The sequence below is a fragment of the Loxodonta africana genome, chromosome 22 (assembly GCF_030014295.1).
Source record: "Loxodonta africana isolate mLoxAfr1 chromosome 22, mLoxAfr1.hap2, whole genome shotgun sequence".
In the NCBI taxonomy this organism is placed as follows: domain Eukaryota; kingdom Metazoa; phylum Chordata; class Mammalia; order Proboscidea; family Elephantidae; genus Loxodonta; species Loxodonta africana.
In genome coordinates this window covers 24658928-24786159 of record NC_087363.1, presented here as the reverse complement: position 1 = coordinate 24786159, position 127232 = coordinate 24658928, and the positions used below count along the sequence as shown (strand labels likewise).

The 127232-nt window shown below is 44.9% G+C and overlaps 2 protein-coding genes and 2 pseudogenes across 5 annotated transcripts; 1 reads left to right on the top strand and 3 right to left on the bottom strand.

The window, feature by feature from the left end:
- The first annotated feature begins 20992 nt into the window (after positions 1 to 20992).
- On the top strand, positions 20993 to 25787 carry LOC111750620 (kallikrein-5-like; annotated as a pseudogene).
- A 26073-nt stretch (positions 25788 to 51860) lies between these two features.
- CDC25A (cell division cycle 25A) lies at positions 51861 to 75996 on the bottom strand. 4 transcript variants are annotated; one of them, XM_064274605.1, is made up of 15 exons: positions 75827 to 75996; positions 74747 to 74820; positions 73087 to 73129; positions 72225 to 72261; positions 71666 to 71767; positions 69558 to 69677; positions 66797 to 66931; positions 66300 to 66374; positions 64784 to 64954; positions 59084 to 59182; positions 57069 to 57131; positions 56884 to 56982; positions 55883 to 56013; positions 54768 to 54879; positions 51863 to 54538 (listed from the first exon to the last, which is right to left on the bottom strand). In XM_064274605.1, exons 1-15 carry the CDS (start codon positions 75994 to 75996, stop codon positions 54398 to 54400), a joined length of 1572 nt encoding a protein of 523 aa, XP_064130675.1. In that variant the 3' UTR covers positions 51863 to 54397. The 4 variants fall into 4 exon arrangements, with proteins under 4 accessions (XP_064130678.1, XP_064130677.1, XP_064130675.1 ...); XM_064274606.1 differs by having other exon boundaries at positions 71666 to 71764; XM_064274608.1 differs by lacking the exon at positions 69558 to 69677 and having other exon boundaries at positions 51861 to 54538; positions 71666 to 71764.
- Positions 75997 to 92586: 16590 nt separating this feature from the next.
- Positions 92587 to 93195, bottom strand: LOC100653929 (large ribosomal subunit protein eL21-like; annotated as a pseudogene).
- Positions 93196 to 106137: 12942 nt separating this feature from the next.
- LOC104845913 (cathelicidin-related peptide Pt_CRAMP1-like) lies at positions 106138 to 112496 on the bottom strand. Its single transcript, XM_010590133.2, has 4 exons — positions 112302 to 112496; positions 111665 to 111772; positions 111308 to 111494; positions 106138 to 106241 (listed from the first exon to the last, which is right to left on the bottom strand). The coding sequence occupies exons 1-4, from the start codon at positions 112494 to 112496 to the stop codon at positions 106138 to 106140; spliced, it is 594 nt and encodes a 197-aa protein (XP_010588435.1).
- Between the last annotated feature and the right edge of the window lie 14736 nt (positions 112497 to 127232).

Genomic DNA, 127232 nt, shown 5'->3' with positions numbered 1-127232 from the left:
TTTTATATCCCAAAAGCTGGAAACCCTGGTGGCATAATGGTTAAGTGCTACAGCTGCTAATTCAAAGGTGAGCAGTTCAAATCTACCAGTGCTCCTTGGAAACTATGGGGCAATTCTCTGTCCTACAGGGTCGCTACCGACTCGAGGGCAATAAGTTTTTCTTTTTTTTTTTTTTCTCAAAAGCGATAGGCTTAATCAGACCAGAAGAAATGGATGGTAACCGTCTACCTTTACTGAACATTTTGATCAAGAACCCAATAGTTGGATCTTGATCAAAATGAGGGAAAAATCTGGAACAGAACTTCAATTCTTACTGGAAACCAGATTTACTGAAAACATTGAAACTGGAGGGACCTCCTAATCTACTGCCTGGAAGCAACATTTAAGCTTTGAACAAAAACTATCCCATGAAGTCATCTTTAAACTAAACAACAATTTAGCTCACTTAAAAAAATAAAGAATGCTCGCCTTGAGCACTGTGCTTTTTTAAAGGATTATCTACAAGATTAAATGGACAACAGTAACTCTAAAACACAGATGATAACTTTAAGGGGCAAAAAGTCTATGTTAACTGTGGTAAAACAATATGGGCAGAGATAGAATGGTGACATGAATATGAAGTATGTCAATCACTGTAAAAATTCTTGAATGGGTGTATGTTCTGTTGTGTGTATTTGCAACAGAAAGAAAAAAAGTGATTGATTTAAGACATACCCTGCACTGATAAAGTCTCATTAACATAACAAATAAAACCCTATTTCCAAATTGGATTATATCCACAGATAGAGGGGTTAGGATTTCCAAAACATATTTTTGGGAGACACAATTCAATCCATCACAGAAGGACAAAGTGAATCAGTAATATTTACTTGGGTTCCTTTTCAAATTGACCAAATCAAATGAACCACCAAGATGGCTTCCACTGGCTCAAAATGTTTCTCTCACAATTTCTTGTTTTTCAAAGAAAAATAAAACCTATACACCAACTACTCCTGCTTAATGTTTAAGAAAAAGAAGCCATGACAAAAATTTGACGTGTCAACAGCAAAAGAATACAGAGCCAAAGGATGGATCACCAAATTCAGAAACAAGATCAGGAATAAGAACGAGACACTGAGATCAGGAAGAACCAACTCTCTCACTAAAGATAAGCCACCTTATTGTTGCTAACCCAACTAATTGCCACCTGGTCCATTCCTACTCATAGCAACCCCAGAGGACACAGCAGAACTGCCCATAGGGTTTCCAGTGCTGTAATCTTCCCAGGAGTAGATTATCACATCTCTTCCCCCGCAGAGCAGCTGATGAGTTTGAACCTCTAACCATTCAGTTAGCAGCCAGCCTTTCAGTTAGCAGGTCAGAGCTAAGCCACCACACCACTCAATCTCCTTTGTTGTTGTTAGTTGTCATCAATCACAGCTTAGACACAAGAAAATTCAGGTGCCTTCCTCACTGTCGAAACTCTGGTTGCATAGTGGTTAAGTGCGATGGCTGCTAACCAGAAGGTTGGCAGTTTGAATCCACCACGCACTCCTTGGAAACTCTATGGGGCAGCTCTACCCTGTCCTACAGAGTCGCTATGAGTCGGAATCTGCTTGATGGCAGTGGGTTTCCTCACTGTCAGGAAGCAATGGAAAATGACTTCTTAATATGCAATGTAAACTTATTTATAAATTTGGGAATACTAACTGGCAAAATATGCTGAAATGACAAATTAATAAAAAATAGATGACTTTAAAAACCAAGTGAGAGTGGAAAAATATATTAAAACATTCCCCAACACTGTCCAACATTAGTATGTATATTCCTACAAAGAAAGAAGGGCAACTCAGCAGGCTCCCTTAACTTGTTGAAAACATACCTTAAGAACACCCAGAACTTCAATTCTATGATCAATTGCCTTCTTATTACTGATCAGGCTGTCCAGAAACAACGGGGGTGTCTTGGACAGTGGATAATTAAACTCAATCCTGTCCGTGGCACTTAATACTTTCGACGTAAATAAACTGGTATCTGGTTTATCAGTCTTTGGTGAATATAATTTGCATGAATAAATTCTCAAGAGCATGAATCATCCTTCTATGAACTAAAAATTTCAAGTTTCTGAACTATTGTATTGGGATTAGAGAGACCTTTGAATGTAAATCTTGCCATTTAACTATCTGTATGCCCTCTTCTTCCTCTCAGTTTCCTCATCTGCTCAAAAAGTGATAGCCTTATTATTTTTAAACTAAATCCGAAAGAGTTATAATTGAGGTAAAAACATTTGATGGGAAAAGAAGTAGTATGAACCATCAAGCCACATGAATTTAAAAGATATCCCCAAAGGGAGATGTCCCATTCTAGAGAGCTGAGAAACCGAACAAAATCAAACCCATTGCCACTGAGTCAATTTGGACTCATAGTGACCGTACAGGACAGAGAAAACTGCCCCATAGGGTTTCCAAGGAGCGGCTGATGGATTCAAACTGCCGACCTACTGGTTAGCAGCTGAGTCCTTAACCACTACACAACCAGGGCTCCTGAGTGTTGAGAAAAGCAAAGTTAAAAAGTTGGAAGTAAGGTACTCTCTGCACAGTGCAGAAGAGTCTCTTGCTTAGCAACTCTACTGTTGTCTACCAAACACCCAGCCTATAATAGTTAGAGCATGACAACTGTTCACTCTAAATCCATGCGCTCAGCTTGGATTCAGGACTCATTTATAAAAATAGCTGCTGCTGCTGCTCTTTGAATCTCTTTGAGCTGATGACTGGGCAGTGTTACCCTATAGGCCTAGAGCAGCTGTATTCCCTCACCACACCCATTTTGCTGTCTGCCCAGCCAAGCTGCCGGCACCCCCCTCCCATCTCTGCAGCATATTATTCTCCCTCTTCCTGGGCTGAGTGAGCAAATTACAAGCACAAAAATCCCCTGATGCAATGCCACAACCATCCCTGGGAAAGAGCAGAGGCAGTTGCCAAAAGCACAGCAGCAGGGAAATGGGCGGGAGACAGGCACACACACAGCAAGAAGCACGGCAAGGCCCCGCAGCCAGAGAGAATCGAGACGCACTGGGGAGTAATACGGCCACCGAACCAGGGGAAGCAAAGGAGAAAAGGGGGTTTCCAGGAGAAAGCTGGGTAACACTAACCTTCCGGAGGAGCACGCGTCTCACACCCAGTCTTGAGTTCTGAAACCAAACCTGAGGGTAATCACTGCCTCCGCCCCAGAACAGCAAATGCATTTACTGACGTTTCTGGATAGAAGCAAAGCCCCAAAACACTCCTCCAAGGAACAAAACTGTGACTCCCTCCCTCCACTAAGATGGAGCTCAGGCAACACACCAGCGAAGAACCTGCCCCATGTGCTAAACCGCAATCTCTGTTCTGGGCAGCAAACTCCGCTCTAGATAACGTTTCCAACTGCCCCTCCTAGTCCCTGTGCCCCAGCCCCACCCTCAAAGCGAACCCATCTCACCCCCGCAGCCAAACACACACTTAATCCCCGAACAGCGCCAGGGCCCAACGAAGCACACGAGGAGAGCCCAGGCTCCGGTCGGTTCCCAGACCACCCCTCGGCCCCACCCATAAGCCCTGACTGGACAATCTCTAAGGCTTGTCGTAGCCCCTTCCGAACTGGCCCACCTAAAGCCTAACAAACGTCTTCGGAGCTCCTCTACATCACTGAGCCCCACCCAGGCCCTCAGAATCCCCGACGCACCCGACTCCTGCCCCCCCACCCCGGCTCAGCCCCATCCGGAGCTCAAGGCACGCCGCTCAGCCCCCCCACCCCAAGCCCGCGAAGCCTGACCTCTCCACACGCCTTGCCCCGTGGCCTCCCCAGTTCGCGCCCTGAGGACTCCAAAGGTCACGTCCGCAGGCCCCCGACCCGACCGCCCCCGCACCCTGCAGGCCGACGGCCACCGCCCTTCCCCGCCTCGGGTGGGCCCTGTGGGGTCCCGGGCGGCAGTGGGGCAAGGCTCGGGCAGCCCCCGGACAGAGGGGAGGTCGCCGCTCTCATAAGGCCCCGCCTGCGGCTGCACTCACCCGCCGCCGCCAAGCCGGAGCCGGAGGGAGCCGGGAATGGGCCGGGAGGAATGGTGAAGAGCTAGGAGCAGTCGGAAACAGCCCGGAGCCAGCGAGCGAGCCCGAGGGGCGGGGCGCAGGGAGGTGGCCGCTTCCTCGTCGCCCTCTTGAGGGCCGGCGCGAGGGAGGGGCGCCGCCTCCGCCTACCCAGCGGCGCTGCCGCTCTGGCCAGTAAGCGCAGCGAGGGGGCGGGCAGAAGACCGGGCCGACCAATGGGCGCTGGCCCCGCCGCCACGACCTCGCCATAGAAGCCGCGCGAGCGACGGGCCGTTGAGGGTGAGGTGCGCATGGGGGCTGCCGACTCCGGCCAGCAAATGCGAAGGCAGGCAGCGGACAGACCTGCCCCATCCGCGATTATGTGATGGTTGTCGCTTCCTTTTAGAACTTGGCTGTCTGGAGCGGGCAGGGTCGGGGCCCGTGCGGCCCAGGCCGGGTCTCCTTGGCGGACTGGGGCCTGCGGACTGTGACGTAACCGGGGCGGGGCCGGGGGCGCGAGCCAGCTGGTCGCCGGGAGGAACTCGGCAGGGGGACGAGAGGACGCGACGAGGGAGCTTCTCCAGGGCTGCACAGCCACGGGGCACCTGTGGCTGATGCAAGTTGAGACGTGCTTTAGGTGTAGAATACACCCTGGATTTCCAAGACTTAGTGAAAATATGTATATATAAAATATTCGTAATTTTTATATTGATTAAATATTGAAATGATAGTATGTTGGGCATATTTTAAGTGTGGCTACTAGAAAACTTAAAATTATGTATGTGGTTCATATTAAATTTCTTAGTTAGCGCTGGTCCAGAACGAACAGAAACAGTTAACTCCTATTGTTTACTATATACACTTTTAAGTATGTGACAGCACATTTAATCATCACATCAGTCCTCTAAGATTGGTACTAATGTCTTCATTCCTTTTACAGATGAGGAAATAAAACCTGAGTAATTCACCTCATGTGCCCAAGCCAAGCATTGGGGCCACACACTTAATCTCTATAGTATGCTGGTTAGCAGAAAGAACACTGGGATTTGATGAAAGCCCTGGGTTTGAACCCCAGCTCTGCTACTTTCTAGCAGTGTAACTTGGCGAAGTTAAGTTGCGTTAGTTATAAAAATGAAAGAATACAGTCACCAACCTCTCATGGAGTCACTGTTAGGATGACATAGAGGTAATATATGGAAACACTGGTGGTGTAGTGGTTAAGTGCTACAGCTGCTAACCTAAAGGTTGGCAGTTCAGATCCACCAGGCGCTCCTTGGAAACTCTATGGGGCAGTTCTACTCTGTCCTATAGGGTCGCTATGAGTCAGAATCGACTCGATGTCAATGGTAATATAGCAGGTAGTTAAACTTTGGGTCTAGACTCCCTGAGTGCAAATCTGGGCTCTGCTACTTAAACATTAAGTGAGCTTGTGAAAGATATTTAATCTCTCTGTACCTCAGTTTCCTCAACTGTAAAATGGTGATAATAATGGTACCTGCCTCACTAGGGTTGTTATGTGGATCAAATGTGTTAACATATATAAAGCATTTAGACCAGTACCTAGCACTTAACAAGCGCTTAGAGAGCTTACTATTAACCACTATAAAGAAGTGTTAAGAACCTGTGCAAATATGAAGAGATTATGGGTAAAAGGATAAGTGGAAAAGGTATTGAGCCATGAATTTTACGACAATCCTAAAGAACTTAAGTGACTGCTCTAGATCATGCACTGTCATTTAGTGAGCCAGGTGTCTTGGATCCTAACCCAGAGCTTTCTCCATCTCTCATATTTACCCAAGCTCCAAAATAAGAGCACTACCATTGCAAGCCTGGATTCATTCATCCAACAGACGCTGATTGAGCACCTGCAAAGGGTCAGGTAGTGAGGGGCATTTGCACAAAAATGAATCAGAATGGTTTCCTGTCCTGGTAAATTATCATTACTCCACACCAAAGTCCATAGATTTTGTCTAAGCAAGAATTTACTGTTGTGGGAGAACACAGAGGCAGGAGCTAAAAAAAAGTTACCTTGAGCTTTCTTCCTGCTGCCTGGAGTAGCCAACCCTGAGACCTGTCCTAGTCTTCATAGATAGAATTGGTTTTCAAAAACAAAAACCAAACCCGTTGCTGTTGAGTTGATTCTAATTCATAGCGACCCTGTAGGACAGAGTAAAACTGCCCCACAGGGTTTCCAAGGAGCACCTGGTGATTCAAACTACCAACATTTCTGTTAGCAGCCGAACTCTTAACCACTACACCACCAGCGTTTCTGGAATTGGCTTAGGGCTCCTTAAAAGACATACATGGCTTGGAAAACTCAAAAGCACTGGAATCCTACACTCGTTCTTTAAGTTAGTGGATTCACTGTGTTATGTATATCCCAAGCTAGAGACCCAGGAGTCATTATCAATTGCTTCCTTCCCTCTTTCTCAGGCCCACCAGAGGCTCCTTCTGCATCTTCTCTGAATTGTTTTCATTATCACTAATGTTGTCTGGGTTCAGACCTTTTTCTCTTTCCCATATACTGCCACAGCTATTCCCAAGCCTCCCCACTTCAGTTCAAGTTTTACAGCCTGCACCCACCAAAAACCAAACCCACTGCTGTCAAGTGGATTCCAACTCATAGCAACCCTAAAGGACAGAGTAGAACTGTCCCCGTAGGGTTTCCAAGGCTGTAATCTTTATGGAAGCAGACTGTCAAATCATTCTCCTGCAGAGTGGCTGGTAGGTTCAAACCACCGACCTTTTGGTTAGTAGCTGAGTACTTTAATCGCTGCACCACTAGGGCTCCTTACAACCTGCACACACCCCCAATTTATGCACACCCTCCTGTGCCTCTTTTGTCTCTTTATTACAGCATTCTATTACCATGGTATTTTCAGTTGCCTCATATGCATGCAAAAGCTGGACAATGAATAAGAAAGATCAAAGAAGAATTGATGCCTTTGAATTATGGTGTTAGCAAAGAATATTGAATATACCATGGACTGCCAGAAGAACAAACAAGTTTATCTCGGAGGAAGTACAGCCAGAATGGTCCTTAGAAGCAAGGATGGTAAGGCTTTGTCTGCATACTTTGGACACATTATCAGGAGGGACTAGTCCCGGGAGAAGGATATCATGTTTGATAAAGTAGAGTCAGTGAAAGAGAGAAAGATCCTCAATGAGATGAATTGACACAGTGGCTACAATACAACAGTAGGCTCAAACATAGCAAAGATTGTAAGGACAGCACAGGACCAGGCAATGTTTCCTTCTGTTGTACATAGGGTCACTATGAATCAGAATCGACTTGATGACACCTAGCAACAGAACAACATTATAGCACTCACCAGGCATGTGGTAATTATTTGTGTAAATGTGAACCTCCCCTAATAGACTGTATCTTGAGGTACAGTGGAGAAGAACATTCCCTCCAGTGCCAGGGTGGCTGGGGTGGAAAATGTAGAAACCCAGCATCTCTGAGTTGGAAGGGATCTTAGCAATCATGCAGTCCCATGTCTAAAGATGTACTTTTGAGGCTCTAGAAGTTCACAATAAAACATTTTAGGGTTACCCAATATATTTGTTATCCATGAAAAGCATGCTTTATATTTATTCATCCAAATTTTGATCAAAATATTGGCCAGGCCACAAACATGAGCAGAGTTCAGTGACTTACCAATAAAGACTTTCCTCCAATTTTAACCTAAACCTCTTCAGTGGCTTCTCATTGCACCAAAATCCTGAGCATGGCCTCTTAGCCCTTGCATAATGATGCTGCCACACTCTCGCCTTATCATCTTGCCTCTATTTTTCCCTCTGCCTAGCATGCCCTGCCTTTTTTTTTCTTGAACTTTACCCCCTCAGGGCCCTCCTCATACAGTTTCCTTTACCTATCTTAATTTGTGGGTAATATGATTTAAAGTATTGAAAAGAAAAGATGTCGTCTTGAGAACTAAGGTGCGCCTGACCCAAGCCGTGGTGTTTTCTGTTGCCTCATATGCTTGCGAAAACTGGACAATGAATAAGGAAAAACGAAGAATTGATGCCTTTGAATTGTGGTGTTGGTGAAGAATATTGAATATACCATGGACTGCCAAATGAACAAATAAATATGTCTTGGAAGTAGTACAACCAGAATGCTCCTTAGAAGCAAGGATGGCAAGACTGCATCTCACATACTTTGGGCATGTTACCAGGAGGGATCAGTCCCTGGAGAAGGACAGCATACTTGGTAAAGTAGAGGGTCAGCGAAAAAGAGGAAGACCCTCAAAGAGATGAATTGACACAGTGGCTGCAACAGTGGGCTCTATCATGGCAACAATTGTGAGGATGGCACAGGACTGAATAGTGTTTCATTCTGTTGTCCATAGGGTCGCTATGAGTTGGAACCAACTCAACAACACCTAACAAGTAACAACAACGATTTTCTACCTAGAAATGTTGGGAAGAGCTACAAAATATTAGAACTAATAACGTTGCTGGATACAAAGGTAATATGCAAAATTAATGGTATTCCTATGTACCAATAATCATGGATCAGAAAATGTGATAGGAAAAAATATGTATCTCTTTCACCACAGTGAAACAAGAAACAAAATCAATATGGTACGTAAGGATAAAAGCCCTGGTGGCACAGTGGTTAAGCACTTGGCTGCTAACCAAAAGGTAGGTGGTTCAAACCCACCAGCTGCTCCATGGGAGAAAGATGTGGCAATCTATTTCCATAAAGATTGACAGCCTTGGAAGCCCTTTGGGACACTTCTTTATCATACAGAGTCAATTCTGTGAGGTAGGATTGACTCGACGGCTGTGGTTTTGATTTGCTTTGGAATGGCACAATGGTTAAGTGCTCAACTGCTAACAGAAAGGTTGACCATTCAAATCCACCAGCCTCTATGTGGGAAAAAAGACTTGCTCCAGTGAAGATTCTGGCCTAGGAAACCATATGGGGCAGTTCTACTCTGTAATATAGGGTCACTATGAGTCAGAATCAGTTCCGTGACACGCAGTGACAATAACCTAAGGATAAACCTAACAACAAGGCTGTAAGACTCCTATGGAAAAAATTAATTTTACGACTTTAAAAGAAAATATATAGGGGGATACTTTTAAGGTGGGAATCTCGGGCTGAAATTTCTTGGTCCCAACTCTTGTCAGATAAGTATACAACTTTTACGCAACAATTTTTGTCTTAAATTACAACATTTATGTTAGAATTCCGTGGGGAGAGAGCTATAATTACCTGGATTGAAATTTGAATAGAATAGTCATAGAATTTAAGAGCCAGAGGGTCTTTTGAGATCATTTAGTCCAAACCTTTCATTTTATAGGTGAGGTAATTGAGGCATGTTGAGGACACACAGAAAGTGGTAGAGTCCAGACTGCAGTCCACCTTTTGACTCAGGCAAGTGCTCATTGCACTCACCCTTTGTTCATCTTTAAAATGGTGTAGCATAGTGTTGCAGCAGACATTATGAACTTACTGCTGAAAAGCCCCCTTGGTGCCTTCTGCTGTAGAAACTGGACACCCAAAACACTCATCTGCCCAGACTCCTTTGCAGCTGGTGTGGTCATATGCCTCCCCAAATGGAGCTTTCAGGTAACCTTTTACAAAAAGACAGACCCACCTGGCATTTCCTCTACCTGACTGGAATGTGGACACAATGTCTAGAGGTGAGGCAGCCATCTTAAGATAATAAGGACAAAAGTGTAGGGCCGAAAGTGAGGAGCAGAAAAACAGGAGAAGCTGCATCACTACCATTCTTCAGCAGCTACACTGATCTTTGCCTGCCCATCTCTGGATTTTCTATAAAGTGAGTAAACAAATAATTTCTGTTGTAAGGATCAGTACAAAGCTGGTTCCTATGAGGCAGAAGTTAAAGATGTCCCAAATGTCCAACTTCTCCAAACTGCTGTCCCACTTCATCATCTCTAACATCAACTACTCCCTCTCCCCTCAGAACTCCCCCTTCTGTCTTTGGATTCCATAATTCGCCACAACGTTTCACAGAACTCATGAACTATATCAAGGAAATGGCTTACATGGTTGTGGAGGCTAGCAAGTCTCAAATCCATGGGTCAGGTGTAAGTTTCTCCCCGACCCATGTGGCTGCAGGGCCTGAATAAGCCAAACTGGCAGTTCAGACCACAGGCTGCTGGCTCACAAGGCAGCAAGAGATGGCAAATCAGGTCAGATGATGGGCCACTGGCCCACCGCATCCCAGAATCAGCAGGTCAGACAGCAAGCCTGTGGCACAAGTACCAAGAACCCAAGGTCAATTGATGACTAACGGGATGTGGGATCCAGATGCAGAGAGAGTCCCACCAAGTCATCTACACTCATACCCTAGATGCAGGCCACACCCCAGGTAAGGCTGCTCCCCAAGACATACCCTACACCAATTCTGTCTCATCAGCATGTAGATGTCAGGTTCCACAACACATAAAATGGAGGACAACCATACAATATTGGAAATCACATTCTAGCCAAATTGACACATAACCCCAACTATCACAGGTTCCATATAACTATGTGAATAGTTCCACTCAATCTTTGTGTGTGAGTCACAAAGACCATGGGTAGAAGGGCCATATTAAGTAATTCATTACATAGCAATGAGAAAAGTAAACCCCTATACTTCAAAGCCATCATGAGTCAATAACCCCTATTGGTATAAGCCACCATTGGTTAGTCTCTGTTATTTGCAGCTAAATGCAATCCCAATTGATACATGAAGTAAAAACCCTGGACTACAAGTCAAGAAACTCCGTTATAGTTCCAGCTCTGCCAAGAACCAATTGTGAGCCTTGAGCAAGCCATTTCCCCTCTCTGACACTCAGGCTCCTCCTCTTTATCAGGAGAAGTGGAACAAGATGGTTTCTTCCAACTCTCGCTTTCTGTGGTCTCACTTATTATTCAAGCTGTGTAATGTGTAATATGAGACTCCTTTCCCTTGAGACAAAATTACTTTTTTTGAGGTTCACTAAATATTCCCTTGTTCCAGTGTCCTCAATAATTACAAGGGCCTGTCCCCTTTAAGTGGATTGGTTAAACACATACCTTTGGGGCATTCCCGAAACACCACCCAGCTGAGTCTTTGTTCCCTCTTCCTTTGGTTAATTTTATTTACCTGTCATTTGAGGAAACACAAGGAGAGGGTTCAAGGTGAAAGAGTACTGTATCCACTTCTGCCCCTAAACTTGTTATATGATTTCTCCTCTCTTCTTGGGACCTCAGATCCATCATTTGAGGATTGCAGACACTCAAAAGACCCTTCCACCCATGACATTCTAAGACTAAATTGTTATTATTGTTTGTTGCTCATTTCAACTCATGGCGACCGCAGTGTGTCAGAGTAGAACTGTGCTCCATAGAGTTGTCCAGGCTGTGACCTTCCAGGAGCAGATCACCGGGCCTGTCTTTCAAGGCATCTCTGGGTGGATTCGAACCACCAACCTTTCAGCTAGTAGTTGAGCGCTTAGCCATTTGTGCCACTCAAGGATCTGTAAGGCTAAATTACACCTTCTGAATTTCATCTCATTGTCATAGTGCTTCACCAGTTAATCAGTATTTGCTCTCTGGTATCACGGGTTATGCTTCCTATAACTGTGAGATAGGTAGGGTGGATGTTATTGTCCCTGTTTTGAAGTTGAGGAAATAGATTTAGGGCTGTGGAATGATGTGCCCCAAATCACACAACTAGAAGTGGTAGATCTGGAACTAGAGACTATATTCTTGGATTCCCTTGCCTAGTACTCATTCCACCACACCTTGCTTGCTTTATTTATTTATTTCCTCTTTCCGTTTTCTTTCTAGGATCCACTTCCTGGCTACAAGTGAAAACTGCTGTCAGCCATGACCCCAAGACTGCTCACCGTGGCCTCAGTTCCAGTTGGCATGCCCAGCAGACACCTGGCTTTCCCCCAGTTCTTCCGTTTTGAACCTCCATTCCCAACTCTGACTCTAAGCATCGCACCCCATCCAAATGGCAATAGCTCATCTCCACTAGGCACATCAGCACCTTGAACCAGAACTGGCCCTGCCTAGGCCACAGTGCTTGAGACAGCTCTCAATTTGGTTCTGCTATTGCTTCTTCGCAAACCCTGGTAGTGTAGTGGTTAAGTGCTACGGCTGCTAACCCAAGGGTTGACAGTTCGAATCTGCCAGGTGCTCCTTGGAAACTCTATCAGACAGTTCTACTCTGTCCTGTAGGGTTGCTATGAGTCGGAATTGACTCGATGGCAGTGGGTTTTGTTTTTTGGGTTTGGTTATTGCTTCTTCACCTCACTCTGTACTCTCTCCAACCTCTTATTCAGCGTCTGAGACCCAGAGGCCGAGCAGGAATTGTAAATGAGATAGCTCATCAGGCATAATCAAAAGAGCAAGGTGGGCACTGTAGAGAGCAGAAAGACACATGCCCCATCTCCAGCCAATTACTGCCAGTTGCTGGAAATGTGGGCCTGATGTGGTCAGAGAACACTGAGCCAAATTTTTGTGTGAAATATCCTGATTGTTGATCGTTGGCAACTAATTAAACATTTTTTTTTGAACGCTGTGTGGGCCAAAGTGGATAAGAGACCCTTGAGTTGCCAATTTACAACCTTTGCTCTGGTCCAGCAACCTTATCCCACAGATAAGGAGACCAGAGTTGCACAGCAGATCAACAAGGACCCAAACCTCAGACCCTCTGTTTAGAGGTCACTCAGAAGCCAAAAACCAACTCTGACCAATTCAACCTCTGGTGAGAGCCTGCTGTGTTGTTGCTGTTAGCTGCCATCAAGTCGATTCTGACTCCTGGCGACCCCATGTGTGTGCAGAGTAGAACTGCACTTCATAGGGTTTTCAAGGCTATGACATTTCAGAAGCAGATCACCAGGCCTTATTTCCAAGATGCCTCTAGGTGGGTTTAAACTACCAATTTTTTGCTTAGTAGTCCTGTGCTTAACCATCTGCACCACCCAGGGACTCCAGAGCCTGTTCCAGGAAAGGTTTTCTGAGAGGAGATGAAGATGAAGAGACTTTTTTTTTTTTTTGAATTGTGTTTAGGTGAAAGTTTATAGCTCAAGTTAGTTTCTCATACAAAAATTTATCCACACATTGTTATATGACCCTAGTTGCTATCCTTATAATGTGACTGCACATTCCTCCTTTCCACCCTGGATTTCCCATGTCCATTCAGCCAGCTTCTATCCCTTTCTGCCTTCTCATCTCACCTCCGTACAGGAGCCGCCCATTTAGGCTCATGTATCTATTTGAACTAAGAAGCACACCCTTCACAAGTATCATTTTATGTCTTATAGTCCAGTCTATTCTTTGTCTGAAGTGTTAGTTTCGGGAATGGTATTAGTTCTGGGTTAACAGAGAACCCAGAGGCCATGTCTTCTGGGGCTCCTCCAGTCTCAGCCAGACCATTAAGTCTGATCTTTTTACTAGAATTTGAGTTCTGCACCCCACTTGAAGGGATTCTTTCAACAGATGCTTGCCTAACAACCAAAACGAAAATAATGAGAATGTCCTGTCCATGCATTGTGAAGAATATAACCAACGTCACTGAACAACTTGTGTAGAAATTGTTGAGCGGAAACCTAAACCGCTGTGTAAACAAACCTTCACTGAAAACACGTAAAATATTATTTAAAAAAAAAAAAATGATGCCTGCCTTAGTACCTTGGCACTTCTTTGCTTAGCTTGGAATCAAACATTTGGCAGGTTGGAACAAATTAACTTATTTTTAGGAAAAAGCTGCATGTATTCATAGATGTTCTGTGGGCACAGTCCATCCTGGCTGAATTAGGATTCAGGGACTTTACAGAGGAGCATCTTAAAACATTTTATTTAGAAATTGTTATGGATTTAAGTCTGTCTCCCAAAAACGTGTGTTGAAACCCTAGCCCCTATATCTGCAAATGTGACCCAGTTTGGAAATAGGGGTTTTATTTTGTTATGTTCATAAAGTCATACCAGAGTAGTGTAGATCTTAAACCTAATCACTTCTGAGTTATAAAGAAAGCAAAATTGACACAGACACACAGAGGGAAGACAGATGCCATGGGAGGATTATCTACAAGAAAAGGAATCCCCAGGGCTATAGACAGGGAAGGAATTGACAGGGCCAAGACCCTGATTTGGGGTTTTCGTCTCCATAAATGTGAGAAAATAAATTTCTGTTCTTTAAAGCCACCTGTTTGTGGTATTTCTATTATGGCAGCACTAGGTAATAAAGAATTTCAAACTTACTGAAAAGTTGCAAGAATAAGAATAGTGCCATATTTTTATGAAAATAACACATGCCTTCTACATTTGTTTTCCAACATGTAAAGCAACATTAAAGGGATATGCAAAAAAAAAATTGGCATAGTAGCACTTACAAAAATACCTTGGGGGGAGAGGGAGTAGCTGGCAAACAAACATAGAAGGCTGGTGTTATTTTCGTAAAAATGCAACACATAGAGCCCTCATATACCCTTAACCAAGTGTTATGGATTGAACTGTGTCCCCAAAAATATGTCTTGTAAATTCTAACCTCTATACCTGAACGGAAGAATGAACAAACCTGTCTTGCAAGAAGCAAAGATGGGCTCAAACATAGTAACGATTTTAAGGATGGCACAGGTCCAAGCAGGGTTTCAATCTGTTGTACGTAGGGTCCCTGTGAGTTGGAACCAACGGGATGGCAGGTAACAACAACATCATACTTGTGGGTATAATCCCATATGGAAATGAGTTGTCTTTGTTGTGTTAATAGGATAGGATTAGTGTAGGGGTATCTCTTAAATCAATCTCTTATGAGATATAAAAGAGATTAAAGAAGCAAGTAAAAGGAGCAGAGATGGGGGTAGAGAGATGTCAAGCTACATGAAGATCTCCCAGAAGAGATAATGACATTCCTCCAGAGCCAACAGAGAGAAAAATGCTTCCCCTAGAGCCAGTACCCTGAATTCGAACTTCTAGCCTCTTAAACTGTGAGAAAATAAATTTCAGTTTGTTAAAGCCACCCATTTATGGTATTTGTGTTACAGCAGTACTAGATAACTAAGACACCAAGATTCACCTATTTTTAACATTTTTTCCATTTGATTTGTTATATTTGCATGCACACGCCACACATATTTTTGGAGCCATTTGAGTGTAGAGCACATATAGCTCTTTGTTGTCGTTAGGTACTGTCAAGTTGATTCCAACTCATAGTGACCCTACGTGACAGAACTGTCTCATAGGGTTTTGTCTTGAACATCTTATTGTGTTTTAGGTGAAAGTTTACCCAGCAAATTAGTTTCCAATTCAACAATTCATATACAAATTGTTCCTTGATATTGGTTGCTATCACTACAATGTGTCAGCACTCTCCCCATTTCTACCCTGCCTCCCTGTTTTCATTCCTTCAGTTTCCCTGCCCCTCCTTGCCTTCTCATCTTTGCTTTTGGGCAAATGTTGCCTGTTTGGTCTCATACAGTTGATTGTTCTAAGGAGCACATTCCTCACAGGTGTTATTGTTTATTGTATAGGCTAATCTATTCTTTGGCTGAAAGGTGACCTCCAGGAGTGGCTTCAGTTCTAGGTTAAAAAGGGTGTCTCAAGGCAATAATCTCAGGGGTTCCTCCAGTGTCTTATCAGTCCAGTAAGCCTGGTCTTTTTTATGAATTTGAGTTTTGTTCTACATTTTTCTCCCATTCTAACCTGCTGTGTCCCTGGTCCTAGTGATCAGTAGTGGTAGCTGGGCACCGTCTACTTCTTCTGGTGTCCAGCTAGAGGAGGCTGTGGTTCATGTGAGCTGTTAGTCCTATAGACTGCTTGCTTCATTGAATCTTTGGTTTCCTTCACTCTGCTTTGCTCCAGATAGGAAGAGACCAATAGATGTATCTTAGATGGCTGCTCACAAGCTTTTAGCACTCCAGATGCTACTCACCAAACTAGGATATAAAATGTCTATGTTTATGAACAATGTTCTGTTGTTTGACCTAGATGCCCCCCGAGGCCCATAAGGTTTTCTTGGCTGTAATCCTTACAGAAGCAGATTGCCAGGCGTTTGAACAACCAACCTTTTGGTTAGCAGCCAAGCCTTAACTGTTGTGCCACCAGGGCTCCTTATACTCCCTAAATACTAAATGTGTATTTCTAATAATGAGAATTTTTTTTATATCACAGTACAGATACCAACCTCAGGGAATTTACACCGATGCAAGGGTTCTAGCTAATCTTTCACTCTGTTCCAGTTTTGTCAATTCACCCAGTAATGTTCCATATAGCTTTTTTTTTTTTTTTTTTGGACCCTTCAGAACAAGATTCAGGATCCAGTCTCGGATCAAAGATTGCATTCAGTTGTCATGTCTCTTTAGTTTCCTTTAATGTGGAACATTTTTATGGCTTTTTTTTTTTTTTTTTTTGGTCTTTTAAGACACTGATGTTTTTGAAACATACAGTCCCCCCCCCCCCACCTTCTTGCATTAGAATAGTCCTAATTTGGGATTTCTAATGCTTTCTCATGGTGAGATTCAGGTTATGCATTCCAGTCCAGAATACTGTACAAGTCATGGTGTTCCAACATGTCAGGAGGCACATGGTATCTATCTGCCCCTCATTGCTATTGTTAGTTATACTCATCACGTCATGATGTTTTCTGATTTCTCCTCTGTATAGCTCCTATTTTTTCTATTGCAACTGATAAGCAATCTGTAGAGAGACACTTTAAGGTGTGCTTATGTCCTGCTCCTCATCAAAATACTTCCCTAGATTTAGCATTCGTGGATGATTCTTGTCTAAATCAATCTTTACTATGACGGTTACATGGTGCTTATTTTCCATTCTAACTCTCCCTCCATTTACCTGCTGACACTCAGCATTATCCCTTCCTTCTCAAGGGGTGCAGCTTTGACCTATATCAAGTTAAGTGAGATCTGGGGTCCATTAGAAAACAGCCATTCACCATCTAATGACAATGGAAGGCTAAAAGGAGATAACCTGTCTTCCATAGTCTTCGAGAGCAGACAAAGGGTGAACTAAACAGTAACTCCAAGAGTTCCAGCTAAAAAAGCTGAGACCTTCAAAGAAGCGAAGCTGCATAGAAGAACATCCTGGAGCCCCTGGGTGTTGCAAACGGCTAAGGCAGTCAGGTGATAACTGAAAGGTTGAACATTTGAGTCCACTCAGATGCACCTCAGAAGAAAGGCCTAGTGATCTACTTCCCAAAACAGCCATTGAAAACCCTGTGGAGCACAGTTCTACTCTGACACACATGGGGTATGCTGAAGATGTGTTCAAGAATGTTCATAGCAACTTCATTCTTAACAGCCCTAAACTGGAAACAGATCAGGAACAACCTGGTCCCACAAGCCTAACCAATTTACCTTAATTTAGGGGAGGGGCTCAGACCCATTCCCTATCCAGTTTCTGTTTCCGAGCTGCAGTGGGGATCCACTGGACTTTGTCCTGGGGCAGGGATCATGGTGGCCCCTTGAAACACCTTACTGACCAAACAGGGTTGGGGCATACCCTAAGGGATTGCGGGGGTCTGGATACTCACCACCCAGGTTTTGGAGTCCATGGGTCCCGGCAGATTCACCAGAATTTGTAACTGAGTGTGGGTTCTTGTCCTGTCCTATCAGCCAGTAAAAATAAGACAGATGCCACACCACCAGTTCCAAGGGAAACAGAAAGTGGGGATTTATTATTTGCCTAAACAAGGAGCAATGTGGGGCCTCATGGCCAAAAGACCAGGAGCTCCCCACCCCAGGGGAGCTGGGAGCTTTTATCTCCTCAAGTCTCCAGGGGGCAGGGATTGGCAATCAAAATCCAAACCTCTGAGCCCTCCCAAGCCCGATTAGGAGATCCGGGTACTGAGTCATGCTGCAAAGGAAGGGACCTTTTGCTTTGCAAATGGGCTCAGGGACCATGGTGTGCTGGAAAATATCTTCCTTTCCCAGGATGCTCAGGTCCAGGGTCAGGTTGAGGACACAGCTTTTCAGGTCCTGTGCATGAGCCAAGATCAAAGCATGGTCAGGGCCAAACCACAGTTAGAAACTTCAGCTTGGCCGGCTGCAAGCTAGGGTGGGGGGAATCCTTGGCAGAGACTTCAGTTTTAGTATACACAAAGAGTGAACCTTAATGTAAACTATGGGCTTTAGCTAATAATAATGTATCAGTATTGGTTCATTGATGGTAGCAAATGCACCATACTAATGCAAGCTATTACAAGGGGGAGAGGTGGCATTTGGGAACTCTCTGCACTTTCTGTGATATTTCTCTGTAAACTTCAAACCGCTCTAACAAATTAAGTGCATTTTTTTAGATGTGAAAGACCAAAAAATGTTAACCGTTTCTATGATATTAAAAATAGTGGGTTGATGAAGCCAACTCTTCAGACATGGATTGGACTGGACAATGGGTTGGAAAGGGATGCTGGTGAGGAGTGAGCTTCTTGGGTCAGGTGGACACTTGAGACTATGTTGGTATCTCCTGCGTGGAGGGGGGATGAGAGGGTGGAGGAGGTTAGACGCTGGTGAAATGGACATGAAAAGAAAGAGAGGAGGAAGAGAGCGGGCTGTCTCATTAGGGGGAGAGTAATTGGGAGTTTGTAGCAAGGTGTATATGGGTTTTTGTGTGAGAGACTAACTTGATTTGTAAACTTTCACCTAAAGCACAATAAAAATTATTTTAAAAAAATAGTGGGTTGATTAACAGCAACAACAAAAATGCCGAGTAAAAGAATTCTTACAGAAGGCTACATACTGTATGATACCATTTATAAGAAGTTCTAGAATAGGCAAAAGAGGAAGAAAAATCAAGAGAGTGGCTGCTAGGGATGGGAACAGGGGAGAAGATTGGCTGGGGAGTGGCAGGAAGGAACTTTCTGGGTGATGATATTGTTCTTTATGTTCATAGGGGTTGCATTACACTGGCGTATACTCTTGTCAAAATTCAGCAAACGTGCACTTAAGATCTGTCTATTTCATTGTATGTAAATTTCACATCTAAGTAGAAAAAAGCTAAACAAATATTGAGCTCCGATTAATGATACCCTGTACACCCACCCAGAAGTATTTTGGGAGAAGTGCACTGAGCCTATAATTTATTTAGAAATGTATAAAAACTTAGACTGATTTATGGATGGATAGAGACATGAAAAGTGGATAGATATGTGATAAAACAAGTATGACAAAATGTTAATGGGAGAAACTAGGTACTGGAGATATGAATGCTAACTAAAATTCAACTTCACGGTAGTCTTGAAATGCCTCATAATAAAATCTTGAGGGGAAAAGATATTTATACAAAATGTTGTGTAGTTCAAGTCAGACTTCAGGAAATGTTGTAGTGAAGAAACAATCAGCTTACAATGTGAGCACAGAAGAGAAAGTAATTATTTCTGTGGGGATGAGAGGTGGGAGGGGGTCAAAGTGAGTCTCATAGAGGTGGAATGTAGGAATTGGTCCTGAAAGATAAGATTCTAAAGGCAGAGGAAGAGAGAAAGGGGAAAAATGGCACCCTACAAGAACAACAGTCAAAGTTCAGAGTTGACTGTAATCACCTGAAAAGGATTCCAGAACAGTCACGGCCCCCTTTTGTCCAGCCTCCACAACACCTTTCCAATCCCCACAGTAGCCCTGCAAAGAGGACAGGACACAAAGGTCCCATTTTCTGAAACCTTTCTAGGAAGAGCTCAAAGTTTCGCAAACTTTATGTCCTTTAATTCTCACAATGAGGTTGGTATTTGTTCCCCATTTGCTGATATGGAATTGAAGACTCTGAGAGACTGTACATCTTGTGCAAGGTCACACAGCCAGATCCAAGAAATTCTGAACCAAGCTATCAAAAGGAACATTTATTTGGGGTTCTATACACTCAGCATTGACTTTTAAAAACACAAACTGTAATCACAACAGTTAGACCTTGCATGCAGGCCCTGAGGAGCTGATAGAACTGAGTAAAACACACTCCTGCCCTGCGACAGCCTGTCCAGGGGTCCTAGCATACACATAGGAAGATGACAGCTGGGTGGAGGGAGGGGGGAGAAGGTCTTGTTCATACTGGGGAAAAGTTACTAAAAACAAAATCTACTCTCGACCCAGAAAACCTCTCTAAAAATAATTAGAGAAAGGAAAGTCTTATTATCTGTGATGCTTAAGGCTATGTGTCAACTTAGCTAGACCATGATTCTCAGTGGCTTGGCAGATATTATGTAAGCATCCTCCATGCTGTGATCTGATGTGAACAGCCAATCAGTTGAAAGCCAGTAAGTTTCCTTGGGGGTGTGGCCTGCATACAATACATACTTTCTGGCAAAGCTCTCTCTGGATCCTGTATCTGACTTGTCAGCCTCTGACCTCTGGTTCATGGGATGTGAGCCAGCAGCCTGTGACTTGACCTGCAGATCTTGGGGTTCACCAGTTCCTGCAACCCCATGAACTAGCAGCCTTCTCCCCTGACCTGCCAGTTTTGGGTTCATCAGCCCTGCAACTGCGTGAATAAGGAAAAGCCTCCACCTTGAAGCCTGACCCACAGATTTGGGACTTGCCAAACTCCACAACGGCATGAGCCATTTCCCTGAGATAAATCTCTCTATATAATTATTTATGTATGCTTCCCTAGTTTTGCACTTCTAAAGAACCCAGCCTAAGACATTACTGAATAAGCGTTAAAGCAGAATGTGACGCACAACAGGGAATCTGCTAGAGAGATTACAAAGACAGAAAGAAATTTTATCCTTTACATAGCTAAGATGGATACAACTCATTATATTACATTCATCTTTAAGATAAAATTGCTAATTTTCCAGTATCTTTATGGCAGAATACCTCAAGTTATGCTAATCTCCTTCCAGGAAACTGGAGATAGGTATGTGATCTTCCTTGATAATTTATAATCCAAAAGAGATGGGTCCCAGGTCTTTGAGGAAACATCCTTGACTTACAAACTTTTCAGAAAGACAAAGATTTTTGTTACGAGTTACCTGAAGTGAATTCTGAAAGAATGAGGGAGAAGGGAAATGTCTTCCCTTACTTTCAACAGGGAGATTTAAAACCTCTCTTACTTTCAATTTGTATTTTTCCTTACCTTCATTAGCCTGGGACAGCAGGAGGAAAAGGCTCAAAAGTGGCATTAGCTGCTTCCCGAGGGAACTAAAGGACTCCTCAGACTCATTCATTCACTGGGAAAATCTTGAAACTTCAAGGGGTGGAGGGATTTTGAGCAGGGAAGGAGGCCTGAAGACGGTGGGCAGAGGAGGGTCTCTCAAAGACATAGAGTCAAGAAGCTGAGACATGGCGAGCCACAAGCAGGGCAAGCACATTCAGGGAAGTAGGAGCAAAGAGGGAGAGAAGATCCAACAATGGTGAAGGGCCTTTGATAGGGGTTAGGTGGGCAAAAGAAGTTTAAGGACGCAACTGCTAGGGCGCTTAAAATCCACCCTGATGAATTCATAGTCTTCTTGTGGGAAAATCACACCTTGAAAAGCTGTATGCAAACACTGTGTGGCTTCAAAAGATCTCTGCAGATGTGTGGTGGGTAGTATCTGCTGCTATGGCGGTGGGATTCCCTCCAGGTCTCAGCTTCCATGAATGGCTCCCAGTGCTGGCTGAGCAAGCCAGACTGTGCACATTCAACCTTCTCTATATACACCCAGTGCCACACTCAGGGACTTACTAAAGACTTCACAAGAATACAGCTCAGATGCCACTCCCTGATTCTCCTGGGGGCAAGGGGTTCATGGCCTCATGCTTATGTGCTTGCCAGGTGTTTAGCACTTTTGTCCTAGTCTGAGCCATTTCTGATTTCTTCACAGCTTTGATCCGCTGTTCATTTATTACCTTACCTACTGCCTGGGGTTCATGGTTGCCTGGATAGAAAACACCAGGACAGACAAGTGGGTCTCCACAGAAGGCTTCATCCCTCGGAGTCCCACTCAGCCCTGAGAGTCCTTGAGTTCTGAGCACACAAATCTTCCCACCTTCTTTATCTGTGGTGATTTAAAATATGTCTGCAAATTTTTTGACACTTCTCTCTTTCAAAGGTGGAGCCTAACTCTCCTCCCCTTGAATGTGGGCCCAATTTGGTGACTTGTTTCTAGTCCATTGAATGTGACAGAAGTGAAACTATATGACTTCCGAGGGTAGGCCATCAAAAGGTTGTAGCTTCCTCCTGACTCTCTTTCTCTCAGGTTGCCTACACAGGAGAAAATCACCATGTCATAAGCACATTTAACCAGCTCCGTGGAGGAGCTCAATGGGAAGGAAGTGCGGTCTCCCGCCAAAGTCAGAACCAACTTGCCAACCGTATGAGTGAGTCACCTTAGAAGGGGATCCCCCAGCCTTAGTCAAGCCTTCAGATGACGGCAGCCCCAGCCAACATGTTAGTCTCAATTCTTGAGACTCCAAGCCAGAACCACCCAACCAAGCCATTCCTGAATTCCTGATCCACAGAAACTACAAGAGGTAATACATGTTTATTGCTGTTTTTAAGCCACTAAGTTCTGAGGTAAGTTGTTGTGCAGCAACAGGTAACTGAGACATTAACTGCCTGTCTCCAAGCACCCTACACTCCAGCCAAAGTGACAAAATCACTGTTGAAAGCAGCACATTTTTACTGAGTAGCTTCTGTAAAACAAAACAAAAATCCTCACAACTGGGCCAATAAGCAACATCATGATAAATGGAGCAAATATTGAAGATGTCAAGGATTACATTTTACTTGGATCCACAATCAATGCCCATGGAAGCAGCAGTTAAGAAATGAGATGAGACTCAACCAACTCTACCGCTGGGTAGTGCTGGTGGCTCTGAAGTGGCTGCTCATGGCTGCACGTTGCAGGAAGCCTGTTTTCAGTGTCCTTCTGCTTTACCATTTCCTTTCACCCACCTGTGATTCTGGGCAGCAGAAGCTCCAAGGGGTCAAATACATTCTCCACCCTGACTTCTCCCACCCTGGCCACTCCAAAACCTCATGTTTATCAAGATGAACAAAATAACTCATGAGACTCAGAATGTCAAGCCCGTCAACATCTCCTCTCATTGTCCATCTGCTGGGACCACCTGCTTGGTATCTGGCTGGGGGACTACAAGCAGCCCCCAGGTTAACTTTCACAAGGCCTTCCAGTGCTTGAACATCACTATGCTAAGCGACAACAGGTGCAGGAAGGCCTACCCAGACCAGGTAGATCTTACCATGTTCTGTGCCAGACACAAGGTGGAGCGAGGCTCCTGCCAGAGCAACTCCTGGGGTCCCGTGGTCTGCAGTGGCTCTGTACAGGGCCTCGCATCCTGGGGAGATTCCTCTGTGACTAGCCCAACAAACCCAGCATCTACACCAACCTCTACCAGTTCACCACGTGATCCACGACACCACCAGTTCAATTCATGAGTCATCCCACCACCAAAGGAGCCCTGGTGACAGTGGTTAAGCGCTCGGCTGGTAACCGAAAGTTCAGGAGTTCAAACCCACCAGCTGCTCAGCTGGAGAAAGATGTGACAGTCTGCTTCCGTGAAGATTTACAGCCTTAGAAACCCTATGGAGCTGTTCTACTCTATCCTATAGGATCGTTAGGAGTAGGAATTGAGTCAACGGCAATGGGTTTTTTTTTGGTTTGGTCTCCACCACTGCAAGTCCCCTTTCCCCCAGGGACCCCAACACTCCCTCCGGACCCCCATTCCTTCTTGGGGATGTTACTCTCTCCAATCCTCCCTTCCTGGAGTCAGAAGCCCCCTTCTCTGACCACACACTGACCCTATTTCTCTAGTTGGATCCTGGGACAGTTCCCAGAATGACCATTTTCCTCAGTGCTACCCTCTTCAGGCCCAGGATCTATTCTTTCTCTCAAATATGACCCCAATTTGGTCCCAGCAATAAAGCATCTGAGGAGCAGTGAAATAAATAAATAAGTGCTAATTAAGCACACAAACATATGGATGATTTGATCATAACATAATAGAGAGAGACTAAACACCAAAAGAGAAAAACAAATTTAATGTTAAGGAGGCTGGAGGGAGGAAGGAGAGTGCATTTCTGGGGGAGAAAGAGCAGGCAAGATATATGAACTAAACTCCTTTAGATTCTAATACTGTTAACAACACAACATCTCTATGACCCTACACTTCTTCTCCTGGGTATATACCCAAGAGAAATAGGTGCATATGTCCACAAAAAGACTCGTACAAGAGTGTTCAGAGCATCTTTATTCATAACAGACAAAAACTAAAATCAGCCTAAAAATCCACAAATAAAGGAATGGATAAACAATCTGTAGTTTATCCACACAATAGAACACTACACAGCAATAAAAAAGAACATATTATGGGTACATGTAATAAATCTCAAAATATGTTGAATGAAAGAAGCTGAACATGTAAGAGCTCATAAATGTAATAAATGATTTCATTCATAAAGCATTCAAAAACAGCAGAAAAGGAGAGTGAAGAACACCAACATAAGGTAAAGACGACTCCAAGAGACAGAAAGGGCCACATAAGCCGGTGACTACATCAGCTTGAGACCAAGAGAACTGGATGGTGCCTGGCTACTACCAATGACTACCCTAACAGGGAACACAACAGAGAATCCCTGATGGAGCAGGAGAACAGTGGGGTGCAGACCTAATTCTCATAAAAAGTCCAGACTTAATGGTCTGACTGAGACTAGAGGAACCCTGGAGGTCATGTTCCACAGACCTTCTGTTAGTCCAAGACTGGAACCATTCCCGAAGCCAACTCTTCAGACAGGGATTGGACTGGATGATAAGAAAGAAAGTGATGCTGGTGAGGAGTAAGCTTCTTGGCTCAAGTACACACATGAGACTATGTGGGCAACTCCTGTCTGGAGGCGAGATGAGAAGGCAGAGGGGGACAGCAGCTGGATGAACGGACATGGGGAATACAAGGTGGAGAGGAACGTGCTGTCTCATCGGGGGAGAGCAGCTAGGAGTACATAGCAAGGTGTGTATAAGTTTTTGTATTAGAGACTGACTTGATTTCTAAACTATTAAAGGACAATTAAAAAAAACAAAAGACAGGCAGAACTAATCTATGATGATTAAAAAAAAAAAAATTGCCATTAAGCTGACTCTAACTCATGGCAACCCCACATGTGTCAGAGTAGAACTATGCTCCCGAGACCTGATTTTTAGAAGTACATCGCAGGCTTTTCTCTCAAGGTGCCTTCAGTAATATTTAGAGTGATTACCTCTGGTAATGGGTATTGACTTGGTGGAAGAGCATAAGGGATCTTTCTGGGGTGCTGAAAAAGTTCTATTTCTTGGTCTGGGTAGTGGGTAAATGTGTATATAATATGTAGGTAAAATTAACTGAGCTGGATACATATTGCATTTTATCGTGTGTATTTTTCCTTAAACAAAACAATTAAATCACTTGTAACCTGGAGAGACTCACAATACACACTCTAAATTAGTTCATCAAAGCACATGAACAAGAGACTTCATTCTGTTTTAGTGTTAAGTTTCAATAATGGCTAGGATTTCAAACAAGAGCAGCATTTTAGTTGCCAAACTCACCTGATTAAGTAACAGTTTACCTTCCTGAGGTTTCACTGTGATAGAGTCTGAATTTAAGCATTACTCTCTCAACACTTTGTTTTCTTTTTTTATTGTTCTTCAGATGGCTTTCAGAGCAAATTATTTTCTCATTAAACAATTAATGCACGTATTGTTTTGTAATATTGGTCGCCAACCCCATGACATGTCAACTCTCTCTCCCTTTTGACCTTGGGTTCCCTGTTACCAGTTTTCCTGTCCCCTCCTGCCTTCTCATCCATGCCCCTGAGCTGGTGTGCCCATTTAGTCTCGTTTTGTTTTATGAGCCTGTCTATTCTATGGATATAAGGCGAACCTCAGGAGTGACTTCAATACTGAGTTAAAATGGTCCAGGAGCCATACTTTTGGGGTTTCTCCAGTCTCTGTCAGACCGGTAAGCCTGGCTTTTTTTGTGAGTTGGAATTTTGTTCTACATTTTTCTCCAGCTCTGTCCAGGACCCTGTCTGAGATCCTTGTCAGAGCAGTCAGTGGTGGTAGCCAGGCGCTCTCCAGTTGTGCTGGACTCAGTCTGATGGAGGCTGGGGTAAGAACCATCAGACAAATAGACATATGCACACCCATGTTCATTTCACCATTATTCACAGTAGCAAAAAGATAGGAACAATCTAACTGCCCATCAACAAATGAATGGATAAACGAAATACTATGCAACAATAAAGAGCAATGATGAATCTGTGAAACATCTCACAACATGGAAGACAACTGGGGGGCATTATGCTGAGTGTATTAAGTCAATCACAAAAGGACAAATACTGTATGAGACCACTATTATAAAAACTCATGAAAAGGTTTACACACGGAAAGAAACTATCTTTGATTGTTACTAGGGAGGGGCAGAGCGGGGAGGGAAAAACACTAGACAATCGACGAATGGTAACTTTGGTGGAGCGTAAGACAGTACACAATTCTGGGGAAGTCAGCACAATTTAATTTGACCAAGGCAAGGTCATGGGAGCTTCATAGACCCATCCAAACTCCCTGAGGCTGAGGGCTGAGGGCCATGCTCTCAGGGGACATCCAGCTCAGTTGGCATGACATCCCTTATAAAGAAAATGTTCTGCATCCTACTTTGATGAGTAGCTTCTGGGGTCTTAAAAGCTTTTGAGCGGCCATCTAAGATACTCCACTGGTCCCACCCCATCTGGAGCAAGGGAGAAAACCAAAGAAATAGGAGAAAGATTAGTCAACACTTTTTGATAAAAATGTTAATGTTTTCTGCCCATCCTTGAGCATAACTTGAGCTATTTTTTGATGCTTCAACATTGGCATTCTGAATCCCTTTTCTTACCTCAGTGCCCCAGTCCCCTATCTCTAGTAGAAGGGCCCATCCAACTTGAATCTTCTGTATAGTTTTGACTGTGGCTTTTGTCTGCTGTAACTAAGTACCACAAAGTGGGTGGCTTTCAAGAACAGAAATGTATTATCTCATAGTTCTGAAGGCTAGGAGATTCACTGTGTTGATTCCTTCTGAGGGCTCTGAGAGAGAGACTGTTGCATGCCTCCCTCCTAACTTCTGGTAGCTCCAGGCATTTCTTGGCTTACAGATGCAGCATCACATGGCATTCTTCCTCTGTCTCCCTGTCTCTGTGTATCTTCTTCTCTCTTATAAGGACACTATGGGTAGTCATGTAGAATTAGGACCCATCCTACTCCTGTTTCCAAACAGAGTCATATTCACAAGGATAAGGGTTAGGACTTTAATGTATCTTTTTGGAGGATACAATTCAATCCATAAGAGGCCTTGACTCAATCTCTCCCTTGGGTAGAAGGACAGAGTGGACAGTGTGTTCTCTAGACAGAAAAGAGATACAGCCTTTGGTCAATACCTCTTTCTTGGCCTGGGAAACCCATTACAAGGGATGGGTGGGTCAGATGAGATAAACTCGGAGGTGAGAGGAATCCAAGGCCATAGATAGGAGCATATACTTGACTCCTGCATCAAGGGGGGCCACTCCCCTCCCTGCCCAAGCCAGCTGAGTGACAGCCAACAGCAGGCACTCTCCTAGCACACATCACCCCAGAACCCAGCCAGAGATCAGCACTGATGTCAGTGGAGAATCTCAGGCAATTGGCACTCATGTCTAAGACCCATTCTGCAGAAAGGGGCATGGCAGCCTGGCTTTGGCTTTCTGTGGCACTCAGGTGAGAAAAACACTGCCCAAAAGCATGTTTAACTGGTTTATGTGTAGAAGTCCCTGCCCCCAGAGAACTTGGCTGAGATCCCACAAGACACCATGTAGCAACTGGACCGCGTACCTGCCTATCCCAGACACAAGACCCACTGGAGTGTTCAGCATCTTTCCTTAAAATCATGGGAGAGAAGCACGATGTTATGTGTTCCAGAGTCACCTCGTACCTGGGTTCCAGTCCTGGCTTCTTCACTTATGAGCTGTGAGGTCTTGGATAATGTATGAAAGGTAACAAGGACCCAGCATGTTCTTGATAAGTGGAATCAAGTATCAGCATTATTATCATTTTACTTGCCAAATTTACCTGATTAAGTAAAAACTTACCTTTCTGAAGTTTCTGGACGATAGAGTCTGGATTCAAGCATTAAGCTCTCAACATTTTTTGATAAAAATGTTAACGCTTTATGCACAACCTTGACCATGTTTCATAGATTGTGGATTTTTGTCATCTACAATGTGCAAAGTCCCTGGTTGGCACAAATGGTTAAGTGCTCGGCTAGAGGCTTAAATCTACCCAGAGGCACCTTGGAAGAAAAAACTTCCGGAAGATCACAGCCATGAAAACCCTATGGAGCAGAGTTCTATCTAAAAACATGGGGTTTCCATGAGTCAGAATTGACTCAGTGGTAACTTGTTTAACTTTTTTTTTTTTTCACAATGTGCAAAATCCAGGAAAGACTGTTAGAAAAGTATGCAATGGGAAGGTGGCAGAAAGCTGTTTCTGGGCTGCCTAAGTACCTGGGTGGCAAGTCACAGAGAATCCTGTCCTCAGCGATCAGAAGCAGCTCCTGCCCAGGTCATTTGTTCAAGCTGGGGACTCACCTGCGCAAGCTAGGCTGGAAAGTCATTGGGAGGACCCTGTTCAACCACTGGGCAAGAGAAATACTTACACTTTCTTGCAGGATTGGACCTAAGGGGCCTGTGCTTCATGTGAGTCCTCTGGCTCTCCCTGGGCACCCAACACGTGGATGCTGCTCATACCACCAGAGATGAAGCACTGAGCAAGAATTTGGAACCAGACCAGCTGGGCATGTGCTCTGGCTTTGTCACTTACTAGTGGGTGATCTTGAACAAGTCAGTTAAACTCTGTAAAACCCAAGTTGCTCATCTATAAACAAAGCCGTCAGAAACTCTCATTCTCAGGGTTACTGTGGGGTCACGAGAAATAACACATGGAAGCACTTTGTAAATGATGTAACTCTACATGAATGATAGGGATTATTATTATTAAATGGCGCCATGGCCAGAAGTTCCGGATTTTGGTAACAGCCCTGCCCTTAACTAGGGTAAGCCCTTATCCCTTTCTACATTGGATTTTCCATTTGAACAGCTGGGCTAGAAGGGCTTTTGTGTTTGATCAGAAGTTTGACAGTCATTAATAGTGGGAGGAAAGCAGGCCAAGGTGAATGGACAGCAGCAACCAGTGTTGACTGATCAAAGGAAGTGACCTCACATGCGCTGGCCACAGGCTCAACATTTAGCCAAGCTCCTGGAAGTCCTGAGTTTTAGTGGGGAGGCCCCAGCTGGTGGCCTCAGTTTCCTGAGCAGCTCCAGGACTAAGCCTAGTCCCTGAGTAGCAGGCCAAAGCCAGGGCAGGGCCTATGGCTACACTGCCTGGAAGGGCTGCTCTGAGCAGGAGTGGTGTCTGCAGGCCAAGCAGACATTACATCATCTGTGTATCTAGAAACCACAGACCTGCCCTCCTGGGTCCCCAGCAGCCCTCAAGCTCCCTGGGTTCTGCTTCTCTGGCCCGCGCCCGCCCCCCCCCCAACCCTTTGCATTCCAGGCTCTCAAGGAAGTGAGCTGAGCCCTCCTGGGCTTCTGTCCAAGCAGCTAGCTCTGAGTTTCCCCACCCCCTCATCCCTTGGGAGTAAACAATATAACCTTAAACAAGAGCTGCTGCCTCAGCCTTGAAGAAAATACTGGACCAAGTTGAGCTCTGTTCTTATTGTTTATTTCTTTATGCCCACATTTTGTTCCAAGATAGAACCTTAGGGCTACATTTAATGTAATCCTTCTGGCCCTTCCCTGGGCTTCCAGGCACTGTGGATGTTGCTTACATTCACAAGGCCCTGTGGTGTGGTAGATAGATTGTACTTCGAGTCAAAAAGTTGGGGGCTTGATCCCAGATGTTCCTCTGATTAACTGGCAAGTCTCTCAGTCTCTCTGAACCTTAGTTTTCTCATCTATAAAATGGGGCCAATAATATCAATATCCCAGGATTTCTGTAAGGATGATATATATGTGTGTCTCAGTGCTCATCAGGTGCTTAACATAAATGATCTCCCCACTCTCCCCTCAGCCTTCCATCAGACCATGTTTCTCAGGCTTGAGCACACCTCAGAATCCCCTAGATGGTTGTTAGAGCACAGATTGCTGGGCCCCATCATCAGAGTGTCCAGTTCAGCAGGTCTGAGGGAGGTCCTGAGATTGGCATTTCAAACCAGCTCCCAGGGGGCACCCCTCAAGAACACTATGCTAGACTAAGTATGCACAGCCCTCACTGCCTTTGTGTGGAGGAGGTGGAAGGGTTGCCCCATGTGCCCTCTTCTCCCAGTCCTGGCACACAGTGAGCTCCAGGGCAGACTTGTCAAATGTGAAGGGCTTCAAGTATTTTAACAGCATAAAATTCACACTTTTTTTAAAAAATAATATTGCGTTTTTGATAAAGGTTTACATAGCTGTTTGGGTTCCCATTCAACAATTTCTACACAGATTGTTCAGTGACATTGGTAACGTTCTTCACAATGTGTGAACGTTCTCATTATTTCCGTTCCAATTGTTCTGTTTCCATTAATCTTGTTTTCCTGCTCCCTTACATTCTCACCTTTGTTTGAAAGTAATTGTTGACAGTTTGGTCTCACACAGGTGATTTTTTAAAGGAGCACAATACTGGGTGACACTCATTATTTTGTGAGCCAATCTGTTATCCAGCCATAAGGTAACCTCAACAGTTAGTTTGGGTTCAAGGTTTGAAGGGTATCTCAGGGCAATAGCCTCTGGGAGTCCTCCAATCTCAACCAGTTCAGCAGATCTGGTTTTTGCTTTGTTTTGTTTTTTAGGAATTTGAGGTCCTGCTTCACATTTTTCTCACCAAATTCACCCATTTTAATTGTAGTTTGATGAGTTTTATTACATTTACAGAGTTGTGAAACCATTACCACAAGCCAGTTTTAGAATATCCCATCGCGCTAAAAAGTTCCCTTGGGCCTGTTTGCAGTCATTCTCAGTGCCTACTCGGCGCTCCAAGCAACCACTGATGCACTTTCTGTCTCTACAGTTTTGCCTTTTCTATAAATTTCGTATACATGGAATTATACAATATGTGATATTTTGTACCTGGCTTCTTTTCACTCAGTATATGGTTTTGAAGTTCCTCCATGTCATAGCATGTATGGTGGTTCATTCCTTTTTACTGCCGAGTAGTATTCCATTAAGGAAGCCTGGTGGTGCAGCAGTTAAGTGTTCGAGCAGCTGCTAACCGAACGGCTGGCAGTTTGAACCCTCTCCACTCTCCCAGGCGTCTGTGGCCAATGCTGTTAGAGATGAGATAAGAGATCAATTCCAAAGGGCTTAATAGCAGGAGGGTGTGGAGCTAGCCAGTTGAGATCAAACCCAGGTCCATCCCCGGGGCCCTGCCTCACCTCATCCGCTTGTCATCCCCCACCACCTCAACCACCCGACTCTCATGCCTTGATTTAGAGCTGGTGATTAAAGGATTTTGCCTTTTAGTTAAATTAAACTTCTCAGAGCAGCCAGCAGGAAAGAGAAGGAAAACAGGATTGACCCAGATCTCTTGAAAATCCTGGGGCTTCTCATCCCTGAGCATCACTAGGCCTGGGATGTCCCCATGGAGGAGGCACTGTTTGATCCAAAGCAAGTATGTGCATAGTTGGTCAAAAGCAAGCTCAGGACCCAAACACTGGCCTTCTGCCACCAAGTCCTCTGATTCTTTGCTGCTGTTCAGCTCCCGTGATTTGGCAGACTTGATGTCTAAAACACCCAGACCTGTCCCAATATCTCAGGTAGCTCCTTCCTGTTATACGGGAAAGTATTTTTCCTGATCCACTTCTGAGCCTTTCCACCTGCCACAGGACAGGGCCACCAAAGCAGCATCCTGTATACAAACACTGTCTCCCGTGAGGACACCAAAGAAATCCGATTAAGCAAAGGCTTGCTATCCAAGACCTTTTGCACCAAGCCAGAGTCCAATTCCTTTCTTCAGCTCCAGAAAGCTTCTCCCATGTCCAGGCAGCTTCTGGGCTCAAATCTTAAGCCAATCCTTTAGCAGAGGAGGCTCTGGCCTGACAGTCCACGGATGTGCATTTGGGTGTCTGTGCTGACAAGCAGCAGCATTGATCTCAGGCTCTTTATCTATGACTGGGGGTCATGTTTTCCATCCTGCCTGCCTCCTTGGTCAGCTGAGCTAAGGGGAAGAGATTGCTGGTGTATACTTGCTGTATAAGCACTTGGTGGCCTGGTGCTACATAGGCTGCTCAGAGTAGACGGATTCAGAGAATGGGAAACACCGCACTCTTGGCACAAGTGAGGGTGACAACAAGGACCCTTTCAGGGAAACAGCCTCTCAGGAACAGCCACTCCTGACTTGCTCCCCAGATTTGCCAAGTCAAACAGCGGTCCCATGCTCGGAGTTAAAGAGGCTCATCAAAGCAAAGGATTAAAGTTGTGTTTTTCATGTAGTAATGAGAGGTTCGTTGACTTAGGCCAAAGTTGTTGGGAAAAGCCTATGCATATAGTATGGAAAAGATTAGAGCAAACAGACAAGAACAAAGGCCTGGATTGTGAATCCCAGCCCTGCCACTTACTAGCTGTGTGACCTTGGGCAAATTATTTAACATCTCTGGGCTTTGGTTTCCTCATCTATAAAACAGGAACATTAATCTCATAAAGTTACTGTGAAACATAAATGAGACAATGTGTGTGAAGCTGTTAGCTCATTAGCTGATGGTAAGCATGCCGAAAGTGATGGTGTTCTCGTTCATGTTTCATATTTAATAGTTTCCTGAGTGCCTACTATCCATTTTTTCATCCATTGGTTTGTTCATTCTTTTATTCATTCATTCAACAGAAACTTTCCAAGTTCCAACTGTATGCCAGAATCTATGAAATGTACCAGAAAAAAAGATTATTACATTTCCGAAGCTCTTTTATATGCATTGCCTTGTTTTACCTCTGCACATCCTTCAAGTCAGGGATAAGAAAACAGAGGCACCACAAGGTGATGAGTAATTCACTGAAGGTGCCAATTAAAAAGACCGGGATTCAAACTCAGGTCTTCTGACATTAAATCCAGTTCACTTTATAGGACACTTCATTGCTAGAAAAGGGTGGGGTAATTAATAAATGAGTAAGACGGGGCTCTGCCCTGCCAGTCTCCACAACTGATGCTCCCAGAACACTGGGCACCTCCCCTCACTGTAGCCTTTTTCTCAGTGCAGTATGAGAGTCACATGTCTTCACGGCTGCCTCCTTGCCTCATGGGATCCTGGAGACTGGGACAGTTCTGATTCATCTTTGTATTCTGGGAGCCTACCCAGAACAAGATGCGGCACGTGGACAGTGCCTATATCCAGGTAGGTTCCTATGCCAATGATGGAGTAGGGCCCAAGTCACAAGCAGTTCCCCAGCTGCAAAGAGACTGGGAAATAGAAGGTCTGGTTTCTACCTAGGGCAAGTGGGACTCTAAGTCGGGGAGTGCCCAGCATAGTGAGGCCAAAGAGCACGCCAGAAAAGCTGTGTACTGGTCTGAATGTGGATGAGAAGACTCACACACATTTATCCCTAACTGAGGGCAGGAGGAAGGAATCCTTCCGTTGGAGGCTCAACATCTTTGCAGGAGCTCAGAGCCAGGATCCAAGACTTCTGACTGGCAAAGGTGTCCAGATGGCTTCCTGGTTAAGGAGGTCTTTGGCTAACCCTGACCAGATGGCCTTGCCTTCCACAGGCATGGAGACACACAACCTCCTGGCCTGGCCCTGCCCAGGTGCAATTTCAGGACACAATGAGGTCTGGCCATACCCGGGCATGGTGGGAGCCTGCATAATCAGGGGCAGGATGTGGCTCCTGCCTGAGTACCAGCTTTGGGAGGAGTCATGCAGCCAGCTGTTGAGCATTCCAACAGACAGGGCCCAGCCAAGCTGGGGTTCCGGCAGAGAGGTAATCCCATTCCTTACACTCTGATACCCTAGAAAGTGCACGCCCCTATGCCAATCTCAGTTTCTCTAAGACAAATGCTATTGAGAATAGAGAGAGCTAAGTACACGAAAAAAGTAAGAGAAATGACCAGTAATATAAACCATAAGATAATCATAGGACAAGCAGAGGAAGGGGGTGATGAATGCTCCTGGGAGTCTGAGACAGCTTTGGAGGAGGAAGACTGAACCGGTGAAAGCCTTGGTAGGAGATGACCATGCAAAGAAGAGGAGGGAAAGCCGTTTCTCAGTTCAGGGGCACAGAGCTGTGTATAGACAAACTGTTGAGAAAAATGAAACGCTTGGCCAGACCTGGAGGATGAAAAAGGCTGCAGGCAGGAAGCGAGGCAGGAAAGGTCAGCAGGGCGAAAAGGAACCTGTGACCTTCGGAAGAAAATGAACTGCTGGGGGGTTTGAGAAGTTCTGCCTTTGAAAGGGAAATTAGCATTTGCACTGGGAAATAAAGCTGTGTATGGAGTGGTGACTTTGTGCCCCTGGCTTTACAAACATTTTCTCTGCATCACACAATGTGTGTATTTTACAGATGGGGAGGAAGAACTGGGTTCTTTCTTTACGACTAGCCCCAAGTGAAGGAGCCCTGGTGGCTCAATGCTTAACCACTCAGCTGATAACCATAAGATTGGTGGTTGAACAACCCTCTAGCCGCTCCACAGGAGAAAAGACCTGGCGATCTGCTCCTACAAAGATTTCAGCCTAGGAAACCCTATGGGGCAGTTCTACTCTGTCCTATAGGGTTACTGTGAGTCAGAATCTACTGGCCAGCACCCAAAAACAACAGCACCAAGTGAGCAGAGAGTCGGAAGAAAGGGACCTGGGCACAGCAAAACCAGCTCCTTGAGGGCAAGGATGCCCTTACACAGAAAGAATCAAGTGGGGATTTATTAAAGAGTTTTCTCTTCTCGTCTTAAGATTTGAAACCTGGGTCCCCTCCCTGGGCCATCACAGCACCAACGAAGGTCGCAAAAACCAACATCTTATAAAAACCTCCTGTTAAGGAATCTGCCTGAGTCCCCCTAGGCTGAGGCTCTTCAGAAGTAGGGCCCTCATGCTGGTAGATGCTCAGTAAATAGTTGTTGGATGGAGTTTTCTGTAACTAGTTCTTTCGGCTGTTTCTTGGCTTTGGCCAACAACTCCAGAGAGTTTCTCCTGGTCTGTCTCTGGCTCACCAAGGGCATGCAGAAAAGGAAGGGGCTCTGTCCACTTCCATGGTGATGCTCAGGGCAAGAGTCCTCCTCAGAGCACTGCCAAGTCGGGTGGCTTCCTGGAGGAAGAGAGGCCTAGTCGACTGGAACTAGGGAGGGTGGGAGAAGTGGAGGGGGGAGTGGGAGGTGGACTCAGGAGTGAGGACAGGGTCTGGTGGGGCCACCTGGGGATGACACTCAGAGGAAAGAACGTCAGCTCCAGCCTCTGCCTCTAACCTCTCGGTCCCTTGTTTTCTCATCTGTGAAATGCGGATTCTCACACCTGCCTCAGCAGGCTTCTCTGATCAGGTGGGGGCGGCAGAAGAGGGTGGAGGGAGGAAAGCCCAAGGGAGGAACCAGGTTTGCCTGGGCTGGATCCTCTGCTGGGCAGTCACTCCATGTCTCTCCTTTCTATGTCTCAGCCTCAGGTGGTTGTCTGTGAGTCACAGTCCCTCCACAGTTGTTTATGCACTTACAAATGGGCTCAATAATGGTATCTACTTCTTTTTACTTCACAGGATTTTGTGAGGATATGGTGTGAGATGACTTTTGTTGCTATCTTGATTTTTTCTATTGTTTTTATAGTTATGTGGAGGATAAGAAATGAACCAGACATTGAACCTACCCTACCCCATATGCCGGTCCCATAATAATAAATAATACCTGGAGTTTTTGAGTATTTACCGGAACTGTTCTAAGTACCTTATATGTATCGAGTCATTTTATTCTCAAACTACCCTGCTATTATCTGCACTTTGCAGATAATAAATCTGAGGTTTCCAGAGGGTTTCCTTTGGCTCATCCATCCATTTCCTCATCCACTCAATCATTCACCAAATACTGTGTCCACAAGGTGCTCAGTAGGTATACTTTGGGCCTGAGCGGTTCATGATGGGATGGGTCAGCCCACACTTATCAGCCTACCTGGCCCTCCTGAGCCAGCGGGATGCTTGGGCAGGCCTTATAGCTCCCAGACTGTCACCGCACCCTGTTTCAGCCCCACCTGGTTACATTCCCCAGCCAGGTAGCTCGGCAGCTGCCAAGGCACGTCATTCTTCCATCTGCACACCCAGCTATTTAGGTGCCAGCACATGCCATGAAGAGGAGGAGCCCTGGCTTCTACCAGCCTCCCTGCCCTCATCCTCAAGGTGTAGGAAAGGTGTGAGGCAAGGGTGAAGGACAGACAGGGTGTCTCCCAAGCTCAGAATTGCTGAGGCTGGACTGCAGCTGAATCACGGCATTAACTCATTTAGAACTGGGGCTCAGGGGAGCAAATGTCTGTGCATGTCCATCTGGATCCAGGGAGACAGGGGGTCCGGGAAACATGAGTAGCCCGGAGGTGTCCTCTGCTCATGTGCAAGGACAATTTGTCCTGTTCTTCAAAACTTAGGTTAAGTGGCCCCAACCTCTCCCCTCAGGATCCATTGCAAGCCCAGGAAAGGGGAGGGCAAGAGAGGAAAAGCAGGGCTTCATGCCATAAATTATAGAATTAAGTCTCCTAGGAATTCAGCAATGTTGGATGCATTCAGAGACAGCTCTGGGCCCTAGAATTTGAAGCCCAAGATCTGAAACTGAAGGCCTGAGAGAGATGACCTCTCCCAGTCCTTGGTGAGTCCACAGTGACGCCAGGCCTCTGCTCTTGCCACAGTCCTATGATGCTTTGTGCTGGAGGAAGGGAATGTCCTATGTGAAAATGCTTTTTAATAGAAAAAGAAGAAAAAATAGGTAAAGAATGCTATTAAGGACCCTGGAAATAATCTCCTACCCATTCAGGGGACCCTGTGCTCCTTGGATGGGTGGGCTAGGGGTCCTGCAGAAAGAAGATGGTGGGTCAGGCACCAGGGGATTTCTCTCTTCCAGCCCCAATTGAGTGTATCTCTCCCCTCCCTGCCTCCTGCACAGTCAGGGACTCAGACCCCAGGGCGCTTTCTCAACCCTGATGTTCCTGAAACTGCACCTACCATCCAGCCTCCCTGTGCCATCCATCTTCCTATAGCCAGATACTGGGCTTGACAGTGAGGTGGGTGGGCCACGGGCAGAGGTGAGAGGGCTTTGGAGGCCGGTCCCTCATTTTCCTCTTTATGTGGCAGCAGGAGTTACTGGCTGAAGCCTGGCAAGTCCTACACAGAGCTTTATTCTAGTCCCTAATTCCAAACCTCGCCACCCACGGCTCCCTAAAACACACCCTTCCAACTTTCCACCAGTCAGCCTACACTACATGAGGCAGGCTGAAGAGTATGCTTGTTATGAAGATGATATGAAAGTGGGATGAGAAAGTCAGGAAAGAGTCTTGGATTTGGAATCTGAAGCTCGAACATCCGTTCCGTCTCTGCTGTTAGCTGAGAAAATGGTAGCTGCTCACCCGCCTCGATGAGTTTGGATGCTGTCATCCCTAACCACCACTATACCAGTTGCCGTGGAGTAGATTTCGACTCATGGCAACCCATGTATGTCAGAGTAGAATTGTGGCCCATAGGGTTTTCAGTGGCCAATTTTTTTTCAGAAGTAGATCACCAGGCCTTTCTTCCAAGGAGCCTCTGGGTAAACTTCAACCTCCAACCTTTCAGTTAGCAGCTGAGCACATTAACTGTTTGCATGGCTCAGGGACTGCCTCATACATAAAATGGGGGTAAAATTCCATCCTGTGAGAATCAAGTGAGAATGCCCACATAGGAAAGAAACCAGCATCCCCAAAATCAGTCCTTGGGAACCAAGTCCCATGAGATGGTCCCTGAAAAAGAGGATCCGTGGACAAATAGGTTTGAAAAATGCTGTATCCTCTCCTGGAATTCATGATGCACACTGGCAGGTCAGATGCTCTGAGAAGCCCTGCAAATAAAGAAACCAAGTGAAAATTGTTTAACTCTGGGTTTCTCAAACATATTTGACCCAAGAATTCTTTTTTTTAAAGAAACATTCTGTGGGGCACTTTGTATAAATGCTAGATGGTCGTGGTGTTCGGAAAATGGCAAATAGGCCATTTTTGTGCAAATTAGTCCACCTAAGGAGAAGGATGAAAGCAGCTTGGAAATTAGGTGGGCCTTTAATTTTTTTTTTTTTTTTTTTTAACGCACTGTGGGTGGATGCATATATTGACGCTTTCTTGCTGAAGGGGAGTTTGACTACAGGTATTAAACTGTTAAAGGCCTTTTGATCTGGCAGTTTCACTTTTAGGATATCACTTGGACATATGTGCAAGAATGTTCACTGAAGTGTTGTCTGTAAATGCTAAAAATAAAAACCAGGAAACAATCTAGATCTAAGAGTAATCACCCCTACTCTGATTAAAATAAAATTGAGAGATTTGTTTTAATAAAGAGACAGCTTGAGCTGGAAATAGACTGAATTCCATGCGGTGGAACCCAGTAATCCAATATAGTGACTCAGCAGTGAAGTTTTATACAAGGAGGGACAAAGAACTTGAAAATCATTGCTTGATTGGTATTTACAAACTTGGATCATCAAAAGACATTCTTGATTGGTAGTAGATCATTGTAAGACAGGACCTACTGTGGTGGGAACTTATAAGGCAGAACTTCCTGTGCAGGAACTCATAAAGTAGGACTTTCTATAATAGAAGCTCATAAGGCAATTTGCTTAAAAGGATATACATGTCTTTCTTAGATTGGTTGCAGTGTAATAATTACAAGGGTATGTGACAGCATGGGGTCGCAGGGTAGTTTTGTCATCAGTATTGAACATTTCTCTTTTAGAAACAGCACAAAAGATGGCTGTTGTCAGGGTGAAAATGGAACTAGCAACCAAGGAATTACACCCAAACCTCAAACCAGCCATTTCAGATCTTATTACACACCTAAATTTTAAAAATTCCCTTACACATTTCCTCCTTTTGATCAAGAATTTAGAGAGAAATTCTTTGATCAGCTCACTACTATTCTGAAAGAAGGCTTTCTTCTGCATGGACTTTGAGCATATGTTTATTCTGGATGACTGATTATTTAATAAGTCTTTAAGGCCTCAGATGCTACACATGTGAAAATGTTGTTATTATCGTTAGGTACCATCAAGTCGGTTCTGACCTTAGTGACTCCACATACAGCAGAACAAACTTCAGCCTGGTGCTGTGCTATACTCTCTCCTAAGGAACATTCTGACTGTATTTCTTTCAAGACACATTTGTTCATTCTTTTGGCGGTCCACCACACATTCAATATTCTATGCCGATACCCCAACACAAAGGCATCAATTATTCTTCGGTCTTCCCTTTTCATTGTCCAACTGTCACACGCCTATAAGGCAGTTTAAAATATCAGGGTCTAGGTCAAGTGTACCTTAGTCCTCAAATGACATCCTTACTTTTTAACATTTCTAAAAGGTCTTTGGCAGCAAGTTTGTCCAAATGCAATACGTGGTTTGATTTCTTGATTGCTGTTTCAAGGGTGTTGACTGTGGATTCAAGAGAAAGGAGATCACCCTGAGGGAACAAATTACTGGGCTGAGGGCTGGGGACCATGGTCTCAGGGGACATCTAGTTCAATTGGCATAACATAGTTTATAAAGAAAATGCTTTACATTCTACTTTGGTGAGTATGGCTGGGGTCTTAAAAGCTTTTGAGCAGCCATCTAAGATACTCCACTGGTCCCACCCCATCTGAAGCAAGGGAGAATGAAGAAAACCAAAGACACAAGGGAAAGATTAGTCCAAAGGACTAATGGGCCACAACTACCACAGCCTTCACCAGACTGAGTGCAGCACAACTAGATGGCACCTGGCTACCACCACTGACTGCTCTGATAGGGATCACAATAGAGGGTCCTGGATGGAGCTGGAGAAAAATGTAGAGCCAAATTCTAACTCACAAAAAAAGACTAGACTTACTGGTCTGACAGAGACTGGAGAAACCCCGAGAGTGTGGCCCCCAGACACCCTTTTAACTCAGTACTGAAGTCAGTCCTGAGGTTCGCCTTTCAGCCAAAGATTAGCCAGTTCCATAACACAAAGTGAGACTAAATGGGCACACCAACCCAGGGGTAAGGGCTAGAAGGCAGGAGGGGACAGGAAAGCTGGCAATGGGGAACCCAAGGTCAAAAAGGGGAGAGTGTTGATACACCATGGGGTTGGTAACCAATGTCACAAAACAATATGTGTATTAATTGTTCAACGAGAAACTAATTTGCTCTGTAAACCTTCATTTAAAGCACAATAAAAAGAAAAAGGAGACCAAACTGAATAAACCAAAACAAAAAACCCTGTTGCCGTTGAGTCATTTCCAACTCATTGACCCTATAACACACTGCCCCATAGTGTTTCCAAGGAGCGGCTGGGGATTCAAACTGCCAGTGTTTTGGTTAGCAGGCAAGTTCTTAACCACTGCACCACCAGGGCTCCAAACTATGACTAGCAGCTATAAATAAAAAAATATATATATAAATAGTAGTGGAATATTGTGAAAAGGTAGCTGGGCACTATTTGACATCTTCACTGTGCTATAGCTTTAGCCTCTTGCTTCTGTGGTTTTACTATTTGAGGGTTAGAGCAGGGCAGGCCACATTAGAGGAATAACCTGATAGCTGATGGCTTACTCAAGGAGTGGGCTCGAGTCCTTCTGAATAAAAGTACTGTCAATGTATGTTATTCTTCTCATAGGCATTGAATGAGTCTTTTGGGTAACAGCATTTGTCAAAATTTCATAAAACATTTAATAGTCCCTACAATTATTACAATGGCAATGAGTATTATTGATCTGGTTGACTGTATAGACTTAATCCATGATCCAGTGCCTGAGGGTAACCAGCTGAAAATACCTAGAAAAGGGGAGCCTGAGGGTAGAGGTATATGGAGCCAAGAAGCCTTCTGGTGAATTAGTTTAATAACTTGTTCTACCTCTCGTGTGGTGTTAATCCAGGGACACCAAGAGGTGTTAGCTATAGCACAGCCCTCCTTGCTGAGCTATCAGAAAATCAAGGACAATTCAATGATCTAAAACCACTTTTTTTGAGCAGTCATAGCATTGGCAACATCATCTGCTATTCCATGATTTTGGCGATGTTACGGATGGTGTGTTCTAGATCTCCTACTCCATACCAAGGGAAGAATATCCTCAAAAAATTATAACCTAAACCGGGGAACTCCTTTAAGGGGTTTCCTCCATCTACCCTTTGTTCATCTCTTGACCATTTGGTTCTCCCCCTTTTTAAGAGTTTCGAGTGGTCAGTCCAACGTAAACTCCCATTGTAAGAATGTATGTCTAAAGGGATCTCCATATGGCCTAAGATACATTGGTCTGTCATATTCCAACCATTCAAACAAGATAAAGCCGAGGTATAGGACTCATTATTTGGATTTGAATTGGCAAAAGTGGGGTATCTTGATCCTCCACATAAAAATACATATCCATATAGGGCACATATTATGCCAGTCCTGGCATCTTTACCTGGCAGAGGGGTGGTTTGATTCATCTGTTCAAGCCAATTCTCTGTCAAGTTGCTGTTGCAAATAGACAGTTGTCTTAACCTTAAATAGCCACTTCCAAATTTGGACACTTTTTTTTTTTTTTTCTTGTAGACATGCTGTTAAATTTCCTGAAAAAGCCACATTCCAATATCTGGGAAGGGCATTATATGAAATTAAGGGCTTGTTTTCATAATCTGAAGGGGAGGTCCAGAGTATTTTTGGAACACTCTTTAAATCTAATCTGAGTCAGATTGAAACACAGGACCTTAGGTTGAGTTGGTATCTCAGGTGGACGCCACATTCTCACACATATGGCTCACTGAGAGGTGATGTTAAAAATGATGGTAGCAGGGGGAACAAAGCTATAATTCAATATTGGAATAGCTAATGAATCTGAGTTCTCATGTATAGTTTTAGGTAAAGGATGACAGATCCAGCATTCAGACAGATTTGTGGATCATGCAGCTGGCTGCATGAGCTTAACAAAGGCATTCTCATACCAAGAATTAATGGAAGCTGTGATGAGCAGCAGGTTGGGTAGAAAGCTTAAGAAGGGCTTCATAGTGGAGAAACACAGCCCAAAAGAAATAAACAAGTGCTACTAGTATACAAATACTAACGCAAAATAAATTTCAGCAATGAAAGGCATAAATGAGGACAAAAAGTCTACTAACAAATAAAGGACAAATATAATTAGAATGCTAATGATAAAAACATACAGCGTTACTTCATATTCATACATATCACTAAATTAATCTGTGACTGGCACTAATAGCAAGGGGCTAATAGAATATAAATGATGGTAACAATTATAAAAATGCAATTAGAATTTAAAACAAAAGAGCTAATAAGCATTCCAATCCCAGACAGGTCATGAGAATAACTATTCTGTAAAAGTGGTGTTTATAAAAAGAGGCCTGGGTTTTCAAGGGAAGGACAAAATATTAAAACAAGGAGTAATACCCCCTAGTTGGACTCCAATGACAATAAAAGGGTTAGGGTAACCGGAAAAAAAACTCCTAGTACTTCTACAGCTAAATTTTTTCAATCCTAAAAGTTTGAGTTTATAAAACAAAAAGTTATTTCAAAAGTAGTACCAAGTTATAAATTAAATTCAAACTAAGTGAAAATGACCATAATGATCAGAAGGTGGCATGACAGATGAATTAGATCATTAAAACCATCAAAATACCCCCAAATAAATTTATGATCCTGGTGTCTAAGAAAAACTAAAAAAGAGTTAAAGCCCTCATTTAAACAACTTATTTCAAAGGTAACAATTGGCATTATACAATCACTAAAATTACCAGAATATAATTCCACAATCATGCATAACACCTAACAATACTAAGATACAAAAAAGAAAAAGGCCAACAGTCCAACTTTTACTGCAGGCTGCATAGGCAGTTTCAGACTAGGTTTGGAGATCTCGGGAAAGCCGTCTACCCAGCTGTCATCTGTTTCTCTTCTTGGTGACGTTTGAATTTTAATTTCAATTCTTCATGAGGCTTAACAGTCCATTTGGCGGTCAGGGCTTTCTTCAGAAGAGATAAATGAATCCAAGCCTTAATGCCCTGTAATTTAATGGCACAAAGATTAGTGAGAAGGATCAAATAAAGTCCTTTTTATCAAGGTTCAAAAGAATCTTTTAACCGATGTTTTTTCCAGTAAACATAGTCTCCAGGTTGAACATTAGGTAATTTAGATATTTCTTGCTTCTGATTATCAAAAACTTCTTTAATTTGTGTATTCTTTAGAATATTGGATCAAAGATTTACAGTAGCGAAACAAATCAGATTGAACTAGATTTCAATCAGGGGTTTTTGCCCAAAAGGGGAAGGCCATTGGCTGTACAGTGATAATTTCATGAGGAGTCAACTTGTAAGGGCCAAATGGAGTAGTTTTTAAATTTAAAAGGACTAGAAGCAGCTCCTTAGTCTAAGGCAATTAGATTTGGAAAGTTTGGCTAGTTGAGCTCTTATCATACCATTAGTTCTTCCAGCTAGACCAGAGGATTGAAGTTGATAAGAACAATGACGTCTTTGAAAAACGGGGAAGATTTTACATATTTCCTTAGTTATTTGCCCAGTAAAAGGAGTGCCTTGGCCACTACAAAGGACCCTTGGGGCTCTCCAAGTGGAGATAATGTTCTCAAGAAGTTTCTTAGCGCACAAATGTTAGAGTAGCTCAACTGACTGGGGAAAGCTTCTACCCAGGGAGAAAATCTACAAATCATTACAAATACAAACTTGTGACCACTCGAGGGGGGAAGTTGGATAAAATCAATCTGCCATTCAAGCATTGGTCCCGATGGCAGGGGAAATCTCCCACGTGGAGCTTTATAAGGTTCACCTGAATTAAATTGACAGCAAATTGAACATTGGGAAGCCATTTGCTCAGCAGCTTTATAAAAATATCCCCACCAGTATTTCTTTAAAATATCTATCAAACTATCTCATCTCAAATGGGTATTCATGTGCAATGTCTCCAGTACAGAGGCTTGTAGGGATTTGGGGAGAACAAAGTTCTCACTGGGTCCCATCCATATCCCAGAGATGGGGCATTGGGAGCAACCATGTTTTTCCCATTTCTCGATCTCATCATGTGGGGTTGATTTTTGATGTTCAAGTAAATCCTTTAAGGCAATTCCTCTAGGCCTAGAGGAACTCTCTATAAGCATGTTAAAAGGCTGTTCATCATCTAAAACAGTGCCCCAATGTGAGAGACCATACACAATTGTTAAAAGCTTGTTAGGAGCATTAACAGGATTAAAACAAGGAAGATTATGATCTTTAAAACTATAAGAAAAAACATGGTCTACAGCAACAGAAAAATCTCCCCACTAACGGGCTTCTAAAGCCCTGATTAGTTCATCTGTCATTATTCCTATATTATCATACTAGTAATTTTGAACTATAGGAACATGTAAGCATTCTGGCAAAATGTGTTTTTTATTTAGGCCTGATTCACAATCCAGTGGTTGATATCCTGATGACAGCTGGCCTGATGTTTAAAAAGTGATTCTGATATTTCTTTTGGGTCAAATTTTTGTGGGAAACATTTTACAGGTGCCATATTTACATGCACCCTAACTGTTCTATTATTATTATCTATTCTCTCCTTTCCATCATGATCGCAAGTGGAATCATCATGGTCAGACCAAAGGCAGCATCTTTAAAAAGGTGATTGGGAAGGAAGTGGCTTGTTCAGCTGCTCTATCAGCTGAGTCATTTCCTTTAACTTCCTCTGTTCATGGAACTCCTTTGAGTTGATGGGCTTGGATTTTAATTACAGCAATCTCAGAGGGGAGCAAAAAGGCTTCTAAGAGGAGTTTGGGTTCCAGAAGAAGTTAAGAACCCCCTTTGTTTCCATTACATGCTCCAAAAGTATACCTGAAGTCTGTAAAAATAATTACTGACTGTCTAGAAGCCAGTTTGCAAGCCTTCATGAGTACAATTATTTCAGCTTACTGAGCTGAAGTAACTTCAGGAAGCGTGCCACTTTTGAGGACCTTGGTTGAGGTAGCCATGGTATATCCTCCCTGCTAATGAGAGCTGGTAGGTCCAGGCTTTAAATGTGACCCATCAACAAACAGAACTAAATCAGGATACGATAATGGGGTGTCTTATAAATCTGGTCTAGGAGACAAAAGCTGTTTGATAAGATTTAAGCAATCATGAGACGGATGGTCATCATTATTAGGTAAATGTAGCTGGATTCAGACAGGTTATATTATGTAACTGAATATTGGAAGTGGCCAAAAGGAGAACTTCATACGAAGTCAACCTGTTGGCTGACAGGTGTTGATTAAATGTTGAATTTAAAATGGCTCACATCACATGAGGGACATAAACATTAAGAAAATTTCCTAAGACGATATCTGTTGTGGTCTCCACTAGTCTAGCAGTTGCAGTGACTGCTCTAAGGCAAGGGGGTAGCGCCCTGTGATGGGGTCTGTCTGGATGCTATAATAACCAATGGATCTCTGTTGTCCTCCGTGTTTTTGAGTGAGGACTCCTACAGCATTCCCAGAAATCTTGTGGACAGCAAGAGAAAAGTCTAAATTATAATTAGGAAACCCCAGAGCAGAAGTCTTAATTAATGCTACTTTTAATTGAATGATGGCCTTTTGGGCATCTTTGGAGAGCTAGAAGGGGTCAGGCTCTGAACGCTTTAGATAATGGTAAAGAAGTTGAGCCAGCAAGGAAAAATTATGTATCTGTTATGGATTGAATTTTGTACCCCTCAAATTGGCTAGGCCATGATTCTCAGTATTGTGCAGTTGTCCACCATTTTGTGATGTGATGTGATTATCCTATGTGTTGTATACCCTAACCTCTATGATGTTAATGAGGTAGGATTACAGGCAGTTATGATAATAAGGCAAGACTCGATCTACAGGATTAAGGTGTACAATGAGTCAATCTGTTTTGAGATATAAAAGAGAGAATGGAGCAGCGAGGAGAGGGACCTCATACCACCAAGAAGGAAGAGCCAGGAGCAGAGAGTATCCTTTAGACCCAGGGTTCCTGCACTGAGAAGCTCCAAGACCAGAGGAAGATTAACAACAAGGACCTTCCCCCAGAACAGACTGAGAGAAAGCCTTCCTCTGGAGTTGGCATCCTGAATTTGAACTTCTAGCCTCTTAGACTGTGAGAGAATAAATCTGTTTGTTAAAGTCATCCACTGTGGCATTTGTTATAGCAGCACTAGATAACTAACATAGTACCCAAGTTTTGCAATAGCTACAAAGTCCTAAAAATCCTTTCAACTGTTTCTTAGTAGTAGGGACAGGATAAGCTAAAATGGCTTTTCTTTTGGGGTTTATAGTGACCCCTTCTGCTGAAATAATACGCCTCAAGTATTTAATAAGTGGTTGGCCTAACTGTAATTTTTCTCTAGAGGCTTTATGATCTCCTCTGGCTAAATGTCATAACAGCAGGATACTATCAGTAAGACACACCTAAATGTTAGAACAGATCAGTAAATCATCCACATATTGTAATAATGTAGACCCCTGAGTGAACGGTAAACTCTGTAAATCATCATGTAAATTTTGAGAAAAACAGTTGGGGAACTCAGTGAAAACTTGAGGCATGGCAATCCAGGTAAATTGTTGGTCTCCCCAAGTGAAGGCAAACAAATATTGACTGTCCACTTGGACTGGAATGCTAAAAAAAAAAAGACTGCAAAGATTGACTACTGTAATGTGAGTCACTTCAGGGGGAACATAAGAGAGGAGAAGGTAAGGGTTAAGAACTACAGGGAATTTTGGAATTTTTATATGATTAATAGCACGTAAGTCTTGTACAAATCTCCAGCCCTGATTATTGGGTTTCTTAACAGGGAAAACCGTAGTGTTGCAAGGACTGGTGCAAAGGATTATTAAGCCTTTAGCCAAAAAGTCTTGATTTATAGGAGTAAGTCCTTTCTTAGACTGGTTACACTGTGGTAATTAAAAGGGTATGTGATGGGGGCAGGGTGGGTGAAAGGGGGGAATCACAGGGTAGTTTTGTCATCATTACCGAACATTCCTTTCTCAGAAACAGAATGGAAGATGGCCGTTGTTAGGGTGAAAACAGAACTAGCAACCAAGGAATTGTACCCAAACCTTAAGCCAGCCATTTCAGACCTTATCAGGTACCTTGATTTTTAAAAAATTCCCTTAAACAATGCCTATCTGTAGGGAACATTAATGACGGTTCATACATACCGTGGCCTGTGCTACCACAAAGGATGAGGTGGAACTGTGAAACGGCACAGGGTGAGACTTCCCAGATGTTTGCTTAAGTGAAAGTGCAAGTTCCATTTACACAAAAATTTTTTCTGTCTCTTTATCTATACATGTTCATGTATGTCCTGTAAAAATAATTACAAGCAATGCTACAGTGAGCATTCTTGTACATATATCCTGTGCAAGTACTTATATAAGATAAATTCCTAGAAGTGAAATTGCTGGATGAAATGGCAAGAGTCTTAAAAAAAAATTTAGGTAGTAGATAGATATGTTGTTGTTAGGTGCAGTCAGGTTGGTTCCGACTCATAACGACCCTACATAGAACAGAATGAAACACTGATCCTGCACCATCTCACGGTCTGTATGCTTGAGCCCATTGTTGCAGCCACTGTGTCAATCCATCTCCTTGAGGGTCTTCCTTTCTCTGACCTTCTACCAAGCATAATGTCCTTCTCCAGAGAATGGTCCCTCCTGATAACGTATCCAAAATATATGACAGAAAGTCTCACCGTCCTTGCTTCTAAGGAGCATTCTGGTTGTACTTCTTCCGAGATGGATTTGTTCATTCTTCTGGCAGTCCATGGTATATTCAATATTCTTTGCCAACACCATAATTAAAAGGCATCAATTCTTCTTCGGTCTTCCATATTCATTGCCCAGTTTTCACATGCATAGGAGGCAATTAAAAAAACACCATGGCTTGGGTCAGGCGCACCTTAATCCTTAAAGTGACAGCTTTGCTTTTTAACACTTTAAAGAGATCTTTTGCATCAGATTTGTCCAGTGCAATGTGTCTTTTGATCTCTTGACTGCAGCTTCCATGGGTGTTGATTGTGGATTCAAGCAAAATGAAATCCTTAACAACTTCAATCTTTTCTTCATTTATCATGATGTTGGTTATTTATTTATTTATTTTTTAGTTATTGGTCCAGTTGTGAGGATTTTTGTTCTTTTTATGTTGAGTTGTAATCCATACTGAAGGCTATGGTCTTTGATCTTCATCAGTAAGTGCTTCGAGTCCTTTTCACCTTCAGCAAGCAAGGTTGTGTCATCTGCATAACGCAGGTTGTTAATGAGTCTTCCTCCAATCCTGATGCCCTTTCTTCTTCACATAGTCCAGTTTCTCGGATTATTTTCTCAGCATACAGATTGAATAGGTATGGTGAAAGGACACAATCCTGACGCACGGTTTTCCTGACTTCAAACCACGCAGTATCTCCTTGTTCTGTTTGAACGACTGCCTTTTGATCTCTGTACAGGTTCCTTATGAGCACAATTAAGTGTTCTGGAATTCCCATTCTTTGCAATGTTACCCATAATTTTTTATGATCCACACAGTTGAACATCTTTGCATAGTCAATAAAATGCAGGTCAACATCTTTCTGGTATTCTCTGCTTTCAGCCCGGATCCATCTGACACCAGCAATGATATCCCTGGTTCCACGTTTTCTTCTGAATCCAGCCTGAATTTCTGGCAGTTCCCTGATAGAACTGGCCTGCGGTTCCCAAAGAAAGTCAATTTTTTTGTTTGTATTTGAAAAATCCTGTATCACAATCAAGTATAATAACACTACTTAAAAATGTCTTAAAAGAAAGACGTCGGAGCCATTTTCCTTAACCCAATCATTCCTCCCTCTGGACATAACCCCAGTAATAATCCTAATGAATAGGTTGATGTGGATTCTTGGGCGGATTTTGAATAGAAGCATTGTGGGGCTGGAAACCCAGGAGGGGGAGGGGGCGAGGGCTTCCTGCCGAACCCGCAGCTCCTCCCACTTGCTGGGGCTGGGGAAGAGGAGCGAGGGAGCCAGAGGTGCGAGGGAAGGCTAAGTTGGGGCACCATCGCCATCTGGTGGAACACAGCGGCCATGGCAGCATGCCCAGCGGTGACACTCCCATGACAGCTGGGAGAAATGAGAAGGCAAAGGAGGCCTGCGGCTGGAGGTGCCAGGCAGGCTGTTTCGACTTTGCTGAATTGCTGCTCAGCTCTGTCCATCACTGGAAGGGGCTGCCTCCTGGAAAGAGTGAGCTTCCTGTCCTGTGACTGGGCAAGCAGAGGTTCTGTACTGGGTTTTGCACGACTCCTGAGCGTCATGACTCAGAAGTCAGAATGGCGAGAATGAAGGAAGTCTTAGGATCATCAGAGTAATCTCCACCCCTCGTCCCCCCTCCCCGGTGCCTCCAGCCACAGGCCTCCTTGCCTGATTCCTGCTTTGCCATTCCTGGAGCCGGTGAGAAGTAAAAATCAAAGCGAGTGGCAGATGAATGCACCCAAAATGGAAATACTTATGTAAAATTTTAGAACATGAAAAATAATTCTATATCTTTTTGCTTAGGAAACATGCTAGTGAAAGATGATTACTTTGAAGTGGGGCAGCTAGAGAGTTTATGATCAAGTAGGGGTTCAGTTATGCTGTTTGTTCTTAAGCTGCTGTGTGGAATGCATGCTGAATTCTTTTTTATATGTCTTTCTTAGCATACTTTAAAGATTTTCTTCTGAACGAGTGCATTGTGCCTTGCACATTGTTCTCTGAAAAATTTTAAATGAGTTAAGTCCTGCCTAAGGTTCCCAGTCTTGCAAAATTCTATCACCCAATGTCCAGCATTGTTTCTATTACTAAGGCCATTATTTTCCAACTACCAATCCTTCTTTGTTTCCAACTTCCGTATTCCAGCCACCAGTAATTATCAGTGCATCCTGATTGCATGTTTGATCAATTTTGGACTGCAGAAATTGGTAAAAATCTTCAGTTTCTTCATCTTTAGCCTTAGTGGATGGGGTGCAAATTTGAATAATAATAATTGTGTTAACCAGTCTTCCTTGGAGGCGTATGGATATCATCCTATCACTGACAGCATTGTACTTCAGAATAGATCCTGAAATGTTCTCTTGATGATGAATGCAATGTCATTCCTCTTCAAGTTGTCATTCCCAGGAGAGTAGACCTGTACCTAGATCAAGAGGCAGTCGTTTGGCCAGAATAAGGGGATACTGTGTGGTTTAAAGTCAGGAAAGGTATGATTCAGAGTTGTATACTTTCACCATCCTTATACTATCTGTATCCAAGAAGCTGGACCATATGAAGAACACGGCATCAAGACTGGAGGAAGACTTATTAACAACCTGCATTATGCATATGACACAACCTTGCTTGCTGAAAGAGAAGAGGATTTGAAGCACTTAATGCTAAAGAACAAAGACTATACAGCCTTGAGTATGGACTACACCTCAACATAAAACAAAAATCCTCACAACTGGACCAATAAGCAACAGCATGATAAACGGAGAAAAAATTTCTTAGAAGCAAGGATGGTGAAACTACGTCTCACATACTTTGGACACGTTATCAGGAGCGATCAGTCCCTGGAGAAGAATGTCATGCTTGGTAGAGGGTCATGGAGAGAGAGGAGGACCCTCAAAGAGATGGATTGACGCAGTGGCTGCAACAGTGGGCTCAAGCGTAACAGATTGTGAGGATGGCACAGGACCAGGCAGTGTTTCATTCTTTTGTACATAGGATCATTATGAGTCGGCACCTAACAACAACGAAGGTTCCCAGAGTTAACCAGCCCTCTACCTTGTGGGCCTCCATAATAGTTTTTCTATAGTAAATGCAAACTTTCTGCATAGCAGGCTTCCAGCTGTGGCAAGCAAGGTTGAGAAGGCAAGGTATATTCTCGAGACTGAGAATTCTGCCCTGTTACTGGAGCATAAAATGAACATAGGTAAGGCTGGGGTTACATCTTAGCAGATGGGCTAAATTGTTCAGGTTTCATTTTATAGGCAACAAGGAACCATTAAATTCTCAAGAATGGGTTGACCAAATTAGCCACTGTAGCAAGTTGATTGTGGCAAATATGAATCGGATAGGAGATCGGCTGCCTTTTGCAATAACCCAGGGAAGTATTACCTGCTCAAAATAAATTTAAAAAGCAAAGTAAGTCGAGTTGAGGTGAGAAGGAGAAACAAGATTGGCTATTAGCAGATAATTGTTGAAGCTGTGTAATGGGTACAAAAGGAGCTCATTTTTCTACTTTTATATGTTTGATGTTCTCCATGACAAAAAAAGACAAAGTAATTAGCTTGCAGAATTCGTAAGCATACATTTACTGGACAAATGAAAAACAAAATCCTAATTATAAGAATGGATACTTGGGTTTGGGATAGTTTTTCCACACATGAACTAAAATAGTGCTGCCACCTCAAATAATTTGATTAAAATAAAGCTAGGCTCAAGGAAACTAGTACGTTTCAGAAGTATAAATGCTGAAGGGTTGAATAACATGACCTCATTTCTAAATTAACACTTTATATATACTTTTAAATATGTACAGATATTAATGCAGTTGAAAGTAATCTCAATATACATACCATGTTTTCGTGTACTTTCCTGAAATTACACAGCGGGATAAAACACAGTGGGGAGGAGAGTGTGGACAATGTTCGTACCTGCAGTGTCTCTTTGGAAGAGTTAAAAAAAAAAAAATCTGGAAATGGGGTGCTAGGAGATAACAGAGAGCTAGTGTTCAATGTAAAGTCTTTGGCATTTTGTACCAGATGGTTGTATTATTGCTTCCAAAAGTCTACATAATATATAAACAGTGATGTTTATATGTGATACCGGAGATTAGTATTACCATGAACTTCTCCAGTTTTACGTTTTTTAAAAATGTTGAAATAATGCCTCCTATAAATGCCATCAGTAAGAGCACGACTAAATGAAGCTTGACTTGAGGTGGGATCATGGATGAAATATTTATGTGATTATGGAAGACTTAAAAATAATCTATCAATAGTGGTATATATGCTTGAACGACTATCTTTTTTACATTTATATATATTGGAAGGAACAGTTGTTTTCTATCCCAAGCCCCACTCTATTTTGCAGGTGCTCCAGTTGTTAGACAAGTTAGCCAGCAGCTCCCCAGCATCACACTTCCAAGTCTCCCTCGTTGTGCCTGAGGGGCTATGATTTACCCACATTTGTCCTATTTCATCCTGTAGTATCCTCTCTGGCTTCTTCACAACAGTTGAAACTTGTGGTCCCTCCTTCAACCTGTGGCTTTTCATCTTGTGACTCAATCTGAACCACACATTTGAGTCTTTGGGCTCCTTCCAGGAATCCCTGAAGCCAGGGTATGCAAAAGCCCTTTGGCCTCTTGAGGAAATGTGGCTGTCCCAGACACTGGTTTTAGTCAGGTGCGTTCCCAAGATCCTAAAGAGAAAAGCAATTCCCTTTAAATTCATCAAGAATCAGGCAGAGAGCATGGGTCCAAGATTGTTTTTATTTTCAGAGCCTGCAACAGGTGGTCAGCAATGCTGGCTGAGCTGGTACAATATGAAGGTCATCCCACCTCCCTCTTCAAGCATCCAACCAACAGAATCCCTACAACCAAGATCAGGGACCAAACTGTGATATCTCAATTGTGTGTGGGAAGATGTCTTCTAGCTCTTCTCTCCCATACTCCCCGCATTCTTTTTTTCAACAAGATTGTTTTATAGATAAATGCAACTCAACCCGTAACTCAGTAACCAGTCATCTCCAGTGTCACTGGTTCCCTCCCCATCCCCAGAACAGAATGCCGAGGCAAGAGGTGAGATTGACTCTTGTGTATAAGAAAAGCTTGGCTACACCCCAATGGTGCAGAGATAGTGGAGTGGCTGGGCCTGAGGGTAGAGATGAGCAGGCCCCAAGTAGGCCTGCCTAGAATCAAGTCAGCCCCAGCTCCATTGATGGGAGGTGTTCCTTTGAGACCCCAGTTCCACGGGGTTAGATGAGTAGGCAACTGATGATGAACCATCACTCCCCATTCCTCAAATTAAAACATGATAAATCCAGAAAGTTTTACCTTCAAAATCCACCAGACTCCCCCTGAGAAAAATATTCTATAGTCATCTGTCAGCACCCTTTAGCTTCTCTGCATGCCCAGGGCTTCCAGCCCCTCCCTTCCCTTGGGTGGCCCATTTGACACTGACTTGGTATTTCTCAACTCATAAAACGACCATTAAAAAAAATAATAATGTAAAAGCTATTAAAGAGTGTCAGAGTAATAGAAGGAAGACACTCAGTATATACTTCCTACCCTCATCCTCTGGAGCCCACCCATTCCCACCCCTATCCTGGGATACCTATACTACCACGTTCCAACACTGACCTGGGGGTGGCCCGGTGGAAGCTGGCTGAAGTGCTTTCCTGATTGTGGCTCCTAGTTTAGCCAGTATCACAGGGAACTCCCCTGCCCCCACAAATAGATCTCAAAAGCCTTTGAGGTAGGTCTGGGAGGTTTAGCTTATGTCCTGCAGCCAAGCCCGAGTCCAGTGCCCACTCCCAAAGTATCTCAGTTCTTGGCTTTAAATAGCAGCAGCCCCAGTACTGCAGTGCCTCCTGGGGGTGACAGAGCTCCTAGTTCTCTGTCCCACAACTCACAACAGGTTTGACTTTTCTTCCCTCTTTTTTTTTCTAATTAAAAGCAGAGGTAGTCCCTGGGATAATAAAACCCTACCTAGAATGGCAGTATTTTGACCTAACAAAGGAGTTAAGTACAAGTCTCCAGGAGTTAAAAATAAAATAAAGTGATTGATAAAGTTGAATAAATTAACGATACGGGTTATCCCACAAAGACCCTTCCTTCCCAGGCTGCCTTTGGTATCTGGCCAGCAGCATTTCTCTTCGTGTTACTTCTGCTTCCACTTCTCCCTCCTCTTGAAAGCCCTGTACTTCATGCCAGAAAGCCAGCGCCCAGCAAGGCACCAGGTTGTTGGTCCAACTGTGCGGGATGAGGAGTTCGGATGTTTTGACACAGTGGCTCGGAACTGTGCTGTGGCATCTGACAGTCTTGGCAGATAGTCCTGATGTAGAAGGAAGCCATCTTATGAGGGACAGAAGAGGTGTTGCCAACAGGATACTCTGGGCTCCAACCCTGGGATTCTGGGAGGTAGGTTTAAGGCGTGAAAGCCGCAGGCCTTCTCTTCATATGCCACACAGCTGGCCCCTTTCCTCAAGTTTCTGTGCAGCAAAGAGGGGAAGGGAAAAGGGGAGGGATGCAAGGAGGCTCAGGCTGCTGCAGTCCAGCGCTGCCACCCTCAGAGCTTCTTCAGACGGCTGTACATCTCCCTTTTGCTCTTTTCCCCTGCCCAGGTCCGGCTCTTGGTGCGGAACTTCTTCAGGTCTTCTTTAAAGTCCTCGTGGTGCATGGGCCGGTAGCTGGGGGGTTCACAGTGAGACTGAGAGACAAGAGAGGTGAGTTAGGGCACACCTGCCTCACAGTTACAATCTGGTTCTCTCCCTCCCCTCCCAGGGGTGCAAAGCTGGGAGCAGCAATGCAGACCTGGACAGCAGGTTCTATAGGGGCCTGCTCTCTGCAGGGCAGACACCCCAGGCTCCTGGCAACAAAAGGGCCCCTTATCCAACATGAGTGAGGGGTAGGGCATGCTCTCCAGAGACCCGCCTCACCTGGCACTTCAGGAAGAACTCCTTGTATCCGCCTTTTAGGACATACAGCTCAGGGTAGTGGAGTTTGGGGTACTCATTACCTAACCGATCCCTCTCTCTCACGTACCGGCACCTAGTAAAGGGAAACGAAGGCCAAAGGCAGGTTAGCCCTTCTGATACAGAAAAAAGGAAAGAATACAGTAAAAGCAGTGGTTGTGGGTTTAAGCAGTCCTCACACACATCTCCCCAACTCAACATTCATTCTTGGACACCAACAGTTCCTGACCACAGGAGAGCCTTAGGACCAGTGTCATGGCCAGTGCCACGGCCTTGTATTTAAAGGTAGATGGCTTCTTCTCTAACTTCACTTCCTCCAAGTTAACCAGTCTCAGCACCTGACCCCTGACCATCGTCCTGTCACCACCCCGTGCCTCACATATGGTATTGGCTTCTCCCTGAATTCCCAACCCAGCCATACTCCCCAGCCTCCTCCCTCTTTGACTACTGTCTCCCTCACTCAGATCTTTCCAGCTGAACCCACCTCACATGCTGGTGTAAAAATCAAAGTCTTAACATGGCCCACAAAACCTGACTTCTTATCACTCTCTCACCCCAGGCTGCTCTCCCTTTCACTCCACTCCAGCCTCCCTGCTGCTCCTCCACTCTGTCCGGTAGCTTCCACCTTATTTTCATCTGGAGGAACTTAGGACTAACAGCGAGCCACATCCAACAATGGCGAGGACTGACGCAGGAATGGGGGTGATAAAGCAGAGATCCATCCACAGGGGATGCTGCAGTCAACACTAGCATCCTAGACAGCGCTGGACTGGAGGAACCTGAAAATCCTTCCTCCTGAAACTGTCAGGTCAAGCCTATAAACCACACTGAAAAGGGGCCACTCATGAAACTAAGTAACTGCTAAATGGACAAGAATGTGGGAAAACATCTGTTCCATGCTTTTACAAACCATGTATGTATATGTCATGTGTGAAAGTCAGGGCCTGGAGATGATCAGGGATGTGAAGTAGGATGGTTGCTATGCTAACGTATGCTCCAAGTGTGAGCCATGCACAACCACATCCCGTAAAAGCAGTGGTGCCCATGCCCCACAGAGCCCAGTTCTGTGCAGCACTCACATGCGGGGGCCTCGCTCAGAAGAAAATTCACAGTGGAAGACCACGATGACACGCTTGCCATCAGTAGGTACAATGGGCTTCTTGAGTAGGAAGTCTTCAACCTCTTCTTCCATGTGCAAGTTCACCGCACCCTGAAGGTACCAGAGACTCTTGGTATCTGTGTGTCCCACACCTGCAGTACTGACTCCGCGACAGTAACCTTTAAGTCTACGAGACCAGTTTTACAGGCACACGGGAACTGGTCTCCAGGCTCAATAGCCCAGTAGACCACCTGGCACCTGTATCTCAACGGAGCTTTGTAGCTCTCTATACACTAACTATGCAGGAACACACACGGGGACTGGAAATGGGACTGAAATTCCATTACACAGCTATGGTAATGTTATGAGTGGTATCTGTGAATTTGGGGACTTTCAAAAGCCATAAGCAAACACTGTATGTAAAGCACTTCTTCAACACTACTTCATTTGGTAAAAGGTTAAAATAGCACCAACAGTTCCTTTCTTCCTGGGAAAGTGTGTCCTAATAATGCCTCTTCCCCATTAATTTAACCAGCTTGACTGAACTACAAACTAAGAGGGACCGCTAAACGTGCCAGAGACCACTGCCAGCGACTGGCTTTCTTCAGGCAGGAACCCTGGGGTGTTCAAATATTTGTACCTGAACAACAAATACTGTGGAGCCCTTCTGCCCTCCCTCGGCTTAGAAATCAGCAGGTATGACCTAGAGATGCCCATGAAGGTGATGACAAGAAGGCTAGAACAGGGAGCATCTGCTGTACAAAGTGGTAGAGGGCAGTGTAGACCAGGGAATATTCAATTGGTGCACCAAGAGTCAAATGCCTTTACATCCTCTGTCTCTTTTTATTCTCACAAATAACATGTGAGGTTAAGTTGGGCAGGTGCCACTGTCCCTCCTTTTTTAAAATCATAGATCCCGTCTAAGGGTCCCTCCCCGAGACAAGACAGTAGAGCTCGACAGTAACCCTCAGGAATTCATACCTTTATGTGGCCTCCCTCATATTCATATGGGTATCGGCAGTCAATGATAACAAACTCTTTAATAAGGTTGGCAAACTTGCCATTCAAAACAGATGCCATCTGCAGAGAGAAAGCCAAGGAGAATTAACCCTGGGTCTAGGAACACTAGATTCAAATACCCTATGGGTTCCAAAGAGGTGACTTACAATTTCTGGAGAGATGTATTTTAAATCCTGATGCTTCCCAGCAACTGTATGAAAGAGATATCCCTAAAATAAAATAGAGAAAAAAAAAGATACTTAGCAAATCTGAAAGCCTATAAATGCAACATTTATACTGGTCGCCTGGTAAGCAGTTTTAAAAAAGCAAACATTAATCAGATAGTATGTGCTAATTAATTACTCTCGTAGGCACTTCATTAACACCCTGACGTTTAATTTTCACACACACCTACAAGGAATATCATCCTCATTTTCAGATGGAAAAACTCAGACAAATTAAGCACCTTATCCAAGGTTAGCCGGCTAGGAAGCCAGCCTGAATTCAGAAACATCCTGGTAGTTTCTTTTTTCACTTGCTTTTGTCAGGATTTCTCATCTCAGACTACAAACGGCACTTAAAAATACAGTAAGGGAAGGCGCTTCACTCATCTACTGAGCAGCTGCTACGGTGCTAGGCTCTGGGGTTGGAAAAAATGAGACCTGGCCCAGGCTTAGTTAGGCAGAAGACAGGCACATCAGCAATTACTCATTAAGGTAACTGGTTGATCAAGAGTGCACCCACCCCTGTGGCCATGCAGTGGCCATTGTGACAAACATAATCAACAGCCTCAATTCAAGCTGAAGGTTTCACAAGCAGGAACACCTCCAAAGCACACCCAGGTCTTTGGTTACTCATCCCTTCAGGCTGGAACTATCTCCCATTTTCAACCTCTTAACTCTCCCTGTTCCTTCAAATCCCACCCAGCTGAAATACCAATGGCCCAGGCCCACACCTTCCCCAATCCTCTAGCTAAGACAAACCTCCCCTTGTTTCTCTTAGCCTGTTGCTTACATCTCAGTGACGTTTATTTCAATTTGCCGTGTGGTGAATGTGGCTCGTTTACATGTGGTATATAACACGGCTCACCTCTCCTACTACACCAAGTTCTTTAAGGAAAGGAATTGGGTCTTACTTGGGAATCCCCCACAGTGCCTAATACATAATAAGTGCTTCAATAAATGTTAGCTAAATTAATAAAGAAAAGATTAAGCAAGTCAAATGTGGCAAACAAGCTGCTGCCGACACATTCCCTGTCCCACCCTGGTATTTCACCATGGCTCAAACGCAGCCAACCTTCCTCACAGCACTTCAGGCCATCAGCTGATCTTTCTCTGAACTTCTCTGGGAGCCTTTTCTCTTTAAGGCCTTGCTTCTCTGGAGAGTGGAGAAATTCAGCTTCAACCCTGGGCATTCTATGATAATCTTTTGACATATAGACTTTAGTGATACTGGAAGTTTATTTCTGCTTCCTTATACTTTTATGCAATACTGTTTTTTATAATCAAAAACATACTTCTCAGAGTACCTGATCTTTGCATCGGAGCCAAGGTCAGCAGCTTCCTACCTTAACCCTTTTGTAATGGGTAGTATATACAGCGACCATGAACTTTTTCAGCCCCTGGGGTTTATTGGGAAGCTGCTATACCACTGACAGAGTATGCTGCCACAAGGCAGGGGTCTTAATGGCTGTTTGAAACTAAAGAAACAGGCATGCGCTGCAAATTACTGTTTTTACAGAGTATTGTATGAGATGTCTGAATTGTTGGTAGGAAAAATAGACATTTTGAAAATTTTTATTTGTTACACATATGTACCAATAGACACAGGATAGGCTTGCAGGGGCGGGGAGGGGCAAGAAAAAAAAATCCGTACTAACTACCAAAAATTCAGACATACTCAATGATTCAGCATGCTTTCACTGATGAAAACAATGGTATCAACAAGAAATTCAAAGCAGAAAAAAACTGGGTCAGCAAAGTCTATAATCTCAAAGTCCAACACAAAAATGACTATGAGAACCCACCAAGTTTCTCTACCTTTAAAATTTCCAAACTGCGTCCCTCTGGAGGCACCTCAGGGGCCACCTCAGGGAGGGAGGAAGGCTGAGTGGGGTTCTAGGTATCCCCACTCCGTGCACCACTCAGTCAGAACAGCTCTGCTTGCATCTGTTTGCAATTACCTTAGAGAAGTCTCCTATAAGGTCCCTTGGGTCACTGTCCAAAATGTTCTCAATGGTCCCTTTTGGGGAAGATGCCAAGGATAAAGACTGATGTAGAATCTGCAACAAATCAAAGGTGGAGTTCTGAACAGGTTTCTCAAAAACATTCATCTGGAACATATCACATGGAAGAGAGTGGAATGTTAACTTCTATATTTAGCAAAGAAGGCATTTTTCTTATTTGATTCAATCTGGAGTAAATAAATGAACATGGGCTATGGACTAGGTCCACTATTATTTTAGTCTCTAACAGAATTGCTCTGAAACTAAATTTTCCTTTCTTTTTTTTTAAAGAGGGGGGTTAACATTACGGCTATGTTAAAAAACAAAACAAAACAAAACAAAACAAAAAACAACCGTTTCTCAGCTCTATCCACTGCAAAGCTCTAGGGGTGAATGAGCACCCCTAGTGTACAGGACATAATGTGGTCTCTAAATACTATTTTCCACTAAAAGAAACCAGGGCTTTTTGAAGACGTGATTGACTTCAGGCGTGGGACAAGAAATGTACGAGATGAACCTGGAACGCCTTGTCATAGAAGCAAGGAAGTGATCAGACTTATAAGGTCATGTCAAGAGGACTGATCACAGAGAGGTAAGGATTTCTCAAATATGACACATAAAGCAGTACACATAAATAGAAAGATTGACAAATTGAGATACATTTAAAAATCAAGAACTTCTATTTATCAAAAGAACAATATCAAAAGGCAAGCCAGAGTGGGGGAAAAATATACATCCATCCAGTGAAAGAGTCATAGCTGAATATATAAAGTACTTCCACAAATAAATAAGAGACAACCCAACAGAAAAATGGGCAAAAGACTTGAACGAGCAATAGTGAGGATAATCTATGACCAACAAAAATGACCACTAGGGAAATACAAATTAAAACCATACATACCACACGCCCATCAGAATGGTTAAAATTAAAGCAATGAACATTATCAAATACTGGGTAAGAGTGTGGAACAAACGGAACTCTTATACATTGTAGGGAGTACAAATACTTTGGAAAACTATTTGGCAATATCTACTAAGACTAAATATATACCTAGCCTCTGACCCAGTAATTCCACTCCTAAGTATTTATCTACAAGAAATAAAAAGTATGTCTAGAAAAAAAGAATTGTACAAGAATATTTACAGTAGCTTTATTCATAGAAGCCACAACTTGTGAACCGCTACCCAAATGTCAATTAACAGTAGAATGCATAATCACACAATGAACAGTACACAGCATTTCAAAACAAACAAAAACACCACACAAAAAAACTAGGGATGTAAGCAACAATCTGGATGATTCTCACACACACACACAAAAAGTTGAGCAAGAGAATTCAGTATATAACTTAGAGGAAATGGACAAATTCCTTGAAACATAAACTTCCTACACTGATTCAAGAAGAAACAGTCGATCATCAGACCCATAACAAGTGAAGAGACTGGATCAGTAACCAAAAGGCAGAGGGAGACAGGAGCTAGCTGAATGGACATGGGGAACACAGGGTGGAGAGGAGGAGTGTGCTGTCTTATTAGGGGGAGAGTACATAACAATACATAGCAAGGTGTAAGTTTTTTGTACGAGAAACTGACTTGATTTGTAAACTTTCACTTAAAGCACAATTTAAAAAAAAGCCTCCCACAAAGAAAAGTCCTGCAGAAAACGGTTTCACCGAGAATTCTACCAAACATTTATAGAAAAAGTGACTCCAATCCTACTTAAACTTTTCCAAAAAATAGAAGAGGAGGAAACACTTCCTAGCTCATTCTATGAGGTGAGCATTACCCTGATACCAAAGCCAGACAAAGACACCACAAAAGAAGAAAACTATGGATCAATATTCCTAATGAATATAGATGCAAAAGTACTCAACAAAGCTACATCAGCCTGCAACCAGAAGAACTAGTTGATGCCCAGCTACAACCAATGACTGCCTTGACAGGGAACACAACAGAGAATCCCTGAAGGTGCAGGACAGCAGTGGGATACAGACCTCAAATTCTCATAAAAAGTCCAGACTTAATGGTCTGAGACTAGAAAGACCCCAGAGGTCATGGTCCCCAGACCTTCTGTTAGCCCAAGACTGGAACCATTCCCAAAGCCAACTCTTCAGACAGGGATTGGACTGGACTATGGGATAGAAAATAATACTGGTAAGGAGTAAGCTTCTTGGATCAAGTAGACACATGAGACTATGTGGGCAGATCCTGTTTGGATGAGAAGGCGGAGGGGGACAGAAGTTGGCTGAATGGACATGGAAATGCAGGGTGGAGAGGAGTGTGCTGTCTCATTAGGGGGAAAGCAACTAGGAGTATATAGCAAGGTGTATATAAATTTTTATACGAGCAACTGGCTTTTTGGGTAAACTTTCACTTAAAGCACAATAAAAAAAAAAAAAAAAAAAAAACTCAACAAAATACCAGCAAACTGAATACAAAAATATATCAAAAGGTTTATATACCATGACCAAGTGGGATTTATCCCAGGAATATAAGGGTGGTTCAACATTAGAAAATCCATCAACGTAATACACCACATTAACAGAACAAAGGAAAAGAACTATGATTCTCAATAGATGCAGAAAAGATATTTGACAAAATCCAACACCCTTTCACAATAAAAACACTCAGCAGGAATAGAGAGAAATTCTTCAAAATGCCTTTTTTTATAAAGGCATTTATGAAAAACCTACAGCTAACACCGTACTCGACGGAGAAATACCGAGAGCTTTCCCAGTAAGATCAGGAATAAAACAGGGATGCCCACTCTCACCACTACTATTCAACATTGTTCTGGAAGTCCTAGCCAGAACAATTAGGCTACAAAAGAAAAAAGGTATCCAAATTGGGAAGGAGGAAGTTTTTGTAGAAAACATGATGCTATATGTGAAAATCCCAAAGAATCTATAAGAAAGCTATTAGAAGAAATACTGTAAGTAAGTTTAGCATGGTGGCAGGGTACAAGGTCAATACAAAAATGAGTCAAGTTTTTAAATACAAGCAGTGAGCAAGGAGAAAAGAAAATTAAAGAAACTACCATTTACAATAGCATCTAAAACAATAAAGTACCTAAGAATAAATTTAATCAGGAAGGTAAAAGACTTGTACATAGAAAATTACAAAACATTACTAAAAGAATTTAAAGAAGACCTAAATAAATGGAAGGACATTACATTTCATGGATTGGAAGGCTTAATTTAGTTAAGATGTCAATACTACCCAAAGCAATCTATAAATTCAATACAATCCCCAAATTTATATGGGAGGGCAGGGGATCCCAAATAGCTAAGGCGATATTGAAGAATAAAGTAGGACTCACACTTCCCGATTTTAAAACATACTATAAAGCCACAGTAATTAAAACAGCCTGGACTGTGAGTCGGAAACGAATTGACAGCACTGGGTTCTGGGTTTGGTAGACATATAGACATATGGAACATATAGACCAATGGAACAGAACTGAGAGTCCACATACAAATCCATACATCTATGATCAACTGATTTTCAACAACAGTACTAAATCCATCCAATGGGGAAGGAACAGTCTCTTCAATAAGCGGTGCTGGGAAAACTGGATTTCCATATGCAGAAGAATTAATCAGGATCCATTTCTCACACCATACACAAAAGCCAATTCAAAATGGACCAAGTACCTATGTGAATGCTAAAACCATAAAATTCTTAGAAGAAAATATAGGGGGAAGGTGTGGGACCTAGCTTTTGTCAATGGGCTATCAGATATGACAACAAAAGCAAAAGACAAAATAGATAAATGAGACCTTATAAAAATGAAATACTTTTGTTCATCAAAGGATTTTACCAAAGAAGTGAAGACAACCTACAGATTGCGAGAAAATTTTGGGGAAGCCCATATGTGACAAGTTTCTACTATTCAAAATATATACAATACTTCTACAACTTAACAAAAAGACAAACAATCCAATCAAAAAATGGGCAAAGGCCTTGAAGGGACCTTTCACCAAAGAGGATATTTAAATGGCCAGCAAGCACATGAAAAGATGCTCAACATCATTAGTCACTCCAAAACCAAACTTGTTGTCATCAAGTGGATTCCGACTCACAGTGACCCTATGGGACAGAGCAGAACTGCCCCCCAAGCAGAACTTCCAAGGAGCGCCTGGTGGATTCAAACTGCTGACCTTTTGGTTAGCAGCCGTAGCACTTAACCACTACACCACCAGAGTTTCCTTAGGGAGATGCAAATCAAAATCATTGCTCCCCCATGAGAATGACAATAAAAAAAAAAAGCGTAAAACAGTAAGTGTTGGTGAGGTTGTGGAGAAACAGAAACTCTCATCTATCGTTGATGGGAATGTAAAATAGTAGTCAATGTGGGAAAACAATTTGGTGGTTCCTCAAAATGTTGAACATGGAACTACCACGTGACCCAGTTATTCTACTCTTAGGTGTATACCCAAGAGATCTGAAACCAAAACAGACACACACATACACGAATGTTCACAACAGCCAAAAGGCACAAACAGCTGAAATATCCATTAACAGATGAATGGATAAACAAAATGTGGTAGATTCATACAACGGAACATTACTCAGCTATAAAAAGAAATGAAATCCTGATACATGCCATAACACGGATGAACCTTGAAAACATTTTACTGAGCAAAATCTGTCAATTGCAAAAGGACAAATACTGTTTGATCTCACTTATATGAAATAAGCAACTATACAGAAACCAAAAATTATTAGTGATTACCAGGGGTGGGAGGGACAGGGAAGAGGAAGTTTTTGCTTAGGGGCCAATGAGTTTATGTTAATGGTGGTGGGATAATTTGGAAAAGAAGAGTGAGAATGGCTGTACAACTTGAAGACTGTAGTCAATGCTACTGAGTTGTACAAGCAGAAATTGTTCAGGGCATGTTTTGTTATTTCCAACACACACACACAAGCTCCAACAAAAAAGCCTGCTCTCTCTAACAGACTAGGAAAAGGTCAGCCTAGGAAGACAGAGAACCTTTAGGCAATAATGGCCCTACTCCAACCAAACACCAGGGGAAATGGCTGCTACTGCTGTCAGCAAGGGCTGAGTGAGGAGACTTCCAGTCTTGCTCAGCTGTAATGAAGTGTCCTAACCCCTGCTCCACTGGGATGGTGTCAGAGAAGGCTCAGTAACGAACTGAGACTTTCCTTTCTGCCCAGTGGTAATGGGGATCCCCTGCCCTGTGGTGTCAGCGGAGGCCACTCGAGGAGCCTGAACTCCCCCTCACTGACTCAGCAGTGAGGCTTCCCACCACTCCAGGTGTCCATGGAACCTGTGTCGGAGAACTTGGGTTTCCATCTCCACATGGCAGTAAAGAAGTGGCACCCTACCCCTCCCCACAGTATCAAACAAGGCCTGGTAAAACAGATTTACATAGATCCAGAGTCTCAAAATATACAGGAACAATAGAAAAGTCATTCACTCATACCAATAACCAGGAAAATCTGACTAGGAATTTTGAATGGGAATTTGAACAGGAAGACAACAGACACCAGCATTGAAAAGACACAGATATTGGGATTATCTGATGAGGATTTTGAAGCAGCCATCATAAAAATGCTTTAATAGGCAATTATGGACACTTTTGAAACCAGTGAAAAATCACTCCCTTCAGACAAAAAGGAACCCACAAAACTAACCTCCTGGGGCTTCTCTGGAGTGGCTGCCTCTTCCACACTGGCCCCAGTCATGCTTTTCCTCCGCTTTGTATTCCCAAACAGAGATTCCTCTTGAGATCGTTCTGGTCTCTTCAACACTGACCGGGTAGAGCTACACATGGAAGAGGAGTCAAACAGCTTGCATCGATTGCCCTTAGGAAAAAAAAAGACAAATCAATTTTGAGTAAGACAATCCTTGCTCTTAAAAAGCTTATTGTCTACACAGAGTGAAGAGACGTAACTGTGACCTTCCAATCAGGAACACATTTTTGACTTGCCTCATCCCATCCATTTTATTACTTGTACCCTGCTTGGACAGTTTGTTGGGTTTAAATACCCCACCTAAATCCAGAAAAGGTGTAAGACAGCTAGGTTATACAATAAAACATGGCCATAAAGGTTGTTAAAATGGAGTTAAGAGTGTAAATTTGTGGGGCAGAGTAACGAATGTATGCATGAGTTTAACTAGGCCACATTCCAGAATAAGCTATTGTCCACTTTACCATCAGGTGCTCTCTCTCCACTGCTATCGCCTGATTGCGACAGGGAAAAACAACTCACTTCCTACTGTCTTACTTCCAGAAGTGTGAAGTTTTAATATTGGGGCTGAGTTAAACCAAGGTGCTACAGAGGATGACAGCAGAGACAAACCCTATTTAGGGCACGAAGACACACAGGTACCAAAACAAAACAAAAAAAACCCCAAACCCATTGCCACTGAGTTGATTCCAACTCACAGTGGCCATATAGGACAGAGTAGAACTGCCCTATAGGGTTTCCAGGGAGTGGCTGGTGGATTCAAACTGCCAATCTTTTATTAGCAGCTGATCTCTTAATCACTGCATCACCAAACCCTATTTAGGGCAAGAAGACACACAGGTACAAAAATGGCTAATTAAGGACATTGACTAAAAGGGAAGTTTCAACATGGAAGCACAGGAGTTCACCCACTGGCCCCACCAAATCCTGGCTGAAGCAAATGTTGGTGGCCACAGCAACTGCCTGCCCCTTCTCAAAATCAGAGCAAGAGGAAGCCATGAGGTCCAGGGTGGGAATCTGCTTTGCGAAGGTACAAGGCAGAGTTTTGATGGTCACTTAGACAACATTTAGGATGCTGCCAGCTGGAAGTGAAGTCACCCAAAGCTGTGCTTACACTAGTAAGTTCAGAGAGACCAGAGTTGTAGGTCATCCAGAAAGGACATTAGCTGACTAATCGTGATTGAAATGAAATTATAAAAACAAGAACTGCACGCATATAAATTACCAAGGTGCCCTCACACATCAATGAGGGGGGAAAAAAAAAGTTACATCAGGGAACACTAGAGACCAGTCAAATAGCAAGGCCCATGGATCCAAAGAATCTCGAATGGAACAAGTTCTGATTCCTATGGCGGTGTGAGCAGAAAGACTAGCTTTCTGTTTAGAGGATAATATGGGTCCATACTGTCCCAGAGCCCAGTTACTCAAGGCTTCCTCCAGACACGTGGGAATAACTCACAAGGTTTGTAGTTCTTTTCATGACAAGGGGAGCTGTCCAGAGGCTTGCCATGCATGATGAGGTCTCCTCATCATTCTAAAGAAAGAGGAAAACTGGTTTAAAAACATCCAATAGAAACTAACATTAGTTTGGATAGAAGGCATGTAATGTCCCCTCCTCCCTCACCACCACTCCCCCAGCCCTTAAGGTCAGAAGAGAATCACACTTAATAGTTCTGATATCTGAACATAGCTATAAGCTTCTTCTCCCTTGAAGGTACATGAGGAGGCATCCTCAGCCAATTCAACTTTACACCATGTGGCAGCTAGTCCTACACCGTTACGCTGTTTTTATTTCACGTCTCTTGCACAAAATAGATTGTCAGCTCCTTCAGGGTAAGAAGGACCATATTAATGTCATCTTTTGAACCTCCCATAGGAGTGATTCAGGTTAGAATCAGAGTCTCAATAAATTCTCACCAACTGAAGAAAAGTATCAGCCACACACACACACAGTACCTTAAGACTCTCTCCATCGAGAATGTCCACGAAGCCATCATCCTCATCAGACAGAGTCACTGTCACAGGTGACTGGGGCAGAAAAAGAGGAAGGAAATTCCCTGGCTCGCTGCTCTCTCTTTCATTCGAGGAAAGCTAGAAGACACAATTCACTACTTGTTAACAAATGACAGCTCTGATCAGTTTTTATTTCCTTGGTTAGGTCATGAGCTTTCATGAGGAAAAGATACTGTATTTGTTATAAGAAGTAAAATTTTAGCAGCTAGTAAACAAAGAAAAATGTACCCTGAGATTATAAATGATGTGACACTCACAGAGTCAGGTTAAGAAGTAAGAAGTCTTTACAAAAGACTCTTCCCAGAAGCAATCACTTTATGAGGGATCTGGGGATGGGCTCTTGTGAAGAACAAGGTTTGTTTTATCAGGTCACAACTGGTGAATGGTGATCAACATGAGAGTTGTGATACTATGATAACCTACTGAAATAAAGAAGGATGAAAAGATGCAAGTCTCTGTGGAGACCAGACAACAGCCTAGAGAATATCTATGTAACAAGTTCTGACAGAGGGAAATAAAGGGTGGCCTGGTTCTAGAAAGTATATCCTAGTTCTTTACACTCGGGATTTAAATGATAGCCGCTCAATTTTTAAATCAATTACTATGTGCAAGGCACTATGATATATAATCTTTATATGTACAATCCCATATTAGCCTAAAACACACTAAACCAAAACCAAACCCATTGCCGTTGAGTCTATTCAGACTCATAGCAACCCTATAGTTCAGGGTAGAACTGCCCATCAAGTTTACAAGGAGCAGCTGGTGAATTCCAGCTGCAGACCTTTTGGTTAGCGGTTGATCTCTTAACCATTGTGCCACCAGAGCTCCTACAACACACACTAAGGGGTAGTTAATCCTTTTCTTTTTAACAAATCGGGACACTGATGCTTAAGAGAGTTTACTAAGATCACAAAACTAGGCTGTCTGATTCCAAAGCCCGAGGTTTTCTCCGTACTCCACTACCTCCCGAGGAGATGGAACCACTCCTGGAGTAAAAATAGGAGTATTTCATTAGGCAATCTTGTGTTGTTTTTTTAGGGGAGGAACCTCCACTGTATAACTAACACTGATTTAATATAAAAAATTCAGAAAATCATTCACAAATCCGATATCTAGGGATAAACACTGCTAACACTGAATTATGTCTCTTTTAGGAGCTTTTAAAGCGAGGAAAAAAGTTTAGAGATACACTTTTTAACAGTAACAAGGCAGCTCTAAAATAAGACCTATAAATAATCCTTAAGAACACCCAAATCCCTTTGGGCAATTGTCCTCAAGTGGCCCTCTGGCTCAGTGAGTGGATCGCTCACCTAGGAATCCCCTTTGCAGCTGGCCTACTCCGGTTCTCATGCTAGCTATGCTTCCCTGATATGAAACAAGTTCTGGACATCTTTGACTCTCCACAAGTACACCTGAATACATCCTGGACAAACTGGCAGTTTCTGTGCCAGTGGAGCCCAGAGGGAGTAACGTTATTGTGGATAGCACTCCAGGTTATAAACTGGTTTTTGTGAGATAGGTTCTGGGATCCCCAAGTACAAATGTGGTATAGAAAACGCCAGACAAGTCTAGATCTGTTTCTAGATAGGACTAATTCTTTCCCCAGGTTCCTACACCAAGAAGCTATTATGAGGAAACAGATTGTGGCTTAGAGACTAAAAACAATACCAAAGAAATATCCTCTGACACGTCTGCTAGCCAAACCAGTGGGATTGGCATTGACCTTTCAGTTTGCATGCCCAGCACCTACAATTAGGGATGACCAAGTGATCACAGGAAACCCTGGTGCTCTGCTCTCCAAGCACACGCTAAAGATATTTAGTTTTTGATACCCAACTCCCAAAGGGTTACCGTGTACTCAGGCTTCTGGAGATTCTGTTAAATCCTGGTGTTCTATTATCTGCGACCTTTGGCAAATCTCTCAACTCCTGTGACTGTACTTTCCTTATCTGTAAAATGGGGTAACTCCAGCTACTTCACAAAATCATGATGACTCAATATAAGAACATGTTGTCAAAGTGGTTTGTGCAGTGGTAGACAGAACAGTAATATTAGCCGAACCTGAATCTCAAACCACATGCCAGATTGGAAAGCTGTATTTTCAGACCCAAATTCCCAGGAAAACTCAGAAACCAACTATGATCAGCTCAAGTTGGGTCTCTCTAGTCTATAGGGCTGTTTATTGATCCAGTTCAGGCTAACAGTAGGAAACTTTAGAAGTAATGACAGTTTCTGACTAACAAATAAATAGCCCAGGGACAAGTGACCCTAAATGCTGCCAAGCAGCCTGTAGGCAGTGGTTCACTGGAATTCACCATTGTTGTTAATAAGCCACCTTTGAAGAAGCCAAGTGCTGTCTCCAAATAAAACCCCTCTCTGGGGAGTGCCTCTAGCACTCAGGATGCATAGTAAAAGCGCAAGTTTTAAGTAAAAGATATAACCCCATCGTACACACACTTAGAATGACCCAGGATGCCTGCAGATTATTTTCCCCGCTCAAGTACAATGTTTCAAACACAACAGCTCTCACTCTGCTTCTGCCTGTCTCAAACAGCGAGAATGTTTCACAGCCTAGTTTCAAAGGACAAAGTCAAGATAAAGACAGTAAGAACTACTGCAGTGTCTTCAGTTCCAGGTTAAAGAGGGTGCTTTAACTCTTGCTTCCCCTCAGCAGCTCCCCTGCGGAAGTCAGGGCACGTACCATCCGAGCTGGGGCAGAGTTCTGCCTCTGCGTGAAGAGATCTTTACTCTCCTCAAGTCCATGAGAGTGCAGGCAGCCACGAGATGCAGGTCTGATTGGCTTCTTAAACTCAAAGGCTTCCTGCAAGACAGTATAGCGGAGACATCTTCTACTGTCCATGAAAACCAGCTCTAGGGCCTCAGCTGTAGCTTGGGTGAGACAGGCAAGAGGAGTGGGCACTAGTCACCACCTTTACAACAGCCTCCGAATGAAGGGTGGACCTGTTTCTGATCTAACTTCTAACACTGGATATGTGTAACCTGTTCAATGACCAACTTCTAAAGCAGCATTCCCCCTCCACCACATATACTTTATTTCCTAACATACAAATATCTGCCAACTCTACAAAACAAAAAATCTCAGAAAAATCACTACATTGGGATAAATACTATATGCTTAAGAGCCTTCTATTTTTCACCTCTCCATACACATAAGAAAATGCCTTTCCCGCTTCAAATAACTATCACATACTAAAAGCAACAAAAACAAAAACTACTGGCTTGCCAGTTTGTGGCTAAGTCTCACAAATACAATGTTGAGTTAAAGAAGCCAGATGTGGCAGAATATATACCGTGTAAAAAAAAAGTTAAAAAACAGGCAGAACTAATGTAGGGTGACAAAACGGAGACTAATGGTTACTTTTGTGGGAGATGGTTACTGACAGAGAGGCAGCAAAAGGGAGCCTCTGGGGTTTGGTCATGTCATCTTGATCTGGGTGGTACTTATATAGGTATGCTCACTTGTAGAAATTTATCAGGCTGTATACTTGAGATCTGTATACTTTATTTTATGTTAGATTTCAATACGAAGTTTAGAAAACAAGTATAATTATAGAGAAATTTGAAAAACCACACTGCCCTACCTGAAATACCCACTTAAGAACTTGTCATTAAGTGCTCAGTGCAATAACAACTAGTATCACATAATGTTGATGTGCCACCACAGTACCCAAGCACTTTCTGTGCATTAATTCATCTAACCCTCAAATACCACCTGGATGCCCCCATTTTACAGATGAGGAAACTAGGCCTTATAGGCCACATGATGTGGCCAAGGTCACAAAGCTAGGAAGTATGACACCAGAGAGGGCACGCTTTTACCATCACCTACCCAGTTTCCCCTCTAGAACAAGGGTCCAGGCAGGCAACCCTGGGAGAAGCCAAGCCCTGGGTAGGGCCAGGCATCAGTACAGCTTGGCCTGTGTGGCAGAAAGCACTACACAGAGGCTGGAGCAGTGCCCAAGTGCTCAACACAGGGAGAGCAGGGTGTTCCCACAGAAACTCATTTCTGTATCCTCCCTCAAAACATCTCTCAAGTTGCCAAATGAACCATCAGGAGAGTTCTTGGAAGCAGCAGGTTTTGCAGTAAGTGTAGAAGATTTTAAGGATTATAAATTGTGGTATTTCAGCAGGGAATGGAAAAAGGGGGGAAACAAACAGATGTAGAAATAGTGAGAAAGAAGGCCTGGGCTAATTCATTCAGTGAGTTTGGATGCCTGCCCTATGCAAGGCACCCTGCCAGATGCAAGAGAGAAGGCCAGGCCACAGTGTTGAGACTTTTTTTTTAGATGGACGATCATAGAAATTCCTCCTCTAAGCCACCATTTCCATTACCCTGAGATTCCCTGGAACCTATTGACCCAATTCTTCCAAATGCTGCCAAGAAGCCTTTTCCTGAGCTCTCAGGGTTAGAGCAAAGAGAAAAGGAAAGCCTGGGCTGACCCTCCCAGACTGACTATTTATGGACATAAATATTCCTAAGAGCTGCCATCTGAGTAACTCCTACATGGCAGGTACCATTTTAAGTGTTTTATATACATTATCTCACTTATTTCCAGCAATGGTCATAAAAAAACACATCTATTTTACAAATGAGGAAACTGAAAACTAAAAACAGAAGTAACTTGCTCAAGGTCACACAACGAGTAAGAAGGAGGATTCAAACCTCGGATTCTCTGACCCCAAAGACCATGCTTGATTTTGGCAAAGGTTTCAGCTCCCAGAAAGCAGCCAGTCATTGATTTTACTTCTGCCCGGGGTTAGTCGTTAGTATAGCGATGCCATACTCACATTTTCCTTGTTCTCATCCTGGTCAATCATGTGAAAGACATCATGGTCAAGAGAATCAGAATGGCTCCTCTTCAGAGCTGGGCTACACCCCAGGAGCTTCTGCTATCAAAATGAAAAGAGGAAATTAGGGTACATAAATGAGAATTCAGTTCTCAAAAGAAAGGGAAAGAAAAAAAAGAGGGGAGGGCTAGCTCTTCTTACACTATAGTAGTAGGTATCCAATAAGTGTGGCCAAGGCGCCATATTGCCAGAACACAGGTTGGAGGTCCTCATTACATGGCTTTACACCTAACCTGACAAGGTCTACATTCCTCTCAGCAAAGGCCAAATCATCTCCAAAATAATATCACTGGTGTAAAAAGAACCCTGGCAGGTTTGATAAAAGTCTGGTAGAGATGAATATGTAGAGGGTCTTGAGTGCTTTTCCATAGTCTTGTGCTTATAGATAAGCAGTCTTCACCCTCTAAGATCTCATATCAAGGTTACATTGGTAGCTAAGCGGGAGGGGAGGGGGCAGAGAAAAGGTATTAGCTCAGAATAAACAAGGACACTAACTTACAGGTAGGGAATTTATTCTCCTCATGGGATTTTCAAGGCTGCAATTAGACCAGAAGGTAAATAATGAGAATAAAGCAAGGATTTATTCATATTAGCAGACGAACAGTGTCTAGCCTGTAGTCTGGGGACAGTTACACAGACCAGCCTCCCAAAGAAGCAAACCCAATATTGAGTTTCTAGGTGAAAAAAACAAACTAAGGTCTTCCCTTAAAACGCACAGGTTCCCCCCTTCCCCGAGAAAATTGCAAAAATCATGAAGCAAAACAAAACAAAAACCCTGAATTATTATACATTGGAGGTGATCAGAAATGCTTTTTGCTGTAGTCTGTTTTCCCTCATCCCTAATCTTCAGTGACAGTGGCCTCTTGCAAGGACTGCTTACTCACACCACAGAAGCACAGCTGAACTAAGTTCAGTTGCTCCTGTGCCCCACTCTCCCCACCGGTCCCACCTAATGCTCAGAGTCCTCAAGGGAGTGACTGTTTGCCCTGAGAACCTTCACAATGACTGAAAGCACAGGTTTTCTTAAGGCCATGATGTTATAGGGTGGAGTAGGGGTTTGAGTGCTCTGAATAGAACATCAAAATTATAGCTAAAATAAAGGAGGAGAGGTTCTGAAAACTGCTGATGTAAACCACTCATTCTCAAAAGATAGCAAGAATGTTGGCAGGATTAAGGAGTCTGACTACCATCAGTCATCCAGTTGATTCTGACTTATGGTGACCCCATGTGTGTCAGAGTTTGATTGTTGTTGACTAGGGACAGCTAAAGCCAGGGATCTAGGCCAGAGTGTGAAAAATGTCATTATAGAATTAACAAAACCTTTTTCTAAGCACAAACATTTAAAAGCAGTGAATACATACTTTTCTTTACTGTCCAAGGGCCCAGGAGAATCCAGACAGAAGCCTGTGGGAAATTGAAAAAAAAAAAAAAAAAAAAAAGTGTTTCTAGCCGCCATTAATCACTGTAGTTCAGCTGGTCTATAAAGCAGCCTTCATTCCTTCAACCAGAATTTCCATTTGCCTGTCGATTTTCATTTAAAATATTTTCAGTTCTTTGTGCTTTGCAAGTGTCTAAAAATCTCTCAGAAAATCATAAACAAAATACATTTTGTCATTAAAAATAAATAAAATTAGAACTTTACGTATAAGTCAGCCAATAAAGACTCATAGCTTAGACCTTTGCCAGAACTGAAGTCAAACCTCTACTTGATTTCTGTGGTTTGCTGATTGTCAAAAACATCTTATTTGCGCAAGTCTGAATATTTTTGTAGTATAATCTATCAATTCCCTCTCCTACTTGCAAATACTACCAAAACAAAACAAAACAAAAAAACCCAAACTATGGAGATCCCATGTACGTCAAAGTAGAACTATGCTCCATAGGGTTTTCAATGGCTGATTTTTTGGAAGTAGGTCACCAGGCCTTTCTTCCAAGGTGCCTCTCACTAGACTCTAACTTCCAACCTCTCGGTTAGTGCATTAGCCGTTTGCATTACCTAGGAATCCCAATTACCATCAGTTGAAACAGATTTTGAGGAAAAGGTTAAACTGATTCACGGCATGATTGCCTGGTTGTTCAGAGGTAACTCAGGTAACTTTCCAACTGTCAGTTCCAACCACAGAAAGAACAGGTATCAGGGTTTTCTGGGATAGTTTCAATTTCAAATATTTTATCTTGGCAAATCACGTGGGTAAATTTGGGATTTTGAAAATTCAATTACTAGTCGTGTGACATGTAAGCCCAATATTTGCTGCCTTCAACAAAATGGCACCAAAGTAAGGTACCCATCTCATGAAAGGCCTCCCACACTGCCACAAATAAAAATCCTATATCTAGCTCTCAAGAAGCTGCCTGTATTTTAAGACTTTTGTTCTTGCAGTTCTTTCACCTAATGTATCTGTGCCCAAATGCTCTTATCTGTGCAAAGATAAACCCTGTAGTAACATAAATTTATGATTTAGAATAATACAGTGGCGGTTTTCCTCCACAAGCTTACTCAAATACTTTCATTATACTTCCAATAACTTGACCCCAAATTTTAACCGATGACGTCCTGAATTACACTTATAACGGTATGGTGAATTTTACTTTACTACTCATCCTTCGGAAACCCTGGTGGTGTAGTGGTTAAGCGCTATAGCTGCTAACCAAGAGGTTGGCAGTTCAAATCCACCAGGTGCTCCTTGGAAACTCCATGGGGCAGTTCTACTCTGTCCTGCAGGGTCGCTATGAGTTGGAATCGACTTGACGGCAGTGGGCAGTGGGTTACTCATCCTTCAAGGCCCAGCACACACCACTTCCTTGCAGACACTTGAACTTGTTTTGTCTCTCCATAAACTGCTACAAGGGGTTTCTTCCTGCTGTTCCTAAGGGTGTTTGTCACCCGATGCCTTGCATTCTCCATATCCTGTCTCAACCACTCACCAATAAGTCCCCAAGTGAAGAGGAATATTTCAGTAAATTCCCAGTGTTGTCCCCTACACAGCAGACACACAATGCGTAACTGAAGACAGAAAATACCTGAATCAGTTGACTCGGAGGAGCCCATCCTCTGCAGACTGCTGTTCTTCACCTCCAGTGCCTGCTCATACTCACTACAACCAAGAGAAATTTCCAGGACTCAATTAAAAGGTTACATGCAGGAGACAGGCCACAAGCTTAACAAGTGGCCGGGCTGGGCTGCCATGAACCATCATTACTTCTAGGCCACACCAGGCTCCACTTTCCCACCCTGAACACCCAGTTTGCACTTGAGGATAAAAGCAGAGGAGAAAAGAGAAAGTGGGCACACTCCTGGGCCACATTGTAGGATATGATTATGACCAGTATTGAAATATTTCCTGAAATGGGAACATGTGTTCTAGGCACTGGGCTAGAAGAGACGATTAAAGATGACCAGGGCAGTGTTTCTGCCTTTCAGAGGTTTAGAAAGGAAGAAGACATTTGCTTAGTTAGAAAAAGGGATGCCCAAGGCTGGGAGAAAAGCTGCCTCATTAGAAACACTGTACGATGCATTTTTTACTCTAAGAAAAAGTCCCGGAGCTTTCCGGTATGGAAAGTTGGGTAAAAAAGCCTGGCTTTGGGAAAGGAACCGAGTGGGCAACAGGAATGCGCACGAGGCCAGGAGAGATTGCGATAATTTTGTACAAACACCAGGAAAGAAAATGCCACGTCCCTTTGTTGGGTAGGAACAAAGCTCACAGGAAATTAAGATCCTGTGAGGTTCAGCAAAGGGTGGAAGTAAGGGCTAAGGAGGCCCTGCTTTCTCCCCGTGGGGACAGGTTCCAAAGGGCTCCCTGGGATAGGGAAGAGGCAGAAGGAGGGTACAGGGTAACCCCAACGGGGTGGTGAAGGTGGGGAGCAGGGGCCATCCCCACCCCACACCGGGTCCGGCCCTGGAGGGTCCGAATGGCCTCTCCCGCCCAACATTCCTCACGAGAAAAGGGTGCACATGGCGGGCCCTGGGGCCGGCGCTGCCGCCCCCGAGCGGCAGACCCAGGCGGGCAGGTCCGCCTCTCCCCGAGCCGGTTTCCCGGCCCAGTCTCCCCGGGGACCGCCAGGACCGACAGCCTGGAGCCCCACCGCTGACCTCCTCCTCACCTGCCCAGTCCCTGCAGCTGGTCCATGGTGACCGTCAGGTTGGTGACAGGCGACAGCCCCCCGGCGGCTGGCGCGCCGAACAGCGCCTTTACGACGGCCGGTGGCGCGGGAGGGGGGCTGCAGGCGAAGAGCAGGCGCCGGCGGTGCGGGGGCTCCGGGCCCAGTTCCATGGCGGCACCCGGCCTCCCCAGGGCTCCCGCTCCTTCTTTCTCCGCCTCCGCCGCGCCCGCCCCGCCCCGCCCCGCCGCGCCCCGCCGCGCCCCGCCGCGCCGACACCGGCCTCGGCCGCGCGCCCAGCTGCCGGTGTCAGCGGGTCAAACACAAACACGACCCCGCGGTTTAGGGACGCGGCCGCCGCGGGCAAGCGGCGCGGACGGGCGGGTGTCTGGGCCGGGCAGGCGCCAGCCACACGCACGGGTGCCCGACCCGCCCCCCGCGAGGCCGGCGGGCGGGCGGGAGCCGGCAACCTGAAGATTAAATCCAAACACTGAGGATCAGAAAAGGAGGGCGGGAGAGGGCCGCGAGGCAACGGCCCGGGCTCACACACTCTTCGTTCTTCTCTCACCCTTGCCCAATCCGGGGACGCAGAACACTAAGCAAACCCACACCTCCCTCCCGGGCTGTTGGGGCTGAGATGGCCTTTCGTGGCTCACTAAAGGGCCGCCGGTGCCCCGCCCCCTTTTCCTAGTTGGCGCCAAATGGAATCCGCCAATCCGTAAGCTACCTCCCCGCCCCCGAATGGCAGCCAGGCTGGACCAATGAGAGGAGAAGAAGGGAGCCGCTCGCGGGACTCTGCGAGGTCACCAGCTCCTGAGGGGGCGGGGCCCAGAGGTGACGGGGGCGGGTGGAAACGAGAGGGGCTCAGAGGTCAATGAAAACTCCCAGCAGGCCCTGCGAGGCCCGGCAGAGGCCAAAGGACCCCTCTTGACCCGTTGTATGCTGGGAAGCGTAGTTCCCACTCCGCGTGTACTTCGGGGGACCTCCTACCCGCGTTGAGCCACGCCCGCGTGTCCCGCGCCCCACAGCGTGAGGGAATGTGGAGATGAGAGGACTCGTCCGAGTCAGCAGGGCCCAGCCTTTTCTCTAGCCGTGCAGCACTATGGGCTGCTCTTCTGTTCGGCCGCAGGCCGCCAGGTCCCAAAGTTACAGAAGTTGAAGGACGCCCCTCCGAGCCCAGGGCCAGGACCCCTGGCCTCGGTCTTGTGCAGCCAGCCTGCGGGCCCGCCCGCATCCTCCCCGGCTCCTGACCCCAAGGGAGCTCTAACCAGCCCGGCCAGCGGCCCGTCACGGACACCGCGGGCTGCGCTGCCCACCAGCCGCTGGCCAAAGGGGGCTTGAGTTCCTCAATGCCTCATGCGCGAATCGAGATGCACCTTCGGTGTAAAAATCCACCTCGGATTCCGAGGCGTAGTACGAAAAATAAAATGTAAAATAGTTCAATAAATTTAAAATATTGATCACAGGGAGAAATGATAACATTTTTGTTGGGCTAAAAGCACAGCGTTACAATTACTTCCACCTCTCTTCACTGTGGCTATTTGAACATTTAAAATCTATGTGGTTCGCAGGTATATTTCTATTACACACACAGTGCTCCTGTAGATTCTGGCCCCTACCTCTCCCTGTGCCTGCTGCCCTTGCCCGGGTGTAGGCCTCATCATCTTCCTACTGTACGACTGCAGCAGCCTTTTAGCTGGTCTCTCAGCTGCCAGAGTCGCTCCCTCTTCCAAGCCATGTTTTCTACTGCATCGATCTCATCCTTTCCCTCTCCCAGGACATCTTCTTGGGATTCTCTCCAGCCTATTCTGAGCACTCAGTCCTTCTCGGGGGCTCCCCTCTGCCATTCCTGCTGCTCCTTATCTTTCCCGTACCATGCATACACTCTAATCTTCCTGAACTATAGTTAATAGAGGGACTTCAGAGCAGGCCACATTCTCTCTCTCCGGTACTAGGAACTCTCTTTACTGCCAAGATGGTGCAGGCATTAACTCCATCTGGAAGGTTACCAGTCACTCTAGGATGTGGCCTCAGAGTTTTGTGTTCAACTGCATTTTAAAAACCCAAACCCATTGCTGTTGATTCCGGCTCACAGCGACTCTATAGGACAGAGTAAAACTGCCCCATAGGCTTTCCGAGAAGCAGCTGGTGGATTCAAACTGCTGACCTTTTGGTTAGCAGCCTTAATGGTTAAGCGCTGTGCCACCAGGGTTCCACTTCCATTTTAGACCTTACTATTTTATATACTGAAGGGAACCCTGGTGGCATAGTGGATAAGTGCTATGGCTGCTAACCAGAAAGGATGGTAGTTCAAATCCACCAGGCGCTCCTTGGAAACCCTATGGGGCAGTTCTGCTACTCTGTCCTACAGGGTCTCTGTGAGTCAGAATCAACTTAAGGACTACGGGATATTCTGCTGTAAATCTGAATCCATTTGATGGCAATGGGTTTATATACTGTCTAGGAACACTAGTGGTGCAGTTGGTCAGGGCTCTGCGTGGGGAAAGATGTGGCAGTCTGCTTCCGTAAAGATTTACAGCCTTGGAAACCCTATGGTGCAGTTCTGTTCTGTACTATAGAATCATTATGAGTAGGAATCTTTTTTTTTTTTCATATATACTGTCTTAGAATATTTCCTTTTCACCCTTTCTTACTCCATTGGGAGCTGCTGGATAGCAACGGTAGTAAAAATAATAATAGCTAACACGTAAACAGTGCTTATTATGTGCCAGCCACTGTTCCGTTTGCTTTACCTGCATCCATTTAATCCTTTCAACAGCTCTATGAGATGGGAATTATTATCCTAATCGAATAGGTGACTGTATTTCTTTTTAAACCCTTGCAACCACTGGTGGCTCCTAGAATGGTTTCATAAGACGGGCATAGATACAACCACCAGGCTTTAAGAGGACTTGTCTTTCAACAGCATTTTTAGAGTAAACATACTCTACTTATTAGAATGCATGTTTGTTTCAGGCAACTTTAACTGCGTGGTGGACATTATGACCACTTCCCTGCTCAGGGCCTACCACTGTATGAAAATGGTTCTTTAAAAAACTGCTTTCAAATGTTTGTATTAGGCAAACAATGCAACATAATTACAAAATTAGAAAAAAAAACCCGTATTCCTACCACTTTTAAAGGAACAACTGTCAACACTTTGAACTTTTTTGTGTGTGTTCACTATTTTTTCAAGATCAAATCGAGGAATGAAAGGTCCTTCTTGACTGGGCAGACATTTCCTGAATGGGACTGGCACAAGTGGGATAACATTCCAAAGGATTTATCCCAGAAAGTCCAAGTATTGGAATAAAAGCTTGGATTCAGTAATGTCACAAAGCCACCATCTTTTTCCTTTTTAAAGGTTGACTAAAGTTGAGTATGATTTGTATGATGTTTGGGGGCTATCTTCATTTATGAAAGGAAAAGCGTAATTGAACTGCCCCTTTGCCCCATTAATTTAGGCATGCTTTCTGAAGTCCCGCAGGGTGGTGTTAGAAGGAAAGAGCTCTGCACTGTCAATCTGGAGGACTGATTCTGCTTTGGGGCAAGTCAATTGTTATTCATTTGACTTCTACTGAGGGCCTACCAACTTTCTAGGCCCGAATAGACAAGTCATTGTTTCCTTGGAGGTTGCCAGGAGTGCCATCTCTACCCCCATTCCCCCTTCACCTAGCTAACACCCACCCTTCTTTCCCTTGCCAGGGAAGTTCTAGCCTTGGACTCTGACTGATACCCACCCTGGATATCATCCACCCCTGAAGAGCACTTATCATATGTTTACATTTGCTTCTACAAACTCAAGTTAAAGAGAACCTCCCAGAACATGTTGAGTTAATGAATACATGTTACAAAGAAAAAGTATGAGTGCTCTGAGAGCATTTAAGGGAATCTAATCTGGCCTTGTAGATCAAGGAATTCCTGAGGAAGTGACTAGAAGGATAAGTCCTTATTTGGTGGAGGAAGAGTGTTCTGATCAGAGGAACAAGCCCTGTGCAAAGACCCTAAGGCTGGAAGGATCCAAGAAGAGAGAGGAGATTGGGGAGGTGGGCAGCGACCAGGCTTTACCAGGGTTTGTGAGCCACATTCTGGAATTTGGACTTCATCCCAAAAGTAAGGGGAAGTGACTGAAGGGCTTACACATACATTTTAAAAAGATAGCCCTGGCTACATTGTAGAGGATAGATTAGAGAGGGGCTAGGGTACAGCTGGGGAGGCCAGTTTGGAGGGAATAACAACAGGCCTAGTATGAGATGGTCGTGGCTTGAACTGGACAGGGATGATGTGGAGGGGAAAGTAGGCCTCAGATTCTCCCTGTGGACAGTGAGGGTGATGGCCCACAATTGTGTCTTTCAGGCAGTGAAGGGCCCCATTGGGGGTCTAGGCTCCTCCTGTTGCCAAGCTGCTACCACAGTAGCTTGGCTTTTAAATCTACATTATATATTGCTGTACCTTGTATATTTTGTTTGAAGGAGTTTCTATTGCTAAAAACAAAACCAAAAAAAAAAAAAGAAACACCCCAAAACATTACATGTGTGGTTTGGAAATTTTTTAGACTTTTTTCCCAATCAATCTATAAGATTTATTTTCTATAGAAATGGAAACATTCCTTTCCAGTACAATGTTTTACACAGGCCCATTCTCCTCTCAGAGTCCCCGGGTGGTGCAAACGGTTAACTTGCTTGGCTGCTAACAGAAAAGTTCGCGGTTCAGTTCCACCCAGAGGTGCCTCTGAAGAAAGGCCTGGTAGTCTACTTCCAAAAAAATCACCCATTGAAAACCCTACGGAGTACAGTTCTACCTTGACACAGATGGGATCGCCATGAGGTGGAGTTGACTCAAGGGCAAATGGTATGTCTCTCTCAATCTGTCTGCTGTGGAGACAGCCTGGGCCTCCCTGGAGGCTACAGGGCTTCAGCTGAGCACTGAGAAGGAAGGTCAGAACTAGGCTTTCTAAGATGGAATGAGCGGTGCAGGAGGCTGACAACCATTGTCCTTGATATTGTAGAGACAAGGAGGAGCACCTGGAACTGGGGCTTTCCAGGTTCTGAGTCTCCATCCGAATCCTCTGGGGAGCTTTAACTTTCATTTAGCTATTTAATGAGTAGGTAATCCATTCATTTGGTAGGAATTTAAATGATACTGAAAAGGCCTAGGGTAAAAAATTCTCTCTGCCACACTTGTCCCAAGCTACCCTGTATTCCTCTTCAGAGGTCACCACTGAGGCCAATTTTTTGTGTCTCCTTGGAAGAGTTTGTGTTATATGCTAACAAAACCAATACATATTCTCTCAAGCACACTTTTTAAAAAATTTTCACACACGCAATAACATATGAACACAGTCCTGAACCTTGCTTTGTTTTCCACTTCAAATATCTTGGACATGGTTCCGTATCAGCAGACTTTTTTTTTTTATTATTATGGTTACCACTTGGGAGAGCTTTTTGGAAAATATTGAACCCCTGGCCTCTCTCTCCCTTGGATATTTTGATTTCGTAGTCTTGGTGTGCGCTCCTGGAATCTGTATATTCAGAAAGCTCTCTGGATCATTCTGAAACATAGCCAGGTTTGGAAACCACTGAACTCCCTGACACCCAGAGATTACACAGCTCTAATACAGAATTTGTGTTTATCCTGGGTTGTGCTGGGTACTGAGCTTTTAGAATTGCATTCTGAGCACAGGCTAATTGCTGCCTATAGCTAAATGTTTTGCTCCAAGATGTGAACTTTTCCAGCAGAAGCCCCCATCATTCCTTCACAGGTGCTTCCTGAGCCATCTCACCCACCCCCAGCCCTGTCCTACCCTCCTCCCTTATCCCGTAGCACTCCCAAGTCCCTATCTCCCACTGGAATCTCCTTCCGGAACTTCAACCCTTTATCTGAATCCACCTAGAAAGGCCCACTGGCAACTCAAATTCTACGTGCCCCAAATCGACTTCACTTTTTCTTCTTACAAACCTGTTACCCTCCCTAGTCCTCTTGACAGGAAATGGCACCCCCATATGACCCCCTCTCTCTCCCCACCAAGCCTTCCACTAGCACTGACACCCGGGTGACCTTTCTAAATGCATACCTGATTTCCTCTCCCTTCCCTCTGCTTAAAGTTTCTCAAGGACCTTCCATTGCATAAAGAAGGCGCTTCCACACATTTGGACCCGCAACCTAGAACACACATGCACCAAGTTTCTCAATGCATCATTTACTCACACTACACGCAATACACTGTTTTCTATTTTATGCTAGTTCACGTAAAAAAAAAAAAAAAAAAAAGCTGGTTATAAGCCACTAAAATTAAAGTCATGACACACCTCTAGTTTGAGCAGCACTGCTGACAGGCCGAAGCCTGAACCCTTTGGTCCAGAACACCAGATCCTTCACAGAGATGCGCCTCTCTGGCTTTGTCTCCTTTCTCCTGTGCTCACACTGCTCCCTCCAGAAGCTTCAGGCTATTTAGACCTCTCCTCTGTCACAATCCCTGGGGTCTGAAATGTGACCCCATCCCCCAGCCCCAGTCCACTGTTTCAAATATTTCCCCTGTCATATCTCTGAAAGCTTCTTTCCCTCCTTCCTGTTTTGTGTAGCTTAATATTTGATTCAACATCCCTGTAAGAGCATTCGTTCACTCATCCAATAAATGTTTATCTATTTTTTACTGGGACTAATTCAGTGCTAGAAATAAAAATGCTTCAAGGAGTGCCCATCTGCTACATGTAAAATGCAATCTTGCAGAATGATTCTTGTAATAACGGAAACATCACCACGATTGTCGTTATTGTATTTAGCTGCCTTTGAGTAGATTCCAACTCACGGCGACCTCATGTGTGCAGAATAGAACTGCTCTATAGGGTTTTTAAGGTTGTGACCTTTCAGAAACCAGGCCTGTCTTCCCAGGCCCCTTTGGGTGGGTTCCAACCGCCAACTTTTCAGCTAGTAGTCTAGTGCGCTAACCATTTGTGCCACTCAGGACTCTTATCTCTGTGATAGTAGACGCCAATGGTGACCTAGAGGAAGAAAGGAGATGGAGAAGGCTGGAGGGAGGGAGAGGGGGACTTCCCAAAAGAAATTAAAACTGCTGAAGCTTGAAGCTATGGGTACCTGGAAAAGGGGGACTTGGGGTGAGGTGGGGTGCTTTCTAAGGAGAGGAAAGAGCCTTCAGAAGCTGGGAGGTGAGAAGAGACGTGGCACTTTTTGGGAACTACTCCTGAGCTGCTCTGGCAGGTTCTAGGACATACATGAGGGACCCAAGTGGGAAGAAGGGGACCATTGTTGAAGGCTTTAAAGTTTGCTGAAGAATTTGGTCTCAACTTGTGGATAGTGGAGGGTGTGGAGGGTGGGACCAGAAGATCAGATTTGCTGCAGGATGGATCCATGGGGGAGAGTTAGGAGGCCTAAGGAACAAGGAGGGGGCTGTCTCAGCAGTCCTGGTGAGAAATGATGAGATCCTGGATCAAGCCCAAGTCTGGTGGTCTCAGAGACAAGAGGAAGAGGGTGATCTTGGGAGCCATAAAGGAGGTAGATCTTACTGGATTTTGAAAACTAGTTGTTGAGTTGGGCGGAAGACAGGGGGGAATCTAGAATGATTCCCAGGTAAGGACTCAAGCACCTGGGTGGATGCTGATGTTATTTCAACAGGCGGCACAGTTCTTAGAGGAGTTTAATGAACTTAGTTTTGTATTTGTGGGCTCCCCCCACACAAAAAAAATTTTTTGGCGGGGGGGTTAGCACTCGGGATAGAGATTTGGAATTCATTAGCATGAAGAAATGATGAAGTAAATGACCTGAGCAGAAGATTTCAAAGGGCGCCTTGAGGAGACAAAGTATTATAGTGAAATGTGCAAAGAACGGCGTTAGGAAACCAAAAGGGAAGAACACTCTTGGCATTTCTCAAGCTGAAAGAATTGAAGAAAAAACTCAAGCCTCAAGTTGCAATATTGAAGGATTCTGTGGGCAAAAAAATTGAACAATGCAGGAAGCATCAAAAGAAGATGGAAGGAATACACAGAATCACTGTACCAAAAAAAAATTGGTCAACGGTCAACCATTTCAGGAGGTAACATATGATTAAGAATTGATGGTACTAAAAGAAGAAATCCAAGCTGCGCTGAAGGCATTGGTGAAAAATAAAGCTCCAAGAATTGATGGAATACCAAATGAGATGTTTCAACAAATGGATACAACGCTGGGAGTGCTCACTCTTCTATGTCAAGAAATTTGGAAGACAGCTGCCTGGCCAACTGACTGGAAGAGATCCGTATTTATGAGCATTCCAAAGAAAGGTGATCCAACAGAACGCAGAAATTATTGAAATTATTATCATTAATAGCAAAATTTTGCTGAAAACCAAAAAAACTAAACCTGTGGCCTTTGAGTCAAATCTGACTCCTAGTGACCCTATAGGACAGAGAAGAACTGTTCCATAGTTTCCAAGGAGCGGCTGGTGGGTTTGAACTGCTCACCTTTGGCTAATAGCTGAGTTCTTAACCACTGCACCACCAGGGCTCCTTCAATTCTCCAGGGACTTTCATTTTGCTGAATCCAGTGATCAACTCCCACTGACCAACTCCCAGTCCTCATCTTACTCCGGCAGCAGCAGCCCATTAGTAGCAGAGGATACAGCTGAAAACTGTATTTGCATGCTTGGCTCTCAGGACAACACTCTCCAGATTTTCTTCTTATCTCAAAATGGAGGAGCCCCTAGAGGGCGGAAATCAGGCATTAAGGGACGGAATAGCCTCAGGCCTCCTGGATAAGCCGGGGACTCTACCTGGGCATTGCAGCATCTGGTTTCTAGCATCAGCATAGAGCTTGGTTCATAGTCTATGAGAACAAATGTTTGTGGACGGAATTTGGATGTTATCCTGAAGGCAGCAGATTTAGAAAGGGCCTCTGAGAATCCAACCCTGCCCACCCCCCAGTGGAAATGGACTGGACTCAAGCTTGAGGCAATGAGGCTGGTCTGTAAAGTCCCCTTTCTCTTTGGAGAAGTTTGAGAACTTTTTCTCCCACTCTTCCCCTGGCTAGGTCCCTGGGTAGTGCAAGTGATATGTGCTTGGCTGTTAAAATAAACATTGGCAGTTCAAATCCACCCAGTGGTGCTGCGGGAGAAAGACCTAACGATCCCCTTCTGTAAAGACTGGGGCCATTCTGTGAAGATTGACATATGTGGTACTAGGAGTCGGAATCAACGGCAACAGGTTTGTTTTTTGTTTTTTTCTACCCTGGAGGGCATTGAAAAAGAACCCTGGTGGCGCAGTGATTAAGCGCTTGGCTGCTAACCAAAAAGTTGGTGGTTCAAACCGACTAGCCGCTCGGCGGAAGAAAGATGTGGCAGTCTGCTTCTGTAAAGATTACATACAGCCTTGGAAACCCTCTGGGGCAGTTCTGCTCTGTTCTACAGGATCACGTTTTTGGAGGGTATTGGCAGTGGGTTGTTGAGTTTTTGGTGTAGCACTAGGACGGCCACCAGAGGGCACTCTTTTCCCAAAAGAATATTTTTTGAAAAAGACTTGGAATCAGTTGCCAAGGATGGGAGAGGCAAGCCCTTGTTTTTTTAGCCTGGAACAGTGCACATAAGTGAGAAACTGAACGCACCCTAACTGTGGGGATCTACTGCCAGAGCCTTTTGCAGGGAGGGACGTGCTCAGGGCCAGGAGCCCCATGCCTGTGTTACTAGTCTCAGCTGCTCCTTTCTCTTATGTGGCAGCCTCTTGGCCATTCTTGGTCTCCGTTTCATTCCTCTAGAAAATGGGAGCAGTGGCCTCTGGCCAGTGGACCACACAGAGGCATTAGCAAGAGTGAACAAAGTAAATCGTGTAAACACCTTTCAGAAGTTTGAAATCAAGTGGACTGGAGAAACATAAGGGATTGCTGACCCTGCCTGTCTCTTACCCTGTCCGCATGCTAATGGAACACTACAGAGGGTGCAACACTACACTCACGTACACCACTGTGAGTGAGTGCCCAGCACTGGACATTCTGGAGGGCAATTTCCTGGCAGGTAGAGGTGATGAGGCCTGAGTTAGGCCAGAGGCGGTGGGCACAGAATGGAGGCCACTGGGGCAACAGGGAGCCACGGTGGGCTCTGGAGCAGGGTGAGGACTTCATTCCAAAGGGCTGAGTCTCCTCTTCCCCGGGGTCCTTCCTCTGGAAGCCAGAGGTCATGGGTAGCATCTACCTACAGCTTGGACCTGGGTACTGTGCCCCACGAATGTACTCAGCGGGGAGGAAACACTGCTGGGGGGCTGAGTGGGGCTGGACACCAGCAAGCTGAACCTTTGGTGTCCTTGCTCTGTCCAGCCTTTCTCAATTCCTGGGCCTCTCTGTGAGATGAAATCGCTCCTAGGGCTCCCTCTGGTGCCAGTGCCGATTGAGTTAGAGCCTCTTGCACCATCCTGCTGCTAGTTGGTTGACAAAGGCCTGCATTAGGCAAGGTGCAGAGCGGGGAGGCAGAGGGAGGCAGCCTTGGTTTTCAGGACCTTCCCCCTTCCAGCCCTGAGCATGCACCCCGAGGGAGAGATGAGGCTGGCTGGAGGAATTCCAATCCTCTGAACTTGAGATCCAGACTCCAAAGCATGCCCCAGGCCTCTGGGAAGTTTGTGTGTGTTCTGTGAGAAAAGGGACACATTTGAGAAATAGGTTCCTTTTCTGCAGGAAAATAAGCTAATGTGTATTGTGAGTCTCCAAAAAAACAGCAAGGGGGGGTTTGTATACTTACTTGAATGAAGAACTGTTTTGATAGAGAATCTTGCATGGCCACTGCTCCATGGGACACATTCTGAGACATACCCACTTCATCCAGTGCAGCCCCAACGTTTATTTCACAGATGAGGAAACAGGCAGAGAGGGAAGGAGTCTTGCACCCAGCCCGAGATCGGGTTGGTAGTCTCCTGAGCAAAGCCTGCCCTGCTTCCCTGTGGAGACTCAGAGCCTCCTAGTGGACAAGGTGGGATACTGCAGGGCCAGCCCTCTCCCTCACCTTCACAACTTTCATCTTTAGCCCCAACTCACGTCAGCTTGGGCTCTGCTTGCCCAGGACAGTCAGGTAGAACGAACATAGCTTTTTCCTGGAAATATGTTCCCACACATTGCCAGGGCTTACCTCCCCCTTCCCAAATTTTTTAAAATTGAGGTTTAAATTACCTACCATAAAATTTACAATCTTAAGTGTAATTCTATGAGTTTTGACAAATGTATACAGTCATATAACCACCACAACAATCAAGATATAGAACATTTTCACCACCTCAAAGCAGTCTCCCATGCTCCTTTGCAGTAATATCCTCCCCCTAACCCTGGCCCCTGGCAACCACTGATCTACTTTCTATCACTATGGTTTTGCCTTTTCTGGACGTTTTATACACATAGAATCATACCATATGTGATCTATTTGGCATCTGGCTTCTTTCAGTTAGCATAATGTTTATGAGGTTCATCCATCCTTTTTATTGGTTGATAGCATTCCATAGTATGGATGTACCACAGTTTGTTTATCCTTGCACCTGTTGATGGACATTTTGCTTTTCACTCTCCGAGGTTAACACCTAGGAATCGAATTTCTGGGTTGTATGGTAATCCATACAAAATGGTTCCTGGCTGCCCTTCTCACATAGTCTGTAGGGTTCAGGTGACGGGGTGAGCTGAGGCCGAGAGAGGCTATGAGAGGTGACCTGAGCCCCAAATTACTTCTATTTTCAAGTAGCTTGGTGACTTGGACAAGTTGCTTTGCTCTGGCCTGGTGTAAAAATTGTGGTGGAGGCATCTGATCTCCTTTAACTCCATGAAGGTGAAGGAGAATCAAGAACAGCCCAAGACTGATTTCTATGAGGGTGGGTTAGACATGCCTCCACCTTCCAACCTTTGTACCAATTCTCATACCCACCGTCCCTCCCAATCACTCTCTACTTTTCTGCTGAGTTCAGTAGTTCATTGTAATGGCCACGCGGAACTCACAGACAATATTCACGATTATGGGGTCTATTAGGGAAGTAACAGGTTAAAATTCAGGTTCAGGAACACTCAGGATACAGTTCGCCTATCAGGACAGCCTCTTCTCGGCTGTTCCCGCAGGCAGGCCTCTCTCTGGCCCCTCGGCCTCTGCCCTGCCTGGCAACTGTTACAAAACTCTTTTAGCTCTGCTGATGGGTGCCCAGGGGCACCCCACTCTACCAGTAAGCGTGCTGCCTGAAGACATTCAGCTTTCTTGCTCCATGGGCCAGGAAGCCCATTGCACCGTTTCCTGCCAGTCTCTCCTGCCTCTGTTTCTCTGCTACCACTTCTCGCTATCTTTAGTGTTACAGCTCTCTCTCTTTCTTTCTCTCTCTCTCGATATCCTGGCTCCAGGAGCTTCTCAGTGCAGGGATCCTGGCTTCAAAGGACACACTCTACTCCTGGCTCTTCTACCTTGATGGTGATGAGATCCTCTCTTTCTGCCTTTGGATGGCTCATTTTAAGCCTAGCAGAATGGCAAAGCTGACCAGTCCCCTGGCGGGTCACAATTACCTTACTTGCGTGGTCTCACTCAATCACTTGGGTGGAAGCTACAAGACCATGGCGAGAAAGGCCATATAAAAGTGCTGGCCTCCGTTTACTCACTTGTGAAATGGAAATAGTACTATAGTACTATGTTCTATGAATGAAACAAGATGGGAAAGAGCCATCTCTGGAAATTGTGAGGGTCCTGTGCTCGTGAGGGGTGGAATGGAGGCCTCGTTGTACTTGTAAGACAGAACATGGTCCTGAGGGAAAAGTGTCCCTTTGAAAGCTCTAGTGCCTCTCAAGTTGAGCTGTGGACATGACAACAATCATGGTTCCTTTGGCTCTAAGCGAGGGTGCAAGGGTCAGTGTTTTTCGTTGTCAAAGGACACCCATTCTCCATAAACACCTTGGAATACAAAGGAGGAAAAAAAATTGCAAGGAAGACCATATCTCCAGCCCTGTCCAATACACATGTGGCTATTTAAATTAATTTAAATTAAATTAAAAAAATTAGTTCCTTGGTTACACTAGCCACATTTTAAGCACTCATTAGCCATGTGTGCTAACGACTACCCTGTTGGACAACACAGATATAAACATTTCCATCATTGCAGGAAGCTTCTAGTGGACAGCCTGACCTAGACCCCAAATCCTTCCTTTGGAAGTGTCAGTATTGTTGGAATACCTTTGGTAGACAGAGGCGAGCCCTACAGAGGTCAATTGTCTTACAGAAAGGACCCCAGTGGCTCCTGTGGACAGAGCTTATCGTGACAGACACAGTTGGACAGGGACTGTGTCATCGGTTGGGGGGATGGCCCTTGAAATGGACAATGGGAAGTGGTGAAGGCCCTGAAAAGGTAGAATGGTGGGGTCCAACCCTAGCTCTCAGGGGGCTGTGGATGGAAATAGGGTGTGCAGAGCAGTGAATTACTTAATATGGCCCTTCTAGGCATGCATGGTCTTGTGGCTCCCACAAAACAATTGGGTGGGACTATGCAAATAAGGTGTTTGTGCCCCACCAAGGGGATTGGACAGCCTGCTAAGAATGCAAATAAGGTGCATGGAACCCCTGTGGGGGTGGGACCGTGCAAATAGGTGTATGGAACTCTAATGAGGGGATTGGTCAGTTTTGTCATCCTGCTAGGCCAATTCCAGAGCAGAGGGAAGACCTCACTACCATCAAGAAAGAAGAGTTGAGAGTGGAGCGCATCCTTTGGACCTGGGATCCCTGCACTGAGAACCTCCTAGACCCGGAAGACAGAGAGAGAGAGACAGCTGTAACACAGAGATGGTGCAGAAGGGCAAGAAGCAGTGGCAGAGAAGTGACGGCAGCAAAACCAGGAGACTGTAAAGAGACGGCATAGTGGGCTTCCCAGCTCACAGAGCAAGGAGGCTACAGTGGGTGTGCTAATCCACGAGCAAGGGAGCTGAGTGCCTTTGGGCAGAAGTTTTCCTGGCAGAGTGGGGTGCCTCTGGCACTTATCGGCAGAGCTAAAAGAGCTTTGTAATACTTACCTGAGTGGGTACAAGGGCCGAGGCCTGAGAGAGGAGGCCTGTTCTGAGGGGGCTGAGAGGAGCCTGTCCTTAGGGGGTTAAGAGGCCTGCACGGTTGAGAGCTCCTGAGAGGGCTGTTCTGCACTCAAGAAGGGAGACTTTGCCTACATGCTTCCTGATCCTGATGCTGAGTTGTAATCTGTTATTTTCCTAATGAACCCCATAACTGTAAGTATGGTTTGTGAGTTCTGTGTGGCCATTGCAATAAATTATCGAACCTAGTAGAGAAGTAGAGAGTGCTGTGGGAGGGATGGCTGGTGTCAGAATTGGGAAAAAGGTTGAAGGGTGGAGATACGTTTGACCTCCACCTAATAGGAATCTCCCTTGGGCTGTTGATGGTGATTCTCTCTCCCCATCATGAAGTTAGAGGAGACCAGAGGCTGCCATGCTGCCATTTTTATAGGTGGAAAAGATAGAGGCTGGGTGGTGCAGGTGTTAGAAGTGGCAGGTTTGCTACTGGGAATATATGGGAGCTCTATTTGAAAGTGGGCCTTCTGTTGAGGCCAAGAGGGCCTGGGGAGTGTCAGAGATGTGAGGAGAACTGGATTGGGCCTAGAACTGAGCTGGGGCTGGTAAGAGCACCTTCTTGACCAAGGCTAACCTCTAGCCCCATGCCCAGCAAGCTCCAGGAAGGCGGTTCTCCCAACTTCCCTCTCACTGGTGTTCTCAGCAGATGCTCTAAGGGGTCAGTCTGGGCAGAGGCCCAGTGTGGGTCAGTTTTGTTATGCTCCAGTGAGTTCATCTGACTGGTTGCCCTTGTAGTTATTCTGATGAACAATTTTGATAAGCTCTTCTGATTATACCAGAGCTCTTCCTGGCTAGGTTACCAGGGCTGGGGTCAGAAGGACAGTTCTTATTTATGACTCTGAGTGGTTGCTCTGAGCACAGAGGAGCCTTGGCCAGGCTCTGTCAGGTCTTACTGGGTGTGGGGCTAAAGTAATGGTGACTGGGCCTAACCTGGACACTATGAGCCATGAACGGTGCAAGTGCTTTCTTGACCTGCACTGTCCCAGAGGGTAGACAGCTGTACAGAAGGTTTACCCCCTTTACTCTGACCAGCTATTCTGCAGAGTTGCTCTGCTTTTGGGGGCCTGAGGCTCCCCGGGGCCTACCCCCTCCCCTCCCACCACACTCCACATAGCTTGCCAACCTCCGAAGGGCAATGAACAGTTCCTGTTGATGAAACGAGGAAAGGGAACGGAGGACCAGGCCTGTGGATTGGACCACGGTGGTTACTTATACATGTTGGGAGTTCTGTTAAAGGTCCTGCCATGGGCCGTCCTCAGGATGCAGGCCTAGAGAAATGGTGGCCACCTCAGGCTTGAGCTATGACGAAGCCCTTGCCTTGGCCATCACCAGCCTCAATGAAGGGTCCTCTGAGAAGCTTCTCAGTGGAGCTCCTCTCAGTGGAGTCTTCGGCTGGGTGGATGAGTTGGACTGGGCTGGGGGGTAGTGGTAAAACAGAGCCAGAGAGGTTATGTACATTAGGGGAAGGGGAAAGGTCAAGAGAATAGAGCTGGTTGGTAAGGGGGCAGCTGTGAGGGGTGGGTGTGCTGGAGTGTCTCTCCTGCCAGGTCCTGAGAGCGGGTGTGAGGGACACCAGGCAGGAGTCTGGCTGAAATGCCAGGGAAGCCCCAGCACCTCTGAGTCCTGAGAAAGCTGAAGGGCTTCCTGGAGATGGCCCTCACTGCCCAGTCCCTTGTGGGTTGTGGATGTGGCCTTGCCCAGGAGACCCAGGCTGGCACATGGATCCATAGGTACGCTTCTGCTCTCAGAGGCTGGTGGGGAGGCCAGGAGCAAACTTTGAGCAATATCCTTTCTCCTGACTCTTCTGCCATGGCAGGGAACTGAGTTCATCCCAGACCGTGAACTTCACTCACGTGGTGACGGTATGTCCCAGAGAGAGCCTGTTAGAGGAGCTTGGATTGGGCCCTAGTACCCCACCATGCTTAGTCATTGGCTGGGAGCTCCCTGGGAGAGCATGGCTTTGGCTCACATGCTGCAGTGGATCTTTCTTTTCTAATTTTATTGCGGTAGAATAGATAGAACATAAAACTTGCCATTGTAACTATCTTTAATTGTGCTCTTCAGTGGCATTAATTACATTCACAATATTACTCACCACTAGCTGCTTCCAAAACTTTTTCATCACCCCAGACAGAAACTCTGTATCCATGAAACAGTAACTTCCCATTCCTTCCTCCCCCTCAACCTATTTTTGTCTCTATGAATTTACCTATTCCAGATATTTCATATAAGTAGAATCATGCAATATTTGTTCTTTTGTGTCTCACTTATTTCACTCAGCATAATGCCTCACAACTTCATTTCTTTTTATGGCTGAGTAACATTCCATCTTATGTATAGACCACATTTGGTGTCTCCACTTGTCTGTTGATGGACACTTGGGTTGTTTCTACCTTCTGGCTGTTGTGAATATTACTGAAATGAACAACGGTGTTCAGGGTGCAGGGGATTCTGAGGGTGCTGCAGCTAACTGCACTCCTCCTTGCAGGTTCCCTCCTGACAGGAGAACTGAACAGCGCACCAACCTGGTTGCCACAAAGGCGAGGATGGTTTACCTCTGGCGTTAGATGATGAGACCAAGACTTCTCTGTGTCCCTTTCTCTTCCTACTTTTGGGGACTCTGTTTTTTTTTTTTTTTCCCTCCCAGCAAGAAAAGCACTAAATTTTAATAGTAAAGACACTTCTTACCCAGTGAGTTAGGAAACAGTTTGCTTTAAATAATAAGTGGGATGGGGCCTACTTACTCCATCTTTAGGGGAGAGGACACAATACTTCCACACAATTAAAATCAAAGACCTAACATTTTCGCATTCCAGGCATCTTTATTTTACACCTTTCGTGCCATGAATTCACAGGGAGTAGGTTCCAGCTCAGGCTCCTTTCCATTGGTTCCCACAAAGTGTGCTGCTCTGGGTGGAGCAGGCTGGCGCTTCAGTTGAACCCAGCCAGCTACCTTTCTCTTTGGCTTCCTACTTTTTTATTTCTGATCACGTGTTTCAGGCAGCTATCTTGGCTCTTAGACTGCTGAATATGCTCAACGTGCACATTAATTCTCTTGGGGGAATCTTGCCATTAACTTGTCTGTCCTCAACAATGCCAACAGCATGCTAGGTAACACTGTAGATGCTTCCATTTTTGCCATGGTAACACTTGTGGGACATTCCTTTTTGAACAGTGCCCATTCCCTTGATGTCTACAATATCACCTTTCTTGTAGACTCACATGTATGTGGCCAAAGGAACAACTCCATGTTTTCTAAAAGGCCTAGAGAAATAGATGCCTCTCTTTTTTCCCTGTGTGTTCATCGTTTTGATGAATTACTGCAAGATGGCTATTCCAGCCTAAAGGCAGGGACTCTGGTTTGAAGTAAAATATTTGTGCGTGCTTGCTTTAGTCAAGGTTCTTGCAGGAAACCAGTGATAGAAATTAAGTGCAAACTGGCTTGAACTAAAAAAGGATGTGTATCAGCTCATGTATCTGAACAGCCAGGACTTCTCCTTGTGTTTCACTTTGTGCCTGGAATCTAGAAGATCCCTCTTGCTTTACTCTTGTCTAGTGGTGTCAGGAGTGATGCCTCCTGGGACAGTCTGGAGCCCATAAGCCTTGCCCATGAGAAGTCACTTATTCCAGGTGACCCACGTGGTAATCTAATAGGATTTCCAGACAGCCATCCCAGAAAGCTAAAGGGATTTGCTTTCTGCTGTGATTAGTCCCAAATTCTTTTCTTTTTGTTATTGTTGAGAATATACACAGCAGAACATTCTTCACATTTTCTTGAAAGTCTGTGGACCACAACATTCTACTTCCTTGTTTCAAATTCTGTATCAGTCAGGTTGTTGGTTGCAAAGGACAGACCCATGTGCTATCTTAAGCAAAAGGACACTTTACTGGGAGATTCTAGGGTGCTTACAAGAACAGACAGGAAGGAAGTTACAGGGCCAGGCTTGGAAGATTGCCAGTGAGGGAACTCTGGAGGGCTGGGCAGCAGGACCCGAGGTCCTGACCATGCTATGAGAGAGGCCTCATTCACGTATTGCCATGGGGTTGAAATAGTAATCACCCCATCTCCTTTTATTTTCTGTTATTTCCTTAAGGATCTACGTTCTTGGAGACAGACTCAGTGTACCAAGCATTCATCACGGATGTCTTCCTCCATTTCCTCTGTCCCACCCTGTAGCCAGTGCCCTGGACCATAATCTCACAAATCTCCAGGTTTCCACTGGAACCTCCCAGCATCCCCCCACCTGCTTCCACCTTGACATCCCTCTCTAATCCATCCTCTACACACAGGGATGAGGTTCTTCCGACATCACTGATTATTGGTGCCCTATTAAAGTGACTTTGGGTCATTTCCCATTGTCTATGGAGCAGAATCCAAGTACTTTCCCATAACTGGGGGGGTGAGGTGGAAGTTTACATCTTCTCCCTGCCAATTACTGATATGTGATCAAATTGGCATAAGGGTCCTTCTGGGGAATAAGTGATGGACACACCAACTGCTTTTTTTCAACTTTTAAAGTTATGGAAACCTGTTAGAGCAAGCAGCCTAGGGCAGTCCTAGCCAAGGCCCTGTGGTTGAGATAGGCAAATTGGCTCCTGAAACAAAATTACAATGAGGGTAGAAAAATACAGGGCTCTAGTTAATGGTGAGGGATCCCTGGTGGCGCTGTGGTTAGGTGTTCAGTTGCTAAACAAAAGGATGACAGTTTGAATCCACCAGCTGCTCCTTGGAAACCCTATGGGGCAGTTTTACTTTGTTCTATAGGGTTGCTATGAATCGGAATCAGCTTGATGTCAATGGGTTTGGTTTTAGTTAATGGCGAAGGATATTGGATATACCACGAACTGCCAAAAGAACCAACAAACCTGTCTTGGAAGAAGTACAAACAGAATGCTCCTTAGACACAAAAGGATGGTGAAATTTCGTCTCACATACTTTGGACATGTTATAAGGAGGGAACAGTCCCTAGAGAAGGACATCATGCTTGGTAAAGGAGCGAAAAAGAGGAAGATCCTCAATGAGACAGAGTGACGCAGTGGCTGCAGCAATGGGCTCAAGCATAACAGCTATTGTGAGGATGGTGCAGGACCAGGTGATGTTCGACAAGACGGCACCCACCACCAACAACAACAGTTAATAAAATATGCCATGTCTATGCAATAGAATACTGCATAGTACATACCATAGTAATCATAAAAGAGAATGAGGAACCTTTTAAAGTCATTATGTGATTACGTATCTTGAGGATATACATCAAGGACATACATACCCAAGTTAGGTGCAGTACGGTGTATATGCGTTATTTCATCATTTCTGTGGATGAAAAAAAAAGAAAGAAAGAAAAATGTGTACATGTCTGTGAAAGCATAAACTATCTTTGGAAGGGAACATGAGGCCTCTAGTATGGGGGACAAGGAGATGGGGGACCGGGAAGGGAGCTTTTTGTTATATATACCCAATTTTATGACATAAAAGACACAGGAAAAGGATGTGGCAGTCTGTTTCCATAAAGATTAAAAAAAAAAAAAAAAATACAGGTGTGGAAATCCTATGGGGCAGTTCTATTGTGTGCTATAGAGTGGCTATGAGTCAGAATCGATAAAAGAGACTTAAAAGAAAATAAATAAAATTAGGAGATAGAGCTAATGAGTTGGCCTCTGTCTAGTTGAAGTGGGAGGAGGGAAGCAGGTGTGCTTAGAAGAGTGGGTGCAGTATTGAGAGGTGGGGCCTTTTTTGGGGTAGAGGCCCTGCCCACAGAAGCAGGCAGAGAGTTGCAGTGTCTCTGCCAGTCTTGTGCACTGAGGCAGGCCTAAAGGGCGCCCGATACCCCTACGGTCTTCATGTGGCCTCAAGGCCCCCAAGTTGGCAAGGTTGTTTCTGGCCTACACAAATGCTGTACTCCTTACATTGAATTAATTTGCTTCTCTTGGAACTGTGACCATCCTCCTGGTCACTCCCTGGCTCACCCTGTTCCCCCACCTGTTGCGTTTTTACCCACAAAATAACAAAGCAGCTCGTATGTTCCTTCCCCCATTTCCAGGCAGCTGCATTCTCTCATCTCCCACAGCTTTGTGGGCGGCCCTCCCTGACTAATACAGACCTTGTGTCTTTGTCCATCTCCCCTGCTGGACAGTGAGCTCCCTGGGGTGGAAACCATCTCAGAATGGCCTCTGTGCCCCTCCCAGTACACACGGCACAGCGCCTAGTGTCAAAAGGCATGGAGACATTTTGGAAGCACACAGGAAATTTGATCATGGCTGTCTCTGGGGAATAGGCCTGAGGGTCTGAGCCTAGATTCTCTTTTCTTTGCATACCCTTTCTTATTGTTTGGATTTTTCACTGCGATTCTTGAGTATTCCTAATGAGAAAGGGAGAAAGAACCTCCTAGTAAGTGGGATGGGACTATCACCGATGTCTGTGGACCACAACATTCTACTTCCTTGTTTCAAATTCTGGCCGCAGCTGTGTTGACTGGGTCCTCCCCTTGTGTCTGCCCCGTTGCTCTTCCATACACAGGGCACCTGGCCCTTTTAGGAATTATCATGTCTCTCTAAGCTGCCCTGCCTTCTCCCCACAGGCGCTTTCTGCCCTTCCTCACTGTGAACTTGAGTTTTTTTAAAATTACAAGCATTGTTAAAGAAGAGATTCTCATAAATAAAAATTCAAACAATACAGATACAACTAATGTCGTTTTGACAAACTGCATCCTCTTCTGCCTCACCCTAATCTCCACATTAGACATAACCTCCATTCACCAACCGGGTGAGTGTCTGTCCCAATCTTTTTCTGGGCATTTATATACATTTACAAACATAAAGAAATATGGCATCTTGCCTTAGGCGATTGATGCATTACGTAAATGGAATCATTCTGTACGTATTATTCTGCAATTTTTCTTTTCCCCTTAATGACGTATTTGGCATCTTTCCAGAGAAACACCCAGGGAAAGAACTTTTTCCTACTTTTAAAAAGATTTTTACTGAAGTATAGTATATATGCAAATATATGTGAAAGATACACCCATTATAAATAAATAGCTTGATGAGTTTTTGCAAAGTGACACATTTGTGTCATCAGTGCCAGGAAGCCGCCTTGTGGTCCCTTCTAGTCACTACCCCTCAATTGGAACACCATAGATTAGTGTTGCCAGATTTTGAAATTTATAGAAAATGGAATCATATAGTACACATTCTTTTGTGCAACCTGTTTGTGAGAATCATTAATGTTGTTGTATAGAATTATAGTTTTTCATTTTTTTAACAAGTAGTATTTTATTGAGTAGTTTTATGAGTCGTATTCTATTATGGAAACCCTGGTGGCGTAGTGGTTAAGAGCTATGGCTGCTAACCAAAAGGTTGGCAGTTCGAATCCCCCAGGCGCTCCTTGGAAACCCTACTCTGTCCTATAGGGTCGCTATGAGTCAGAATCGACTCATCAGCAGTGGTTTTTATTCCATTATATGAATATACCACTATATATGTATATATATTTTTAAAATTAATTATTATTATTATTATTTTTACTATTGATGGGTATTGGGGTAGTTCCCAGCACATTATTTATATTTATTCTTTTTTGTAAAACTTATTTATTTTTCTGAAAATATATAGAATAAACATGCACCACTTCAGCGATTTCTACATGTACAATTTAGTGACATTGGTTACATTTTTTTTAGTTGTGCCACCTTTCTTGACAATCTTTTCCAAACAATTTCCCCGTTATTAACACAAACTCACTGCCTCCTTAAGCTTCTCATCTATCTTTTGAGTTGTTGTCGATTTGATAACATATAGATAATTCTTTAAAAGAGTCTAATGCTTAATGCAAAAGTTCTTTTACAATTAGGCTAAACTCTTACATATTTGGTTCAAAGACGACTTCAGGGGAGAGTTTTGGTTCAAGACCTAAAGGGGACCTTCTCCATCTGAAAGACAGAGAGAAAAGTCCCGCGTTGGCGGAGCATTCTCAGCGGTGAGTTCGGACCCTGAATTGGTGAATTCGGATACTTGAATTAGTGGCCTCAGGCATAACTGAGCGGCCCAATGGGAGAGCTCACAGGGCCAGGGGCCCATCTATCCATCCCATGCTATTCCTCCGGGTAATATTTTCAGGGGGCAGCACATTCTTTTTAAATGGCTGTACTGCAGACCATAGAACAGGCATCAAAAAACCAAACCAAACCAAACTCGTTGTCGAGTTGATTCCGATTCACGGCAACCCTATAGGACAGAGTAGATCCGCCCCACAGGGTTTCCAAGGAGCGCCTGGTGGATTCAAACTGCCCACCTTTTGGTTTATTTAACCATTTGGTTTATTTAGCCATTCTCCACTGACAAATATCTGGGTGGTTTCTAGTTTCCTACCAGGCCCAACAAAGCCTCAAGGAGCATCCTAGTTCATGCCTCCTTGTGTACATGTGAGAGCAATCTTGAGGGAGGACCTTGACAAGAGCAACTTCTGGGGCTCACTGAAAGTGACCTGTGCTGTGTCCGGGGCTCCCTGAGTGAACATACCGTGGAGTTAGGTGGGGGGTAGATGGCTGCTGTCCCCCTTTCCCACCCCAAGGAGTCAGAGAAGGCTCTCAGGAGGCTGGGACTCTGGCCTCTCACCTTGAAGTTCAGAAGGGAAGAACCCCCACCCAGGGAGGACAGAAGGGCCTTCCATGTAGGTGCAAAAATATCCTCCATTTTATAGACAAGGAGAAGGAGGCACAGTGTGTGAAAGGCTTGTCTGAGCTCACACAGGTGGTTAGCAGGTTAGGGTGGGGGCAGAACCAGAACCCAGCTGTTCAGCTCTGACCCTTGTTCTTTCTCTTACCCTCCTTGCTTTGCTCGGCAGGGTTCAGGGCTTTGGGCCGGAATGGAGGTGTCTAAACACAGGTAAGGCTGTGCTTTGCCTGTAAGGGTTTTAAGTGGAGAGCATGATGAAGCGCATCTGGCTCAACCAGGCTGGGAGGGATTGGGAAAGGTGGGGTTCCAATACTGGGGACAGGGTAGTGACAACACAGGGACTTGCTTCAGCCTTAGCAGAACTACCTGCTCCCCTCTATTGGGGTGATCTGTCCTCTTTGCTGGGTTGAGGGTAGGCATGGGAGCAGTCCCTAGGGTCTAGCTTGAATGTCTCAGGGTTATGAATATAGGAGAATCCGGCCAAGGGAATTGCAGGAAAATGGAACTAGAGTCCTGAGGGAAGCAGTTCTGCAACCTGCTCTCCCACTGGGCTTCTCAGTTACGTTTGAGGCAATATGAGTTGGATTTACACTCATCAGTGCAGAATTTTTCTCTTTATCTTTCAGATCCGTGGAGAAGGTAGACAAGGAAGTCACGGCTGTTGTTGTCGAGTCGATTCCGACTCATAGCAACACTATATGACAGAGTAGAACTGCCCCATAGGGTTTCCTAGGCTGTAACGTTTATGGGAGCAGGTCACCAGGTCTTTTTTTCCGAGGAGCCACTGGGTGGATTAAAACTGCCTACCTTTGGGTTAGCAGCCAAACACTTAACCATTGTGCCACCAGGGCTCCTTAAGTCACAGCTAGTGAGAAGCAAACCAATGATTCAAATCAATGTCTGCCTAACTCCAGAGTCAAGGTCTTAATTAGCCCTGGGGGCAGCTTCCCACTCTGTGGGTAATAACAACAGCTGCTGTTTATGGAGCTTTCATTTTGGGCCAGGCATGTCCAAATTGCCTTAACTGCATTGACCACAGACCATCTGAGGTCCGTGCTTTTGAAGGCCAATTTTCCAAAAGAGGAAATAGAAACAAAGGCACAGAGAGGTTGAGTAATTTGCCCAAATTTACACAGCAACTAAGTAGAAGAGTTGGGACCAGAACCCAGTCGGGCACCCTGGCTCCAATGTGCATGCCCTTAACTGCTTTGTAGGTTGGCCTTTATTGGAAACAACTTTCCCAGAGCCTTTCCCATCTGTCTCCTGACACTGCTCCCAAATGGGGGAGCAAAAGACCCACCTCCTTGAGTTTTCCTAGTTTCTCCTCAAGGGGCCATTGCCTAGTACTGGTCTTGCTCGTGGGAAAGCTGAGAAGGGCACTTTTAGAGCCTGGGATGCTCATGTCATTCTCATGTCCTTCCTTGCTCTGGTTCCCCCTGTGGTCCAGGGCCTACTGGGCCATAGATGAACAAGCCTCAGCCCTCAGAGAGCCCACAGTCTGAGGGAAGACAAACAAGCAAATAGACATGCCCTTCATGTCAGTTGGGGTCTCCTAGCCCCAATCTCAAACCCCCTTTGCCTACTTCAAATCTTCCCACTGATCTTCCCTCATATCTTCTCTGCTGCCCCTCTCAGGAACAAAACAGTCTTTTCGAAAATTCCTCTCATTCCCTCTGCTCCTACTAACATCTTCAGTGTCAACTTACCAAGTGTTTTCAAGGATTCCCTAAGAGGAATTCTGGACTTGCTGTTGAGATCACAACATTTTCACATCCCTCATGACTTCCACAGATATTCTCCTGTGTGCCAACCACAGGACTAGAACTAGGTGCAGGGAGCCCCCAGGGACTTGGGGGAGGGGAACCAAGCTTTAAGACAGCCATGGTGGGCTTTCCTGAGGAGGTGAGCCATGTCCTGAAGGACAGAGAGGACTTTGGCAGGTCAAGAAGGGTAAGGGGAGACAGTAGGAGAAGGGTGTCTTAGTTATCTAGTGCTTCCATAACAGAAATACCACAAGTGGATGGTTTTGACAAAGAGAAATTTATTTTCTCACAGCCTAGTAGGTTCCAAGTCCAAATTCAGGGCATCGGCTCCAGGGGAAGGCTTTCTCTCTCTGTCAGTTCTGGAGGAAGGTCCTTGTCCTCAATCTTCCCCTGGTTGAGGAGTTTCTCGGGTGCAGCGACCCCGTGTCCAAGGGACACGCTCTGCTCCCGGTGCTGTTTTCTTGGTGGTATGAGATCCCCAACTCTCTGCTTGCTTCTCTTTCCTTTTTAACTCTTGAGAGATAAAAGGTGGTACAGGCCACGCCCCAGGGAAACTCCCTTTACATCAGGATCAGGGATGTGACCTGGGTAAGGGTGGTGTTACAATCCCACCCTAATCCTTTTTAACATAAAACTACAATCGCGAAATGGAGGACAGCTAGAGAATACTGGAATCATGGCCTAACCAAGTTGATACACACATTTTTGGGGGGACATAATTCAATCCATGACAGAGAGTGTTCCAGCCAATGAAAGCAGCTCGTTGTCTGTGGAGCACCAAGGAAGGAAAGAGTCTGTGACTGTGAAGAGGACAAAGACTAGATCACAAAATTCCAAAATTGTCTGCTAGGGTCAGATAACTGGTGGGGATGCTCAAAGTTCTGCAGCAAGTAGTTGTGGGGTGATGAAAAGAGCACTGAACTGGGAGTCCGAGCCCAGGGTCTGTCCCAGCACTGCCACCATCACACGTGGGCCTTTGCTAAGCCCCCTTTCTCCCTTGCTCTCTGGGGGCCTCAGTTAGCTCTTCTAAACAGTGAGGAGTTGTAACAGTGAATATTGTTACGTATTTGTGCGTGTGTCCTTTTAGAGCTCGTTATTTCTTAAACAAAACTTTACTGAACTAATAAACAAGAGTCAGAGTGCATGCTGTACTCCCCAGGCAATTTCAATCTCCACTATCTGAAGAGTCCCTGAAGCAACTCTTTGAAGCCCTTCATTCTATGATTGTGTTTCTAGGGTCAGCGGCAGGGCCAGCTTCATGGGCATGTGACCTGTGCAGTCAGTCACACAGGACCCCCATGCTTAGGGCCCTGTGCTGGGTTCAATGCTCTGTTGCTGAGGTCTTAAAATTCTTGGTGATTTTTGAACAAGGGGCCCACATTTTCATTTTTCACCAGGCCCCACCAATTACATAACTGGTCTTGGCTAGTGGTGGTTCCATACTTCCAACAATGCATGAAGGAGACCCTCGAGGCCATTCAGAGGGCAACTTATTTCCTTCCAGACTTGCCAAAATGTTGTTGGAGTCTTTGCTACCCACCCTGAGCAGCCAGAAGACTAGAGAGAGAGTCTGGGAACGGAAGAAAAGGAGTGGGAGGAAGTGCAGGGCAAAAGGGGGCCCCAGTTCAACCCTTCAATGCCCAGTGGCTCTTGACCTGATTGGCTGCAGGGGAGATGCAGGGCTGGTCAGGGTGGTGTTTGGTGGGATCAGAGCAGAGTGGGAAAAGGAGCTCATCGGAGGGAGATAAGTGGCCTCAGATAGGATCAATGGAAACCCTGAACTGGAGCCAGAGCTCTGGGTCCTGCCTCCAGCTGGGGCTCGGCCAAGACCTCCTTCCCTAGGCAACCCCCCATCCTGCCCTGGGCCCGTTTCCTCCCCACCAAATGGGACTGGTGGTGACCCCTGCCCTGCACTCCTCACAGGAGTGCCCTGAGCTCAGAGGAGGCAGATGGCGTAAGAACCCTCGTACCTTAAAGGACAACACACACAAGTCACGTCGTTGGACTTAGGTGGCCAGACCATAGGCAACATGGCCTTAGTGAGGCTGTGAGGGAATGCAGGACACAAGGAGCTCCACGTTCCCCTAATGGTGTCGTTACCATAGCAATCTCAAGGATTAGTTTTGGGTTGCTGTCTTGGTGACAGGATGGGCCCCAGAGACCCCAGAGGACCCACCCAGTGCTGTTGCAATGGACAAGTTCCTTGGAAGAAAATTCACCTCAATGGGGTTGCCCTTGGACACAAGGTGACCCTGTCCAATGGAGAGAATTGCCAAATAGTCCTTCACTAACTGCAGGGACAGAAGGGAGGCCAGCTTGTCTCCTATTCACAGCTGGGGTCTCACACTGACACAGCATGGGTCCTACCAGCCCCAGCTCTACCTTATACACAGTCCCCACAACTCTCAGCCCTCCTGGTCTCCATCCCCCTTTAATCTGCAATCTCAGCCCCTCAGAGCTTTTCCCTTGTGCTGCTGGTTTAATCAAGAATTCAATTTCAGAAAGGGAAGAGACTCCTAGGGAGGGAAGTTGTTGCTGGAGATCAGAGGTTCACAGTGGTTCTTAACTGGTGGCTCTATTGAGTCCTGAACTGGGATCCATGGGAGGGTTGGGGAGGGTGGAATGGAGTCAGTGGAACTTGTACTCTGATCTTCAGTCTCCTCTCCCTCTAGGGAGTTGGTTCCTTCTCCCTTCTCTTTTCAAAAGCAGGAACCTGGGGTGGGGTCTTTGGATGGGGTGGTTTCTCCTTCTAAGGGCATCATGAGCCGATGGGTTGACCTCCACTAACAACAAGCCAGGCTACAGGGAGGGCCTACAACAGCCCTTGGGAAAGGCATAGGAGTGTGGTACCTAATACAGAGTGCCTTAATTTACCCATCTTCCTGGAAGCTGCACTCCAGATGTGTTCCGCCTACCTCCTGCTTGGAGCACATGGTCTCTTGGAAGCTGACCCTGAGGTCTTGGGTGGGTGAAATGGGCCACAAGTCTTTGTCACGGCAGAGAAATGGGTGAGAATGCACTAATTGAGACACTTCCTGCGTCAGTTCAGAGTCTCCTCTGGGGAGAGGACAGTGGGACGCTCTCTGGCTCCCCTGGGGCAGGCCTGGCCTTCTGATTTCCAGTTGCCCTCTTTATGCCCATGTTCAGAGCAAAGACCTAACCGCAGAAACTGGTATCCATGCCTACCAGTTTGCCCCACATCAGAGGCTGGCCCTGAGTTCTGCTCCCCTAGAAATCTTGGGCATCCTCCAACCCAGCCTCCATCCCTGTCCAGCTCAGCTCACCCCTCTACCCCAGACTCCACTGAGGGGAGCTGGAAGAAGTTCTTCCTAGAGGACCCCTCGTTGAGGCCGATGAAGATGAGGACAAGGGTTTTGTTGTAGCTCATCCCTGGGCTGGGGACAGGCTCCAAGGCTTCCCGTCCAAGCCCTAGCATCCTAAGCAGCCCTAGCAGATGCCATATCTCTAGACCTGCATCCTGAGGACTGCCCAGAGCTGGGCCTTTAATGGAGCTCCAGATATGCATAAGGAGCTGTCATGGTCCAATGCATGGCCTTGGGCTTTCCTTCCCATTCCTCGTTTCATCGACAGGGACAGCTGATTGCCCTTTGGAGTAGGGCAAGCTGCGTGGAGCGTGGTGGGAGGGGTGAGGACAGGGCCTGGGATACCTCAGGCCCTCAGAAGCTGAACAGCTCCTCAGAACAGCTAGTCAGAGATAAGCTAGTTAGAGAAACTAATTAAAGTTACTAGTAAGACCACTGGTCAGGTCAGTTGTCCCTCAGTGTTCTGGAATTTCACCAGGATCAAGTTCCATCCTGCCCAGAGAAAGGAGACATCCTCAAATTTGTGAGTCCTCGGAACACTGATCTTATGGAGAAAACATTCCTTTTTTTTTTGTTGTTATTATATCTCATGGTAACTAGAGTTTCTATGCTAAGGATGCATTGCTTTTACAATCAGGAAAAAGTATACATAAAACTTAGAAAACTTCACGGTTGATTATACTTTGCACTGTTTTAGAGGTTCATTTTGTCTATATCTCTCTGGTAAATTGTCACAGGAGTGGGACAGAGTGGGAAACCTGGGTAGTAATATATCAGATGCTGCCCTGGGGCTCAAAGCATACCTACATGCTTCCATCAGACTTCAGGTTTGGCCACCAGAGAAGCCAACGGCCCCTGTGATTTCCCAAAATGACGTCCAGGGCACAAACTGAGGACCCTGCCGTAGTCAGTTGTGGTGTTCAGGGGACCAGTGGACTCACCTTCTTTGAGGAGTTTGCCCTGAGTTGGTCCACCTGAGACCAAAATCTCTTGAGTCAAAATCATCCATGAAAATTAGGGAGCACGTGGCACAGACTTGGTGACCAGGAGTGAGGTTAGCAAAACACATTTGAAAATCAAATATTTTTCCTAAGTACTGTCTGGCCCTAAAACAGCAGTAATTTCTCTCACTCTGTCTTCAAATTTGGTAATTTTATGCATCTCTGAAGGAGCCCTGGTGACACAAAGCTTAAGTGCTCGGCTGCTAATGAAAAGGTCGGTGGTTCAAACCCATCTAGGGGATCCTCGGGAGAAAGACCAGGCAATCTGCCCAAGTACGGATTGTTGTTGTTGTTGTTAGGTGCTGTCGAGTCAGTTCTGACTCATAGTGACCCTATGCATAACAGAAAGAAGCACTGCCTGGTCGTGCGCCATCCTCACAATCATTGCTATATTTGAGTCCATTGCTGCAACCACTGTGTCAATCCATCTTGTTGAGGGTCTTCCTCTTTTTCACTGACCTACTTCACTGAACATGATGTCCTTCTCCAGGGACTGTTCCCTCCTGATAACATATCCGAAGTATGTGAGATATAGTCTCGCTATCCTTATCTCTAAGGAGCATTCTGGTTGTACTTCTTCTGAGACAGATTTGTTCGTTCTTCTGGAATTCCATAGTATAGTCAATATTCTTCGCTAGTACCACAATTCAAATGCATCAATTCTTCTTCATTCCTCCTTTTCGTTGTCCAACTTTCGAATGTATATAAGGCGATTGAAAATATCATGGCTTGGGTCAGGCGCACCTTAGTCCTCGAAGTGACATCTTAATTTTTTAACATTTTGAAGAGGTCTTTTGCAGCTAATTTGCCCAGTGCAATGTGTCATTTATTTCTTGGCTGCTGCTTCCATGGGTGTTGATTGCGGATCCAAGCAAAATGAAATCCTTGACAACTTCAATCTTTTCTCCATTTATCATGATATTGCTTATTGGTCCAGTTGTGAGGATTTTTGTTTTCTTTATGTAGAGGCGTAATCCATACTGAAGGCTGTAGTCTTTGATCTTCATCAGTAAGTGCTTCAAGTCCTCTTAGCTTTCAGCAAGCAAGGTTGTGTCATCTGCATATCACAGGTTGTTAATGAGTATTCCTCCAATTCTGCTGCCTGTTCTTCAAGTAGAGATTACAGCCTAGGAAACCCTATGGGGCAGTTCTACTCTGGGGTCACTATGAGTTGGAATCAACTCAGCGGCACCTAACAGCAACATGTATCAGTGACATGAGCCAGTTTTAACGTTAATGATCTAATTGGTTCTCAACGTCACTTCAAAAGTTTGCTTAATTGGCTTTCTGGTGTCAATTTCAGTTGGAAATTTAGTCACATGTTACTGTTAGCAGCTCATATTAGGAAAAAGATAAAATTATATGTGTATAATAAAAACTACTTCTCCCTCAGTCTTGACTTGCAGATTATTGTTTAAAACTTCCCCCTCTGTTTGCTGTCTTCGATCATTTCACAAGACACTTTGGTGAGATGATTAGAAGAGACTACCACAGAATGCTCAAGAGCCTCTCCCCAAATTCTGCTCCAGTTGCCGGTGAGCCAGCTGAGAACCTGGACTTTTTAACTTGGTGACAGCCTGCATTTCCACATATGCTGCCACAGCTAGAAGACACAGAAGATTAACCATACAAGGATCAAGGAGTGGCCTGGGAGTCTCCATGGCCTGCTATTCAGATTATCTAGTAGCTAGCTGCAAATGGGAAACCCTGGTGGTGTAGTGGTTAAGAGCTACATCTGCTAACCAAAAGGTCAGCGGTTTCAACCCACCAGATGCTCTTTGGAAAGTCTATAGGGCAGTTCTACTCTGTCCTATAGGGTCGATATAGGGTCACTATGAGTCAGAATTGAGTCAATGGCAAGGGGTTTGGTTGTAGCTGCAAATGGGAGAGTCCTGGTAGGGCAACGGTTAAATGCTCAGCTGCTAACCCACCCAGCACCTAGGGGGAAAAGACTCGGCAATCTGCTTCTGTAAAGATTATAGCCTAGGAAACCCAACTTGACGGCACACAACAACACCCGCAAATGGGGCTACATGCTGAACGATGCCTGGGGCACAGCTTGGGGACATGTCCAGGGACATGGTCATAGTCCTGCATTTGAGGATTTGAGGTTCCAGCTGAGAGCCTGGGGAACAAAGAGATGTCTCAGGGAGCACAGAGAAAGATTGCAGATTGCTGAGAGAGATCCTGGGGAGAAGGGTGCCATCCAGAGAAAAAGGTGAGATCCTAAGGACCAGAAAAAATTCCCGGGAGCAGGGAGATCCCAGTGACCTGCCTGAACCCTGTTCCTTGGCAGGAGCAGTCTGCTAGCTTAGGATGCCATATCTCAATTTACTGAAATTACCAAAATTTCATGGTAATTTATTCCTAATACATTCTTCTTATACATACATTTTTGTTAGTGACATTTCTTAGGTATATTAAAGAGGTTGAATGCTGTGTTTGGGGAATATATTCTTCTTACAAATTTGTCTTTTTAATGTCAAGAACCAACATAAACCTCTTAGCAGTACAACAGAAAATTTCGTTCTTTATGTAAATACAAATTTTAGTTTATTTAATTTCTCTTAAACATTGTTGAGTCATTATCTATTGTGCCTCCATTTCAGTATTTTAAGAACGCTACACAATTTTTCAGAATAACCAATTGAAAGAATCCAGCAAATATACCAATTAACCAAAAAACTACCTTAGAGCGTTTTATAGAATTTACAGCAATTCACATGATATGGGATGGTTTAAACATTTTGAAGGGGCAGTTTAAGCAGGTCCGCTTTTATTGTTTTTATAAGCAATTTGAAGGAGGCCTGGTGGCACAGTAGTTAAGCACTCTGTTTGAACCCACCAGCTGCTTTGCAGTAGAAACAACCAGGTGATCTGCTCCTGTGAAGGTTTCAGCCTAGGAAACCCTACTGGGCAGTTCCCCTCTGTCATCCAGGGTTGCTATGAGTTGAAATCCACTTGATGGCACACAATAACAACAAGAACAACAACATAAACAATTTGAGCAGACATGAGACATCACCTGGATCAAACCTGAAATGGGGATCTGAAAGAAGAAGACTGAGGGGGACAGAGAGGAGGAGACCGAGACACCTGGGGGAGGGGAGTTTGGGGTCCCTGGAACCTGGTTCTTCCAACACTCTCAGGAGCTGAGACTCCACTCCTTCCGGCAAGCCACACAGTTACATGATACACGTCTGGGCAAACCAGGAAACTTGGCCAATTGTGTGGATGGGTCGTTTAGAAATTTGGTTATTGGCTCTGGGCAATTTTGTGCCCAGTTTTTTTTTCTTGGAGTGTCCTTGGTGCCCCTTGTGCTAGGTACTGTCTGAGCTGGGCTTCGTTCTGTCCTAGGTTCCTTCTAGATTTGGGAGCCACAGCCTTTGCAACCTCCTGACCCACATACTTCCCCATGCTCTGCTCACACTTGACAGGCTCAGAACAAGCCCCCAGTTTCCCGGTCTGGGTCTCCATCAAGTCTCTTGGAGACCGTTGTCCTCTCCCCTCTATCACTGCTTTCAGCATCACCCCTCCTCTCAGCCCTCCTGTCTCCTCAACAGCCCCTACTGGCCACCACGCCTTTGCCCAGGCTGTCTCTTGGCCCTGGTGCTCCCACCATCTCAGGTCTGTCCTTCTCCCACACTGCTCCCCTGATGCTGTAGCTCCTGCTGCCCTTCCCTACGACTTCTAGTGAGCCAAGAGGCAGCACTGGTCACACCTGAACTAGAGTGGTATTACCACCACAGCTGACCCATCACCTGCACCATATCTGTGTAGCCAACTGTGTGAAGTTTTAGTTCCAGGTCCATCCATGACCTGTGTGATGGGGACTGGCCCTCAGTGTCCTATCCTGGCAGTGACAAGGAGGATGGATGAAGGGTGGGGGTCTGAGACTTAGGGGGAGGTTGGAAAGACTGGTCTGGGGTGGAGGCTGAATGCAGGGAGAGGTACCACCCCAGTCCTGGACTCCTCTGTGGGTTCTGCAACAGGAAAGGGTGAGGGCAAGGAGGACATCGACTAGGTTCTGAGCTGAGATTTTATTGGGCTGAGCCACAGCAGTCGACAGTGGAGGCTCAGGAAGGAACCAAGATGGGGTACAGCAAGAGGGTGGTCAGTAGAGGTGATACCAGGCACTCAGCCATCTCAGAATCTCGTGGACCACTGCATTCAGTGTCCCCTCTTTGGAACCAGCTGTCCAATCATCTTCTTCATCTTCTGGAGGAATTTTCTTAGGTCTCTGTGAGCTCTCACCAGCTGGGCAAGAGTGGGGAGAGATTAGTAGAGAAGGTTGGCATGAGTCAGGGTAGGGTCTGCGGGCTAGGAGGGTAGGATGGTCCTCAAGTATCCATACTTGGAAGGGACAAGTGTGGAGGGGCGAGAGGGAACTGGCAGTGGGGAGAGGTCCCCAATTGTCCTAGCCCTGTGTTTGTATTGCTGTGTGACACTGCTCATATCACTCAACCTCTCTGAGCTTTGGTTTCTTCTCCAAGCTGGTTTCTCTGCCAGCTCTAATAATCCATGATTCTATTGTTAGACTTCATGTTGCATCAAAATCACCTGCAGGGATCATTAAAACACAGATTCCTGGGCCCCCCACCCCCAGAGTTTCTGATTCAGTAGGTCTGGGTGAGGCCTGAGAATTTCCATTTCTAACAAGTTCCCAGGAAGTACTGATGCTATTGGCCTATGGGGTCCACACTTTGAGAACCCCTGTTCTAAAACAATAGTTTACTGGGTATCATGGATTGAATTGTGTGTATCAATTTGGCTGGGCCGTGATTCCCGGCCAAATTATCTATCCACCATTTTGTCATCTGATGTGATTTTCCTTTGTGTTGTAAATCCTGTGGCTATGATGTTAATGAGGGGGGATGGGCGGCAGTTGTGTTGATGAGGCAAGACTCAATCTATGGGATTGGATTGTGTCTTGAGTTGGTTTCTTTTGGGATATAAAAGACAGAAGCAAGCAGAGAGATGGGGGGACCTCATACCACCAAGAAAGCAGCGCGGGGAGCAGAGTGCGTCCTTTGGACTCAGGGTTCTTCTATGGAGAAGCTCCTAGTTCAGAGAAAGATTGATGACATTGACCATTGTCCCCCAGAGCCAACAGAGAAAGCCTTCCCCTGGAGCTGACACCCTAAATTTGGACTTTTAGCCTATTCTATTGTGAGGAAATAAGTTTCTCTTTGTTAAAGCCATTCATCTATGGTATTTCTGTTATAGCGGTACTAGATAACTGAGACACTGGGTAACTGTCAGATCACATCTCCTCAGCTGTAAAAGTGGGGTATGTGTGCACATGCATGCATGTGCATGTGAATGTGCCCATGTGTGATTGCATGTGAGAGTGTGTGCATGTATGCATACATGCATGTGTGTGTGTGTGTGTCCAGGCTGTGTTTTGTAGAGAACCTGTAAGGTGACTTCCAGCTTTGAAAGCCCATGGGAATGTCTCTCTCTTTCCCTGGGGTTTGAGGTAGGGACTGTCAGGGTTTGGGAATTCTCAAGCATCCCCTTCCCACAAGACCCCTCTCCTACCCTCAACATTCTTTCCTCTACCTCAAGAACCCTCAGTGGCAAAGCTGCAACTCTGTACCCATATGTGCTTCACATCCAGCTCAAGTTTCACCTTACGAATCTTCGCTGGAGTCCCTGGGTGGTATAAACGGTTAACAGGTTCAGCTGCTAACCTAAAGTTTAGAACTTCCAGTCCACCCAGAGGTGCTTCGAAAGAAATCCTGGTGATCTACTTCCAAAAAACCAGCTATTGAAAAACTATGGGGCCCAGTCCTACTCGGACACACTTGGGGCCACCAGGAGTCAATTCAACTCAATAGCAACTTTTTTTTTTTTTAATAATTTTTATTGTGCTTTAAGCGAAAGTTTACAAATCAAGTCAGTCTCTCACACAAAAACCCATATACACCTTGCTTCACACTCCCAATTACTCCTCCCCTAATGAGGCAGCCTGCTCTCTCCCTCCACTCTCTCTTTTCGTGTCCATTTCGCCAGCTTCTAACCCCCTCCACTCTCTCATCTCCCCTCCAGGCAAGAGATGCCAACATAGTCTCAAGTGTCCACCTCATCCAAGAAGCTTACTCCTCACCAGCATCCCTCTCTAACCCATTGTCCAGCCCAATCCATGTCTGAAGGTTTGGCTTCGGGCATGGCTCCTCTCCTGGGCCAACAGAAGGTCTGTTTTTTGTTTTTTTTTTTAATAAGACCTTCCCAGGCCTCCTGGCTCTGGCTCTCTCTCAACATCTTCTGCAAGTCACGGCTCTACCTGCTGAGAGTACAATCCACTGGGCACTTAATTCATAGAAAGCCATCTGCAGCTTCCAGCCCCGGAGTTCTCAATCCTGTTCCTACTCCAGACCAATTAAACCAGACTCTGTGGGGTGCGGGCCCTGGCTCAATAGTTTACTAATTCTTCCCAGGTGATTCCAAAGTGTAGCTAAGGACGGGAACCCCCTGCGCTGTGGAGACTAAGGTTCAGGGCTGTGAAGTGGCTTGCTCCAGTCACTAAGTAGAGCAGTGGCACAGCTAGGAGTCATCTTTTCTGGGTCACTGTTGTCAGGTTCTCGTCAGTTTCTCAGGGCTGGGAAGGGTGTAAAACCACCCAAGAGGCCTGTTCAGCAAGTGACAGTCCAGCCCTCCAGCCCTTACCCCTTTTTCTGAAACCTCCCAGCCTGAAGTTCTGGTTCCTGAACCCTCTGCCCCTCTGCCCCTCCCCTCCTTCTTCAAGATCCCCAGGAGTTTTTCTCACCTCTGCAGGGTTTTGGGGTTCACAGGTGAGCTCCACACTGAGACCCTCCCCACTGGTCTCGATGATTGCCAAGCAGTTCTTCACTTGCTGGGGGTGAAAGAACAAGATCAGACCGTGCCCAGCTACTTGAGGGCCCCATTGCTGCATAGAATCAGGGAACACTGGCTCCGAGTACAGACATAGCCGAACGACAGAGCTAGGGACTCACCCTATAGCTTTGGGATGGGGCATGGGGAGCTAGTGTCTGAGGATCTTACCCCATTGTCCTTGAAAGGACACTGCTCAAGGGTGAGGTTCTCCACCATCTTGCACTCCGTCTCTTTGATGGTAAAATACAGTGACTGTGGTTCCGACAGAGTTGGGTCCTGTCAGCAAGGAGATGATAGGATCTCAGCCCTCACAGTGAGCATGTCCATTTGTGAGAAGATCCAGAGAGCACCCAGCCTGTCCCTCAGTGGGTGGGGACATCAGGGCCCAGAAAGACCCCTGCCACCATTCACCAGATCCAAACTGAGGTCCAGAGAAGGGGAGTGAATTAGCTAAGATCGTGTAGCCAAGAGAGACAAAGCAGGGACTTGAACCCAGGTCTATATGACTGCCATACCTGGCACTATTTCTACCAAGCCATGCCGCCTATCATAAAAACCAAAAACCCAGTGCTGTTGAGTCGATTCCGACTCATATACCTATCATGGCAGCTGGAAAAAGTGTAGAGCACTGCCCGAAGGGATGGCTGCCATTATCTCATAGATGAGGAAACTGAAGCCCAAAAAGGTGAACAGGTCCTTCTCAAAGCCTCCCAGCCTATCAGGGCAGCAGGGCCCTTAGCCTTATCCCTCCAAAATGTTCTGGCTGGAGTGGGCTGTGCCCTGGGCCCTCCCTGCTCCTTCTCACCCAGTCTGGCTGGGGCTGAGTTTCCAGGACACAGAAAGCATACTCCTCATCTGACTGGTTATTGTAGTTGTTGATGGTGAATTCCAGCGCCTCGGCTTGGCTTAGGCTGAAGTCCTCAGTCAAGGAGGTAGGCTCCACCCAAGTCAGAACCAGGAGCAGCTGGAGCAGCAGCACGGGCACTCTGATGCCATCCATCTTGCCTGGCCACAGTCTGCAGGGTGCAGCCTCTGCTTGGTTTTATGCTTGCCTGGGGTGGGGTGGGGCTGCCCTTCTGCAAGCTAACTTCTTTCACCAAGGTCCATGCCTGGGAATTCCTAGTAGGTCAGAAGTGATTTTGGCAATTACTTAACCTCTTGGCTTCTTACCTCGCAGGAAGTAATAATAGGGAAAGAGGAAACTGACTCTTAACAGAGGGGGCTGACATCCACCCCTGACCAAAATCCTCAGCCCCTCATAGCAGCCCATGTCTGCCTTCCTAGCTTGCTGTAGAGTGCAGGAGTGAAGGGCTTGAATCCCCTATTATCCCCAGTGGAAGAGCCAGCATGGTGGGTGGATGGGGATCATTGGGTCCAAGTCCTGGCTCTATCATTTTCTGGGTGGGGGTCCTTGTTCGAGTGACTTAATCTCATCAACTGGCCCACCCAGAGAGCTGGAGGGTGTTCCCTGCGATGAAGAGCCCAGCAGGCTGGATTGGCTGCTTATGATCTCTTTCCTGAGAGGACCTCTAGGAGTGCAGTGGAGTTCTGATGAGCTGCAAGGAGTAGACCTGGAACACCAGAGGCTGGAGGAATGGAAGGCATTCCCCACATCACAGGAGTTGCAGTTTGAGCACCAGGAAATGGGCCCTCCAACTGATCCAAGGAAGTAAGGGCAACCAGATAGGGCCTGGCGAAACACAGAACGGTACTCCAGGTAGAGGTTCAGCAAATGCAAAGACACAGAGATAGAAAAACACAGAGAGGGTTTCAGGATTACCAGCTACCCGGTAGCCGTGTGTACTGTTTATTTTCTCCTACAATCTTCTTCTTTTCCTTGAGGGAAAGGGTAAGGTGTCACCAGTGAGACTGGCCAGAGACAGTATGTGTACTTCAGGGCCCCAGGGATTGGCTGGCAGAGTTCCCTCTAGGCTGGGGGCAGTTAGGGAAGGCATCTTGGAGGAGATAGGATTTGGGTTGGACCTAGAGAGATGGACTGGGTTCAGAAATCCAAGAACCCAGGAGGAGGAGATGAGAAGTTTTAGCAAGGCTTGAAGGCAGAAGCCAGTGTGATATGTTTGAAAGGGCAAGGTCTATGTAGCAGATGAGCGGGGTAGAGAGGTTGGCAGATAATATGGATGAACCTTGAAAATATTGTGTCCAGTGAAAGAAACCAGTCACAAAAGACCTCATATTGTATGATTGCATTTATAGAAAATTTCCAGACTAGACAAATCTATACAGATGGAAAGTAGATTTGTGGCTGCCTACGGCTGGGAAGAGGTTGGGAGGAATGGGGAGTGACCGCCAACGGGAGGGGGTTTCTTGTTGGATGATGAAAATGTTCTAAAACCGACTGTGGTGATGATTACACAACTCTCTGAATATACTAAAAACCATTGATGGGTTAATTGTATGGTCTGTGAATTATATCTCAGTAAAGCTATTTTTTAAAATTTTATTTATTTCGTTGTTGTTGTTGAGAATATACACAGCAAAATATACACCAATTCAACAGTTTCTACATGTATAATTCGGTGACACTGATTACATTCTTCAAGTTGGGCAACCATTCTTGCCCTCCTTTTTCTGAGCTCTTCCTCCACCATTAACATAAACTCACTGCTCCCCTAAGATTTCTATCTAATTTTTTGAGTTGCCGTTGTCAATTTGATCCCATATAGTTCGATCTTAAAAGAACATAATGCTCAAGGTAGACATTCTTTACTAGTTAAGCTAAACTATTGTTTGGTTTTTAAGAAGACTTAGGGAATATTTTTGGTTTAAGGTTTTAAGATTATATCAGGTATAAGAATGGCATGGGGGCAACGTCTAACCTCCTCTAACTTCTCAAGGGGGAAGGAGAATCAAGATCAACAGCGCAAGGCTGATTCCTATAAGGCAGAGGTCAGACTTGCCTCCTGTCTATGCCATCTTTACCAATTCTGACACCAACCATCCCTCCCACGGCACTCTCTACTTCTCTGCTGGGTTCGATAATTTATTGCAAATGACCACACAGAACTCACAGACAATACTCACGATTATGGGGTTTATTAGGGAAGTAACAGGTTACAATTTAGGTTCAGGAGCACTCAGAATGCAGTTCTTCCATCAGAACAGTCTCTTCTTAGCTGTGCCTGCAGACACACCTCTCTGGCCCTCGGCTTCTGTCCTGCTTGGGCAAGTGTTACAAAGCTCTTTTAGCTCTGCCAATAAGTGCCCCAAGGCACCCCACTCCACCAATAGGCCTTGCTGTAAGGTGCTCAGCTCTAGCTCCATGGGTCAGCAAACCTAGCTCCACCAAGTGCCCAGAGACACCCTACTCCTTCAGCAAGCTTCCTGACTAAAGGCACTCAGCTTTCTTGCTCCATGGGCCAGGAAGCCCACCGGGTCATCTCCTGCCAGTCTCTCCTGCTGCTGTTTCTCTATTACTGCTTATTGCCATTTTTAGTGTTACAGCTCTGTCTCTATCTCAGCCTCCTGGTTCCAGGAACTTCTCATTGCAGGAATCCCAGATCCAAAGGATGCACTCTACTCTTGGCTTTTCTTACTTGATGGTGGTGAGATCCTCTCTTTCCCGCCTCTGGTTTGTCTCATTTTAAGCCTAACGGGATGACAAAACTGACCAATTCCTTGGTAAGGGTTTCATAGACCTTATTTGCATGGGCCCAACCCCACATGGGTGCCATGAACTTTATTCGCATTACATGGTGAGAAAGGCCATGTTAATGCAGTCCATCTCATTCCATCAGGACAATAGTTTCAAGGGTTCAGCCAGCCTCCATGGCTTGAGAAAATCTGGATTCCATGAGAATTGGAAATTATGATTTTGCATTTTCCCCGTTTTGATCAGGATTCTTCTATAGAATCTTTGATCAAAACATTCAGTGATTGTAGCTGGGCACCATCCAGTTTTTCTGGTCTCATGGCGAAGGAGGCAGTTTATGGAAGCATTTAGTGAAATATCCATTTCCTCCACCTATTCCGGACTCTCCTTCCTCTGTTGCTCCAGGCAAATAGAGACCAATTATTATGCCTTAGGTGGCCACTTGCAAGATTTTAAGACCCCAGGTAATATACAACAAAGTAGAAGGTAGAACAGAAGCACTAAACACATTATTAAGCCAATTAACTGGGATGTCACATGAAACCATGACTCTAAACCTCCAAATCAAGGAACCAAACTCCATGAGGTGTTTGGTTGAACATAAGTAGCCTCAGCAGCTACCCTTTTTTTTTTTTTTCTGGTCATTGTTGCAAATATATCTATTACACAACTTCTGCCAATTCAACTTGTTACAACTGATTGACCCAAACTAAAAAACCCACTGCCGTCGAGTCGATTCCAACTCATAGCAACCCTATAGGACAGAGTGGAATGGCTCCGTAGAGTTTCCAAGGAGCACCTGGTGGATTTGAACTGCTGATCTTTCGGTTAGCAGCTGTAGCACTTAACCACTATGCCACCAGAGTTTCCAACTTACTGACAGCGATTACAAAAATTGGGTGTGCAGCCCGACCCTTAATTTTTCCGTCACTGTAAACCTAAACCTAAACTCCGCACTCCATAAGCAATAACCCCTCCTTTCTCCCCACCCCCCCACTTTGGTAACCACTAATAAACTTTGTTGTGTATACCTTTGCCTGGTCTAATCTTTTTATTTAACTGAGGTCATACAATATTTGTCCTTTTGTGATTGACTTATTTCTCCCAGCATAATGTCTTCAAGCTCCAATTATATTGTGGCAAGACTTCATTTCTCTTACTGGCTGAATAATTACATTCCATTGTATGTATGTACCACATTTTGTTTATCCATTCATCGATTTATGGGCATTTAGGTTGTTTCTACATTTTGGCTATTGTGAATAAGTAAAACTCTTTTTTTAAAAAAAGTGTTGACCGTGATTTGCTCCTGGGAGCAGGCACTGCTTCCTAGTCCCTAAAGCCTCTACCACTCAAGGAGAGCGTGCACTGCTGCAGAGCACTCAGCTCTTTCTGTGAGAGAAGGGAGGTCTCTGTGGTGATGCCAGCTGATGTCCAGGCTACAGTCACATCGCTCAGGGGGCTTCCCAGTGGGCTGGAGGGGAAGGCTGGGAGCAGGAGGCTGGTCAGGGGGCTGGTTCCTCTTCTCCAGCAGCCCATCCAGGAGGGTCAGCAAATGCAAAGGCACTGCCCCTAGGCGGGCCTGACCATGCTGTCTCTCACCCTGGCTGCCTCTCTCAGACTTGCTACTCCTTGTCCGATTTGTCTCAGAACTCAAGGCCTGAAGCTGGGGGCAGTGCCGGGGGCAGAAGACTCTTTTGCTCACTCTGTAACCCAGTGCTAGAGTTTGTGTGTTTGCTGGGAGCAGACCCTGATGCAGACCTCAGACCTCTTTATCTCCCAACTTGTCTTCGAGGGCCCTAATTCAGCACCATTTGGCAAAACCAAAGCCCTGCATTCAAGGGTCATACCCACTGACTGCCTTACCCAGGCCTTCTGGGGGGCTCTCACCTCCTCCCTGAGCTATGATGAAGCCATCCTGCCACTCTTCTGTAGCCCTCCTTCGGAGGAGCTTAGGAATCTTGTGTCCTGATCTCGGCTTACCCTTTCGGCAGCAGCTTCTTGGGTGGGCATGTCTTAGTCATCTAGTGCTGCTGTAACAGAAATACCCCAAGTGGATGGCTTTAACAAAGAGAAATTTATTTCTTCACAGTAAAGTGGGATAAAAGTCCAAATTCAGAGTGTCAGCTCCAGGGGACGGCTTTCTCTCCCTATCAGCCTTCTCTTCAATCTTCCCCCCGACTAGGAGCTTTACCACAAAGGAACCCCAGGTCCAAAGGATGCCCTCTGCTCCTGGCACTTCTTTCTTGGGGATATGAGGTCCCCCTTTCTCTCTGCTTGCTTCTTCCTTTTATATCAAGAAATTGCCTCAAGAAATAATCCAATCTTGTAGGTTGAGTCCTGCTTCACCAACACAACTGCTGCTCATCTCCCCTCATTAACAGGATAGAAGCAGGATTTACAACATATAGAAGAATCACACAATACCAGGAATCATAGCCCAGCCAAATTGAGACACACATTTTTTGGGGGACATAATTTAATCCATGGCAGGGCACTTGTTTCTGTTGCTCTGTGTTGGCCTAGGAGCCCTGGTAGTGCAGTGACTAAGAGCTCAGGCTGCAAACCAAAAGATTGGCAATTCGAATCCACCAGCCGCTCCCTGGAAACTATGGGGCAGTTCTACTCTGTGTTATAGGGTTGCTATAAGTCGGAATTGACTTGTTGGCGGTGCTTTTTTTTTTTTTAATGTTGGCCTAATCCTTAACTAATTCCTTTAAGCCAGTCTTACAAGTGCAGCTCTTAAAGCAAGGAGATCCTGGCAAGTCCAGCTGCTGAGGTTATGCAATGAATAGCATTGTACATGGCTGGACTCATTCAGAGACCTTGGCCCAGGTCTCTTCCTGTTCAGGGCCCCAGAACCCCCATCCAGAAACAGAAGACTGGAATACCCAGGAGGTGGCCCCTGAGGCCCTCTGTGCCTTCCGGATGGAAAAGAGGTAATTACTGCTGTACACCCCCAGCCCCAAACTAGCGCCAAAAGCTGCCTGGCCTCCGGGGCCCTCAACGCCTCATAGTCCCCAGCTGCATTCCCCTGACCTCACCTACAAGGCAAGGGGAAGGGGTTTGCACAGATGTGGAGAGAGTGCCCCCAGTCATCTTGGGTGTGGGGAGTGGAGGATAGCACCCCCTCCTCACAACAGCCAGAGTGACGCTTCTATAACAAAAACCCCACCAGGGCAGGGCCTTCTATAAACCTTACAAAGCTGCTGGCTGAGGCCTAAATGTGCTTGTCTAATCTAGGCACGGCTGTTCCACCTCACAGCTCTCTCCCACACAGTAACCTTTTCCTTTTGTGGTGTTGCCAAGTAGGTGCCTCTGAAACATTCATAGAAAGCCAGCAGGTCACAGGGACAACCCGCCCAGGTTGTCACAGAAGCCTTCTCTCCCCCCAGTCCTCCCTACTCCCAGCCTAGCCTTTTTGTCTAACTCAGCACTGTCCAACAGACCTGTCTGTGATGATGGAGAAGTTCTATCCACATATGGCTACTGAGCACTGAAAATGTGGCTGGTGTGACTGAGGAACTGATTTTTCATTTTACTTCATTTTAATTAAAATTGAAATTGCCGCATGTGGCTCATGGCTTCAGCATTGGACAACACAGGTAAGTCACTGAGCCATTACAGCAGAAATGAGTAAGATTTCGTGAGCCGGGGACAGTGAGAGGAAAGGAGACAGAGTCGAGGGTGTGGGTCTGGGGGTCACCAAGCAGAAGGTAAGCAGCGGGCAGCCTGGTGTATAGTTCCCAGCTGCCCAGAGGCACAGAAGTGCTGGAGCTGCGTGGGTTATTGGATCACTGACAATGGGAGAGGCTGCAGGCTCCCAGGGCAGGGCCAAGGCCAGGACACCAGGCAGGCAGGAGGGGTTGCACAGGGCAATAAGCTGGAGGCCCAGCCTTCCTTGTCAGGGGCAAACCCAGGGTTGGGAAACCTGAATTATTCAATAGGTCTCCGGCCCCAAGTGGGTATTCCTGGGAGGGGACAGGGTGTGGTTGCCCACAGCTACTTTGGCCTTTCTCAGGAGGAAACAAACCATGGTTTGTAGTCCTCCCAGGGGCGGGCAGAGGATCCTTGTGAGCCAGTAGCTCTGGGAGCCATCTGGACAAGACCCAGCTCTCTTCCCATGGCTGGACAGAGCCTCCACCACCCTGGACACCATGTCCTAGCCCCTCTAGGAGTCACGTCAGGAAACAAAGCGTATTTGCCAGACATGACCCGTTGCCGCCCTATGCTGTGTAGTTTTTTTTGACAAATGTTCCCTGAACTTATCTCTGTACCTGCTGGCGCTGTCCTTGCTATTCTGGATCCGTCCAGGGCAGAGCTGGTGCCGAGTCTTGAGAGGGGAGCAAAAAGGAAGTGAGCCCTGCCCCCTAGGGAGCCTGTGGGCTGAAGGGGACTCAGTGCTTTGTCCTGGGAAGCACCTGCCTGAGGAAAAGGCAAGGTTGTCACATTTGGGAAAGCCCTTGGTCTGTTGAGGGGAGTGTCGCTTTGCCACTGAGGGTCTGAACAGAAGGAACAGCTTGGGGATCCCCAGTCTGACAGAGCAACCCAGGCCTCCATGAATCTCGTCTGGGAACAGGTGGTCCTATTCTTAGGAGAAACCCCACAGATAAACACAGCAGGAATCTACAGATGGGGTTGGGAAGATGTCTCCCAGCCTGGTGTTGGGCAGCGGGCACCATGGAGGTGATAGCTGAGCAGATTTCCTGGAAAGGCTAAGTAGAAACTGACAGGGGTCTGGGGCAGTGGGTGGGGCTGTTGGCAAGGAAAGGGGACACAGCTCCCAAGCATGTGTGCGTGCATGGTGCATGCCTGTGTCAGGACAGCTGGGCTCGAGCCATCGCAGAGCAAGGAGACCCTACCCTGGCCTCACTCACAAAAATGCTCGGGAAGTGCAAGACTTGACAGTGGACACGTGTTTTTTCCTCCACTGTCACATTTGTCCCCATGCTGTAGGGTATGTCATTCCCATCTTATGCATGAGGATATCCAGGCTCAGGAAACAAAGTGACTTGCTCAGAGCCATGCAGCTAGTAAGTGATGGGGCTTGGGGACCTCCCCCCATTCTAGGTCTCCTGACTGAATAATCCTGCAGGTGAAAGGAAGGCAGAAGGTGGGAATTGTTCAGGGCCTGTGCAGGCCTGTGGCTGGCATCTTCTGTTGACCACAGGGTGCCTGGTGGTTGGGATGCCTGGATGCAAGGGCAGGGACTTCTGTCCCTGAATATACAGCTCGCTCCCACACACTGTCTTCAAGCAAGGTTGGGATTACTGTCCCCTATTTTTGCATGAGAAAATGAAGGCTCAGGGAGGGGAGGCAACTTGCCAGCAGCAAAGGTTGAGCCACCTGTGCCAGGCCGATGCACCTTGGGCTTTGGTGCAGTTTGTGCTTCACCTAGCTGCTTTGCAGAGTTCAAAGCCCACTTGGGATCCCTTGAGGTGGGCTGTCTGCTTGGCAGTTTGTGCACACATGCTATATATCAGGTATTGCACCCAAACACATTGCCTGTGGTCCTCACGGCTATCCAGGTAGACCTCATGGGCCCCTTTTACAGCAAGAACAAGAAACTAATTCATAAGGAAGAAGGCCTGCTTCCCTTCTCTCCTGGAAGAGTCCACAGGAGTGTGCAACCTGCTTGTCCACTTCTCCAGGGTGAGATGGGAAGAGTCCTGCAGTGGTTGGAGGTAGCACTAAGATTTGAGATTCTGAAATACAATATTTGACCTAAGCTGGCACCTGAAACCCCACCATTAAAGCCTCATTCATTTTGGGTTGATCTTGTAAAAACACAAACATCCCTTGGGGATTGCCTTGTCTAAAACCGTCATTTTAGAGGATTCTTACTTCCTGAGGGACTTCAGCTCAAGGCCTGAGTAACTTCAATTTCACTACCTCCCTGGTGCCATGTTTACTTCTGAAGTATTAATCCAAGGGGTCACATTAACACATTAGCAACAACAACGGCAACAGCAACAAAGACAGCAACTCACATGTACTGAGCAGGCGCAATGTCACATTTGACCCTCACAGTAATTCTATAAATAATTATCATCTGTTTTAACAGATGAGAAGGAGCCCTGGTGCTCAGTGGTTAAGCCACTCGACTGCGAACTGATAGGTCAGCAGTTCAAACCACCAGCTGTTCCATGGGAGAAAGACGTGCCAGCCAGCTTCCATAAAGATTACAGCCTTGGAAACCCTATGGGGCAGTTTTACTCTGTCCTATAGGGTTGCTATGAGTTGGAATTGACAGCAACGGGTTTGGTTTTGGTTTTTTTTTTTTTTTATAATAACTTTTATTAAGCTTCAAGTGAACGTTTACAAATCCAATCAGTCTGTCACATATAAGTTTACATACATCTCACTCCCTACTCCCACTTACTCTCCCCGTCTTGAGTCAGCCCTTTCAGTCTCTCCTTTCTTGACAATTTTGCCGGCTTCCCTCTCTCTCTATCCTCCCATCCCCCCTCCAGGCAAGAGTTGCCAACACAATCTCAAGTGTCCACCTGATATAATTAGCTCACTCTTCATCAGCATCTCTCTCCCACCCGCTGACCAGTCCCTTTCATTTCTGATGAGTTGTCTTCGGGGATGGTTCCTGTCCTGTGTCAACTGAAGGTCTGGGGAGCATGGCCGCCGGGATTCCTCCAGTCTCAGTCAGACCATTAAGTTTGGTCTTGTTATGAGAATTTGGGGTCTGCATCCCACTGATCTCCTGCTCCCTCAGGGGTCCTCTGCTGAGCTCCCTGTCAGGGCAGTCATCGATTGTGGCCGGGCACCAACTAGTTCTTCTGGTCTCAGGATGATGTAGGTCTCTGGTTCATGTGGCCCTTTCTGTCTCTTGGGCTCTTAGTTGTCATGTGGGCTTGGTGTTCTTCATTTTCCTTTGCTCCAGGTGGGTTGAGACCAATTGCTGCATCTTAGATGGCTGCTTGTTAGCATTTAAGACCCCAGACGCCACATTTCAAAGTGGGATGCAGAATGATTTCATAATAGAATTATTTTGCCAATTGACTTAGAAGTCCCCGCAAACCATGTTCCCCAGACCCCCGCGCTTGCTCCGCTGAGCTTTGAAGCATTCATTTTATCCCGGAAACTTCTTTGCTTTTGGTCCAGTCCAATTGAGCTGACCTTCCATGTATTGAGTGTTGTCTTTCCCTTCACCTAAAGCAGTTCTTATCTACTGATTAATCAATAAAAAACCCTCTCCCACCCTCCCTCCCTCCCCTCCTCGTAACCACAAAAGTATGTGTTCTTCTCAGGTTTACTATTTCTCAAGATCTTATAATAGTGGTCTTATACAATATTTGTCCTTTTGCCTCTGACTAATTTCGCTCAGCATAATGCCTTCCAGGTTCCTCCATGTTATGAAATGTTTCAGAGATTCGTCACTGTTCTTTATCGATGCGTAGTATTCCATTGTGTGAATATACCACAATTTATTTACCCATTCATCCGTTGATGGACACCTTGGTTGCTTCCAACTTTTTGCTATTGTAAACAGAGCTGCAATAAACATGGGTGTGCATATATCTGTTTGTATGAAGGCTCTTGTATCTCTAGGGTATATTCCTAGGAGTGGGATTTCTGGGTTGTATGGTAGTTCTATTTCTAACTGTTTAAGATAACGCCAGATAGATTTCCAAAGTGGTTGTACCATTTTACATTCCCACCAGCAGTGTATGAGAGTTCCAATCTCTCCGCAGCCTCTCCAACATTTATTATTTTGTGTTTTTTGGATTAATGCCAGCCTTGCTGGTGTGAGATGGAATCTCATCGTAGTTTTAATTTGCATTTCTCTAATGGCTAATGATCGAGAGCATTTTCTCATGTATCTGTTGGCTGCCTGAATATCTTCTTTAGAGAAATGTGTGTTCATATCCTTTGCCCACTTCTTGATTGGGTTGTTTGTCTTTTTGTGGTTGAGTTTTGACAGAATCATGTAGATTTTAGAGATCAGGCGCTGGTCGGAGATGTCATAGCTGAAAATTCTTTCCCAGTCTGTAGGTGGTCTTTTTACTCTTTTGGTGAAGTCTTTAGATGAGCATAGGTGTTTGATTTTTAGGAGCTCCCAGTTATCGGGTTTCTCTTCATCATTTTTGGTAATGTTTTGTATTCTGTTTATACCTTGTATTAGGGCTCCTAGGGTTGTCCCAATTTTTTCTTCCATGATCTTTATCGTTTTAGTCTTTATGTTTAGGTCTTTGATCCACTTGGAGTTAGTTTTTGTGCATGGTGTGAGGTATGGGTCCTGTTTCATTTTTTTGCAAATGGATATCCAGTTATGCCAGCACCATTTGTTAAAAAGGCTATCTTTTCCCCAGTTAATTGACACTGGTCCTTTGTCAAATATCAGCTGCTCATACGTGGATGGATCTATGTCTGGGTTCTCAATTCTGTTCCATTGGTCTATGTGTCTGTTGTTGTACCAATACCAGGCTGTTTTGACTACTGTGGCTGTATAATAGTTTCTGAAGTCAGGTAAGGTGAGGCCTCCCACTTTCTTCTTCTTTTTCAGTAGTGCTTTGCTTATCCGGGGCTTCTTTCCGTTCCATATGAAATTGGTGATTTGTTTCTCTATCCCCTTAAAATATGACATTGGAATTTGGATCGGAAGTGCGTTAAATGTATAGATGGCTTTTGGTAGAATAGACATTTTTACTATGTTAAGTCTTCCTATCCATGAGCAAGGTATGTTTTTCCACTTAAGTATGTCCTTTTGAATTTCTTGTAGTAGAGCTTTGTAGTTTTCTTTGTATAGGTCTTTTACATCCTTGGTAAGATTTATTCCTAAGTATCTTATCTTCTTGGGGGCTATTGTGAATGGTATTGATTTGGTTATTTCCTCTTCGGTGTTCTTTTTGTTGATGTAGAGGAATCCAAGTGATTTTTGTATGTTTATTTTATAACCTGAGACTCTGCCAAACTCTTCTATTAGTTTCAGTAGTTTTCTGGAGGATTCCTTAGGGTTTTCTGTGTATATAATCATGTCATCTGCAAATAGTGATAACTTTACTTCTTCCTTGCCAATCCGGATACCTTTTATTTCTTTGTCTAGCCTGATTGCCCTGGCTAAGACTTCCAACACGATGTTGAATAAGAGCGGTGATAAAGGGCATCCTTGTCTGGTTCCCGTTCTCAAGGGAAATGCTTTCAGGGTCTCTCCATTTAGAGTGACATTGGCTGTTGGCTTTGCATAGATGCCCTTTATTATGTTGAGGAATTTTCCTTCAATTCCTATTTTGGTAAGAGTTTTTATCATGAATGGGTGTTGGACTTTGTCAAATGCCTTTTCTGCATCAATTGATAAGATCATGTGGTTTTTGTCTTTTGTTTTATTTATGTGATGGATTACATTAATGGTTTTTCTGATATTAAACCAGCCTTGCATACCTGGTATAAATCCCACTTGATCAGGGTGAATTATTTTTTTGATGTGTTGTTGGATTCTATTGGCTAGAATTTTGTTGAGGATTTTTGCATCTATGTTCATGAGGGATATAGGTCTATAATTTTCTTTTTTTGTAATGTCTTTACCTGGTTTTGGTATCAGGGAGATGGTGGCTTCATAGAATGAGTTGGGTAGTATTCCGCCATTTTCTATGCTTTGGAATACCTTTAGTAGTAGTGGTGTTAACTCTTCTCTGAAAATTTGGTAGAACTCTGCAGTGAAGCCGTCCGGGCCAGGACTTTTTTTTGTTGGGAGTTTTTTGATTACCGTTTCAATCTCTTTTTTTGTTATGGGTCTATTTAGTTGTTCTACTTCTGAATGTGTTAGTTTAGGTAGGTAGTGTTTTTCCAGGAATTCATCCATTTCTTCTAGGTTTTCAAATTTGTTAGAGTACAGTTTTTCATAATAATCTGAAATGATTCTTTTAATTTCAGTTGGTTCTGTTGTGATGTGGTCCTTCTCATTTCTTATTCGGGTTATTTGTTTCCTTTCGTGTATTTCTTTAGTCAGTCTAGCCAATGGTTTATCAATTTTGTTAATTTTTTCAAAGAACCAGCTTTTGGCTTTGTTAATTCTTTCAATTGTTTTTCTGTTCTCTAATTCATTTAGTTCAGCTCTAATTTTTATTATTTGTTTTCTTCTGGTGCCTGATGGATTCTTTTGTTGCTCACTTTCTATTTGTTCAAGTTGTAGGGACAGTTCTCTGATTTTGGCTCTTTCTTCTTTTTGTATGTGTGCATTTATTGATATAAATTGGCCTCTGAGCACTGCTTTTGCTGTGTCCCAGAGGTTTTGATAGGAAGTATTTTCATTCTCGTTGCTTTCTATGAATTTCCTTATTCCCTCCTTGATGTCTTCTATAACCCAGTCTTTTTTCAGGAGGGTATTGTTCATTTTCCAAGTATTTGATTTCTTTTCCCTCGTTTTTCTGTTATTGATCTCTAGTTTTATTGCCTTGTGATCTGAGAAGATGCTTTGTAATATTTCGATGTTTTGGACTCTGCAAAGGTTTGTTTTATGACCTAATATGTGGTCTATTCTAGAGAATGTTCCATGTGCGCTGGAAAAAAAAGTATATTTTGCAGCAGTTGGGTGGAGAGTTCTGTATAAGTCAATGAGGTCAAGTTGGTTGATTGTTGTAATTAGATCTTCCGTGTCTCTATTGAGCTTCTTACTGGATGTCCTGTCCTTCTCCGAAAGTGGTGTGTTGAAGTCTCCTACTATAATTGTGGAGGTATCTATCTCGCTTTTCAGTTCTGTTAAAATTTGATTTATGTATCTTGCAGCCCTGTCATTGGGTGCATAAATATTTAATATGGTTATGTCTTCCTGATCAATTGTCCCTTTTATCATTATATAGTGTCCTTCTTTATCCTTTGTGGTGGATTTAAGTCTAAAGTCTATTTTGTCAGAAATTAATATTGCTACTCCTCTTCTTTTTTGCTTATTGTTTGCTTGATATACTTTTTTCCATCCTTTGAGTTTTAGTTTGTTTGAGTCTCTAAGTCTAAGGTGTGTCTCTTGTAGGCAGCATATAGATGGATCGTGTTTCTTTATCCAGTCTGTGACTCTCTGTCTCTTTATTGGTGCATTTAGTCCATTTACATTCAGGGTAATTATAGATAAATAAGTTTTTAGTGCTGTCATTTTGATGCCTTTTTATGTGTGTTGTTGACAATTTCATTTTTCCACATACTTTTTTGTGCTGAGGCGTTTTTCTTAGTAAATTGTGAGATCCTCATTTTCATAGTGTTTGACTTTATGTTAGTTGAGTCGTTACGTTTTTCTTGGTTTTTGTCTTGAGTTATAGAGTTGTTATACCTTTTTGTGGTTACCTCATTATATACCCCTATTTTTCTAAGTAAAAACCTAACTTGTATTGTTCTATATCGCCTTGTATCACTCTCCATATGGCAGTTCAATGCCTCCTGTATTTAGTCCCTCTTTTTGATTATTGTGATCTTTTACCTATTGACTTCCATGATTCCCTGTTATGTGTATTTTTTTTTTAATTAATCTTAATTTGTTTGTTTTTGTGATTTCCCTATTTGAGTTGATATCAGGACGTTCTGTTTTGTGACCTTATGTTGTGCTGATATCTGATATTATTGGTTCTCTGACCAAACCATATCCTTTAGTATTTCTTGTAGCTTTGGTTTGGTTTTTGCAAATTCTCTAAACTTGTGTTTGTCTGTAAATATCTTAATTTCGCCTTCATATTTCAGAGAGAGTTTTGCTGGATATATGATCCTTGGCTGGCAGTTTTTCTCCTTCAGTGTTCTGTATATGTCGTCCCATTCCCTTCTTGCCTGCATGGTTTCTGCTGAGTAGTCAGAACATATTCTTATTGATTCTCCCTTGAAGGAAACCTTTCTTTTCTCCCTGGCTGCTTTTAAAATTTTCTGTTTATCTTTGGTTTTGGTGAGTTTGATGATAATATGTCTTGGTGTTTTTCTTTTTGGATCAATCTTAAATGGGGTTCGATGAGCATCTTGGATAGATATCCTTTCGTCTTTCATGATGTCAGGGAAGTTTTCTGTCAGAAGTTCTTCAACTATTTTCTCTGTGTTTTCTGTCCCCCCTCCCTGTTCTGGGACTCCAATCACCCGCAGGTTATCCTTCTTGATAGAGTCCCACATAATTCTTAGGGTTTCTTCATTTTTTTTAATTCTTTT

Bases quoted from the DNA above. Each gene is read 5' to 3' on its own strand.
- LOC104845913 (XM_010590133.2), bottom strand. From the start codon at position 112,496: ATGGATGGCATCAGAGTGCCCGTGCTGCTGCTCCAGCTGCTCCTGGTT. The intron at 111,773-112,301 runs GTGAGAAGGAGC...CCTTGCTGACAG, and splicing joins CTCAGCCCCAGCCAGACTGG to GACCCAACTCTGTCGGAACC. The intron at 106,242-111,307 runs GTAAGGGCTGGA...TGTGTCTTCTAG, and splicing joins GGGAGGTTTCAGAAAAAGGG to CTGTGGCAGCATATGTGGAA.
- CDC25A (XM_064274605.1), bottom strand. From the start codon at position 75,996: ATGGAACTGGGCCCGGAGCCCCCGCACCGCCGGCGCCTGCTCTTCGCC. The intron at 73,130-74,746 runs GTATTTTCTGTC...AATTTCCCACAG, and splicing joins CTCCGAGTCAACTGATTCAG to GCTTCTGTCTGGATTCTCCT. The intron at 56,014-56,883 runs GTATGAATTCCT...TGGTACCTTCAG, and splicing joins ATGAGGGAGGCCACATAAAG to GGTGCGGTGAACTTGCACAT.